Raw genomic sequence first — 144,179 nt, 5'->3', positions numbered from 1 at the left:
CCCCAACCCCCTCTCTCTCTCTCCGGCCATTCGTATTTAGCCTTGGGGGAAAAACTGGAGAACCCAGAGAAAACTCACAAGGTTGAGGTTAAGGATACGACCCTACTTTTTTTTACGTTAAATCCTAAACTGGAAACATGGTCACTCGACCCAATGATAGTGGTAGACCTTATGATCAAAAGCCGTCAGTACTGACACGGAATCGTTTTGTGGTCAACTCCAGGATCGAACCCATAACCTCCTGGTCAGTGACCCATCGCCATACTCACTGATCTACCCTGACTTTAATCATAAATACATGCGCAATGGTCCAATCGATATAAACGTCATACAAGTGCTTATTTTTACCTGTAACATTCTCATAACAGCCGCCAATATAGCAATACCAGCCATTATCAACGATAACAACATGCTTAATCTAGATTGCTCATCAGGGTCGTTCTGTAGTGAAAATACCTACAATATATATATAAAAACAGCATTAAAGATATTTAGAATACCTTTCCATATATACCAAAATTCCCATACTTTTATTTGAAATAACCACACGACAATTACTTTTGAGGAAAATTATTTTTAAAAGGGCCAATCTCGATTACATTTTGGAGACTAAAACTGTTTAATTTTGTGTTAAAAGCCTCTAAAAGTCTCTAAATATATACACAATTACATTTAATATACACGGACTATATAAAAAAATACATGACCTATATACAGAATGACTATAATATATACAAAACTGTAAATACTCTGATTACAGTGACAAGGTGGAGTTTGAACTTACTCTCACTACAGTGACATGGGTTTTGGAATTACTCTGTTTACAGTAACATGATGTTTGAACTTACTCTGATTACGGTGACATGGTGTTTGCACTTACTCTGTTTACAGTGACTTGGTGTTTGAACTTACTCTGATTACAGTGACATGATGTTTGAACATACTCGGATTACAGTGACATGATGTTTGAACTTACTACGATTGCAGTGATATGATGTTTGGACTTACTCTGATGTATTCTGTTAAAATGAAGGCAAAAGCCGGATGGTTTAACCCGACCATAAATGATGAGAAGCAACCAATTGTTAGATACAACCATTCAGGGGAATTCAACTTTAATATTCTACCAACTTTAGCTTCTGGTTCTTCAACCTATAATACACAAATAATTTGTTATTTTCTTCTGACAGTTTACAATAAAATAAAACCAAGTACGAACAATCCAAAGCATTAGACAAAATACGGTATAGGGAAAATAGTGTAATCAGCAAATGGACTGTATGTACCATATTAGCATTCGGTCAGTGGTTTCACATTAAAAGTAACGGTTTCAAATCACGGAAGGGGTTGTCCTTGTCTCAAACTCTTAACCTGGTATATTAAAGAAGTATGAACACTTTCTTCCATTAATTAAAGTCACAAAATGCTTTAACTAAGCGGTGGGCGAAGTGAGGAGAGTCCACCGCCGGATCCCCATGGTCCGACTTCGGCATCTGGGATTTGTGGCTAACTGGCCCAACTCATAAGTGGTATGCATGAATGTTAAATAGAGTTTTAAAAGCATACACAATTAAAAGTACATTTTACATAAAATAACCAATCATATCACCCATAATACTTTCATGTTCTCATTACTTGATAATCATACTGGGACTCAGATATGCTGCCAATCGACTCTAGCATGTTCCAGAACTTCTCGATGACCGGAAGCTCCCATAAACGATATAAATATTGGGTTTTTGTGCTTCCATGAGATCGTACAAGTGTATATGGATGGACGGGGAGACCACCACGGCACTGGAGTGAACACAGGCAACGGGGGGAGGGGGGGGTGACCAAAATATACAAAAGTAAGTGAGTCCCCTTTATTGACTGTTCAAGATTGGCTCTGTCACGGTACCTTTTTATCTTCTTCAGCTTTTCTACTTTCGTCCAAACTTTTAGCAGTTTTAATTAAAGTAGGTCGAGATTGTGTCACCACGAGAGGTGCAGATTCTGCTCCATGTTCTACCTCGTCTTCTGATTCTGACGAGACGTCATCTGGTGTCTTCGGCTTCTTCTCGGATGCCATCATCTGTAACATACAACTAGCTGGTTACAAAGACAGGTCTCCTAATTCGCCCACCAGCAACCAAATCGTCCGTGTTATCCCAAAAATCAATTGGAACAAATCATTCTATTGAGCAAGTTAAAAAACAAATACATTAATTCTGGATAGAATTCCGTCCTTAAAAAGTCAATTTAAACTGAATTTTATTTTGTATGTAAACAGGTTAAGCGTGGGAATACAGACCTGACTTTTAACCAGACGATAATAATATTCTTCTTTATTCATCAATGTCTCGTGATCACCACGTTCTTTAATAACACCATGATCGACAACCACTATTTCATCAGCATTCTTTACAGTAGATAATCTGTGGGCTATAACTATCGTAGTTCTTCCAGTCTGGGCCTAGGATACACACAATTCACCAATAATATCTTTCTACAAAAGCTGTGAATCGAAACCACGCCACTCGACGGATTATCCATTATACGGATAATAACACAGACCGTGATAATCTGGTGAACCAGGAAATTAATGGTTTCACTCAGTTTGGGAGACGTTTTTAGTCTTGAATTTATGTCGTTTTTGGTGAATTGGTAAGATAACAAAGCTATAAACAATCTGTTTTCACAAAGGTTTGTCGCGCTCGGGTGGATAGAAGCACCAAGATATCGCTAGAGTGGGGGGTCCCTAAGACATCACTAGAGTGGGGGTCACTAACGGGGCCAGGACTCTAAGTCCATTCCTGATCACCAGACGCAAGGCAACGTGAACTAATGGGACCCACACACACGGACACGGGTACTAATCGGAGAAACATAACTATGGATAGTTTGATTGTTTTCCTACCTTTTCTAATGCATCCTGTACAACTGCTTCACTTTCATGATCCAGAGCTGAGGTAGCTTCATCCAACAACAGGATTTTAGGATTACGAACTAGAGCACGTGCAATGGCTATTCTCTGTTTCTGTCCACCGCTGAGCTGAGCTCCTCGTTCCCCAACCAATGTATCATATCCCTGAAATAGTATCACCGTAACAATCACAAAATATCTCATTATTCCAATCACAAATAGTGTAGGCCTACAATTATCAATATAGAAGGCAATGAGTCCTTAACTGACAAATGGTGTTTAACATCCTACAATTCTGCTCCTACTGGGCTAATGAAGACGGGCATACACCATGCCTTGTACTGTTCCAGGAGTATGTATTATCAATATATAAAGCAATGAGTTCTTCACTGACATATGAAATGAAATGGGGTTTAATGTTCTACTGTTCTGCTACGACTGGACTAATGAATGAATGAATGAAATGGAGTTTAACGTCCTACTGTTCTGCTCCTAACCTGGGCTAATGAAGACGGGCATACGCCATACAGTGTGCTATGAGGGAAATTTTGCCCGGACAGCGGCACTACGGCCTACTCTTATATCGAATTCCAACTGCCAAGGGATCTTTTACGTGCACGCCAATGTGTACACGGGGCCTCGGTTTTTCGTCCCATCCGAACGACTAGACAGCTTTCCTTGTCTGGACTAATGAAGACGGGCATACGCCATACAGTGTGCTATGTGCGCGTCATTGTGTACACGGGATCTCGATTTTTCGTAACATCCGAAGGACTATACTTTAGTATTGTTAAATTTAATGAAAGTACATACCTCTGGTAAGGAGATTACATAATCATGCGCATTGGCTTGTTTAGCGGCTTGGATGATATCAGCTTGACTAACATCTAATCGACCGTACCTGATGTTCTCGGCTATAGACGTTGCGAACAGGACTGGTTCTTGGCTAACCACGCCGATTTGTTGCCGTAAATGTCTGACATTAAAGGTCCTAATATCTTTGCCGTCTACCAGAACCTGAAACACAATTAGCTAGAATTACAGAAAATAATTTGGTTTTATTTGATACAATTTGAATAACTTTATTTAATTTATAATGCCTGTTCCCCAATCCATTTTCATTCCATGTGAAATAAAATATTGTTTACAAAAAAAAAAGAAAAAAAAAAGAAAAATACAATTTTAATTCTGTAGACTCTGTCGATGTTTTTAGAACAGATCTTCGTGCTGTTTAATGCGATTGGTTACAGGGCAAATTACGGCGGATATCTGCATGTTCATAGTATTCTACTTCCAGTTTGTGTATCTCAAAATTTCAGTGGTAAATCTTATACAAATTTGAAGCAAAGACATGGCCAGCCAAACGAAAATTAAGGTTAACAATGGTGGTCTCCCACCCCACCTCTAATAAATTCATACAGCCCTGGATTTGTCTCCCCTGATGGGATTTTGATTTCATTTGGACTAGTTTGTAAACTGTTATTGGTTGGTTTGTAGAATCAAGTTACGATTAAGAGCAAATAATTTGAATACGTAAATATCCCATGGATGAACCCAGAGTATAGTGGAATGCAACGGAATGAGACTACTGGTGATACCGAGAATGCCGGGGGAAATTAATGGTGAATAAATTGTTAGACCCGGGATTATCTCCCTTGTTGTGAGTATGTTGTCATTTGTAGTGAAACTATTGTATATCCTACCTGTCCTTGCTCGGCATCGTAGAATCGTTGGACCAGTTGTACCACTGTTGATTTGCCGGATCCACTGGCTCCAACTAAAGCTACGACTTTACCCTTCTCTACTTTCAAATTTAAATCTCGCAGCACCTGTAAAAATATCCAGTAATAATAATCAGACATTAAAACGTTGATCTTGGACCAGAAATTGGTCCCCAAGCGATCGATCTAAGGGCGGATCCAGTGGAGGGTGGATCCAGTGGAGTGGGGCCTCCCACTGGATCCAAGGGGCGCACTTCAGAACCGGATTGTTGCCCTAGATGACCGGAAATGGCATTTTCGGACTTTCCGTGATCTCTGGATCCGCCATTGCGATCGACATGATATTTGATATGACGTCACAATTCCAAGATGGGAATCAATCACGGGTTGTATAATAAAACCGATGATTAATTGCCAATAAAATTTGTGTTCTGTTAATGTTTTTCTCAATCGCTAAATGTCAATTACAAATACATCAATTAGACAAGCTCTAAACTTCCCTGTGTTCGTTTGAAAAGAAAACCACGTGTACTACCTGAACGTCTGGCCTCGAAGGATATGTAAAGGCGATTCCTTTCAGTTCAACATTTCCTTCTATTTCTGGTTTATCTCCCTTGTCTGATGATACGTCAATAGTGGGCTTGGCATCAATAACTTTAAAGACATTATCAGCTGAACCACGAGCTTTAGAGAAGGTTTCCAGATAAGGTAGAGCATTTCCTAGCGACATCGAGCCAATCATAACACCGAAAAATACCTGAAAGAGAACGCATTCTTAAATCAATATCAGTGTGGTATCCTTTTATTTCGTCGTAGTATCATTGTATATGGATTTATTTGTTAATGGGGGCAGTGTTCAGTTGTTTACATCAATATCCATTAACCTTTTCTAAAATACAGACCTGTGTGTGTGTGAGAGAGAGAGAGAGAGAGAGAGAGAGAGAGAGAGAGAGAGAGGGGTTAACGTCCACTGGACACAAATTGGGTCATTTCGGGATTAACATATGGTTCAGTTTTAATTTAAATAAATCGCTAGTGCTTAGGGGGCTTTAGCTGTGGGAGGAAACCTAAGGACCCGGATAAAACCCACGAAGTCGGACAGGCGATCCCACTCCTTGTCACGTAGAAGCTGGAAAATTGAAACCCCGCCACTCGACTCAATGACAGACCGTGTGATCTGATGCGCACGCGTTAAGCCATTCCGTCACCCCCACCCCTAAGGAGGATATAACTGATCACCTTACCGGTATTATGATTCACGCGTTAAACCATTCCGTCACCCCCCCCACCCCCTAGGGAGGATATAACTGATCACCTTACCGGTATTATGATTCACGCGTTAAACCATTCCGTCACCCCCACCCCCTAAGGAGGATATAACTGATCACCTTACCGGTATTATGATTCACGCGTTAAACCATTCCGTCCCCCCCCCCAAGAGGATATAACTGATCACCTTACCGGTATTATGATTCACGCGTTAAACCATTCCGTCACCCCCACCCCCTAAGGAGGATATAACTGATCACCTTACCGGTATTATGATTCACGCGTTAAACCATTCCGTCACCCCCACCCCCTAAGGAGGATATAACTGATCACCTTACCGGTATTATGATGCAGGCGTTAAACCATTCCGTCACCCCCACCCCCTAAGAAGGATATAACTGATCACCTTACCGGTATTATGATGCAGGCGTTAAACCATTCCGTCACCCCCACCCACTAAGGAGGATATAACTGATCAATTTACCGGTATTATGATTCACGCGTTAAACCATTCCGTCACCCCCACCCACTAAGGAGGATATAACTGATCAATTTACCGGTATTATGATTCACGCGTTAAACCATTCCGTCACCCCCACCCCCTAAGGAGGATATAACTGATCAATTTACCGGTATTATGATTCACGCGTTAAACCATTCCGTCACCCCCACCCCCTAAGGAGGATATAACTGATCAATTTACCGGTATTATGATGCAGGCGTTAAACCATTCCGTCACCCCCACCCCCTAAGGAGGATATAACTGATCAATTTACCGGTATTATGATTCCAACTTCTATATCTTCTTCTTGACTTAGTTTCACGCCATACCAGAAGGTCAGACTGAATGCCAGGAATATGATGGACCAGAATATTGATGTGGCCAACCCGAAAGCAATACCTTTCTTAGCCGCTAGTTTATCCATGACCTTCAAGTTAGTTTCATACCTATAAACAGATAAACAAAAAACAAATAATTTAAAAGATTTGTTTTGTTAAATGATAGGGTGGGGTTTAACGACCACTCAATACAAACTGGGCCACTTCTAGTTTTTGCCACTTCAGAGACATGACATTCAGCATACAACCACCGTCATTGCGAGTTTGTAACTTGGAGCAAAGCCTACATCATTACAGGTCCAGGACTGCACAGCGCAGTGGACGATGCGATGAAGCCCCTATCACACCAAAGCACGACGTAACGCAACTCAAATATTTTGAGTTGTAAAGCTGGAGACGGTCTTCTTGGATCGCGAAGGTCGCCGTCAAGTCTTGGTGAATCGGCATCAAACTCGACCTCCACTCGACGAATGGCCGTGACAGTTCAGGTCGTGCAGGACCAACTCGCTCCATCCCACATCCAACAAGACCTTGATAAGACCTTCTCGACCTAATCACGGCCCCAACACGACAAACTCGCTTCAGTCCAGATACTGTTCAGATCTAATTGCTAATATAACTATGGGATCGGTATCACAAATACTTGACTCAATTTAATGTCCACCATACGCTCATCGTCATTAGGCAAGTCGCTTCAGGACAGTAGGAGCTGTCTAGTCTTTCGGATGGGACGAAAAACCGAGGTCCCGTGTACACATTGGCGTGCACGTAAAAGATCCCTTGACATTTGGAATTCGATATAAGAGTAGACCGTAGTGCCGCTGTCCGGGCAAAATTTCCCTCACAGCACACTGTATGGTGTATGGCCGTCTTATTTAGCCCAGTTCGGAGCAGAACAGTAGGACACTAAACCCTATTTCATTTCCAAAAATAGACCCGGACACGATACTAAAGCCAGAGACTTGAGACTCGACCCGGACTCGGTATTAAAACCAGAGACTTGAGACTCGACTCGGAATCGAGGTCCAGTGATTGCTCCAACTCAGGTGACTTACATCTTAAAGTCAAGATGACAAAAATCTATAAATTACCTTTGTGCTTCTTTCTCTTGACCCTGGAAAGCCTGAACTGTTCTAATACCACCTAAAGCTTCTTCTGCCACAGCGCCAGCTTGGGCGTACATCTTGGATTCTGTGATCGACATTTGTCGCAATTTCTGTAAAATTAAGAATAATGAAAATATTACTTAGCGCGTCCATTAAAGTTGTTTCAATAGTGCTCGTATGCGTTGGATTCCAGACAACTGTAATTTTACCGTTAGTGTTAAAATTTGGAGCTTTTTCCACCATACTCTTGCTTGGGCCGACATCTTTGGTTCTGATATGGACATTTTATCAACGAGTTGAATGGAAAGTCAGTTAAAGTTGTTTTCATACCTCAAAGCATTTGGACTCGGCTCGGGGACAACTTTTTTTTCATGAATGGAGCTAAATCCAATTCCCGGTACATGTGGCTCCATTAGAACTCTAACTCAAGTATTGGTTCAATTTCCCAAAACTGTCAGAGTATTTATATAATTTTTAAGTGAGAAACATATTAATAACATTGTTTGTAATTTAATTGGTAATTAATCTCTAATTACTAATTCTTAATATTTGTGACTGTCGTTTGTTTGTTTGTTTGTCCATTGTCTGTCTGTTCGAGGTTGGTGGTTACACTGGGGCTGTCCCGAGGTTGCAATTGGGTGTATAGTTGTAGCTTGGATCGGGGAGTAACATAGGCCTGGTGGCACTGCACTACCGCTTCCGGCATCAGATTTATAACCCGTGCAGCGCCGGACCATTGTGATTGATAATTATAAGCGTGTGTTCTGTTAATGTGAGAGTATAGTCAGCGAATGTTACGTTTATTTTTATAAATTGTTTTTAACATTTACTCTTCGGCAGAGTCTTAAAACATCTATAAAAATCTGTGTTCAACTAATGAACTAGGCAGGAATGATGATAGATGTGAAACAGAATGCACAACTGATAAAGAAGCTTTTAGTTTTTCTGATATCGTACAAGGCTGGACTTAGCTTAAATGTCATTGAGACCTTTGTAACAACAGTAAAAAGGGACACATTCTGGCCATCGTCCGTCACACCCACACAATGCCAAAATTGTTATGCTACATACCATAACAAATGACATTATTTATTTATCGTACACATTTTAACTAATTTGGGGTCCCTTTAATATTGGGTCCACTGATTGCAGTCTCTAAATCTAGCCCTAGTAAGTAAGAAAGTCCTATAATTTTATTGAGTATGGTGGGCTACTACTTTAAACAAGTTTCAGATGTTGCTAATGTGTATTATTGTCGTTCGTTGATTGTTTGTTGAGCGTGGGCGATTGTTTACCACAGAAAACCATGATTACATTTATCACTTAAAGATACATCATGCAAGAGCTAAATATGCCTATTGCAGATCAATCTGATTCAAGAAGCTTTAATGACGTGGAGGCGGCATGACGTCACTTTGGTGAAGCCATTGGCGCCATATTGATTAACCCAAAACAGTGTCTTTCTAATTCTGTTGACGATATGTAAGACTTCTCTGGGTAGACGTCTCATGTGAAAAAAATATAAATATAGTATTATTGGGGAAAAAAACCTTTTGCCTGCTAGTCAACAAAATAAAGTGCCCGAAATCTCATGACTTTTTGGTCTGAAGCCATTCTGCATTGTGAGACTGTTTTCGCACTATTCATTTAATTAATTTTTCGGGAATTGATATCTTTAAATTGACTAATGGATAAAAAAGAAAAAGTTAAAATCAGTGTAATAAACAGTGTCTACCGCCACTCTAAGACTAGACAATCTGCTAGACATTAGTATTTGCTTTATCGTTTTTTTGGGACGTAAAGTTCTATGAGTGCAACGGATTGAGTTGAATTTATTTTGAAAAACCATATAAATAAGGCTATATTTGAGCACTTTAAGGTCGCTGTATTCATGGGCTGACCCCCAAGATATCCACCAGCAGCGCGTTATGCGACTTCAAATTGGGAATTTTATCGGCCATTACATTTCTGATACCTCTCCCATAAAATCTGGAATTCAGTTGGACACATTTAATGTGATTTCGGTTCCAAAACCACAAAAATAATGCCATATATTGGAATAGTTTCTAGTTGCTGCACTAACGGACCCGAATGACAGGCAAACGCGTCCGTAGACGTCTAATTTTCTCATAGGCCGGATGTCTTACTTCGCGCCTACGGCGAACGCAGGCACCCGGCTTCCTTAGCCGAGATGAAATGTGTTCAAGCATATTATTTCTTCACCCTATAAAGCTGACGAACGCCTTGGTCTAGATTCAAAAAATATTTTAAAATCCTATACCTCGTATACAGGAAAACAATACACAGCCTCATTGCGACACAACATGAAGACTAAAACTCGACAGATCCAAACTTATCCTATTTTTAGGACAATAATTGTAAGCTTCGTGAAATAATAAAGTTTCATTTATTTTTTTTTATAAGTCACATTTAATAATTGATTTCGATTATTGTTATATCCATAAAGCTTTGTTTTGTTTATATTTCATTTGAACCGACATTTTAATGCGAATATATGTGATATATATATTTTAATCCTGGCAGTATCGATGCTTGATTTGCATTTTTCGGAAGATATATTAAATATCACGGCTGAACCCACCCCAATATTTAACATTTAATTAAGACAACAATATCAAAATACCAACGGTAGATTGTCTCCCGGATTTGATTCAGTCGGATTAAAAACTGGTCCATCAAACTGGCAAATATAGATAACGACTGTCTTGTTATATAGGGTGTCGCATCGATTGGTTGAATTGAACCATTATCGGACAGGTATTGGTATTAAAGATTCCACTTTCATAATATTATAGTTTACAGAGGATTAATGTAGAGCGGGAATCACACTAAGGCCCACATTTTCGAAAGTTTAGAGCTAATCATAGATTTAATCACCGATCTTCTAACCAGTCATGATCTTGAAAGCTGATTAAATTTTAAACTATGATTTTTATAAACTATGACCAGCCTAATCGTTGAGTTAATCATTGTTCGAGAATACCATAAAATGTGATATTCTGGAACGTTGACTTGTACTTAATCTTTGACATAAATCACCCCAAATATTTATCATCTCAGGCGGGATATGCCATTATGGTGCATTCAGCTATGCAGTTATGAACCAAATAAGCATGAAACGACATTTATTTTGAAATGAAATTGGGTTTATCGTCCTTCTTATCTGCTTCTCCTATTAGAGTATTTTATCAAGGACAGCAGCATTAATGACTACTCTTATTTCGAATTCCGACTGTAAAGTGTTCTTTTAGGTTTTTCGCACCTTCCGTTCTGCACCATTAACAAAGGGTAACCAACCAGGCAGGAAAATCCAGATGAACCTTCTTGGCCAACACGAGAGCTCCTGCTGGTTAGCGAGCCAGGATCTTACCCACTAAGTTCCCTTTATTTATTTTTAACACCATACACCCCCTTTCTCCATAATTCACACACACTTTTCGCATACTCAAAAAAAGCCCGCGGGTACATGCCTTTTCAAAAGGGGTGTGGATGAGGTTCAGCCAAACCATAGTCTCGAGGACAGAATATTTGGTGGCACTTTCAAGTGATTATGTAGCGAACAACTTTATTAAAAATGATAATTACATTTTCATCTTCCAGGTGACCGGCCTACGTCTGGAGTCTTAAAATCCCCTATTGTTGGGCCGAGCGACTAACTCAATATACGTGATACGTTTTTAAACACCTTAAACCCGTCAGTCTTCATCTGGAAACGGAGACCAGTGTCCCAAGCAGTATTATACGGTGTCTGGATAAAATCAGACTTTTGTTTTATAAAAAATAACGTGTAGGTGAAATGTACCTTCCGTTATCACGTGGGCCATACACTGTATAGATCATTAAAGGAACGGCAATAGATTAAAAAAAAATTGAATCGAACCCTTAAAAGGGTTACGTATTCGGATAAGCGGTTTTGGCGTTGACGTCAAAACGGCTCAATATTTCGAACTGAAATTTTGAGACAAGGTAAATACACCATATTTTTGAGCTTAAATTTCATACGTAAACCTTTGTTTTTGAGACCCTGTTAAATCCTGGATGTTCTCTTTAAATAGAAATATTACTAGTTTATACAAAATTGACAAATAATGATAAATTCTGAGGTTAATCCGAAAGAATTTTCTACTGTAGTGAAGACAATTACACCACCCCACCTCCCCATTGTGAACTCAACTAGGTTGCTTGTGGGAAATATGACGGATAACAACTACTGAAATTCATCGTCCCAATACTAAGAAATTTTCTATAATACAAAAAATTTCATACTCTAATTTACTTTGTGAACTCAACTAGGTCGCTTCTAGGAAATATGACGGATAACATCTACTGAAATTCACTGTCCCAATATTAAAAATTTCTACAATACCAAAAATTGCATACTCTAATTTACTTGGATGTCTTTTTCTCCCTGTTTACACTCCTGTTTCAGTCCGAAATCCGTGCTCAAATGGGTCAAATTGGCAAATATCCAAAAACTCTTTAATCAATGATTATATGAAATCAGTGATTTAAATGTTTGATTTACAATCAAATTTTAAAACTTAATTTTAATCTATACTGTTTGAATGGCATTTAGTAATTGAGCACATTAAAAAATAAACACAAAGTTATATGGATAACAATTACTATATTTCTATTAAAGCTACGTTTCAACAATGATTCTCTTGTCGTTTTCAAGCACAATACTGATACAGATAGAAGGAATGAGATATATATACTATGTACAATCACAACATTCAATGAAAACATGATTAGGAAAACAGTGACCCTTGTTCTTATAATGAAACCATATAGATTGACAAAAGCATTTAATTGTAATGTACACTAGGTAGAAACCACTTATTAATATAAGGTTATTGCCTTGATGTATTTTAATTACCATAACAATAGATAAAAGGCGAGGCCATTTTATTAACTCTAGTAATTATAATACTAACCGTGAAACTGTATGCTAATATTTATGTGTTTATAGGTTACAGAAAAAATTAATGAATATCTTATTGTTTGTTTTTATAAATTATAAGTACTATAATAATTATGTGCTGCATATAATGTAACAATACATTAAACTAATCTGCTAAACTGAGTAAAAGATACTAAGAATTTATGTGAAAGTAAAGTCTATGTTAATTATTAATTTAGTCTGTTTTAATTAATTCATCATAGGCTCTGGGGATATATAAACCACTGTCTCTGTTAAGTTCTGGTTGATGTCTCTTTATTTGTACTCCCTCCATTAATTTTCTAGTTTTCTTTTGATTGATGTTGATATTAAGGGTATTTACAGCTGACCAGTTCACTCTGTGGCGGGGGTTGTTTTTCAGGTGTTCTGATACAGCTGATTCATTGGTGGTGCCTTTAGACTGGTGCTCTTTGAGACGGATATCTAATGGACGCTTACTTTCACCTATGTAAAATTTCTTGCAGGAGCAGGTAATCTGGTAAACACTTCCCTTTGGTTGCAGAGGTATTGTAGGTCGGCATTTACCATTTGCGCTGAGGATATCTTTTATTGTAGAACCAGTGTAGAAGCTGGTGTCTATTCCCGCTGGCTTAAGGAGCCTCCGGATTTGGTAGGATAGCTTGTTGTGGAATGGTATAGAGATGCGAATTTGTGAATCTTGTTTAGTCTTAGCTAGTTTAGGTTCATTGCTGGTAGCGGTGTTGATGACTTTCTTGACTAACTGTTCAGGATATTGGTTGAGGTTGCAGAATGTATGTTTTATATGTTCTAGTTCTTTATTGAGGAGTTCAGGATTGCAGATTTTCTTGGCTCTGTGGGTGAGGGTTGAGATGATAGCTGCTTTGACTTTGATGGGATGGTTAGATTGATAATGTATGTATTGATCGGTGTGTGTGGGCTTCCGATATACACTTGTTTGGATGGTACCGCCATTTCTATTCACAAGGACATCTAGGAAGGGGATGGTTCCACAGTTTTCTTTCTCCATCGTAAATTTGATTCTAGGGTGCTGGTTGTTTAGGTGTTGTAGAAGGCAGTTAGGGTCATCTTCTTCTTTCAGCATTACAAACGTATCGTCGACCTTTCTATAATAGCATATAGGAGTTATTGGTGAGGACTGTAGAGCTTTTTCTTCCAGGGAGGTCATATAAACTTCGGTTAGTAGTGGAGATAGGGGGCTCCCCATCGGTAGGCCATGTATCTGTTGGTATAAATCATCACCCCATGTGAAGTAGGTGGTGTTGACACAGTCTGTTACTAATTTTATTATACTGTCTGTGGTGAGATGAGTATTTAAAGGTGATTGAAGTTTGTCTAGGCGGTGGCGGAGAACTTCTATAGCTTCAGATCTGGGGACATTTGTGAATAGGTCAACAACATCATATGAAACTATTTTACCTGGGTTTTGTATATTTTTGATTTCGTCACAAAATTCTGATGAGTCACGGATGAAGGATTTAGCGGACTTGCCTAGAGATGATAGGAGTTTTGAGAGGTGTTGGGCTGTGTTGTAGTGGACGGAATCTCGTGAGCAGACTAGTAAGCGAGCTTTAATGGGATCTTTATGAATTTTAATGGTGGCTCTAGCATAAGGTGGACGGGGATGGTTAGGTCGCAGTTGATAAAAAAGATTGTTGTCTATTTGTTTCTTTTCTTTAAGTTCGTTTAGAGTTTTGGTATGTTCTTTACTTATTGTGCTTGTTGGGTCTTTCCTTATTCTGCGATATGTGGTAGTATCGTTCAATAAGTTAGACACTGTTAACTGGTAATCATCTTTATCCATAATGACCGTTGCTTTACCTTTATCTGCTTGGACAATTGTAATGTTTTTATCTTCTTTTAATTCCTTTAAGGCTTCCCTTTCTAGTCTGCTGATGTTGTTAGGTTGTGGAGTGGATTTCGCTATGAGTTCGGCTATTTGGTGTCTTATGTAGTCTATCTTCCCACCTGGAGCTAATAGCCGGAGGCCCTTTTCTATATTTACTATGTACTCATCATGATTCCTTGGTTTAGATGTTGGTGCGTACTTTAGACCCCTAGAGAGTAGGTTGATCTGTTCATCTGTGAGTGGACGGTTGCTGAGGTTGACGACGGTTTTGGAGAGGAATTCATCTCTAGCATTGGAGCTAGTTCTGGTAGTGGTCTTCTTGGTCTTCTGGGCTTTAAGTGACTTGTATTTCTTTGTTTGTCTAGTTTTGATTTCATCATCTATTTTTAGGTTGGATTTTGTCTGTATATTTCGGAGGGAACTGTAATCTTCATTTGATATGGTGTCTTGTAATTTTTGACGTTCTATCTCTGATTTTGCAAATATGCGGTGTTTTTCATTTCGGTAATGTTGTATTCTTTCTCGTACTAAACATTTACTAGCCTTAAGTAGAATCCTGTAAGCTGATAATGATTTAACCGGCGAATTCAGGACTAATCCTTTAGGTACTAAGTCACTGTCCCTGCATCTCATTAGAAATGTTAAACTGTTACACACTTGTAGATATTTACATTCCAACTTACTGATCTGATTTTGCGTCAGGGGTCAGGGGTCATATGAGTGATGAGTGGAATTGGCTAATGCCTCACATCACACTGGTTACATAACAACTCCTCTAGATCCTAGTGTAGTAAAGACAAGTAAAACGAAATTTTGAACTATAAAAAACGAAACGAAATATGATCTGTGTTTCAATCAGATTGATTGCAGATCGTTTGTTTGGCCTCGGTTGTTATATGAATTATTAATTAGACATTTAATTCTCATGAAGCCCATAATGAACTCTCCACATCATCGGATGGTTGTCATTTTGAACGGACTAAAACGGTCGGCTCTTTATGTATATCTTACATAATGCATCTTTAAACTATTATAGCAGTAACGACCACGGCCCTGTTTCATGAAATTTTAACTAAAAGAAAATCCAAATTTTAGTAATTTGATTGGATAATATTAGACTGATTTTTGTGCTTAGCCAATCAAAACTGAAGTATCTACTAAAATTTGGATTTTATCTTTAGTTAAGATTTCGAGAAACAGGGCCCTGCTCTTTATCTAAAACTCACATAATGCATCTTTTAGATAACACATATCTCACTCACCCTATTCACAATAAATACACAGCATAATACAACTGGACTGAATGCCATGGCTACTAGAGCTAACTTCCAGTACTGTACCAACGCCATGGTGAAGCCACCTATAGCTGTAGATAAAAACTGGATACAGATAGCTATTTTATCACCCATACATTCTGTTATACTTTGTAAATCTCTGGAGAGAAAAAGATAAAACGAAAGTAGAAAAACATATACAAAATATAGAAGAAAAATATGAATAACGCGGGTCTTAAAGTCGTACAGTTCTACTTCGACTTGGCTATGAATTGAAGCGGGGTTGGATGGCCGAATGGTTAGCCCGTGCGCGCTGTATCATAAGGTCTGTCATTGAGTCAACTGGCTTGGTTTCGAATCCCCGGTTGTACGTGACGAGGAGTAGGGTCGCCTGTCCAACCTCGTGGGTTTTCTCTGGGTCCTCCGGTTTCCTCCCACTGCTAAAGACCTTTATGCACAAGCGAATTATTGAAATTAAACCATATGTTAAACCGAAATGACCTAGCTTTTGTCGAGTGGACGTTAAACCTCATTTCTCTCTCTCTCTCTCTCGCTATGAATTGAAATAGCGCTTACTGTTTTGCCTCGACTTGCTAATAAAATGAAATGGGGCTTAACGTCTTACTGTTCTGTCCCGATGCGGCTAATGAAGACGGGCATACGCCATACAGTATGTCATGGGAAAATTCGATATAAAAATCGGCCGTAGCACCTCTGTGCGGGAAAAAATTTTCCCATAGCATACTGCCAAGGGATCTTTTACATGCACACCAATCTGGCATGGCGTATGCTCGCCTTCATTATCCCAGTCGGGGCAGAACAGTAGGACGCCAAATCCTCTTTCATTTCATTTATGAAAGAATAAACCAACAGAAACTTACGCTGCTAGTTTCGTATTCAGTTCTCCTGTTTCATGAGTATCAAACCATCCAATCTCCTGTCGCATAATGGCGCGGAAATATTCCTTTCTCATGACGTTTGACTGGCGTTCTGCTGACCAACTCCAAAATGAAATGGCGAAATAAGCGGCAATAAATGTTCCAACGCCGAGTAAACAGAAATATATGACCAAATCCTTCACCTGGCTTACTACATCAACTGGCGGTGCCATGGTCATATTCCCCATGGTCATATTTCTCATCGCTGCTTGCACGCTGTAAAATAGAATAATATTGTCAATACCACACTATTTACAAAGGGGGTGGGCGGTGAAGGGTTTAACGAGTGGGCGACAGATCATAAGGTCTGTCATTGAATCAAGTGGCGTGGTTTCGACCCCAAACTTATACATGAAAAGGAGTAGGGTCTAATTGTTTAAAGGCCCTAATCTTGATTCAAGTTTTAAAAAAAACTGTAGACGGTGTATTGTTTTATATGTAATACAAATTTCATATAATTCATAATTCATATTGCTTATGCTATGCTATGCTATGCTAGGTTAGACTAGGCTAGGCCAGACTATACTATTATGTTATCACACTGATCAGCAGTGAATATTCGCTAGGCCGCGCAATCACAGATAAAGATGACATCGATGCGACTTAAATGATCCACAAATATCAACTTTTTTCCTCCGACAAATTAAATTCTAAAACATTTTTTTTTATGTATTAGAAAAATAAATCAAGACGTTTGAAGTAATATAATTTTAATGTAAATGGGTATTAAAAGGCGCCATTCTCCTCGAATCAGTAACCTCTTATGTAAACAATACACGCATCATTGTACCAATGATTGACGCCACGTGATATGACGTCATGTGTTGAAGGCAGTCATCTTTTACAGAGATATAAGAAGATTTTCGTAATCCCCTGTGAAAGAGATTGTTATGCTATACGCTATATGATATGATATAATATATGGATCAGTGACTCAGTGCCATACTCACCCTGGGGCAACTCCCACAAATGATTGAATGACGTCTCCATATATAACCAAATTAATAGGAATAGCAGCTCCCGTTGCCATGGCACCCAAGGTTCCAATAATAATCAGCAACACATCTACCTTATCAACATAACGATACTGAAATTAAAATAAAAACAAAACAAATATAAGCGTAACTATTAGTAAGTGCAGGGGGACTGCACTACACTCAAAACAAGATAAACCTGCGGACAAGATAGATTATAGACATTGCGAAAAATAAACAAATATCAAATCAAGTGAATGGACCCTGGGGGCTCAGCGTCCACTCCGCTGTACAGTCCCGGGCTTGTTATGGTACATACGTCACGCAACCATCTTGGTATTGTGACGCCAGTCGATGCATGCCAAGTTTCATGCCGCTCGTTATTGAACTGGCGAAGCCGCGATGACCTTTGGATCCAGAATAAATTAATAACTAAATGTCGCCATGGTTTCGTGACTTAATGAGCCACCCCACCTCTACATCCATACCTACACACACGTCACCACACAACCACAATCGCCAAGGTAACAAGAAGATATAGAAAATGAAATTGTATTTTACTTTGGTCTTCTTTCTGCTGTCCCCTCTAATCCATGTCAGATACATTTTCACAAATTTACCGGACAACACAACGAATATAATCACCATATAACACAGAACTAAATTGTAAATTTACTGGACAAAACAACGAATATAAAAGAATGGAGTGTCTGTCTATAGACAAACTGACTATATAAAGGCCTAAATTATGTATTTTTATTCAACTAAAAATATAGATCTAATTGATACGACATTTGTAACACATGTTAGCGCCATATCGTTCCGTTCGAACTAACAACAATAATAATAATATGTACATTTATACCACGCACAGTTCCAGGCTAATATGCATGATCAAGCGGCAATCACCTGTTCATCGGAATATTAAATAAATCGATAAAACACATATATTCGTTAGTAGCTGTAAACTCTATAGACTTAAAACGTCGTATTTTAACTGATAACTGAACAATCAAATTATGCGAGCAATTGTAACACGCTTAACAGCATTGTATTCTTCTCTTGCTAACAATAAATTGTTTATCGGAATTTTCAATATAAGGGACACGTTTTGTTTTTCAGCCGCAAAATCCTCAAAGGTAAGATACTAATTATTAATTTATTTGGCGAATTTTGCTGTTGACGATATTCAATTATTCTACTCAAACGTTTGAAAGAATTGGTGTAAATGCATGACTTGGGGTTGAATGAAATCTTCTGCCAATTTTTAAAAACAATTCTCTTTGGGTAAAATTAATGAATCATGTAAACTGAAATTAAAAAGATAATTTCAAGGATTTGGAAAACTAATTTCAAGAAATTGAAAACATAATTTCAAGAAATTGAAAACATAATTTCAAGAAATTGAAAAAAATAATTTCAAGAAATTGAAAAAAATAATTTCAAGAAATTGAAAAAAATAATTTCAAGAAATTGAAAACATAATATCAAGAAATTGAAAACATAATATCAAGAAATTGAAAAACATAATTTCAGGAAATTGAACAAAATAATTTCAAGAAATTGAACAAAATAATTTCAAGAAATTGAGCAAAATAATTTCAAGAAATTGAACAAAATAAATTCAAGAAATTGAACAAAATAAATTCAGGAAATTGAACAGAATAATTTCAAAAATTGAACAACTAGACTCAACAAATTGAACAACTAGACTCAACAAATTGAACAACTAATCTCAACAAATTGAACAACTAATCTCAACAAATTGAACAACTAATCTCAATAAATTGAACAAATAATTTAATATTTTTTTTCAAAACATGAAAATTATATTTTTTTCAAGACATGAGATTGTGTTTTATCCAGACATGAAGAAATTAAAAAATAAATTTGTTAATAAGTAATGTCAGTTCAGAAAAATGTCTAAATTGGAAATAATTTTTGATAAAAAAATCAAGAAAACAAACTGAAACTTACCAATTGTAAGATACCTGTTGAGCTCTTCTTCTCCTGAGATTTACTATCCTCACTTCCGGGTATTATGACTTTCGTGGTTGGCAAGGAAGTTCCGCCATTTTGTTTTTCCTTTGACGAGTTATCGCTGTTAACAGTTGTAGTAAACATGGCGTCTCTGTTGTTTGATACATTTTTACCATTTAAATAAGGGACATAATTGTTATGTCCGTCTGTTGGTGTTTCAGTCGTTTTATACGACACCGTCTTTATCATTTCACCGCCTTTAGGCATTTTGGATTCAGCGTGTGGGCTAATAGGCCTATTTCGGTTTATAAAAAATCCACAATTACTATAAATAAAATGTTGGATATAGATCTTTGGTTAGAGTTTAAATTATCTGCCCTTAGTTGTCAATTGTTTTTGGGTTGAATAACCTATAAATGTTTTATCTTAAAATAATACCCTATTTAACCGTTTACTCCCTTGCTAGAGTTTGCACATCAATAAAAAACTCCAATAATCTCGTCTGAAATAGAAATAAAATTATTGTATTATCTTGTTGTCAAGGTGATTAAAAGTGGCGTGATTGTTAATATACTGTTACATTAAGCGTCCACTGTACTGTAGAGTCCTGGTCCAGCAGTTATACAGGTCTCACTAAAAATAATTAAAAAAAAAATAATAAAAAAATAAAAAAGACAATCCACAATAAAAAGGAGCGAGAGAGAGAGAGAGAGAGAGAGAGAGAGAGAGATAGAGAGAGATATTTTAACGTCCACTCGACACAAACTAGGCCATTTCGGGACTAACACGTGGTTCAATTTTATTTCAATAATTCGCTTGCGCGTAGGGGTCTTTAGCAGTTGGAGGAAACCGGAGAACCCGGAGAAAACCCACGAGGTTGGACAAGCGACCCTACTCCTTGTCACATACAACCGGGGAATCGAAACCACGCCAGTTGACTCAATGACAGACCTTATGATACAACACGCACGCGATAACCATTCGGCCATTCCCTCCCCCCTCCCCCCCCCCCCAAAAAAAAAAGGAGAATAGGCTAGTCCCCAAACGTTTTATTATACTGGCGTGAGTCATGATCGGCTATCTGCAAATTTACGTAAACTGTTTAGGCCTATAACTAACTAAATTTATTTATTTTCGAGAAATGAGGTAAAAGGTCAAGCAAACTAGTAGGCCTACACCAGGAAGTATGACGTCATCGCATCCATCTTGGATGTGTGGCGTCTTGTCGAAATCTAAGGCACAATTATGTCAAGTTTCAGGTCGATCGTAATTGAATTAGCGGAGAACAACGAGACGATTAGTAGCTTTAGATGACCGTCGAAAGGAATCAAAACATCAGCAGAACAGCATGGGAAAAGATGTTAGAGGATTTTCGTGGCGACCATCTGCTGAATAGTGTTCCTTGACGGCGATACGCTGTTAAAGATACATTGTGCTCCGTCTTTGGCAGTGCTTTGAAATAAAGAGATTTTATTCCAGGAAGAAATAGTTCTTTATCGTTACATGTAGTTAAAATTAGTAATATCTGTGAATAGAAACCATTATATAGAGTAACATCTGGTATGTTACAATAAATTGACAGGTAATTTACTTCTATTTATATCCAAGTCAAGAACAGATGCAGCTATAGTGCCAGAATTTTAATTATTTAACTCAACGTTTCATCTTATATGGCCGAGTATTTAAATTTGTGCGTTATCCTTTCAATGATGTCCGCCAAGTCGGTTAGAAGAAGGTGACATTTTTTTTAACAGCGTGTTGTGTCGCTCATACTGACTCTAGCGCTAACCCAAACCCTAACCCAAGATCTAGCCTTTCGCCCTACTCTAGCCCTTTCAGAGAGAGAGAGAGAGGAGATGGCTTTAACGCCCACTCGACACTAACTAGGTCATTTCGGGACTAACATGGTTCAATAATTCGCATGCGCGTAGAGGTCAATGACAGACATTATGATACAGCGCGCACGTGCTAACCATTCGGCCATCCAACCCTGCAAAAGAGAATTTGAACGAAGCACGTAGGTCCTATACAGTCAAATTACACGATACATTTTTAATGGGTTAAATTATAAAACTTATAAAACACATTGACCCCGATATCCTCAACTGGCCAAGCATCACATTACCTTATCAACTTACATTTTATATATCGAGGGCAAATAAGTTGCACTAAGAAATCTCCCCAACACATATATAAATCTCGGGTATTTTTTGTGTACTATTGTCACTTCTTAAAGATACATTAGCTAAGAGTTTAATAAAGAGTTGGTCATTCTTGCTATAATAATTCAAAAATAGACGATAAAAAAAGAAAATATTGAAAATTTCATTCAAATTACTTCTTTCTCAGCCAAGTTATCATTGTTTGTAGTTTTGACAAGATGTGTGCACAGTGGTAACCAGGGCACTGGTATAATCGGGACTTAGCCTCGCTTTCCCATTTTTAAATTAAATTTTTAAATGGCGAACCGTTTTAATCTATAGTTAAAATCTCGAGTATCCGATGCCATCTAGAGTTGATTATGGTCTGGATAGGTTAATTAATGTCTAATTAATAGTTTTTATAACATTTCAGGCGTAAAAAAAGGCCTGCAATAGGCAGATTTAGCTCTTGCATAATGTATGTTTAATATGATTATTACAATGACATCATTATTAATGTGACGTCATAATGTATGTTTAAAGGAGCTAAGCCTCTAACTCAATATTATCGATAATATTCGAAATTAAAGATGAGAATTAAAATCGAAGCATGTTGAAGTTTGGATTCGGAACCTTAAAATGGGGATAGAAATGAGATAAACAGGGTTTAACGTCCACTCGACACAAGCTAGTTCATTTCAAGATTAACATATGGTTCAATTTTATTTCAATAATTCGATTGCGCGTATGGGTATTTAGAAGTGGGAGGAACCGGGGGGGGGGGGGGCGGAGAAAACCCACGAGGATAGATATGCGACCTTACGCTTTGTCACGTACAAGCAGGAAATCGAAAACACCTCACTTGACTCAATGACAGACCTTATGATCTAAAGTGCACGTATTGGACCATTCGGCCACCGACTTATCCCCCACCCTCTACAAAGCCCATCCACTCCGCCCCCAACCCTCCCTCTTAAAATAGGGGCATATATCAAAGTAATATTAATGTATATAAAGTGTTTTATATTCAATTTTTTTAAAGTTTTTATTGTAATTTATGATCAATTATGTGAAATACGTGAACAGTCCAAATTGAACAAATGTCATTCAAGTCTGCATATTCCATTCTACACGTTTTTTTTTATTTAAGATATTATTTTGTCGTTTGTAAATCAGTCATTTTTAATTACTTCCGCAATGAATTGTGGGATATGTTTTTCTCTGTTTATTACAAATGGCGCGCGAAACCAAAGATACAGGATAAATACCGGATAATAGGATTCCATTGATTAAAATGGACCAATATTGAATTATAATTCGTGTCTTTTAAAGATATATTAAGGGGGATTAGATAAAGAGCTGGCAGTTCTCACTACAATAGTTAAAAATAAACAATATAAAGGGAATTTGTTGAAAATTTCAGTTAAATTGCTCCACTCTGAACGGAGATATCAGCGTTTGAATTTTAGGCGTTGTCTCGATCATCATAACTAAAGTCGGTACGATAAAAAAACAGTGTCGATTATGTACATGTGGCTTCGGTTTTTCGCCTGCCCCCACCCCAACCCTCGAATGACTAGACATAAGGGGAAACCACGCCGGAAAAACCCGATGAACTTACTCCGTCTACACATGGAGCAAACCCAAGACTTCATGGATAGCAAGCCAGTGTCTTTATCGCTGAGCCACCGCGGCTACTCTTCATAAATCATTTTATAAGAAGACGGACTTGAACGCCATGCAGTGTGTGCTATGAGGGAAATTTTACCTGGTCAGCAGCGCCATAGCCTACCCTTTTTTCGAATTCCAACTGCCAAGGGTTCTTCACGTGCACGCCAATGTGTACACAGGACGTCGTTTTTTTCGTTCAATCCGTGTTGTTCCTCACCAGGACCTCCGTCCTATACCACTGACAAGAGGAAACCATACCGGAAAATCCCAATTAACTTTCTCAAAAGGGATTGAACATGGGACCTCCAAGTTAGCGAGCCAACGTCCTACTCACTGATCCACCGTGGCTCCCCATTTTATAAGAGACCTCGTAATATCTAGTACTAAAACGTTAACTTACTTCAGGATAATTCTTAGTATATACACACACCAATCCTCACAACTGTTCTTTAAAAAAAAGCCCACCAAAGGCATATAAACTACTGTAGGCTAGATAATATCCTTCCAGAGAACACGTCCAGTCTATAGATAACATATGAAATATAAAAATAAAGACTGAATACTATTATATATATACTCCCTGCATAACCCACGTGCAACAGTCTTACATATTTTATCAACAAGGCAACAATCTTATGGTTTAAAAAAAAGGTGTATTCAATATTTACACACTTGATAGTTACACCAACACACGAACGCGCATTTACCGTCCTAGATATTGAACCCACCCGTCATAAATTCTTGTGGCTAATCAAATCCATCGCTAGGCTGTTAAAACCCGATACGTAATTCATTTCATTCTTTCGTCAGATTTTATGTTAGTAGGAAGTCACGGTGGATCAGTGAGTAGGACTAACCTGGAATGTTCCCGTGTTCGATCCTTTGGGCTGGCCGAGAAAGTTCCTAGAGATTTTCTGGCGTGGTTTCTCCTTGTCAGTGGTGCAAGACACAGGGCCTGGCAAAGTACAACGTATAGTCGTTTGGGTGGGACGAAAAATCGAGCTTCCATATACATATTGGTGTGCACGTAAAAGATCCCTTGACAGTTGGAATTCGATATAAGAGTAGGCCGTAGTGCCGCTGCCCCAGCAAAATGTCCCTCATAGCACACTGTATGGCGTATGCCCGTCTTCATTAGCCCAGTTATGAGCAGAACAGTAGGACATTAAACCCCATTTCATTTCATTTTATGCATGAGGTGTTTAAAATGTCCGACATATTGTCCTTAAGGGGCCGATATACCGGTTATATAAAAGAGGTTATATAATTTATTGGAACCGATTCACCATTTTACATTACCCGAGGTGCTCGTGGTTGACAGATTCTGAAATCATTCTCGAGAAAGCAGCTGCAGTGACAAAATTCACCTTCTTCCAACTGCTCACAGCAAGAACTGATATGGGTATAATGTTCGAATGAAAACGGACGTACACCATGCAGTTTGTCAGGATATTTTATCCGGGTTTCTTTCCCTTACTTCGACTTCCAACACTCAAGGGATCTTTAACTTGCTCTTCGGTGTTTGTCCTGCCTACGTCATTGACCACAGACGAGGAAAACCAGGCTGGACAATTCCGAAGAACAATCTCGGTTGGTGGATGGCCGAATTGTTAGCTAGTGCGAGTCGTATCAGAAGGTCTGTAATTGAGCCAATTCGCGTGGTTTCGATTCCCTGATTGTATGTTACAAGGCGTGGGGTCGCCTGTCTAACCTCATGTGTTTTCTCCGAGTCCTCCCGGTTTCCGCCCACTTCTGAAGACCCCTACGCGCAATCGAATTATTGAAATAAAATTGAACCATGTGTTAGTCCCGGAATCGAATCCGAGACCACCTGGTTAGTTGGCAAGCACCTTATTCACCGAGCCACCCGAGTAATGGCCGCGAAAGTTTCACATTCCAAAAAAAGAAATCGACGTCACGTGTGTAGTTATTGATAGTGTGCACGTAAAAGATCCCTAGGCAGTCTGAAGTCATATTGATAGTGTACGTACAAGATCCCTAGGCAGTCCCATGTCATATTGATAGTACATGTACAAGATCCCTAGGCAGTCTGATGTCTCGTGTGTAGATATTGATAGTGTGTACGTAAAATATCCCTAGTCTGTTAGAATCCAGAGCCGAATAACCGAAATAAACTACACCCCAACCAAATAAAAATCGACCTCTCATGTGTAGAAATTAATAGAGCATACTATACCATACAAACCAAATAAAAAATATATAAATCAACAGAGCACGGTAAAGACCCCCATATTGTATAATAGGCAATAAAACGAGCCATTAATAAATTCCTATGTATACATAACTTTATCTAAATCTTGATTTATTATTGGTAAACTTCATTCAGGCGATTAAATAGAGGATTTGCGATATGACATTAATTTAGAGTCAATATGTTTATTTATGGTAGTGACCTCAAATACAATAATTTCCTTACACTGAAAGGCGTCCTACATATTGAACCAAACCTTGTCTTTGTTCAATGGTTGTCAATGGAGTTCAGGAAGTAGAACTAAGCTTACTATCAGTGTATGGATGGATAACGTTGCCAATATTATTTCAATGTTCACTGTACAAACTGTACATGTCAGCAGTTCTAAATACGTATTTTAGTTTTACAATTTGCAACATCGATTGCTCCACAATACCAATGTCACAGTGTTAAAATGCAGAATACACTTTTAAAGGGACAATAACACTCTTGCTGGATGACAGCTCCAGAAAATAAATAATAGCCTTATTCTAAGTATTAGATGTTTAAGTGTCCTACCTGTTGTGTAAATTATCCATTACATCCTATTTTACTTGTCCAGAGAGTTCGAAAATATTTTTAAATCCAAGTCAGATTTGAAAAGGTTTACGTTAGGATTTTCATATCATTTAGTTGAATTTTTCCAACTTTTAAATTAGATGTGTTAAGATGAAATTTGTATCATCAATTAATTGGAATATTGTAAAATAGTACAATTTGTTGACTAGAATAAAGATTGGGACATATTATTCAGTTACAACAATTGTGGTATTGAGCCTTTAAATAATACAAAATTTCCTTCCTAGTTCGGACTTTTTTCCGTATCCAAATGGACTTCGTCATAGATCCCATATAAGGATCTAATATGCTAAGTTCTATTATGCATTTGTCTATTATGCAGAATGCAGAACGAAGAAGTGTAATGTGCAAAATAACTATTATACTGTATTTTGTATTATTTAAAAGTGTATTCTGTATTTTAACACTGTGATAATGGTATTTTGGAGCAATATCAGTGTACCATGGTGACTATCTTTGGTAGAGGTGCACCCCGATGACTATCCCTAATAAACAGTAGTATACGGTGATACTACATGGCCCGTTCAAGACTCTCATCTTTTCTTTCCACATATAACCGTACGCTGGGGGGGGGGGGGGTGGGGGGAGGGGGGTCACGGTGGCTAAGTGGGTAAGACGCTGGCTCGCTAGCCTGGAGGTCGGGTGTTCGATCTCTGCATTGGCCGAGAAAGTTCATCCAGATTTTCCGGCGTGGTTTCCCCTTGTCAGTGGTGCAGGACGGAGGGTCTGACAAGGAAAGCTGTCTGGTCGTTTGGATGGGACAAAAAACCGAGTTCCTGTGTATACATTAGTGTGCACGTAAAAGATCCTTGACAGTTGGAATTCGATATAAGAGTGGGCCGTAGTGTCGCTGTCCGGGCAAAATTTCCCTCATAGCATACTGTATGGCGTATGCCCGTTTTCATTAGCCCCAGTTATGGGCAGAACAGTGGGACGTTAAACCACATTTCATTTCGTTTCATATAACAGTACGGGAATATTTGATTTGTATTTAAATAATTCGCTTGCATGTAGGGGTCTTTAGCAGTGGGAGCAAATCGGAGGACTCGGCGAAAATCGATGAGGTTGGACATGCGACCCTGTAAATGTAATTTGTTGCATTATATTAAAATACAATTAAATTAAACAAAAATACAATTTACAAATCTGATTTGAGAGATGTCAGATTTGTAAATCAATACAAATGTCGAAATACGCCACATACATGATGAATTAAGAATTAAGAACAGTGAATTAAGAACAGTGAACTAAGAACTAAGAATTAAGAACACTGAATAAAGAGCTGTTTGGTCTTCCATATTCCTTGAGATGTACATTCTTAGAAGGATGGGGACAAGTTGGTCATTGTGTCACATCGCTTATCTCGTCACGTGACACAGAATCGTGTCACACAGTGTAGTCGACCATTCGGAAAACCTCGGCAGACTCCTGTACCATATATCCAGCTTCGGCTGCATGACGGGAAGTGATATGAAGCTACAGCCATACAATTGTAATGGGTAAGTGCTAAAAATAATATTTTTAACGCTAATCCCAACCCTAACCCTAACCCTGGACCGTGGTTACTATATCGGTCTACATGTTTCCAGGGATGCACTAGGGGCCGTGAGTGGTTCCCACTCTATGGGGGTGGAGGTGATGTCCGGGGTGGTTCTCTCTACCCAAGCGCAAACAGTGCCTGTAAGTGGTGCTTTCTAGAATATATCTTGGTGTTTCTATCTTATGCACATATTTATCGCCCGGCAATCTTAAAGGACCTAAGTCGCTAATATTTGGGATTTAGAAATAGACACAAATGGGTCGCAACGCATATAATAATGTAATATGAATGTATATAAACTGATTTACATTCAATCGTTTCCGTTTTTACCCTAATTAAAAATCAGTTATGTTCGAAGTCTCAATCAATGGCAATCTTTAGCGTCTGGTTATTCCAATCTACACCGATAGTATTTATTGTGCATGCTCTCCAGATAAGAATATGACGTCACCATTTGACATGTCTTGTGGAATATGTCTAGCCTCGTTCTTCGAGTCCCGTGTTACAAATGGCGCTGAAACGCATTGTGGTACAAGATTCGTGTACCAATGGTAAAATGTATATTTTGTCTTAAATATTGGATATCAGAAGCTTATCTTTTCCCGGTAAGATCACAATATCAATGTTGATTTAAATTGACCAATAATTCGTGTTCTCAATGTCGAAGACTTTGGATGATATTGAGTTAGAGACTTAGCTACTTTAATAATTCATCAAACTTTTAATTCATTACTAAAAGGGGTCCCAAACTAGGCAAAACCATCAACTAGCTTAGGCCATTAGGGACCCATGAAACTACCATTCATTTTCAAATCATCTTTGAAATTGATACCACAAGGGCTGTAACATGACCCCTGACTGTACGGAATATCACGTTTTTAGCTTCTGGACCCTCTAGAGGTCACAATTTGTTTTATCTTGTTTTCAAAACTGTCCAAATAAAGCATAATTATAGTTGAGTCCAAATTTCGCGAAAAATCGAACAGAAACTTTCAGTCAAATGGCCACTCCCCTTTACACAAATAGTATAAAAGCATGTAATCGGGGACAAACATCCCGGGAAGGGGCGGTGGGGGGCTCGAAATGTTTTGAATAATATAAGGTCACTAGCGTCATTTTGGCGTATATTTAGGTAACTGGAGGTCACATTACTAATAGTAAGTGCAGGAGGACCGCACTACACGTAAAACAAAAATGTACAAGATAAACCCGCGGACAATAAACAAATATCAAATCAAGTGAATGGATCCGGGGGCCAGCCGTAAGCGTCCACTGCGCTGTACAGTCAGAAACTGGGATTTAACGCACCATATCGAATACATGTACTACGTTTTAGTTTAACTGATGTAATAATAATCAATGTTCACGATTGTCACAGGAAAATTTAAACGAACAAACAAATGGAATTACATAAACTATTCGATTATTTTTTTCAATACCCCCAAATCATGTTTAACTGGATTCAAACTGAACTTTTCGTCGCTTGGAAGCGAACTCATCAATGGTCATTTTCGAGGCTTAAAATTGCCAAACCAAACGGATAACAAGCTTCTCCGAGACATTAGTGACGAATCGCGTTGCCATTAGTCGGCAAAAGGTACGCAATTTGCAAAAATATATGAAAACACTGCGATTTTTATCGTCTAACGAAACGAAGACAAAAGTAAAAGTTTCTCTTTCAGTTTCGTTTTTAATGATCAGATGCCTGTCAGCCTATAAAAGCGATCGATAATCGCATGCATGATCACTGGCGGAGAAAACCCACGAGGTTGAACAGACTACCCTACTCCTTGTCAAGTACAAGCATGACATCGGAATGACAGACCTTGGGATTTCAGCTTGTCATTAGACCTTGTGGTGGAAACTTACTGTGGCCCTGCGGGTGTTGGCAGAGAGGGCTCCGCGTGATGTTTCACAGAGCGGTGCAAATACACCTCGAATGCGGTCAAAACGCTCCCGGAATGACCGTCGAATATGGTTCGAAGGTCCAACAATTCCAACAGAATGCAGCTCGAATAATTAGAATGTACAATGAATAGATTCTGACAGCAATCGGGTCCATTCGAGGTGCATTCCGGCTCATTGGAGGCGCATGCGGGGAATTCTGACCGAATTTGAAGTGCCTTGCCGTTTCGATTCTCCCTCGAATGCGATCAGAATGTTTCGAAAGCTGTTGGGTGCCATTAGATTTAGAATACACTTCGAATTCGATATTATTTCAACACTTCGAGTGCACCTCGAAAATTTTGAGCAAGAATGGGCCGGAATAGTTGGAATGCACTTAGATTTTGAACAGTCAGAATTTTTTAAATGTACTTCATATATCCAGGAATGTACAAAAAAATTTCATTCCGCCTCAAGCGTAACTAGGGTTTTAAGAAAATATTACCTCTGAATTCTCTAATCGTCGAATTGTGTTGAGTTTACATCCTTCAATCTACCTATTATATTGAGCGGACGACCTCGATCCTTTATCCCTGGTTTCAAATCGTGTCGAATCATGATGACTGTGTAAGTTGGGAACACTATATGCTGAACGTATATAAGTTGGTGACAAATTCTATATTTTATTTCAATATTTCGCTTGCGTGCATGAGGTTTTCAGAAGTCGGGGATGAAGTAGAGGGAGATCATTGTCTTGATTTACATAGATTACTCGTCTTATGATTTATCATCTAACAGACGCCCCACCCCCTTCCCACTCTCGTGAAGATAACACACGATGCTGTTCCGATTGAAATGAAATGAAATGTGGTTTAACATCCTATTGTTCTGCTCAATAGTTTGATCTAATTAGAACTCAATAGTTTGATCTAATTAGAACTCAATAGTTTGATCTAATTAGAACTTAATAGTTTGATCTAATTAGAACTCAATAGTTTGATCTAATTAGAACTCAAATTGAAGGCTCTAGCTACAGGGTCCACAATTCACATTTTGCGTATAAGTCAAGAGCTTGATACAGACCAAAATCAAACTTCCCGAAGGTCTTTAGATCCCTAACATACATGTTCATCTTAATCAGGAGTACAATTGTGGTCACTAGAGGGTCTATAGAGAGAGAGAGAGGAGAGAGAGAGGGAGGGAGAGAGAGAGAGAAATGGGGTTTAACGTCCAATCGACACAAACTAGGTCATTTCACTAATTCGCATGCGCGTAGGGTCTCTATTAGCAGTGGGAGGAAGCTAGAGGTTAGACAGGCGACCCTACTCCTTGTCACGTACAACCAGGGAATCGAAACCACGCCAGTCGACTCAATGACAAGCCTTATGATACACCGCGCACGTGCTAACCATTCAGCCATCTAAAACCCCTCCAGTTGACTCATTGACAGGCCTTATGATACAGCGCACGTGCTAACCATTCGGCTATCCAACCCTCCGAGGATCTACAGACAGACATTGTACAGAATTCAGATCCGGCATTTAAAGTCACGAACCATAACCCAAGCAGACCAAATTCGAACTCATCCAAGATCGATTGATCGTTAAAATATATCGCAAAAATTTATTGTGGTCCCTGGAGGTTCCACAGCCTTCGAACATATTTCACTAGGGGACCATAATCCAAGAGGTTACGGTGCGATACCCACCAAAAGAGTTCCTATCCGTGATATATTGGACATAAACATACAATTTAAGTATCATCAAAATCGGGTAACAATTGTGAACTTTAGATAAAAAAAATAAAAAGGAAACGGACGTCCAAACGGACGGACATAGCCAGCAACATAATACGTCGATCGACACAAATATTTGGGTGTATAAAAATCCCCACAATCAACCCAATCTTGGACAATGACGGCCATTTTGAACATTTAAGTGGCTAACGGGTTTTTCTTAATAAATGACCCTAAACGGCCACCCATACAAATGTTAGTGCTTGTATTCAGGTTTAAAATACACTTAGCCGCTATGTGCTGAACATAGGGAGGGCGTCTAATTGGTCGGATGGGACGATAATCCGAGGTCCGAGTACACGTTACTGTGCACGTAAAAGAACCCTTTACGGTTATAATTCGATGAATAGTACGTGGACACGCCGCTGTACAGACAAAATTCCCCCGTAGCACACCGTGTGTCTTATCCCGATCTTCATTAGCCTCGTCCCAAGTCCACAAAGCATTCTCAGACTTTAAAAAAGTTAAGAATTTACTCAACTTTCAATCACTGTTTATGAGAAATATCTTTGATCCAGAAACACAAAACTTTGCATATAGTTTCTTAATGATGTATTTGATACATTAAAACAACACAAGTTTTATAAAGGGCTATATTTTAGTTGAAATAAGGCAAACAATTTTGAGTAATTTCTTAACTTAAGTCTGAGAATGCTTTGTGAACTCGGGAACTGGTTTGTACTATAGAGCGTTCCTTAATAAGACTTTAGGAAATAAAAGGGTTGTATTCTCCAGTTGACAAAACACTCTTACATAATAAAAACTTAAACAGGGTTTCTTTTCATATCACAGTCAATATACATTTAATTTTCAGTTGATACTTTTAACAATAATACAAAATATAATTTTATATGATTAAATCATCACCATAATTCAACAAACAATATCCATTATTTTATTCAATATCACAGTCTTCAATATTTTATTTTTAAAATACGTTTAATGTGCCCGAGACAACAGCAGAGTTATTTCCCCTTAGGAATAAACATGGCAATGAATGTTCCAATCTAGGTTAGAATTACTTTGTTTACAAATTAATATCTACAGAGTTGTTTCTTATTATTATTTAAAGCCACGGTGCGTCATTTGTATTTTTCGCTAAAATTATATTAACATGTAGTAAAATTGATTGTTTAATATTTAATTAGGAAATCATAATATCAACACTAGATAATATCCGGGCTTGGATTCAATCGGATTTAGAATAGGCTTATCAGTAAAAAGAGAGAGATATGGGGTTTAACGTACACTCGACACAAACTAGGTCATTTTGGGACTATTATATGGTTCAATTTTATTCCAATAATTCGCTTGCGCGTAGGGGTCTTTAGCAATGGGGGAAAACCTGAGGACCAGCTTAAAACACATGAGGTTGGACAGGCGCCCCGACTCCTTGTCACGTACAAGCGGGGAAATGAATCCACATCATTTGACTCACTGGCTGACCTTCTGATCCAACGCACACGCTTTAACCATTCGGCCACCCAACCCCTTTTCACGATATTGTAGTTTGCATCTATTCCTTTCGGTCTAAAATGACGCATCGAGTCTTTAATTTACATATTTATTCAACTCAGCACACAATATTTCTTTTTTTGTTATCAGGGTTTTATAAACAAGATTAATCGAAACAAGAGCTTCAGAGATAAAATGGCGTACAAGTCTGAAATGGCATGTACTGTACTGAAATGAAGATCGTAATCACCACGATTCTTTTTAAGACGCAGTTTCGTATACACTAAATCCAAATTCCACATCAATCGACACGAAAAGTTCAGATATAAAACAATATGCATGTCTGAAATGAAGATTGAAACCAAAGAAACGAACTGTTTTAAATGATCATTACTAAGGAGGAATAGGGCCGTCTGTCCAACATCTTGTTTTCCTCCGGTTTCCTTCAACTGCTAAAGACCCCCATACGCACTAAATAAAAAATTCACACAATACAGATTTATGCTGTCGGGGTTCCTGGCAATGGATTCCACACAGAAGTGTCTTTGGAGAAATAAATAATACTTTACTGGGTTTCTAGTGCCGTGTTGGATGACGTTTGACCAATGCTTGGTATGACCGGATGTTTGTTTAGTTCGTGAGGTATTTCCACTTTAACTTGTGTTAAGAACGTTGTGTCATCCGGAACACCTTCGTCTCCTTGAGTTATACTCAAAGGTCGACTCTCTCGGAGGATTGGAGCGGAAGAAACTTTGGTAATTTGTAAACTGGAACTGAAATTCATCTTAGCAAATAGATATCTCAACACGCGTTCCCGCTGTTCCCACGTCAGTTCGCTAATATCTACCTTGCTGCTGACGTCGTGTAGAAGCTGGGCGGCTTCCAAATCTTTAAAAACACTGTTCGTGCTAGAATCACATTTCGTAAATGTTCGTACTTTGGGGTAATCTCCTTTACCGGAAACAGCATTGAACATCTTGTGTTGGTAAGCCGCCTGCGCATCGCGTCTATATTGTGTCTGATTAGCAGCGATTTCTATTTTTACTTCTTCTAGGGAGTCCAAGAAGAACCTCTCCAGCTGTGTTCTCTGATCCAGGATCGTCTTGGCTAATTTCTTCACCCTCGACATCTCGCGTGATTTCATCTCAAGGACCCGTTGGAGCTTAGTGAGTTCGATTTTAGCGGCCGCCGTCTGCGTTTCCAAGTCGTCCTGAAGTTTACTTTTCTCCGATTCGAATTCGCGCACCACGTGACTCAGTGATTTTTCCAGGGTTTCGATTTTCTCCTCATATTCTTTAAGTTTTTCCTTCTGATGCTTCGACTGCACAATTTTGTCCTGGACCATAATATCGTTGATTTCTTTGTCACCTTTCAGTTTTTCGTTTTCGGTGAGAAGTTCAGTTCGCTCCTTTTTTAGCAAGTCGCTTTCCTTCATGTGAAAATTCAGCGCCTCGGACAGACGAACATTTTCCTTGTAAACATTTTTGGTTGTTTCATCTAAGTTAGAGATGGCTTCCGAATGCGCCTTTTCAGCCAGCTCAGCAATTTTCTTGTTTGCTTCCTGTTGGAGTCGCATCTTCTCTTCAAAGAACTTCTGCTCCATTCGACCGACATTTTCTTTATGTGTTCTGTTGGCGTTGTGCATGGCTTCTTTGATGTCATCCAGATCTTTCTGCATTTGCGCGCGCTTTCGACGGAATTCTTTCACGGTTTTTAGCTCCCCTTGGATGAGGTCGATTTCCCGCATTTTCTCTCCGAGTTTGTCCTCTAATTCGCTGATCTGCTTCGTGAAGTCATCGACCAAAATTTCCTTTTCTTGACGGTGCTGTTTTTTCAGTTCTCTATTTTGTTGTTTTTCATTTTCCAGGGCGACATCCTTTTCTTGTTCTTGTTGTCTGAGGTACGTAATGACGTCAATGGTATCCTTCTCCGTTTGTACCATCTGTGTGGACAGAGCGTCATTCTCCTGGACCAACCGATGGGCGTTTACTCGATATTCATTTCTTGATGCTTCAGCAATCTCCAGTCTTGCTTCCCAAACTTTAGAATTTGCCGCTGCTATGGCCATAACTGACTCCTGTTTTTTCGATTTCTTTCCCCCCTTCTTGCCCTTCTTTCCTCCCTTCTTTCCCTTCTTCCCTTTCTTCGGCATCTTGGACCAACTCTTAGAACTTAGTACACAGAATCACTGAAAAAGAGAAATAAAAATGGCGTGCTAAAAAAATGATGTTTCTAAGACCGGTTGTGACGTAGTGGATTTCAAAGCCATTGTGACATCATTTGATTATTACGTCACGATTATTATGACCTAGATGTTTTCGGTGAATCGCCGGATGTCGGTTTTGATTTTGAAACAGGTAAAGGTTGAAAGTTGAAAGCGGGGTTATGGTATCACCGGAGAAGTGAATATGAAATATGTAAATAGAAATAATTGTAATTTGCGTATAGACAAGAACCGGCAATTGCGTTTTTTGAGGGGCAATAGCGCCCACCGTATACTGCCGACAAGGAAAGATATGTTATAGGCTAAATATGAATATTTCACACAACAAAATCCAAATAATCGATAAATTTGCCAATGGTTTTATAAAATCAGTTTGGATATGATGTATAAAATATATTTCCTTGTCGGTCGCGTGTTGCTATACTTTGGGCACTATTGACATATCCTGCCCCCTCTACGACATTTGTATCTAATGGGGGTGGGGTGGGTGGGTGGCCGAATGATTAGCACGCGCGCGCTGTATCATACGGTCTGTCATTGAGTCAAGTGGCGGGGTTTCGATTCCCCGGTTGTACGTGACAAGGAGTAGGGTCGCCTGTCCAACCTCGTTGGTTTTCTCCGGGTCTTCTGGTTTCACCCCACTGCTAAAGACCCCTACGCGCAAGCGAATGATTGAAATAAAATTGAACCATGTTGCTCCATCTGTGGTATAAAGGGTTCTACCCAATGAAAATTTCGGAAAAAGTTAGAGGCGGACATCGCAGTCAATAGGGAAATCATTAGTCATCTGTGACCTAATACCATGATTTTGAATAATGTAGTTATCTCCCTTTAACTGCTCTACGGTCGGTAGATGTATATTAATAATAACAAACCACGGATTGTTGTAGTAAGTTTAAGTACAAGGTTAGTGTCTTTGATTTGTTATAATCTAAGCTCATTATCATACAAAAATTAATATAAATTAACTAGCGTAAAATGATTAGTTTCTCTGTTTAAAGTGGCAAGCCGCCATTAATAATATGTATATTAGTTTATAAAATCTAACAGTTTAATCTCAGGTACTTGTAATAATCTTGGATAATCCCCATTGTTTATTCCTCTATAGAATATGAATACTAATTTAAAGTTTCTAACAATTATAATTTCCAGTACTTGCAATATTCTTGAAAAACCGAGGTCCCGTGTACACATTGGCGTACACGTAAAAGATCCTTTGGCAGTTGGAAATCGATATAAGAGTAGGCCGTTGCGCTGCTGACCCGGGAAAATTTCCCTCATAGCATACTGTATGGCGTTTTTTTCCCTCTATATGCATATTAATTTAGAGTTTCTAACAGTTAAATATCCGGTACTTGCAATATTCTTCAATAATAGTCCATTGTTTATATCTTAACATGCAACGTTTCAATATACAGGTATCTTTATCAAATAGTGATCAATAATAAATACAATCACACATTTGTAGTACATCCATGAGTAAAACAATATGTAAAAAAAATAATTAATAATCATTGCTTGATAAAGATACATGTAAAAGTACCGAAACGTTGCATGTAAAATACTAAGAAGTAGTAAATCTATAAAGTTGTGTTATTATGAACAATATTGCTATTTTAATGAAATGTAAAATGAACTGGGGCTTGACGATCTACTTATCCCCATCAAAGAGGGGAGCAGAGGTAAGCCCATGTACTCTTCATTAAATTCCCACTGTCCCTAAGGCTGCTATTTACCTGTATCCACGGGAAACAACTAATGGAGCTTTGGTTTGGCACAAATTATATTAATGACAGGGATTCTTTAACGTGCACGCCATCGTGTACACGAAACCCCGGTTTGTAGTCGCCTAATGAAATGGCAACTAATGAAGCTCGAGGTTGGCATGTAGTAACTTGCCCTAATTTCTATTTATAACATATCAAAACTTTGTCTAAAGTTATCTACAAGCCCTAAAACATTTCAATAAACGATATATAACTTTACAAATTGCTAAAATTCAGTTAAAATGGAAGAAATGAGATTTTAGAAAATAAATTAAGACCATACCTTGAATATAGAGAGAGAACCACTCGATAGGTAAACTTCCCAGTCTAAAACCCTCGTATACCGTTAGCAACGTCAAACAACCGTTATCATAGATCACGTGACCAGGAGATAAGTAGTATACAATAGGGGTTTATAGTCACACACTTAGTCACGTTGGATTAGACCATTATGGAGGACAATGACTGCCAAATAATCTAATACCTATTGTGATTTAATAATGTATAGGCTCTTGGCTTTGGTTTATATTTCACTCTATAATATATGCAGTTCATATTTATAACATAATCGTTTAAGAATAACATGTAACTTATACGGAGAGAAATAATGGTCAATAATCCCGTTTTAATAATGAATTATTAATAAATATTTTATAAATTTTGCTACTAATGCGCTCCATATAAGCAAACAATAACATGTACCTTATACGGAGAAAAATAATTGTCAATAATCCCGTTTTAGTAATGAATTATTAATAAATATTTGATCAATTTTGCTACTATTGCGCTCCATAAAAGCAAACATTGTGATGAATATTATGTATGTAGTAGACGTTTACCTGTTCACATGGATGTCAATAAAGATTGCTAATCCCGATTGATTCATGAATAATTAATACCGGACTTTCTTTTTTAATCTTTGTTTTTGCGGATATTGCGCTCCATAAAGTCAGCCGTTGTTTATGATAGAACCAGACAGCTTCCTGTTTTCACCTGGTTTACACGTGACTATATTAATCTCTTTAAACGGATTAATTTGTTTGACGTTAATCCGATTTTAATTGAATTAATTATCGCTTTAGTCGCGTTAATTAACTACCCGAGTGTAACTTTCAATTGTTTGGTAATGAACATAATTGCTGGTGTATCCACGTTTAAAAGCTAATTGGACAAGCGCAGATCTTAGAGAGAGAGAGAGAGAAATGTGGTTTAACGTCCACTCGACACAAACCAGGTCATTTCGGGACTTACATATGGTTCAATTTTATTTCAATAATTCGCTTGCGCGTAGGGGTCTTTAGCAATGGGAGGAAACCGGAGGACCCGGAGAAAACCCACGAGGTTGGACAGGCGACCCTACGCCTTGTCACGTACAACCGAGGATTCGAAACCATGCCAGTCGACTCAATGACAGACTTTATGATACAGCGCGCGCACGCAAACCATTCAGCCATCCACCCCCCATCCCCGCAGATCTTAGAATCTTATTTTGTTTGATTGAATGTAGGGGAAACAAGGTGAATTTAATTAAACAAGCATTATACAAGAGTTACATTTGCCTGTTGCAGGTCTTTCTTTGGGCCTTAAATGTTTTCTAAATTATTAATTAGACATTAATTAACTTATCCAGGCCACAATCAGCTCTCGATGGCATCGGATTTCTCCGATATTAAATAGATTAGAACAGTTCAGCCATATTTTGATTTAAGCTAAAAATGGCGAAGCGAGACTTAACTTCGAACAACCAGTACGGTGGTTGAAATTATTGCACACGTCCTGTTAAACCTTCAAAGGTTAATATCTTCGCTCGCAATAGAGTAATTTGAATGAAATCATCACATTATTCATGTTATATTATCTATTTTCGAACTATTATAGCACGAATGGCCAGCTACTTATGTAAATCTTACATAATGTATCTTTAATTTTAACCATATGGAACTCATTGAATGAACACTTTTAATGTAAATAATCTACGGGTCCAGCTATATGGTTTTTAATGCGAGCACTTCGCTTTTCTACATAAAGCCAGCGGACTCTTTTTCCCACAGGTTTTTTTCTGTCAGCTCTGATGACGCCAAACATCAGTCAGCTGGACCTCCTGTTTTAACTTTGTTATGACAAAGGGGGAGTATCTATAAGTGTGTTTTAAGGAACTTTTGATATCCGAGGACGTTTTTATTTTGTGTTTTTAGTAATTTTCAAGTGTAAATAATTTAATTAAATCAACCTGTCCATAATGTCATATTCATTGTATTGGATGTTAAATCTGTAATAAACAACAACAACAGGTGATTCAGTGAGTAGGACGTTGTCTAGGTAACCTGCAGGTCCCGAGTTATATCGCGGTGTTGACCAAGAAATCTCATCGGGGTGGTTCCCCCTTGTCAGTGTAGGAAGACGGAGAGCCTGGCAAGGGACAACGTACATGTATAGTCATTCGGGTGGGACGATTACCGAGGTCCCGTGTACACGTTGGCATGCACGTAAAAGATCCCTTGACAGATAAAATTCGAAATAAGATTAGGTCCAGTGCCGCTGTACGAGTAAAATTTCCTCCATAGCGTGTGCTCTTTTTCATTGGCCCAGTCGGAACAGAAGGACGTTAAACTCCATTCCATTTTATTTCCCTTGTATTGCGGGCGGAGGTAGTCGGCGTAATCGAATGAAAGACGCATGCAGGGCTGACAGAGAGAGTGTTCCTTAGCCCAACAGGTGCCATGCACGTGATGAAAAACAATTCTTGGCAGCAATCGCCACTGTCTGTGCAAAACTGTCCTCCGTAGCATTGCATATATGACAATAGAAAGACCATGACCATTTAAAATGGCCTTGTTAACCTATGGTGTTGACGAGACACTAAACTCTGTACAATATGTAAGGTTGTCATGGTTACTCATCTCAGATCAGATCTGGCGATTGATTTGAAAAAAGTAATTTGGTTATAAATGCATGGTTAATTCAGAGAGCTGAAAATTGGGGTTTAAAGTCCACTCGACACAAACTAGGTCATTTAGGTCTAACGTATAATTCAATATTATTTCAATAATTCGTTTGTGCGAAGGGGTCTTTAACAGTGGGAGGAAACCGGAGGAACCGGAGAAAACCCAAGAGGTTGGACAGGCGACCCTACTCCTTGCCACGTACAAACGGTGGAATCGAAACCACGCCACTTGACTAAATGACAGACTTCATGATGCAACGCGCACGCCCACACCCGATTCAACAATAAGACCTTATGATCTAAAGCGCACGACTCAGACCACTCGACCACCCTGACCCCTCTCTTAATAGTATAGAATATAACATATACTCTATTTGACCGTAAGGGATCCGGAGTGGCTATGGCTAAGTTTGTAAGACGCTGGCTCGCTAGCCTGGAGATCGGGGGTTCGATTCCTACATTGGCCGAGAAAGTTCATCGGGATATTCCGACGTGGTTTCCACTTGTCAATGGTGCAGGCAGGAAGGAGGGCCTGGCATGGACAGCTGTCTAGTCGTTCGGTTGGGACGAAAGAGAAACCGAGGTCCCGTGTATACATTTGCATGCACGTAAAAGATCCCTCATTAGCCCAGCCGGAACAGAAGAACCATTTCATTTCATTTCGTTCATACTTATAAAAGTAAAAAAATAAAAAAAAAAAACCATATTTGTGAATGGGTGAAGAGCGACCCATTGTATTTCTGTCATAATATTCGTTTATTTATTAAAACCTCAAAATAAACTTAATAAATATAGAAGCCTATATTACATGTATAGCACACCATATAATATAATAATATTATTATAATTGATGATGAGATTCCCATACGAATAAAATATTAATTAATTAATGAATATTAAAACACTAATAGTGTACAACACGAATTAAATATACGGCACAATATAAATAGTACAATTATTACTCCGCAACTAAGCAGGGTTAACAGTGACGTCATCCTTTAACAATGACGTATTCTCAGAGTTTGTTGAGAGTTGTCTCTCTTGATCCGATCTGTCTTTTGGGAGTTGTTCCCCTTGACCCACAGAGTCTATCAATGAGGTATTTTCACTAACGATATTTCTACTGTTCAAATCACCATTCGCACTTCCGTTACAGTTCTTGTTTTTGACGTCACCATTATGAATGGGACTAGATTTACGTGAATCGCCTCGACCCATTTCAACCATGGCCACTGATTGGTTGAAATCCGATCCGCCTCGCTCTCGACCGACGAATGATGATGTAGTATTGAAGTTACGTAAACTGGGTCTTGAGAAGTTATTTAAGCCCCCGAACCGATGATGACTCCAGAATTTTTTTATTTCTGTCTTCACCTGAAAAAACAACAAAGTACATTTTCAATACGACGCAGTTTTGTGAAATAATCAAAGAATCATTTAGAATTAAAGAGTTGCCACTAGGTTTAACAGCTTGGCGTTTTATCAAAACTGCTGGAATATTTTTAAATGTGATTCCAACACCTTGCTTGGTAATCGGAGCGCCATCACTGCAGGATAACGCCATCAGTGAAGCCCGACATCATTGCGTCGCAGTTCTAGTTCAGTTTTGTTTCCAATACCTTGTTGTAAATGCCTGTCCAAGTCTATCCACCGAGCAAGTCATCGCTTATGTCAATTTTTGTGGGTTTTGTTCGGGAAGAGGCTGTTTTCCATGAGACGAGATTGAAATGCCCCTGAAGTACCAGAGAACTCAAATATGACCTACATCCACCATTTTTATACATATAGTTTTGAAACACGCGTTGAAATTTCGATGCCAAATATTGTGGGAATTTTGCATTATTTTGTTTTGTGCCCTCTTTTCAGGCAAATGTATGCAATCAGGCCACCTGGCAATTTTCTGTTATTTATTTCATTGAAGTGTATGTCATTTGGCAATTTTCCATTAATTTAAAAAGAAATCGCATTGAATGATGCAGGATGGAAGAATGTGAACATAGGACAAGCATAGCATTCAAAGAGAGAGAGAGAGAGAGAGAGAGAGAGAGAGAGAGAGAGAGAGAGAAAAAAAAATGGGGTTTAACGTCCACTCGACACAAACTAGGTCATTTCGGGACTAACATATGGTTTAATTTTATTTCAATAATTCGCGTGCTTGTAGGGGTCTTTATAGCAGTGGGAGGATACCGGAGGACCCGGAGAAAACCCACGAGGTTGGACAGGCGACCCTACTCCTTGTCACGTACAACCGGGGATTGGAAACCCCCCCAGTTGACTCAATGACAGGCTTTATGATAAAGCGCGCACGTGCTAACCATTCAGCCATCCAACCCCCCTGCATAGCATTCAAGGCACATAACACCGGACATGACGTTTTACATCTGGCGTGAACCAACGCAACAGCTGGAGTGTTGTCCTTTAAATAAGAGCACAAAAGTTGGAGTTTTGTCCTTTAAATTACACCGCAACGTCTGGGGAGTGGAAATGGTTGCCCTCCTTTAAATAAGACCACAAAGGCTGGAATGGTCTCCTTTAAATAGGACCACAATAGATGGAGTGTCCCCATTTAAATAAGACCACAATGACTGGAGTGTTGTCCTTTAAATAAGACCACAATGACTGGAGTGGTCTCCTTTAAATAAGACCACAATAGATGGAGTGTCCCCATTTAAATAAGACCACAATGACTGGAGTGTTGTCCTTTAAATAAGACCACAATGACTGGAGTGGTCTCCTTTAAATAAGACCACAATAGATGGAGTGTCCCCATTTAAATAAGACCACAATGACTGGAGTGTTGTCCTTTAAATAAGACCACAATGACTGGAGTGTTGCCCTTTAAATAAGACCACAATGACTGGAGTGTTGTCCTTTAAATAAGACCACAATGACTGGAGTGTTGCCCTTTAAATATGTACCTCAGGATAAGAGAACAATACGTGTCTACTATAAAACTAGGTTACATCGATATTCTGGGTTTCCATTTCTTCCGGAGCACGCTGCGCACCTGAAACACATCGATTTACACCTTAGTTTTATAAAGAGACACACTAACGGTGTGCTAGACCAACGACACGCATCTTAAACCGCAAATAGACCCCCTACATAAAATGGTACCGCTGGGTCCATAAATGGCATTCATGGTCTGTCTAGTGCACGAATCTATTTATTTATTAATCATTCCACGATTCATCAGAAAAGACAGATACGAGAGCAATGTGGTTTAACGTCCACTCAACACAAACTAGGCAATTGCGGGACTATACTAAAAAGTTATTCAACAAAAGCAACACAACTATATCCCATACCATTAACTTAAAGACACATTATGCAAGAGCTCAATCTTCCCATTGATATATAAATTATTATCTACACATTTATTCACATGTTAAGCCCATAATATTGAACGGATTAGACCAGCCGCGCCATTTAATTGGTTAGCTTGAAAATGTACGTCACTCAAAAACCGACTGACAACCGAGACTTGCTTTTATTAGCATGGCAATGATATTTGACATTCGGCTATTTCTTGTCAAAACACTCTTAACTTCGCTCAGAATAAAGTAAATTGGCTGAAATTTTAAACATATTCATTTTCCATTAACTATTTTTGAATTATTATATCCAGAACAGTCAGCTCTTTATCTAAATCTTACATAATGCATCTTTAATATCTAATTAAGATATTTTTACTATAAAGTATTCAAGCGTTGCGGTAAAGCAGAAATGGGATATGTGCTAAATGCTAGTGGGGTGTGCTAAATAAGATATGACGATTACCCTTAACACAGTGTAGGAACAAAGTAAGCCAAATATACTCTGATTCCTAAATCATATATGGTGTTCTAAAAAAAGCTGCACGGCAGATAGTGTGCTAAAAGACTTCTATATATTAGAAAACACTACAACACTTTCAGTGTGCTAAACAAGACTGCGGAGAAGTAGTACCCTATTCGTTAAAAAAGCTAACATAAAGGTGTGCTAAATAATAAATGCATATTTAAGATGCACTCGAAGCAAGCTATAATTAAACTATAGAATTATATACAAACCTCGCCGTTCAAAAAACAAAATAATATGGTTACAATCGTCCCCTGCAATTATAAATTATATTATTAATATCATTCATAGCTTAATTACAATATCTCGGTCATCCTGTAATCAACTCAACATATGGAGGGGGAGGGACAAATGTGTGGAGGGGGGGGGGAGGTGCAAATGTGTGTGTGTGTGGGGGGGGGGGGGGGGGTAGGGGGCACAAATGTGTGGTGTGGAGGGGGGGATTTGTCACACTTTGCTCTCCCTAGATCCGGTACTCAACATATTTTAACGAGATTTCATTACAACTGTTTCATGTATATATCCATTTTGATGGATGAAACACACCTGGCTTTGTTTAATGCCTGTCAACCTATACTGTCAACCTGGGGAGTTTAACGTTCACTTGATACAAACCAGGTCATTTCGGGACTAACATATGGTTCTATTTTATTTCGTTATTTCAGTAATTCCCTTCCGCCTTAGGGTCATTTAGCTGTTGTGGGAGGAGGACCCGGAAAACCCCCACGAGGTTAGACATACGACCCTAATCCTTGTCACTTACCAGAAAGGAGTTGAGGAACATTTCTGTGTAGAGTTTCATAACTTCAATTGGTGCGCTCATTTCAAACTCCATACTTATAAATAAAATATACTGAACTCCAAACAATGGTATGAGAACTAATGTCGACTTGGCCAGTTTTCTATAAATATACAACACAGAGCATTACAATCATATCAATTTACAGTTTATCATCCCATAAACTTGAATTCGGGTTTAGCTTCCGCTGTTCTGAACCTACCTGACGACGGGAATTTGGTGTTCTATGAGGACGATGTAGCCCGGACAACCGTGTATCCAACTGCGATTGGCTCTTTGACGTACACGGGACCTCGATGTTCCGTCCCACCCGAACAACTAGACAGCTTTCTCGGCCAATTACCCATGTTTTCTGGAAGCCATCTAGTGCAAAATCTTAGCATAAAGCTGATCCGTAACGTAGCTTTTGGGGTTGGGTGGTCGCGTTGACTCAACGTATCTCAATAGCGTGCAGTGCCGGGGTCGCAATAGGGTATGAGGCCTGGATGGATGGATGCATTGACACAGAACAAACCAACATCTTTTGGTAACACACTAAGACTATTTATAGAATAACAATTACTGGTTTATTAACATGGACCATGGACACAACAGCGCCCAATAGCGTAGAGCGATATTTGTAGCATGCTATCTCTATTCACATAGCGTAGAGTGCTAACTTTATACACATCAACAGAGGGTTTAACGTCCACTCGACACAAACTAGGTCATTTTGTGAGTAACATATGGTTCAATTTTATTTCAATTATTCGCTTGCGCGTAGGGGTCTTTAGCAGTGGGAGAAAACCGGAGGACCCGGAGAAAACCCACGAGGTTGGACAGGAGACCCTACTCCTTGTCACGTACAACCGGGTAATGGAAACCACGCCAGTTGACTCAATAACACATGTCTGTGGGCAACTTTAAAAACATCCATAAGATTACCAACCTGTATCGCTGTGGTTCTCTGGTAATAGACGTCATCAATTTGGTAAATAAAACACGAATTATATTTATAAAGAAGAAACAATTTATCTGAAATTATAAACCAGATGATATTTATAGATATTTATATGTAAAACTCAACTGATACTAAATCAACAGTTCATACAATCATACCATGGTGCACCCTGGACCAGGGACGTATTTAGCGGGGGTGCAGAGGGTACATTGCACCCCCAGAAAAATAAGGCGCCCAAGAAATTGCGCCCCCCCACTCCATCCAAAAAAACAAAAATTATTTGACAATCTTTCAATTATAAAATAATACACTTGATTATAATCACACAGTGATGCTATTAAGGCACTGATCAGTCGATCGATTTTAAGGGCGCCCACACGCCAATGGGTTCGTTTGCCCTGATCGAAACTTTCTTATCACATACGTGGAGGCTATGGCGCCCCACCACTGTGTTGCACCCCCACTTTTAAAATCCTACATACGGCCCTGTCCTGGACCTGCTTCACGAATCAAGGGTCGGATTAAAACCAGAAATTCTGGGGTGCCCTCCCCCCACCCCCATCAGGCAGATGTAGCTCTTGAATAATGTCTGTTTAAATGACCAGAATACTCACGCAAATTGATGCAATGATTGGACCTTTTAATATCCAATAATACTGAGAATCATGGGTATTCCAACACCTGAAACAAAATAAATAAATCCCTAATTATATACTTGTAAGTACACTTTCTTTAAATAATACATGACCGCGACCCGTGGCTAAATAGACTGGTTTAATTTACAATTCGTCGTTTTCCGGATAATTCCGTCGAAATCGTCGTCGTTTTCCGGGTAATTCCGTTGAAATGTTCGTCGTTTTCTGGATAATTCCTTTGAAATCTTGTTGCAACTTCGCAGTAATATAAATCATAGTAATTGTTATTCCATAGAAAGCGTATTATTTGGTTATTTCCAAGGAATATTTTCGATTTCATATTTATTTTTCGGTTTTTCGTAGCATAAATTAATGAAACTTACAGAGTATTTTCTTTTAAAATCCGCACAATAACCCACGGTATAATAATGAGTAATGGAGACACTGAAAATAGAAAAGGAGGTAAAATATTATTGGATATTAGGGCGAGTCACTACTAAAGACGAACATACGCCATACAATGTACTATGAGAGAACTTTTGTCTAAGTTCTTGTATGTGCACGCGAATATATACACGGGGCCTCAGTTTTTTGTCCCATCCGAACGACTATACCTTGTCCCTTTCCAGCCCCCCCCCCCCCAGGGGGAAACCATGCCGCCAAATCCCAATGAACTTTCTCGGTCAACACAGGACTTCCAGGTTAGCGAGCTAATGTCGACTCACTGATTCACTGTGGCTTCCCCACTAACACCCACTACTCACCATACTATACAAGGCTAGGCACATGTTTTCTATTTTAATTACATTACTTTAATAGAGTAATTAATAAAAAAACCACCTATTTTATGTAATAAACCAACAAAGTAACAAATCAAATTGAATTAAAGATGCATCATGTAAGAGCTAAATCTGTCTATTGCAGGTCTTTAATTTGGCCTAAAATGTGTCATTTATTAACATGACAAGCCAATAATCAACTTTCTAGAACATAAACTCCCCAGAGATATAAATGAATTTAAACATCCGCGAGATTAAAAAATTTAACGATAACGTGGACGATAATGAACGATCTACACTATATCTTCAAACAATTATAGCTTCGCTCAGAATTAAGTAATTTGAAAGAAATTTTATATATATTATTTTTCACTATCTATTTTTGAACTATTATATAACAAGAACAGCCAGCTCTTTCTCTAAATCTTACATAGTGTATTTTTCACTATTTATTTTTGAACTATTATAGCAAGAACTTCCAGCTTTTTATCTAAATCTTACATAATGTATCTTTAAAGATTGCTTAGGTAATTATCATCCTCATCATTTATAAACGATTTCCGTTGTCATAAACGACGAACGATTAGCGCATGACTAAACCCCATCAAATCATAGTATCTATTCGCGAGGTAATGATGTATTTCCCGGCTGTGAAATCAGATCTCCAATATGCTGGATGTTCAACCCCATGAATAAACTCAATTAACTTATGTTTTTGTTTATGCACTAATATCCGTGCCCGTTTATTGAAGTAACAACGCGCCATTTGTATTTTTCGCTAAAATATCAAATTTCTCACGACTTAATCCCACACCAATATGTACTTAGATTAATTATTTAATATTTAAATAAGAAAACAAAATCAAAATATTAACGTTGAATAATATCCGGGCTTTGATTCAATCGGATGTAAAATAGGCCTTCCAATACATTTCCGAGGACAACAAAATGGCGGCGGACTATTTACATAGCTAAGCAGCATAGCTCGAGTCCAACCTCGTGGGTTTTCTCCGGGTCCTCCGGTTTTCCCCCACTGCTAAAGACCCCTAGGCGCAATAAAATTGAACCATGTGTTAGTCCCGAAATGACCTAGTTTGTGTCGAATGGACGTTAAACCCCATTCTCTCTCTCTCTCTCTCTCTCTCTCTCTCTCTCTCTCTCTCTCTCTCTCTCTCTCAATGGACATGAACTATTTTTGGGACTGATATTTCTATTAGAGATTGACCCTTCACAATATTGTAGTTTACAAGTAATTCATAAAGCGCTAAATGGTCTGTCATTGAGTCACGTGGCGTGGTTTCAATTCCCCTCTTGTACGTGATAAGGTGTAGGGTGGCCTGTCCAACCTCGTGGGTTTCCTCCGAGTCCTCCGGTTTTCTCCCACTGCTAAAGATCCATATGCGCAAGAAATTGAACCATATGTTAGTCGAAATGAAATGGGATTAACGCCCTACTGTTCTGCTCATATACTGGGCTAATGAAGAGGGCATACGCCATATAGTGTGCTATGAGGGAAATTTTGACCGGACAGCGTTACTTAGGCCTACTCTTATATCGAACTCCAACTATCAAGGGATATTTTATACGTACACGCCAATGTGTACACTGGACCTCGGTTTTTCGTCCCATCCGAACGACAAGACAACTGTCCTTGTCAGGCTCTCCGTCCTGCATCACTGACAAGGGGAAACCGTGTCGGAAAATCTGGATGAACTTTCTCGGCCAATGCAGGGATCGAACACCCGACCTCCAGGCTAGCGAGCCAGCGTCTTACCCACTTAGTCAGGAAGAATACAGCTGTGTGAATGTTAACGAATAAAGTTAATAGAGAGAGAGAGAAATGGGGTTTAACGTCCACTCGACACAAACTAGGTCATTTCGGGACTAACATATGGTTTTAATTTTATTTCAATAATTCGCTTGCGCATAGGGGTCTTTAGCAGTGGGAGGAAACCGGAGGACCCGGAGAAAACCCACGAGGTTGGACAGGCGACCCTACTCCTTGTCACGTACAACCGGGGATTCGAAAACACGCCTGTCGACTAAATGACAGACTTTATGATACAGCCATCCAAACCCCCCTATAAAGTTAATACTTACGCCATCCTAGTAGAATATAGAGTATTAAGTATAAAGTTTTCTGTGAGAAGACTGTGAAGAATATCAGATTATGTAGATATAATCCTTCCACTGACACCCACATATAGTTGGTACACAGAGAATAGTGGAATATTGTAAATAATAGTTTACACTGCCAGTGCTGAAAACATAAAACAACAACAGTAAATAATAATATACACTGCCGGTGCTAAAAAACATAAATATAGTTTACACTGCCGGTGCTGAAATATAAAACATAGTTTACACTGTCGGTGCTGAAAGCATAAAACAACAACAGCCAATAGTCGTTTACACTCAACTGCCAGTGCTGAAGAAATGTTAAATTTACGTTAAAATTAATAATCAAGACCGTGTCTATTATCTTAGCTTTGACAATCTTCTAAAAAATTATACACACAATAACTTCGCTCTTGACTAAATTGTTCAATATATTTAAAATGCGCTGTATAGCCTGTGCACAATACTAGATCATTGTACAATCTGAGAAATATCTCTCTCTAGGGTTAGGGTTAGGGTTCAGGTTAGGTTTATAAATTACATGTCAAACGTACAAATTGAAGCTGTAACAACGGTGGATTGTGGCTAAAACTATTCTGAAGGGTTAGGGTTAGAATTGTGGGTATAAACACGGAAAGAATCAAAGATATTTCTCAGATCGGAAAGATCAAGTATCGTGCATAGCCTGTATTCATAAATATGGATTACAAGACATCCAAGGGACTATTTCATCCAGTCTTTTATTATAAAGAACAGTGGTAAATGGCTTCGTAATTATTGACAAATGAAAATGCGTAATCTGCACATGACACCCCGTCAAGATAATGTGAAGACTTACTGTTATAACTTTTTTTTGGTCTTGTGTTATTTCTGATATACAGTAATAACACACGATCAAAACAAGTTAGGATCATAAGTCGCTAACAAGAAAACATTTTATCTATACTAATATTTGTGACTGTCGTTTGTTTGTCTGTCTGTTTGTCTGTCCAGGGTTGGCGGTTACATTAGGGCTGTCCTGAGGCTGAAATTTGGTGTAAAGGGTTAGCTCGGACCGAGGAGTAACATAGGCTAGGTGGTGCTGGCCCATCACTTCCGGTTTCAGCAGCACTATGTTATCCGCTGGTACATAAACGTGAAGGCGTGGTGGATAATAGTAAGTGCAGGAGGACTGCACTACACGTAAAACAACCGAAAACACAAAACATGCGGACACGAAAACCTACATAGACATTGCAAGAATTAAACAAAACAATAAATCAAGTAAGTAAGACGTTGGCTCGCTAACCTTAAGGTCCCGTGTTCGACCCAGAAGTGTACGAGAAATTTCATCAGGATTTTCCGACGTGGCTCCCCCTTGTCAGTGGTGCAGGGCAGAGGGCCTGGCAGGGACAACGTTAGTTGTTCGGATGGGTCGAAAATACCAAGGTCCCGTGTACACATTGGCGTGCATGTACAAGAACACTTGACGATTAGGCTTCAATATAAGAATAAGCCGTAGCTCGGCGATCCGGCAAAATTTCTTACAAAAAACGTCATTGCGCGTCTTCATTATCCCTGCTGGTACATTTAATTACGACCTATCATTATCCAAATCTATTTGCTATGTCTTTTCTGATTTAGTTGACCGCTCTCTCTCTCTCTCTCTCTCTCTCTATATATATATATATATATTTTGAGTGACTGTGTAGAAAGAATAGGTGTGTTTATTTCTACAGGGAGTGATGTAAAACTATATGCTAGGCCGGGTTTATTTCTCTAGGGAGTGATGTAAAACTATATGGTAGGCTGAGTTAAATCTCTGGAAGTGAGGTTAACAAGTAATTGGGTAGTAATCTGTTATAGAAGTAGACCAATAACCCAATAACATACCGATCTATAACCCTTGGTCAAACAATACACCGTATCCTTCATGAAATGAAATGAGGTTTAACGTCCTACTGTTCTGCACCGACTGGGCGAATGAAGACGGGCATACGCCATACATTGTGCTATAAGGGGAATTTTCCCCGAATAGCGGACTCTTATATCAATTTTCAACTGTGAAGAGTTGTTTTACAAGTTGTCTAATAAATTACGGACTACAGACACCTGTGGTGGCTTATGTACCAGTTCGTGTCGCACACATTGTAGTATAATACCATGGACTGTATATAGATGGTCAGGCAACGAGTCCATGTGGTTGGATTCTTTGCCGCTCGCGCGAGACAGGACAAGATCTCAATGTGAACGGCAAATCAAGCGATGTGATGTTTGACATTGTGGGATTTTACACAGATTAATTTCTCGAACTCCTCCTTCGAATTTACGGTATTCTTATAGTTACATGGTAATTTTTCAACCCGCTAATTATTCCTAACCTGGTAGTGACGAATTTCTCCAGTTTAGAACTTTGAAATTTCCAAATGCAGCAGTTGAAAATTGTGAAATGATCAATTTCAATATTTTCGTAGTTTTTGTAAGCATTTTAGTTTTGCTTAATACTCCAAATTCCCGCATGCATGAAGGATTTTAAAATTATGAAAATAAAGTTTAGGTATAATACTGTCCGGAATGATGATTAATTGTGCAGAAGTAAAAATTAAAAGAGCGTTTTATTTGGTTTGTTTTTAACGAAAAATCGACATGTTATTTTTCAGATTCACGTCCGAAGTAAACAAAGACGATGTGTTGATACATTTACACCTCGATCATCAGTTAGTAGTCTATCTATGTATGGGTTGCAAAAAAAAAAAAAAAAAAAAGAAAAAAAAAAAAGAGTAGCAAGATTAATAAAAATATTATGAATCGATTTCTGTTTCTCTGCTTTTAAACTTAAAGTAGCTAAGTCTCTAACTCAATATCATCCAAAGTCTTCGCCATTGAAAACACAAATTATTTGTCAATTTAAATCAACATTGATGTTGTTATCGTATCGTGAAAAGATGGGCTTCTGATATACAATATTTAAAATAAAATAAACATTTCAGCATTGGTACACGAATCGTGTACCATAATGCGTTTCAGCACCATTTCTAATAAGGGACTCGAAGAGCGGGGCTAGACATATTCCACACGTCATGTCAAACGGTGAGGCCATATTCTTATCTGGAGAGCATGCGCAATAAATACTATCAATGTAGACTGGAATAACGAGACGCTAGAGATTGCCATTCGATTGAGACTTCTGGCGTATTTCGCCGAACATAACTGATTTGAAATCAGAGTAAAAATGGAAATGATTAAAAGTAAATCAGTTTATATATATTAATATTACATTATTATATGCGTTGCGACCCATTTGTGTCAATTTCTAGGTCCCAAATATTAGCGATTTAGTTCCTTTAATACTGGTAATTGCGCGATGGGAGGCAATTTTATTTTAGTCACGATTGTCCGGTCTATTTTTTTGCCGCGGCACAGAATTCTAAAGGCTTCGTTGACGTTGCCTGTTCATCTATACACGGTCCATGATAATATATACTATAGTGGTTTTCGAGGCGTTCAATACATGTTCTAGCGGAATCCATCGACTGTCATTCAAGTTAGACTTCTCTTGTATTTCACCGACCCATTTCCATCTATTGTACGACTCTAAAAGAACAGAGCTATACCCCCTTTAAAGGACGGAGCTATACCCTCTTTAAAGGAAGTTGAAACAAGAGCAGGAGATATAATCAAGGAATGGTGATCCATTTCACACAAATCGGCGAGTAACCGAATAACCTAGTTGATTATTTCCCATGGTGGTTATTAATTCTATGTTTTTGATAAATGAGAAAGGAACCGGACATCCTATAGAATCGAGTTATTAGTAGGAATAGAATACGGTTTATATAACATATAGCCAGGAACTACATCATTTCCCAGTCGAAGCCGCCGTGGCTCAGTGTGTAATACGTTGGCTCTCTAAACTTGAGGTCCCGTGTATGAAAAACTAACAAATGGGCAGTTCATATGAAATGGAGTTTAACGTCCTACTGTTCTGCTCAGACTGTGCTAATGAAGACGGACATAGGCTACGCCATAGGACCTACAGTGTGCTATGAGGGAAATATCAAGTCCCAACTGTCAAGGGATCTTTTCCGTGCACGGCAATGTGTACACGGGACCTCGGTTTTTCGTCCCACCCGAACGACTATACGTTGTCCCTTGGCAGGCCCTCTGCCCTGCACCACTGACAAGGATGAACCACGCCGGAAAATCATTGGTAAGAGTCAACTTATAGTCGTTTGGATGTACACGTGGAAGAACCCTTGACAATTGAAATTCGAAATAAGAATAGGCCGTATCGCCTCTGTACGGACAAAATGTCCGCCATAGCACACTTTATGACGTATACCCGTCTTTATTAGCCCAGTAGGAGCAGAAAAATAGGACGTTAAACCCCATTTCATTTCATTTCTAGTTTTGTCTTAAAGGCGGGAGATTGTCATATTTTGATTTTGTTTACTTAATCATTTCATTACTTCACCAGAGAAGAAGTACCCGGCTTTATAAAAGCACGTCGTTTGATTTGATTACCACTTCCCTAAAACCAGCAGTAACTGTCCAACTGAATGATGATTGGGTAAAACTATATTAACAATTCTGACGTGTATTTGACGTATTAGTTTTATACATTGTGATGGTTTATTTATTACTGGTGCAGATCGTTTATTCAACATGCCAAACAAAATCAATAAAAGATGATCTTGAATATCCGAATAAACTTGACCTCTGACCTCTGTTAATTGGTGTATGAGTTTCCCAAGCATGTTGCTGTGGTTTATAGTATTTGATCTAACAGATGAGATTGTATTTAATTCCCCGGTCTCCAGTATACTGATGATATTCTTATATAGAATACATGCAGTATTCTGTTTAATTCTTGGTTGTTGTTGTCGGGTTGGCAGGCTATAGAGGGGAACTTTAATGACATAAAATGGGGTTTAAAGTCCTCCTGCTCCAAGCCAATCGGTACAATGAAGACGGAAATGTAACCGAAAAGCTTCTTTTACGTGAACGCTAATGACAACAGGACTAGACACATGAAAGCTAAAAGAGCCCTTGACAGAATTCGAGATACGAGTAGGCCGTAGCGCTGCTTTCCGGGCAAAATTAATTTCTTAGCATACGGCATGGCGTATGTAGGTCTTTATTGGCCCATTTCATTTTATATTACTTAAAAATTGACGTTTTTAATTGAACTATAGTAGGTTCACTAGGTTATAAAGTACCAATCGCCATCGTGACCGTTTGTCGGATATCACTATCATATCAAAAAGCTGATTACCCCTTATGAACAAGACATCTTTTGGCATTAACATGCCTCAATTACCTTCAAGAGTACTGGATTGCGTCTACGAGCTGTCATTATGTCCCAATTATACAATGTCAGTGACATGTGTAGCATTAAATGCGTTAACAAACGTCCTTCTGTTCTGTTCCGAATGGGCTAATGAAGACGGACATACACCATACAGTGTGCTGTGAGTGAAATTTTGCCCGGACAGCGGCACTATGGCCAACTCTTTTATCGAATTCCAACTATCAAATGAAAATGGCCCCATGACAATAAACAACTGATATACGATTAAAGTAATCAAGTCTCTAACTCAATATCATACACGTTGAAAACACGAATTATTTGTCAATTCAAATCAACATTGATGTTGTGATCTTACCGGGAAGAGATGGGCTTCTGATATCCAATATTTAAGACAAAATAAGCATTTTACCATTGGTACACGCATCGTGTACCAAAGTGCGTTTCAGCATCATTTGTAACAAGTGACCAGAAAGAACGAGGCTAGACATACTCCACAACTCCATATACATACTATTATCTGGAGAGCATACGCAATAGACTGGAATAACCAGATGCTAGAAATTGCCATTCGGTTGAGACTCATGTCGTATTTCGCTGGACATAACTGTTTTGAAATTAGAGTCAAAACGGAAACAATTGAATGTAAATCAGTTTATATAAATCAGATTACATTACTATATGCGTTACGACCCATTAGGATCAATTTCTAGGTCCCAAGTATTAGCGATTTAGCTCCTTTAATGAAATGGATGAAGTCGTTTGAAACATACTTAGTGGCGTCTAAGAATGATTCATTCATTCATTCATTTATTGAGAGTCGCGGTAGCTTAACGAGTAAGATGTTGGCTCGGTAACATGTAGGTCTCGCGTTCGATCCCGGTGTTTGCCGAGAAAAGTCATCGTGATTTTAAGGCGTGGTTCATCCTGGTCAGTGACTCAAGACAAAGGGCCTGGCAAGGGACAATGTATAGTCGTTCGGATGGGACCAAAACCGCTGTCATGTGTCACACTGGCGTGCTCGTAAAAGAAGCTTTGACAGTTGGAATTCAATATAAGAGTAGCCATAGCGCCACTGTCCGGGCAAAATTTCCCTCATAGCACACTGAATGGCGTAGGGCCTGTCTTCATTAACCTAGTCGGCGCATGGAGTAAACGGACGTTAAACCGCGTTTCATTTCATTTACACTTGTATAATCTGGAATTCTTTACCGGATATGAAGAAAGAAACGCATTTAGACACTGTGACAGTTCATGATTGAACCTTTAACTTTTAACCTTTAACCCCTCTAACGGTACTAATTAATTAAAAATATTTACTTCAGTGACTAGAAACCTTCCTTTATCACATGTCAAATTGGTATCACCATGGCCAGTACATTTAATAATTATATTCTTTACATCGTTGATATGGAATTAACCTTATACTTTTACATGACTAATATGGTCAATTAGTCAGTTTTATTAGTTACATCACGTAGCTGGAATTTCTTCAGTATTAACCAGTATTATATTATATTCATCTTGTTCTATAAGTGAATCCATCATCTTAGTGTATTATGACAGTATGTTTTTTATTTGGCGTTATGAGTAGTTTATAAAAGGAATGATAGTATGTTTGTTTTAATCTGATGTCAGATTCCCACTGTCGTACAATGCCTTGCAAAAAGATGGTCCATATAACAGACTTTTGGCAATCGGAATTTTTCCCATCCGTATCACGTATCCGTATCGTATACGTAATACGTTACGTCAATGTAGTTTTAGAGTTTTGGCACATTTTGGCGTCGCGTACGTATGCATCGCTGAGCTCAGCTTAGTACAGATATCTACCAAGATCACCATCAGTACTATTCACGTACCTAGCCTACAATTTCCTGGAAGGAGTGAAGTCGCTCGACAGTCGCTGAGCTATTAAAAAAAAATTCAATGTCGAATCTTATTAAAAAATCTTCGACTTCAACTCGACAGCAATTTTTGGTTTTACTAATGTATGATTTCAGAAAGTTTATACCCCTTTACCATAAAGGTCTCTATTAAGTTCACTATCTGCTACGTGCAGATACGTTCGGATACGTTTTGATACGGTCAACACGATTGCTACGACTGACCTCAATAGGGCCTTACAGGATCACCCCGATTACACCAAGATTAAAACCACGATTTAAATCATAGCACTCATCGTGATAGTAGGAACATAGCATTAGTATAGAAGTGCTAGTATGTTTTTATCTAAGATATTATGACAGTATGTTTTTATCTGGCGTTATGAGTAGTTAATTAGATCATTTACATCACTAACAAAACTTGATCAGTCATACGTCTTACTTCTTTGATCATTCTTGTCAAATACGAATAAAAAACATAGAATCACTCGTGTAACAGAGAGCAAGAGATATGAATTACAATCCCTAACTATCATTCAGGAAGAAGCTGGATATCTGTGTTTAATTAAGAAATGAAAAACTGAACACCCTAGACATCTGACGGCATCGAGAGTTGATTATGATCTTTGTAAGTTAATTAATGTCTAATTAATAATTTAGATAACGTTTCAGGCCTAAATAAAGATCTTCGATAGGCAGATTTAGCTCTTACATTTCTTATATAGTTTATATATTCGATTAATAACTTGACTAGTAACGGACTAACCAATGAGTTTATTTAAATTCATTTTTTTATGATGTTGATTCAGTCCGATCCCCATGATGATCGAGGAAGTTCCCCCAGATGATTTTCCATCTGATCGGAGAACCTGGCAAAAGACGTCTAGTCGTTCGACGAGAAGTGCACCTAAAATAACCCTGGGAATTCAATCAAAAGTAAGCGAAAGCGCCTTTGTCCACGTGTGTGTGTGTGTGTGTGTGTGTGTGTGTGTGTGGGGGGGTCAATTCCCCTCGATTCACCTGTCCAACCTCGTGGGTTTTCTCCGGGTCCTCCGGTTTCCTCCCCCACTGCTAAAATTGAACCATATGTTAGTCCGAGCAAGTTCTCGGGTTTTCCCATTGTTGTTTGTTAGTTGTATTTTACGTCCACTTCCACCGAGGTGATATCGCAGACAAGGTTTTCCCATTGCTCCATTGAGCTATAAATAGTGATTGGTGTCACGTGACAATATGCTGACTCTATTTCACCCGATACTACTTCTTATTGTATGAGTTCACATATAGTTTTCAAATTATGCCCGTATTCTTATGCTGATGTTTACATCTTTGTTCATAGACTAGTGAACGAAGCCTTGAATTGATCAGAAGTGTCGCGTTTTGTTTGACTGTGTCTCCACAAGGATGGGGTATGGTTGCCGAATGCGCTTTAGATCATAACGTCTGTAATTGAATCTCACCACATGTACTTGACTAGGAGTAGGGTCACTTGCCTGACCTCGTGGGTGTCCTCCCTCCTTGATCCTTACGTGGTCTCCCACAGCTAAAGACCTTGACGCACAAGAGAGTTATTGAAATGAAATTGTTACCCCTGATTTAATCAGAAGACCGTGCGTCAATACTTGTATGAACGTTTAGAACTTGGATTATAGAAGCCACAACTCATGTACATTTTCTCCATATTGTATTCTTGATACGTACACGTATCACTTACCAGATATATACACTGAAGACTTGACGCACAATAATATCCTCGGCGTCATTCAGAGACTCAAGGGGGGCACTTTTACATTAGTTTTATGAATCAATGATTACCGAGTGCCTGGCTAGACCGAGACTAATATATAATAGTCTTGAATGACAGGAGAAAGGAAACATTACGCTGGATCATTTACAATTAATGACAGCAATTTATTCACAGCCTGCCCGGGCTTCAAAATGGAGTAAATAGACGCAGTGAGACGCAGTGAGACGCTCGGTTTCAATTTATCCAAAGATGGCAGCCAGACAAAGCGTGAAAGGAGAAACGTAAATGTCTTGTGTTGATTGGTAATATTCAAGTGTACCATATTTGGTCACGGTGTTGTTGATGTATATAAATGGTTTAGTGAATTACTACCGTGATAACTTGATATACGTTAGACTGTTTATGTTCACTCACAGGTCTGGTGTATCGATAAAAGCTGTATCGATATCTTGGTGTTTGGGTTACCGATTGGTCTATCGCGTCTATCACTCTGTCCAGCTTGGTGAAATCATATGAAAAGGTTTTATTTGTCCCACTATTCTGCTCTAACTGGGATAATGAAGACGGGCATACGTCATACAGTGCGGTGCTATGAGGGAAATTCTGCCCTTACAGTGGTGTTGTCGAATTCTAAATGCCACGGATCTTTTACGTTTATGCGAATGTGTACACAGGGCCTCGGGTTTTCGCACCATCTAACCGGAAGTTGCGACAGTAAAGATTCGTAATTGCGTCTACACAAAAGTCACCGTCTACTGTGCGCATGTGTTAACTGCGTGTGACGTGTATTACCCCAGATCAGGTACATTGTTAGGAAACATTCATTATCCTAATGAAACAAACGCATGCGCAGTCGATAATGTTGACTTCTGTGTGCAGACGCATGTGGGATTGATTATCCACCCCTTGATTATATATTTATACACAAAAAATGATTTATCCAAGGCTAACACCACCCCCTGATAATATTATTTAAACCAAAAACAATACACACCGTTCCTTCCTGAATAAACACCGGTTCGCCATTTTGATTATATTCAATATCCATAGGTAAGCCCATCCCCTGAACCATGATGACCTCTTTTAATAAACACACACCTGCTCGTAATATACACGATAAGAACAGATTCACGTGGATGGTATTCCTCTGACAGTGTAACTTTCTGTAAAATAAACATACACTGGGTTAAACAGCAAGCAATTGGATTAAAAATGCAGATCTATATTTCGCGTCGTTTTGTTTTTTTTAATATACTTTTGATGAAGTATACTACATGGAGATCTGACTAGTTGTACTGGAAGGTCGCGTCAGACATTGATTACCCAATCAGCGTTGACGTTTCTAGTGGTTTACCCACAGTTCCGTGGATCGCACTCCGGTAATATAAGTCTTCCAGATTCTAGTGTAGTAAAGACAAGTAAAACGAAATTTTGAACTATAAAAAACGAAACGAAATAGGATCTGTGTTTGAATCAGATTGGACAGAAAAATACTCATACGATATTCACATACTTTATTAAAATCATTTCAATGTCTATCTTTAAATCTAGTATAAATCGTGGATTAGAACTCATCAGGGTTTTTATATCATAAATAGTTCTATATTTGGAATCTGCGGACAAACTAGGCTATTTCGAGACTAACATGTGGTTCAATTTAATTGCAATAATTCGCGGGCGTGTATATAGGGATCTTTAGCTGTTAAAGGAACCGGAAGACCTAGAGAAAGCTCACGGGGTTGGGCAGACGACCCTACTCTTTGTCACGTACAATCGGGGAATCGAAACCACGCCACCTGACTCAATGGCAGACCTTATGATAATAATAATAATTTATTGTTTACAGTCAGTCACATGTACATATTAACGAACTTTCCAGAATTAACACAAAATATAGAAAAGAAAAACTAAAAAGCTACAAAAATACTTCAAGGTTAAAAAATTGAGGAATAGTATTCTTTAAAAAGTAAAGTTTTTACGGAACTTTTAAAAGATGCTAATGTGTCTATTGTGCGTTCCAGAGAGTGGGTGCGGCGATAGAGAAAGAGCGGGATCCATAGAAGTCATACCCGTCATACTCCGATATATTTAGCTCTCCTCCTTCGATTGTCGCCCGACGAATGGACCTCTGTGGAAACCAAGTGGTAATTAATTCTGGTCACTTTGAATTGCATACGCTGACAGACAGGAAGCCAATTGGGGTCGCCTGCCCAACCTCGTGGGTTTTCTCCTGGTCCTCCGGTTTCTTCTCACTGCTTAAGATCCCTACGCCGCAACCGAATAATTGAAATAAAATGGAACCATATGTTAGTCCAGAAATGACCTGGTTTGTGTCTAGTGGACGTTAACCCACCCCACCCCCCTCTCTCTCTCTCTCAAAAAGCCAATGGAGTTGATGCAAGATAGGGCTGATGTGTCCGTGTAATCTAGTGCTGAGACTTTAAAACACTCGGTCACCAAACCCCCGGACTGGCTGCAGATCTACGATCCTAATTCCTTATAATGTGCTCATGGTATTCAATCGATTGATAAAAAGATTTGTTTCGATTATTAAATAATCCTATAATTGTAGATAAATCTAGGGTCGTAATATGATCATTGACAAGGATGAATTTATATACACGATATGATATAAATAATGGATTAGGACCAATCCCTTTCATAGGAAATGTAATCGCAATGTCTGTCTTTAAATCTAGTATAATCCATGGATTAGGACTCGTCAATCTTCGCTGAACCTAGTGTACGGATAATCACAGGTTTAAAACATCGCAAATTTGATTGCGTTTGCCAGTAATTACTGCTCCCTATCCGATGGCGACAAGATTATAGCTTAAAGAAAACCTCTGATTATTTTCCGGGTACGCGGAGACTAACTGGGAGACATCCCTATCCGATGGCGACAAGATTATAGCATAAAGAAAACCCCTTATTATTTTCTGGGTAAGCTGTGGCTAACTGGGAGACGTATTGTGATGTCATGATATTGTGATGGTCATGATATTGTGATGTCATGATATTGTGTAATCTGGTTCAACTTCATACATAACAAGGTGCCCTTGCCAAAACCGAAACCGAGAACTCTCTGTTAGAGAACTTTTTTTATAAACAGTATTTTTTATTCAGTAAATATGTGAATTTGAATTAGTGAACAGGCTATTCGTATGTGTAACCCCTTTCTCTGATTTATATATATATACACGGTATAAATATAGAACATATAGGATACATGTTGGATAATATATATATATATATATAGAGAGAAAGAAATGGGGTTTAACGTCCACTCGACACATTTTTGGACTAACGCATGGTTCAATTTTATTTCAATAATTCGCTTGCGCGTAGGGGTCTTTAGCAGTGGGAGGAAACCGGAGGGCCCGGAGAAAACCCACGAGGTTGGACAGGCCACCCTACTCCTTGTCACGTACAACAGGGGAATCGAAACCCCGCCAGTTGACTCAATGACAGAACGTATGACTAATCCTTCACATCAACCAGAACACGGGATATATAACAACTATTCCAGATCATAGCGTTGTGAAGACAAGTAAAACGAAATTTTGAACTATAAAAAATGAAACGAAATAGGTTCTGTGTTTTAATAAGATTGGTAAAATTTCAACCATTTATTTGATTTACAAAAATGAAATCTAAAGTTCCTTAGTTTGTAACCTAAAATGAACCTGGCTACATACGTCACAGTTATTCGACCAATGAAGCTGTAGGATTGACTTACTTGAAATAGATCATAATAAAGACAGCAAAGAGTAAGAAAGCCAATGAAATACTGTAACCAATTCTAGCCAATAACTGGACATTGTCTAGATGTTTCTGAAACATAAAATACAAGTTTAACTTAAAGGGACAATTATGGAGGATTAGATAAATTGTTAAATGGCGTGGATGTTTTAATCTGTTCAATATTTAAGCAATCCGATACTCCAATCAGTTGATTATGGGTTTGTCTAAATAATAATACATATAACGTTTTAAGCCAGAAAAAAGAACTGGAATAGGCAGATTTGGCTCTTGTATAATGTATGTTTAAATATATAGTTTAGTTGTGTCTGTCTGCTATCTATGGAGTGTAATGATATAAACGTGGAAATGGAGGAAGCGGACGTAAAATAAAGCTATTTCACGCACAAGAGCTGTATTGAACCTTAAATTTGTTGATTTAAACATACATTATGACGTCACATTAATAATGACGTCATTGTATTAATCATATTAAACATACATTATGCAAGAGCTAAATCTGTTTATTGAAGGACTTTCTTTAGGCCTGAAATGTTAACTAAATTATTAATTAGACATTAATTAACCTATCCAGACCATAATCAACTCTAGATGGCATCGCTAGCCTGTGATCTTAAGTGGATTATGAGCCGATTTACTGCATAACGGTCCTTAACGATTTAACGATTAAATGGATAATCGAGACTATGCTGTTTATCGGACTGGCTTTTGTAATGGTGATAAAGACTAGGCGGAAATTTCAAACGCTTAGTTCTCGGTTCATAGTGGATCAATTTGAATGAAATTTTCAGCAAACTGCCTTTACATTATCTAGTTTTTAACTATTATAGTGAGAACTGCCAACTCGTTATCGAATATCCCATATAATGTATCTTAATTAAATCATTTACATATGAATGAGTAATAAAAATAATGTGTAAAAACATTAAACAGTTCTTGTATATAAAAATGTTCAAGAACTTTCATCGAAAATTTGTTTTTGTGGTTTTTTTCTTTTGTTTTTGGGTTTATTTTTTTTTTTTTTAGACAAAATGCTATTAAATTTGTAAATAACAACATGAACATTAATAATTTAGATAACTCACTCGATAGCTCACATCAGTTGAATAAAAGCTTGTTTTAACTTATCAATAAGTTGATTTACTATTATGGCAGTCTATAGAGACAGATTACTGCCAATACTAACATTGTGAACCACGTGAACCATGTGGATTCCCCCCGAGTGATGGATAACAACGCACCTGTTATCTTATGTTTGGGGGATCACGTGGCTAAGTGGGTAAGACGCTGGCTCGCTAGTCTGGAGGTCGGATGTTCGATCCCTGCATTGGCCAAGAAAGTTCATCCAGATTTTCCGGCGTGGTTTCCCTTTGTCAGTGATGCAGGACGGAGGGCCTGACAAGGACAGCTGTCTAGTCGTTCGGATGGGACGAAAAACCGAGGTCCCGTGTACATATTGGCGTGCACGTAAAAGATCCCTTGGCAGTTTGAATTCGATATAAGGATATTTCATTGTAAATGTAACCATTCAAACTATACTTCACTTGTTCCGTGTACAAATTGTCGTGCACGTAAAAGATCCCTTGGCAGTTGGAATTCAATATAAGAGTGGGCCATAGTGCCGCTGCCCGGGCAAAATTTCCCTCATAGCACACTGTATGGCGTATGCCCGTCTTCATTAGCCCAGTTTAGGAGCAGAACAGTAGGACGTTAAACCCCATTTCATTTCATTTCATCTTATGTTTGTCAGCGCGTCATTTGTAATTCAGGGGACATTATCAATCTCATCATATATTTGATTAATAGCGGGGTCAATCTAACCCTAGACTGACCTTACTGATAACAATTTGCAAGAGAGTCCTCGAACTCCTTAAATACGATTATTGCGGCTGTTTTCAGGACTAGTCATGAATTCTAAAACATTTAAATCTCAGTAATTTTACAATCACGCTGACCCAGTGGGTAAGACACTGGCTCGCTAACTTGGAGCTCAAGGATTTGATCTGGGTTTTGATCGAGTTAGTTTCTCTGGATCTTCCAACTTGGTTTCCTCTTGTCAGGGGTTCTGGACGGGAAACGAACGATTCCGCGGTACATATTGGCTTGTCAGGGGTTCTGGACGGGAAACGAACAACGTCTAGTTATTTGGGTGGGACGTACAATCGAGATTCCGCGGTACATATTGGCTTGTCCGTAAAAGACCCCTTGACAGTTGGAATTCGATATAAGTGTAGCCCGTAGCGCCGCTGTCCTGGGAAAAACTACCCTATCAGAGCCAAACAGTAGGACGTTAAACCCCATTTCATATCATTTTCATTTCATCACGATTCCCCTGAACTAATTGTTAGAAAGTGGACAGGCCCGTAGCTAGCGCGAGTGGGTGGGGGGCAAGAAGGGCACGTTGGTCGTTGGCTTCGTATTGCATCTAATGATGAAGGCGCCCATTGGGTGCGCCGATATTTGTCCTTGGGAGGCAGCTGCCCCCCCCCCATGCTCCGCTAGCTACGGAATATGAACTTACCCCAATGACCATCAGATGTGGATCTTTCGTTCTCTGATGACATCCATGAAAGTCTGTCCACGTTTTGTTGTAGTCCGGATGTACAAACCACTCGCCATTAGGCATACACTGTCTCTCTGCTGTACCTAAATATACACAACACAATAATACACACTGCGATATGGGACACAGGAATACACACTGAAGTGTCTGCGATACCACCTTATGAGGACGCGGACGTCACAACACAAGAATACAAACTAAAACTATCAACTATAAAAACAAGTACCGCCGTACCATGTATGACGTCATCCTTATGGACGTGTGACGTCATATTAAAATTAAAAGAAACAAGAATGTCGAGTTGCATGTTGATTGTACATACACTAGCGAAGCCTTAAAGAGCGCCGCCCCCCAAGAAGAACAAAAACAACAAACTGAGTAGCGATTAACCGTAAAACGAAAGTAAGTTCGACGAAGCTTGTGCTGAGGAAAAAAAAACCAATGTAAACTAAACCACACTTCAGACACGTGACCTAAACATTTGTCACTGATTTGTTTCTAGTTTAACCAACACCATCTTTAATAGTAATTGCAGGGGGACCGGATCGTACACAAGACAAACCTACGGATATGACACACAATAAACAGCGAACACAAACAACACACGCATGTATTGGATCAACGGAATGGATTCGGGGGTTAGCCGTAAACGGCTACTGTGCTGTACGATCGGGGTTTGTATACGACTGATGTGCCCCCCCCCCACACACACCTTTAACTAACAACCTGTACTTTACCTACCTTCTGTATAGAAGCCTGAGATATAATCGGGACATGATTGTTTAGCAAGTTGACCAGCTGGGGTATAATCCCAACACATGATGTCATCAAATATCATTTTACAGTATAAACCTAAAAACACAGCATAATTTTAATCGTATACTTCGTATATATTTTTATTATTATCTATCTCTCTATATATATATTTGTGACTGTCGTTTGTCTGTCTGTCTGTCTGTTCAGGGTTGGCGGCTACACTAGGTCTGCCCCGAGTCTGAAATTTGGGGTATAGGGGTAGCTCGGACCGGGGAGTAACATAGGCCAGGTGGCGTTAGTCTACCACTTCCGGTTTCGGAGTTATGACCCCCGAGCGAAGCCGGTCTGTTCGGGGTTGGCAGCTACACTAGGCCTGCCCGAGTCTGAAATTTGGGGTATAGGGGTAGCTCTGACCGGGGATTAACATAGGCCAGGTGGCGTTAGTCTACCACTTCCGGTTTCGGAGTTATGACCCCCGACCGAAGCCGGGTATCCTGCTAGTTATATATATAATTTAGTCAAAGATACATTATGTAAGATTCAGATAACGCACTGGCCGTTCTCACTATAATAGTTAAAAAATAGATAATGAAAAATTTCATTCAAATTACTTTATTCTCAGCGAAGTTATCACTCTATGAAGATTTGGCATAGATTGTTTATTATCGTATCAACGGTACTTGTTAATCGAGACTAAACCTCGATTCACCAATTTTTAAATTAAATCATCAAATGCCCATCGTTTTTCCATCCGTTTAAATCTCAATCTGATTAAAATACAGATCTATATTTCGTTTCGTTGTAGTATACTTTCGATGGTCTACATATGAAGATCTGACCAGTTGTACTGGAAGCTTGTGTCATGGGTCGTATGAGCGGCTTTTAACCATATGACGTCTGACATTGATTAATCAATCAGCGTTGGTGTTTCTAGTGGTTTACCCACTGTTCCGTGCATCACACGCCAAGAAGTCGCCGTAACAGATGGTTTCATCGGCCAATCCCTCACATCATCCAGAGAGGGAGAGAGGGGAGGTTAACTTCCACTTGACACAAACTAGGGTATTTCTGGACTAACACATGCTTCATTTATACTTAAATAACTCGTTTGCGCCGTAGGGGTCTTTAGTCTTCGGAGAAACCCGGGGGACCTGCAACAAAACGCACGGGGTTGGACAGGTGTTTCTACTCCAGAAAATCGAAACCACGCCAACTGACCCAACGACAGACCTTGTGATTTAACGGTCTCCCAATTCTCCAGGGGGTCATGGTGGCTAAGTGGGTAGGCAAGACGCTGGTGCGCTAGCCTGGAGGTCGGGTGTTCGATCCCTGCAATGGCCGAGAAAGGTCATCCAGATTTTCCGGCGTGGTTCCACCGTGTCAGTGATGCAGGACGGAGGTCCTGGCAAGGACAACTGTCTAGTCGTTCGGATGGGACGAAAAACCGAGGTCCCGTGTACACATTGGCGTGCACGTTAAAGATCCCTTGACAATTGGAATTCGATATAAGAGTAGGCCGTAGTGCCGCTGTCCGGGCAAAATTTCCCTCATAGCACACTGTATGGCGTATGCCCATCTTCATTAGCACAGTTCGGAACAGAACAGAAGGACGTTAAACCCCATTTCATTTCATTTCATTTCATTTCCCAATCCTCAAACCTAAAACAGACGAAACTTACCGTTTTGCGGTGGCTCTGTTTTGTTTATCTTGATATGACAGTCACTCCAAGCTTCAAACATACGAATTCTTTGTTCTTGTTTAGACTATAAAATAAAAAAAGATATGATGCCAGGCAACGAAACATGCGCCCACAGCAGCTAAGTCAGCCGGGCAGTCAACAAATGGTGTCGCATATTTTGTCTTTTATCAGTAATAAGAACATTTACAACACATGAAAATCTGATTACGAGTAATTCATATTTTAACATAATTATTGTAATTTCTAATCAATTATGTTCAGTGAAATATGTGAACACTCGAAATTGAACGATGGTTGTAAATTTTGCACAAAGGAGACATTCCTCACAACACCGGCCATGGTGAATTGACGAAATCTCGCGTCCATTTTAAAACGAGATGATGGTTTATTTTTTAGCGACATTGACAGGCCCCCCGTGCTAGGGTTAGGTTTAAGAATTTGGGGGAGAGGTTCAGTCTCCACATGGTTGTTTATGTCTGCTTAGTCTATTCTACACGTTTTTGTTTTAATTACTGTTTTGTCGTTTGTGAATCAGCCATTACTATTAACTTATGCAGTGTCTGGTAGGGTATGTGTTTCTTTGTTCATTACAAATGGCAACCGAAATTATAGATTACATGACCCGTGTACTGATTACAAAATGTCTCTTGTGTCTTAAATATTGGATATGAGGATGTCATCTCTTTTTTTACGGCGAGATAACAACATCAATATGGAATTCTAATTCGTGTTTTTAATTTAGAGTTAGACGTTTAGCGCCTTTAAGTTTATGATGAAAACAAAAATAAAATAGAGGTCACTACTTCCAATGCAACCTGTCTCATGTCCTTGACCCTCTCGACCTTGACACGGCTTATAATGTTTAAAACATGGATCGAATATAATCTTAATGTCACATTTAGCGATCGAGGAACAAATTAAAACATGGTGTTTAATGTATAGACTAAATACTGTGTTCTCAAGGCTTGACAATTACAGCATCTAATTACATTGTTAAAATAATCAGTTAAATTATTAACATGTAATACAATATTGTTAAATATCATATAACCAATTATATATGTCTTAATTAATGGCTAATATACATATTATCATCATCGTTATCAGATACTACACTTCACTTGTACTATTTATAAATTTAACAAAAAAAAACTTTTCTATAAAGTTATAATCAATTAATAAATGGCCGGCATCATGTGAAAAATACATTTTTTTTATTAGTTTGAGCAACGTGTTTAATTTTCAGACATTCACCCTTATAACCACTTTGCATTGTAAGAATTTAAAAAAAAATATATTTATTGTTGGAAGAAAAAAACTGGTTACAGGACATCGTACTATGTTTTGTTTTAATGAATACTCAATTAGAGGGTTTGTGGGCGGCCATGATAGTTATATATTTTTCAGCTTAGAAATTTTCTTTTATTAATACGTCACGAAGGCAGTAATTGTAAACGGGTCCCTTCCATGATAATTGTTGCTAATAATCTGGCGTCTTTTCAATTTAGCAATTTGTTTTGGTGGAAATATAATAATCATCATTATAAACCGAGATTTTATTCCTTCTATTTCAAAATCTACAGTCATAAATTTAAACACTATAACATCATATAAAATCTCAGTATTTTATGCTCAAGCAAATTTTTTTATCTTTACTAAAGTTTGGACAGACGACCCTACTCCTTGTCACGCATAAACGGGGAATCGAAACAAACGCCACTTGACTTAATGACAGACCTTAAGGTTTAAACCATTTGCCAATCAGCCCCCATCCATATTTTGATTAACGTCTTGTAGTATATTTTGTAGCATTGTTCTTAAGCCAGAGTATTCTGGACGCGTCAAAACACACTGATCAGCAGTGAATTTTCGGTCGGCCGCTACAATCACTGATAAGGATGATATCGATGCGACTTAATGAGCCAGAAATATTAACTTTTTTCCTGGTACAAATTAAATTCTAAAACATTTTTTTTTATGTATTGGAAAAATAAATAAAGGCGTTTGACGTATTTGTAGGTAAAAATTATTTCCTATTAGGTGTAAATGGGTATTAAAATGACTAAAAGGCAGCATTCTGCCCGAATCAGTAACGTCTTATGTAAACAAAGCACGTGCCATTCAGCCAATGATTGACGCCGCGTGCTGTAACGGCGCGTGTTAAGGCAGTCATCTTTGACAAGAGATATTACTACTAGACTCGTAATTCTCTGCGAAACAGATTGGCGCCAAAAGATAACGGTACTTATCGCTTGCTGCAGCATCTCATCTCGGACACACTTTTGTATCTCTAATAAAATGAAATGAAATGGGGTTTAACGTCCTACTCTTCTGCTCCCACTAGACTAATGAAGAAAGAGAGGGAAATGGGGTTTAACATCCACTCGACACAAACTAGGTCATTTTGGGACTAGTGGACTAATAAAGACAGTTTGTATCACTAGTACAATGGTAGATTAAGTGGTTATTTAAACATACATTGTGTAAGAATTAAATCTGCCTTTTTCAGATCTTTGTTCTGTTTCAGACTTCAAATGTTATATGAATTATTATTTAGACATTTATTTACAGGACAAGCCAATAATTCAACTCTCTATCTTCGGGTGGCCGAGATTTAAATAGATTCGAACATCTGTGAGATTCAAAAGGTTAACGATAAAATGAATAGTCGAGACTTAGTCTCGTTTGTCAAGTACCGTTGCTACGCGACATCTTCCCCCAGAAGAAAATAATTTGAATAAGGTTTTGAATATATTCATTTTTCATTATCAATATTTGAACTATTCTAGCAAAAACTTTCAGCCCTTTATCTGAATCTTACATAATGCACCTTCAACATGCTAGTTTTATTTCTTAATAATTGGCAATGGATAAATGTAACACAATTTTCAGTATTTTAAAGGCTCAATACCACTCTTGTTGTAACTGAATAATATGTCCCAATCTTTATTCTGGTCAACAAATTGTACTATTTTACAATATTCCAATTAATTGATGATACAAATTTCATCTTAACACACCTAATTTAAAAAATTGGAAAAATTCAACTAAATGATTTGAAAAGCCTGACGTAAAGCTTTTCAAATGTGACTTGGATTTAAAAATATTTTTGAACCCTTTGGACAAGTAAAATAGGATTTAATGGATAATTTACACAACAGGTAGGACACTAACACATCTAGTACTTAGAATAAGGCTATTATTTATTTTCTGGAGCTGTCAAGCCAGCAAGAGTGTTATTGTCCTTTTAATGTAGTGGTGGTTTTATTAAAGGATTTACTTGTGAAAGCCCTGATTTAAATGCACTTAAAGATTGTGAGGTTTTAATATTTTCTGGAAATTTCTTCCAATGTATGAATGTAAAAGGACAGATATAAATTATTAAAGTACAAATCTGTTTTACAAAATAGTAGTTCAAGGTTTAGATTTTCATTACGTAGATTATTATTCGCTAAAAGTGGTTCACATTTTTATTTGATAGATAAAGTGCGCTTAGATTATTCTTCATTTTTTTGTTATTCATTTGTTCATGTCTATTGTTGTAGTCTTTGTCTGACAGACGGATATACTGTCTGTTGATTTATAAACACTACCATTGTTCAAGTCTTTTTTTGTAGTCTTTGTCTAACAGTCGGATATAATCAATTAATATAAAATTCCTATATACACCATCTTTGTAAGTTTAGTTTAAACAAATATTTTATTCATTTGAAAAGGGATTTAACAAAAGACCTATATAGGTTCTTTCCTACCTTTTGTTGTAGTCTTGATCAGACAGACTGATCTAAACGGCAAGATAATCATAGAATTCTATAAATATATTATTCCTTATTAATCGATGTCCCGTACACAGAGTTCACGTATCTTGTTTTGATTTTTGATTATAGAAATATTTGTTGGCAGATATTTTCAGTTTTATATTTTGAAATCTTAATTATATATTTATCTCTAAGGTTTTAGATTATGAAAGTAGTTTAATATTTTAAAACGTAAATTATATTTTTATTTCTGTAGTTTTTGATTATAAAAATATTTGTAGTCAGTTATTCACAGTTTAAAGATACTTTCCCAGAAACGTATTTACCGGGTGCTTATTTCCAATAAAAGTATGTCTAATTTGGTATATATGAAAAGTACAAACACACAATCTTACCCCCCCCCCCACCCCGTCCCCTCTCTCTATCTTCTGCGATAAGACAGTGATCCCCCCCCCTCTCCTCTCGGTATACCCCAGGTTGGGCGGAGTGCCTGACAAAGAAAACCACGTGTACTCGTCGGTGTGGACATAAACAGGCCCTTGACGGTTGGAATTCGATGACGGAAACGTCGAGGTCAAGAATTTATGCCTGTCTTCATTAACTTTTGGTGCGCAGAGAATTGGGATGTTAAACCACCTTTTTCATCTTGTGTCAGATTATTTCTTTAACAAGTTTTATTATACGTTTTTATATTTGTAATTTATCTATGTTTTTAGAATCGTCACTTATCTTAACTCAATAAAGGACATTTTCACACCAGAGAGCGATGTGGGTTTTTTTTTGTAGTAGTTCTTTGGATGGGAGAATAAATATGAAATGTTGACAGATATCCCCCATTTCACAAATTAACGCGAAACATAAAACATAATTAAATCAACACTTTTGTTCCCAATAGTTCCAGATTCATTGTAAATACAATTATTAAGAAAGAGTCAGATGACGTTATGCTTTTTTTATATAGTACTTTGAAATGGGGAAAGCGCATAAAACGAAATAGTTAACGAAACATAAACTTCACTTAAATCAACACTTTGTATTTGTTTTTAAGCCAATTCGATTATGAACACGGACATAAAAATAATTACTATAAAAAATGTCATGAATAATTGATCACGATAAGCAAAATTTATCTTTCACGATTTTTATCTGGAATCGTAAAAAAATACGAAAATAATCAAGAGTAGTCCATTAATCTTAAATTATCAATCAGAAAAAAGCACAAGAAATCAATTACATGAGATTATAAAAATCGAACATATTTAACAGGTGTGTAAAGAAATTAACTGATGCAAGAGACAGTAAAATATGGATTGTAGAAACCTCCAGGGAATAAAACAACTCGTAGTAAAAGTAATGGTATCAACGTTGTAACTATCTTATGAGTGATATCAAATATACATTGACTAAAACCCCAGGGAATACGATACTCTTACAAAAACTGATGGTATCAAGAAAGCTGTAACATTGTTTAAAGTGTTGTTAGTGATAGCAAATGTGCATTCACCAAAAAAACAACACGGAATACGAAAAGAAACGCCTTGTAAATGTTGATGCGTCAAGGATGTAACTATCTTATAAGTGTCACAAGTGACAGTCACTACGCATTGACCCAACAACCATGGACTAAGAATTTCCTTATAAATGTGATCTTATCCAGAGAGTAATAGAAATGAATATTTCCCAGCAAATAAGGATTAAAGACGTCTTTCCTCACAGATAACAGTTCAAAGGAATTTGTAAATAAGCGATCAATGAATTAAACTTCAAACACGACCATTACGCAAACAGGTTTCAAGAAATCAGCACGTCGCCATGTTATTCAACTTGGATTGTTTTTGTTGTGTTTTTATTACTAGGTACAATTAGGTTAACTAAGATGTCAAGGAGTAACATGTTCAACACCCCTACGAGGAAGCCAATTATTGAAATAAAATTGAACCATATGTTAGTTCTGAAATGACCTAGTTTGTGTAGAGTGGACGTTAAACCCCATCTCTCTCTCTCTCTCTCTCTCTCTCTCTCTCTCTCTATTAGGTGTTTTCTTTTGGTGAGCGGGGATACAGGAAAAGATAATTATATTTTGATCTTATTTGGTAAAATCTTCCTCCACACAAAAATCAATCGCAGTAATGATTTCAGATACACAATAAACTAGTTTTATTACAAGCGTCATGTTTCTTGCCCCCAACAAAAACTAATTTTAATGATAACTTGTAAAAAATGTCATTTGATGGGGAGATTGTCTCATAAAATATTTATATGTAAACACAGGGATAGAAAATGGCCGCCAGTAAACGCAGAATAAGCCTAGAGGTTAGAGTGACATCAGGTCACGTGGTGCAGTAGTAAGCCGGATGAATTCCTGCTGTTTCGTAAAAACATTTTCAGGAGACGAAATGGCCAAGTGAAATCATTGACGACAACAGAAAAGACACACGGATCAACAATAAATACTAGCTTGGCTGTTATAAGCTACGAAAGGAATAACATCGAGGCGAATTAATTAGCCTTCAACATTAACTGATTTTGTTCTTCAAATTAAATTCTAAAACAATGTTTTAAAATTATTAAGAAAAAAAAGATGTTTGAAGTATATCTGGATAAAAAATATTTCCTATTTAGTGCAAATGGGTCTATAAAATAATACGCGGAGGCGTAAAATGAGTAAAAGGCACCAATTCTGTCCGGTCCAGTTTGTGTTACTGTTAACAACTCACGTGATATGATGTGACGTCACAGGTAGTACCATGCTGCACGTGAACTTAAAGGTCAGTCATCTTATACAGAGTTAAAATGAGTCTTCCCGCGTTATAATACAGATTGTGTATGTATTTTGACATATTAACCAAGTCTGGAACCATATCTCATAAACCACTTATCCCTGCATTGGCCGAGAACGTTCATCGGGATTTTCCGACGCGGTTTCCACTTGTCAGTGGTGCAGGAGTGAGGGCTCGACAAGGACAGCTGTCTAGTCGTTCGGACGGGACGTAAAAGATCCCATGGCAGTTGGAATTTGATCTAAGAGTAGGTCATAGTACCGCTACCCGGGCAACATTTCCCTCATAGCACACTGTATGGCGTATGCAAGTCTTCATTAGCCCAGTTCGGGGCAGAACAGTAGGACGTTAAACCCCATATATATGTTCCTAAACCGCTTAAGATACCTTTAAAATGTATTTCACACACATCAACCTATTGTAGTAGTCTCTTGTGGTGATAAGAAACTTAATAGATTTAATGATTTTGCTTGTTATGAACATCTTCGTGTAGAAAATATTGGCATAGTTTTTTGTAAATCGTCCAATATATCTTGAAAATTTGCATACACATCAACCTATTAAAGTACCTGTCCCTTTATTTGCTAATCAGAAACTTTCCGGATTTAAATTAATTATGTTGGACTTATACAAATGACATGAAATGGGATTCAACGTTCTACTGTTCTGCTGCGACTGGGATAATGGATCTTTTACGTGTATGACAATGTGTACAAGGGACCCCGGTTTATCGATCCATCCGAACGACTATACACTGTCACTTGACAGAGAGAGGAGAGAGAGAGAGAGAGAGAGAGAGAGTGAGAAATGGGGCTTAACGTCCACTCGACACAAACTATGTCATTTTTATTTCCATAATTCGCTTGCGCGTAGGGGTCTTTAGCAGTGGGAAGAAACCGGAGGACCCGGAGAAAACCCACGAGGTTGGACAGGCGACCCTACTCCTTGTTACGTACAACCGGGGAATCGAAACCACGCCAGTTAACTCAATGACAGACTTTATGATACTGCGTGCACGTGCTAACCATTCAGCCATCCAACCCCCCGTCACTGATAAGGGGGAAGAACGCCGGAAAATCCCTATGACCTTTCTCGGTCAATGCAGGGATCGAATACGCGACCTCCAGTTTAGCGAGCCAACTTCTTACTCACTGAACCACCGCGACTCCCCTCTGTTTGAAGCCCAAATACAGCAAGAGTCAGACGAGTAGAAAATAAATTATTTTTTTTCTCCAATGTCTCACCTCCATGGTAATATAAAACAATATTTGAAGCGAGAGATATATTTAAAGAAAAGATGATCTATAGACATCAGCCCGCGAAGCAACAACTTCCATTTATCAAAGTCTTAAAGCACAAAGACCAGCTAAAATGGCGTCCAATAATGTTTCAATTCATCAATAGCTGAAGAAATATCCCGACAGTTTCTTGTATATTATTTGTTTTAACCAAAGTTTGTGTAAATATCTATGCTTCAACTTATCTTTAGAAATGAAGAAGCTACGGCGTCAATTTATCGATTCTAAAAAATAATTTTTCGACACTTTCAATTCTTATTGCTTCTACTTTGTAATTTTGAGTAAATTTGGGCAAATATCAATCTTTCATTTTATTCTTTAAATGTAAATAATAAATGGGTTTTTATTTGAGTTGTTGGTATTTGTTTGCTATCTATAAATAGATATATTTAAATTGTTTAGCATCTATTCCTTGTTTAGTTTTAGAATTCTATATCCACCATTCTTGTTAGCTAGATATGTATGTAGTTGTGATTTTAAACAAATCAATCAGGAATTCGTTAGAGATAAATGTTTACTTTCTGAAGTTTGTTGTTTTTAATGATCGACCGTTTCTTGACAGGTTCTGAATACGAATCAGTTCCGTGGTGAAATGTGGGTTTTAAAGTTATCTACCCCTTGACCCGCTTCATAGGATAGAAATTAAATTAAATGGGGTTTTAAAGTTATCTACCCCTTGAACCGCTTCATGGGATAGAAATCAAATTTAATTGGGTTTTAAAGTTATCTACCCCTTGACCCGCTTCATGGGATAGAAATGAAATGAAATGGGGTTTAACGTCCTACTGTTGTGCTCTGACTGGGTCAATGAAGAAAGGTATACCCCATACAGTGTCACATGAGGGAATTTTGCCCGTACGGTGGCACTACGGACTACTCTTATATGGAATTTCTGCTGTCAAGGCTTCTTTTACGTGCACCCAATGTGAACACGTGACCTTGGGTTTTCGTTCCATCCGAAAGACTAAATAAAGATACAACTAATGCAAGGATATTTCATTGTAAATGTAACCATTCAAACTATACTTCACTTGTTCCGTGTACAAATTGTCGTGCACGTAAAAGATCCCTTGGCAGTTGGAATTCAATATATGAGTGGGCCATAGTGCCACTGCTCGGGCAGAATTTCCTTCATAGCACACTGTATGGCGCATGCCCGTCTTCATTAACCCAGTCGGGGCACAACAGTAGGGCGTTAAACCCCATTTCATTTCTATAATTCACTTTAAAAAAAACCCATATCAGATACAGATCCCCAGCCCCCTCACATGGTCTTTCCCAGTCCACCCCTGGTACACCCCAGGTACACAGATGGGGCGTTATTTTGAGTTTGATGGTTGACAATAATTATGTACCATCACGTGGCGATTTGTAGCCATTTGCTGCCATAGAAATAAATCTCATGCTCAATGTGGCTTTCATTGTAAAAAAAAAATAAAAATATATAAATCTCCGAGATCAATTGTGTGAAAGAACGGTGCGAACTGATGATTCAACAAAATCGATCATTTCACATCGATCAGGTTGTTAACAATTAAAGTATTTGAATGTAAAGTGAAGTATTTAGGAATCTCTTGCAAAACACAATGTCGAGAAACATGGATCTCTAAAAGAAATAATTCCTGCATTGGCCGAGAAAGTTCATCCAGATTTCCCGGCGTGGTTACACCTTGTCAATGATGCAGGACGGAGGGCGTGACAAGGACAGCTGTCTAGTCGTTCGGATGGCACGAAAAACCGAGGTCCCGTGTACACATTGGCGTGCACGTAAAAGATCCCTTGACAGTTGGAATTCGATGTAAGAGTGCCGTAGTGCCGCTGCGCGGGCAAAATTTCCCTCATAGCACACTGTATGGCGTATGCCCGTCTTCATTATCCCACTCGGTGCAGAATAGGACGTTAAACCCCATTTCATTTCTAAAATAAATATTAGCCCTAAATGGTTCATTAATTACAAAGATATTGCAGGTCTTTCGTTAGGCTTGAATTGTTATATAAATTAATTAAACATTAATGAAATTATCAAGACGATAATCAACTCCCGATCGCTAGCCTGCGATATTTAGCGGATTTGAATACGTTTTGACATTGTGATGGATAATTTAATGTAAAACTGGATAAGCAAGACTTTGTTTATTATGGTACCAACGATAGTAATGACGATCGAGGCTAGTCTAAAATTGAATCGTTAATACATGTATCTCGGTTCAGAGTGAAGCAATTTGGCTGAAATTTTCAGTATATTCTGTTTTTATTATCTATTGCTTAACTATTATAGCGAGAACAGCCCCTTTAATTAAATGTTAAGTAACGTCCACTCGACACAAACTAGGTCATTTCGGGACTAACATGGTTCAACTTTATTTCAATAATTGGCTTCCTCGTAGGGGTGTTGAACATGTTACTCCTTGACATCTTAGTTCCCCTAATTGCACCTAGTAATAAAAACACAACAAAAACAATCCAAGTTGAATAACATGGCGACATGCTGATTTCTTGAAACCTGTTTGCGAAATGTTCGTGTTTGAAGTTTAATTCATTGATCGCTTATTTACAAATTCCTTTGAACTGTTATCTGTGAGGAAAGACGTCTTTAATCCTTATTTGCTGGGAAGTATTCATTTCTATTACTCTCTGGATAAGATCACATTTATAAGGAAATTCTTAGTCCATGGTTGTTTGGTCAATGCGTAGTGACTGTCACTTGTGACACTTATAAGATACTTACATCCTTGATGCATCAACATTTACAAGGCGTTTCTTTTCGTATTCCGTGTTGTTTTTTGGGTGAATTCACAGTTGCTATCACTAACAACACTTTAAACATAGTTACAGCTTTCTTGATACCATCAGTTTTTGTAAGAGTATCGTATTCCCTGGGGTTTTAGTCAATGTATATTTGATATCACTCATAAGATAGGTACAACGTTGATACCATTACTTTTACTACGAGTTGTTTTATTCCCTGGAGGTTTGTACAATCCATATTTTACTGTCTCTTGCATCAGTTAATTTCTTTACACACCTGTTAAATATGTTCGGTTAGTTTTTATAATCTCATGTAATTGATTTGTTGTGCTTTTTTCTGATTGATAATTTAAGATTAATGGACTACTCTTGATTATTTTCGTATTTTTTTTTACGATTCCAGATAACATCGAGAGAGAGAGAGAGAGAGAGTGAGAGAGAGGGAGAGAGAGAGAGAGAGAGGGAGAGAGAGGGAGAGAGAGACCAACTAGGTCATTTCGGGACTAACATAGGGTTCAACTTCATTTTAAAAAAATCACTTGCATATGGGTCTGTAGCAGTGGGTGTAAGTGGAGAACCCGGAGAAAACCCACGAGGATGTACATGCGACGGTACGAATTGTCACGTAAAAGCAAGGAATGGGGACAATTCCACTTTACTCAATGACAGGCCATACGAACTAAAGTACACAGCTTAGATCATTTGGCCAACCAACTTTTCAGACGAGCAATTTCAATCAACATAATACCAGCTACATATCAACTAAATTTGGTCGAGTGACATCATTATGACGTCACAGTCACCCATTCAGTCCTGCGTAAACAATTGGTAGCACGTGAAAGATCCCCGGCAGTCGGACATTAGCCGTGAAAGATCCTCGACAGTTGGACATTGGCCGTTAAAGATCCCCCAACAGTTGGACATTAATCGTTAAAGATCCCCAACAAGTCGGACATTGGCCGTGAAAGATCCCCCGACAGATGGACATTGATCGTTAAAGAAGCTAAATCTCTAATATTTGGGACCCAGAAATAGACACAAATGGGTCGCAACGCATATAATACTGTATTATATGAATGTATATAAACTGATTTACATTCAATCGTTTCTGTTTTTACTCTAATTTCTAATCAGTTATATTCCGCGAAATACTCGAAGAATCTGAATTGAATGGCAAACTCTGGCGTCTGGTTATTCCAGTCTACACCGGTAGTATTTTCCTACAATGGATATGTTTAGCCTCGTTCATCGAGTCGCTTCAGACAGTTTGCGCTCAAAAACATTCTGACACATTATTCGGATGCCAATTTTAAAATTTTTATTTAGTTTTAAATATTGGATATTAGAAGCCCAACTTTTCACCGTAAGATTTAAATTGACCAATAAGTCGTGTTTGCAATGTCCAAGACTGTGGATGAATACTAAGTTAAAGACCCTACAGCTGGAAATTGAAACAAAATAAATTCAATCTATTTAGGAAAATGAAATGTATAATGCTAACTGTTGAAAAATGGCGTACGTGGGATCAGGCAAATGTCCTTCGGCCTTGAACTAAAACGAAAAACAGGGCAATCGTCCACCATGCCCCCCTCCCCTCCCAAGTTTTTATAACTTGGAATAAGATTTATCTTCATGTACATAAAATACGAAAACTGAAATAACTTTTATTCATCAATAAATCAAAACTGGAGTCCTTCTTGGATTGGAGGTCACGGTGGCTAAGTGGGTAAGACGCAGGCTCGCTAGCCTGGAGGTCGCGTGATCGATCCCTGCATTGGCCGAGCAAGTTCATTCAGATTTTCCAGCGTGGTTCTCCCTTATCAGTGATGCAGGACGGAGGGCCTGACAAGAACAGCTGTCTTTCCCTTCAGATGGGACGAAAACCGAGGTCCCGTGTACACATTGGCGTGCACGTAAAAGATCCCTCGACAGTAGGCCGTAGTGCCGCTGTCCGGGCAAAATTTCCCTCATAGCACACTGTATGGCGTATGCCCGTCTTCATTAGTCCAGTTCGGAGCAGAACAGTAGGACGTTAAACCCCATTTCATTTCATTTCCATCTTGGATTACGTTAGACCGACATTAATATTTGTAATTTACAACATTGGAAACGCTTAACGTCATTTATTAACAAACTATACAGAATTCAAAGCTTTGTAATTGAAAAGTAAAACTGGGATAATTTAATTGATTTGATGTAGTACGGTGGATGATTTCTTTCATCTTCAGGATATGTTTCGGAATATTAACACGTGACTTAACTGATTCAATTTCCCGCTCTTTTGATTATAAGATGGCGTGGGGTCACGAGAGTTATTTGTGTCCTATTCTAGTGCCCTGGATTTCACACAATGATTGACGTAAAAGACGGCTGACAGACCATATTACGTCTAATTTGATTATCGATATCGTTGATTAATCGATACTGGATTTAATCTATTTCTGTACTTTGAACAGACAGCAGTTGAATCTAACTGTCAGGGTTCACTTACGTGCATGTCAATGTGTACGCGGCCCCTGTTTTCGTCCCATCCGAACGACTAGACACTGTATCGAATTATTCACGGCAACATTAAAGGACAATATTGGTGCCAGTCATTATCACATGTGAATTGTCAGATATCCTTTCACAGTCTCACACAACAACTTTTGGTCTTCGAAAGAATTATTAGTGAGCAGAAATTCGCCCGTGTATCTGTTATCACTCGTCACTTCAGTCAGTTATATAGAAGGACTACTTGTGTTTTCCTTTTGCGTTCGTCACTTCCGATTGTTGAAGCATTGATTACGCATCTACCATAGCAATGATCTCTGTGATAAAATAATATTTGGAACGTGTTTAACCAGTTCTATCACATATGTGATAATGACTGGCACTAATATTGTCCTTTAAACACATTAAAGTTCGTCTGCTAACAATAGGGTTAAAACAGAAAGTTTATCTTGTACGTCATGTATTGCATGCGTAACCATAGAAACGAAAATGACGACATGTTAGTCTTAAAATACCCAAAGTAATTTGTGGATCCCACTTTAAACGCTATTATTTCATTCCATTGCATAAACGAAAGCAGGAGTGTAATTACGTACTGTTCTGCTCCGACTGGAATAATGATGATGGGCATTCGCTATGCAAATGGCTATGAGGGAATTTTTGCCCATACAGAGTTCTTATGTTCTTATGTCAATAGTTCTTTAACGTGCACGCCAATATGTACACGGAACCTCGTTTTTTTTCGTTCCATCCGAACGACTATACGTGTTCCATTGCCAAGCCATGAGTCCGGCACCTCTGATAAGGGGGAACCACGCCGGAAAAATCCGATGACCCCGAGATTAGCGCACCAACGTCTTTCTCACTGATCCAGCACGGATCCCGTATAAAGACAAAAATCAAACGACATTAGCCTAATGCAGAGAAGCATGAAGTTAAATGTCATTTCACTACAAAGTTTAATGACGAAATGCCATCGTTTTTGCAGTTTTAATTTCGCTAATGCAGATGTAATAATTGTTACGGTTCTCGATTATGGACACTATAGCACCATTTTTATAGAAAAGTTCAAAAAAGGCAATCATGGCCTAAAGATGATTGGTTGACAAATGTTATGGAATGCTTGACAGTGACTGGTTAAGAAGTTCTTTCAGTTTATCTCGTTTTAATTAGCATGCTTCAATCGGTAAAACGTGTTTTCTGTCATCTCTAAGGGCCATTACGTCACTCACTACTTGCATTCGCACTTCATCATCATAAAAAAATAACACTTGAGTTATTTCACGATTTGTTCAAGCGACATAGTGCTGATTGAACCATATATGGATATATAACCTCTTGTCACTTCGAAGTTACTGGCAAGTCAAAGAAATGAAATCAAATGAGGTTTAAAGATACATTATGGGAGATTAGATAAAGAGCTGGTAGTTCTCACTATAATAGTTAAAAAAAACCTAGATAATGTAAAGGGAATTTGCTGAAAATTTCTGTCAAATTGATCCACCCTGAACTGCGAGTAGGGTCGAGCGCGGGTCTCTTTCACCTGGACCCTACTCTACCAAGAATCAAGATGGTGACTATTTCCCTCGATTTATCTACTTATAACTCAAGGGGGGGGGGGGAACCCGCGGTGGCTCAGTGAGTAAGACGTTGACCCCTGTTCCATCCCTGTGTTGACAGGGAATGTTCATCGGCATTTTCCCGCGTGGTTCCCCGTTGTCAGTCAGTGGTGAAGGATGGAGGGCCTGGCAAGGGAAACGTATAGTCGTTCGGATTAGACAAAAAACGGAGGTCCCGCGTACACATTGGCGTGCATGTAAAATAACCCGCCAGAGTATAAATTCGACATAAGAGTACCGGGTCAAATTTCCCCCATGTGACACTGTATGATGTATGAACAGTGAGATCCGAAACCTTATTACATTTCATTTTTAAAACAAGCACGAGAGAGTTATGACGTCATCACAAATTATGACGTCATATTAAACAAGGAACAAGCATGTCCAGTTTGAATTGATGGAGTTGTTATAGTGTATCTTTGTATATTATATAACTGACCAATCTCCGAATCGATATCTCATTAATCTTTCAAGTCTTTTAACTGTTTGGGTTTAAACTTAAAGATGGGTTCCCAGAAAAGTATTTATCGGGTGGTTATTTCCAATAAAAGTATGGCAATTTTGGTATATATGGAAAGTAGAGATATCCAATCTGACTAGACAAATACTGGATTCCCCGAAAAACATTCATGGAGCGTATACAGGACACAAATGTAAGGGTTCCCCTAATCGACGGGCTGTTGATTAGGAACTTCTGCACGCGTGATGTCAAAGGTCACAAGCGAACATTGAGCGCTTGATGTACAAGTTGATAAACTTTATGAAGAGTAAGACGTACATTACTTTCTGAGATAAAAATGACGGAAAAAGAGGCGGGTAGTGGACAATTCGAGAATTGAATTAGGATTCGATATTTGTAATAAATAGTAAGCGATTAAAGACAACATCGTCTTATGTATGCAATGAATGCTCCTCTGACTCACAAGACGTGACGTAAACATGACCTGGTTTTATCAAATTTTAATAGCAGAGCATTCCTTCGCAATTACAGTGTTTGAAAAGGATTTGAAGCATAATTATGACAAATTAATTAGTTTGAATATGTTTTTGGTCCATATATACCATTAAATCACAAAGTTTATACGCGGGAACCCATCTTTATTATGTAACGATATATATTATGTAATTATAGTTATCACACGTTCTTGGTATGTCCATATCATCTTCTATATTTAGCCTAAACATCTGTTTCCTATGTTCAATTTAACATTTCTGATCAAATATTATTATATAATTATTTTTATCCTAAGCTTGTATATATGTTCTATATTCTACTGTAACTTTAGTCTGATGACCGGCTCGCCCTATTTCGTTATTATGACCGTTAGCCAGTTTTGGACACTCGTTTATTAAAAGTACAATTTTAATTATAAATTCCGAGTTATCGTCGTCAGTGTTGGAATAAACTACCTCCCCAGAAAATAGCACTTCGGCAGAGCAATACGCTTTTGTCCGAAAAGCATTGCATCAAAATCAACAAAAAGATGACTATATAGGGCTTGACGGTCAGTTCTTGGACCAATAGAAACATTGTTGTAAATGGCCAAACATCTATTTGTTTTGTATGAGAAGTCCGTTGCTCTGTAAGCGACTTTCATTCGGGAATATCGAAGCATTATTTATTGACAATAAATTTTATTTCCTGCCATTTTCTTAGGAAAAAAAAAATTAAAAATGACTAATCTTTAATCCAAAGATAACCCCGCATGTCAAAATTATTTGATTAAAATATTTGCATGGGTCAACTATCTGGATTTCTTAAGCAATTATTGTATTTGACCATCGTTCGTCTGTTGACTGTATAATGTTTCTGTCTGAGTAGGAAAAAAAACTTCAAAAAATTTCCATTAATACTAGACGAAGAAGTCGACAAAATTGACATCCAAATCGAAAGAAAACGAAGAAGTGATTACATACAAATATATTTGACTTAATCGATGACCTACGATTGGATCAAAATGCAGACTCACATTTCCACCCCCCGATTTAATCCAATTTTTACCTCGAATTAACCATATTGCGTCAAATCAAAACACTTCGCGACGTGTAAATTGCATATGTCAACTGGAGCTTGAGTTCAAGACGTCCACCTTTCGCTGAATCGAATTAACTCTATCTGATTAAAATACAGATCTATATTTCGTTTCGTTTTGTTATACTTTCGATGGCTTACACTACATGGGGATCTGACCGGTTGTACTGAGAGGTCGCGTCAGGGGTCATACGAGCGGCTTTTGACCTATGACGTCAGACATTGATTAATCATTCAGCGTTGGGGTTTGTAGTGGTTTACCCACGGTTCCGTGCAGAAAACGCCAAGCACTCGCCGTAACAGACCGTTTCATTGGCTAATTCATCACAACGTCTGTTCTGATGATGTAAAAACAAGTAAAACTAAATTTTGAACTATAAGAAACGAAACGAAATAGGATCTGTGTTTTAATCAGATTGAATTAACTTGTTCTATAGAGAATGGAGAGAGAGAGAGAGAGAGAGAGAGAGAGAGAGGGAGGGAGTCTATTACAGTAAACATATCGACCACACTATGCTCAAACAAGAACCGACATGGGCTGGTGTGTTTTGTCAAAATGACCCAAAATATTGCAAAAAGTGACTGATAAGAAAATAGATATTATAGATATCCATGTTCTACATATCTTATCCAAAATATAAGTAGGGTCCCTGTTCAACCTCGTGGATTTTCTCCGGGTCCCCCAGTTTCCTCCTACTGCTAAAGACTCCTACGCGCAAGCGAATTATTGAAATAAAATTGAATCTATATGTTAGTCCCGAAATGGCATAGTTTGTGTCGAGTGGACGTTAACTCCCCTCTCTCTCTCGCCAAAATATAAATAATTTCATAAAAAAAATGATTTTGTGTGGTAACTAATCACCGACAGCGATGGTACTATAAACGCCTTACACAGAGTAAATTGAAAAGTCAACCTTGGCTGGTTTGTTTCATTTTCATTAATTCTAAGATTTTCTTTTCATTTTGATTTTGCCAGTTTTATTAATTTTAAATTTTTTTGGTCTTCCCTGATTTTGTGAATTTTTGTTTTCCTTCATTTTCTGATCTTTTGTTTTCCTTCATTTTAAGATTTTTTTTATTTTTCATTAAATTTGAGGGTTTTTTTATTATCATTAAATTCGTGATATTTTGTTTTCATTACATTTGAGATTTTTTGTTTTCATTAAATCTGAGATTTTTTGTTTTCATGGATTTTAAGATTTATCGTTGATGTGGCATACAACACCCTGCTAATTAATGATGGGTTTTATGATAGTAAAACTATAAATAGATAATAAAACTACATATATATAGGCAATAGAACTATATTACTTGCTTCCTCTGACGTCCGCCATCTACGTGCCCTGACGGAAACAGTCTAGCAGAACAACTTTTAAATAAGACGTATCAAATCAGATGATATTGGAAAAACTCTCTTCACTAATTTACCATGTCGCTGTAGTATACTTTACATCTTGTCAAATTGACAAACTGTCAGGCGACTCGGCTATAAAATTGGAAAAAATCTTGAAAGTATTTCATTAGAAATAGCCAGCTTATCATTAATGAAATTACAGCTATTCTTCTTCCCCTTTGTAAGCGCGAAGGAACACCGGTTGTGTAAGATTTAATAATAATATTCTCAATGGATTCAATCAGCAAATTACTATGTCCGTGTCCTTAATGCTGTTTTATAATTTGACGAAGGACATAGACTTTGTTCTTCTTGTCATGAGAATAGAGGGGTGTAATGATATATATGTTATTGTATTGTCAAATTACTCGCAATGTAACAATACGTACAAGGATATTTAAATTGATTACCATTGAATATAAATCATGGTGAGTGGCGAATCCCTCGTGTTCGTGAAAAGACGGGAAAATAAGTTTCTTTAGCCTAAAGAAAGACCTGCAATTGGCAGATTTAGCTCTTGCATAATGTATGTTTAAATAAGACATGATATAACCAACAGTCAAGCTGTAATTCGGTGTGATAGTCCAACAAGGTTATAATAAATGTACCTCAACCTTATTCAAATTAGACTACAATTTCCTTTCTTTTATTTTGTCCGACTTCCAGTGACATTTCCATGAATATCAACCATTCATGTTATAACCCCAAACTCACCAGATCCATTCTTATCGGCTTGGTGTATTAACATTCCTAGCCTGGAGGTCGGGTGTTCGATCCCTGCATTGGCCCAGAAAGTTCATCCAGATTTTCCAGCGTGGTTTCTCCCCTTGTCAGTGATGCAGGACGGAGGGCCTGACAAGGACAGCTGTCTAGTCGTTCGGATGGGACGAAAAACCGAGGTCCCGTGTACACATTGGCGTGCACGTAAAAGATCCCTTGGCAGTTGGAATTCGATATAAGAGTAGGCCGCAGTGCCGCTGCCCGGGCAAAATTTCCCTCATAGCACACTGTATGGCGTATGCCCGTCTTTATTAGCCCTTAGCCCAGTTTAGGTGCAGAACAGTAGGACGTTAAACCCCATTTCATTTCATTTGTATTAACATTCCCGAAATACACCATAAGACCAATCCCATATACCAATAGATGCAATTTGATGTGTAAATAAGTCATGGAGCCCGCGTGATCACAGCGCCGTTTACAAAGATAGATTGCTAGGCAAGATCATACGTCCTAAGATATGTCGTCCGGACAGTCAACAAGGATTGTGGCATATAATGAAAACATTTACAAGACACTAACATCTGATTCAGAGTAACAACCCATTAAGTAATTATCAGAGAATCATTAGAATTTGTTTGGCTTCTAATTTTGCCACATGCTAACATTTAGTACACAAAACATTTAGTATTATAACATTTAATATACAAAACATATAATATCATGAATTTAGCTGTTCAAGTTTTTAGAAATTGTTGAAAATCAATAGACTTGTTTGTCTCAATTCTTTACGCTCCATTTATAAATTTAAAATCAAGGCATCGTGATCCCATGGCCTTAAACTCTGTGTATAAATTTAAAGCCAATCGGACATTAACTTTCGTCTCTAGAGCGTCCACAGGATATTTTAGGAGATCAAGGGCCCTAGTCAGGGGCGTACATAACGATTTTGTTTGGGGGGGTGTTTAGCCAAAATGCGACCGACTGATGCACATACTCCCTGTACGAGTGACGCAGTCAGAAGCCACACCCTCCCACATTTACGCCCCTGGCCCTAGTCCTGTCAGTAATCATCGTAAATTTTTGAAAATCAATCGGATTCTTCGCCTCGTACTCTTAAACACTGTGTAAAATCTTTATTCTCTAGAGCGCCAACAGGATTTTTCAAAATAACCAATTGCCATAACTTTAGAGGTAATTATTACGACCATTAAATGTGTATAAATTTCAAGTCAGTCGGATGTTAACTTTAGCTGGATGCCGGACCGACGGACGAACAGACGCGGTGACAAACATATACGATCACAAAATCCCAAATGTTTCACAGAACAAAGAATAAACTAACAGCAGATACATTCAGATTTTCTATAAATTAGACGCATGTTTTTAATACTTATAAAACGATGCCCCCCCCCCCCCCCGGCTTCCTGCCTCAAAACTTTGAATCCAACGAATTTGTAAGGAACCAGTTTTCAACATACTAAACGCTTTTTGGACTAGGTTTCGTAAAAGTTGTCAAATGGACCAGATTGGTTGTATGGTAACAACCACTACCGCATTTACCATGTTCCATTTGAACATTGGTCGCATGGCAACGACCACTCCCCACTTGTACCTTCATTCATTTCACGATTATACCAGCCTATATTGTTTCCGCTCCAAACATGGTTTGATCTATTCTTAAGGCCGCCTTCAGATTTGATCAAAAGTCACGATATGTAAATAGGGTTAGCGCCAACTCTTACCCTAACCCTAACCTACAATCTTGTCAACAATCACGTGCCCTAACCTTATTTACATCTCAGCGACCTTGACCAAGTCTGGAGGTGGCCTTAAAAAATAGATCTATCCGTCCAAAGACCAACAAACCTTGACGTTCGTTCCCAAGGTTTTACGTTCACTTCAACCTAAGGTGATATCGTAGACAAAAGCCTCGACAAAATGGCGCTACATTTATATACCGTGTCAAGGTCATACGTAGAATTTCCTTTGTCTTGCGATTGGTTGAAAGGAAACATGTTTACAGGTGGATTGAGTTGAGACTACATTTACCATGAGTTCGAACAACCAGTCGATGAGTGAAAACGTTGCACTCGAACAACCAGTCAGTCAATTGAATAAATACACAGTGGCTGTTATTTTGCCCGGACTAATATATGTAGATGTCAAGAAACGGACGTTTTAATTAGGCTATTATTAACAACACTGTGTGATTTTATCACAATAAACGTCAAGGACAACCAGTCCCTAATTTTAATTAGGCTATTTATTACCAAAAGTGTGTGATTTTGTCACAATAAACGTCGCGGTCAACCGGTCCCTAACCAGTAGTCAAACTGACAATTATAATGTGATCAAAGATGGTGTCTAGACCCTCGTTAAAAATCACAATTGGTCTAAAGGATTGTATTTGAGTGCCGACATAAACCCTCCACAATATGATATTAGTTGAATGACGATCTATCAGAAAGTGTAATATACCAACTGAATTAAACCAATTTAATCTCCAGTCGTCTGTATTCATAGTTGATTTATTTAGATAAAGCGCGTCTGAGATCTCCGTCTCCGGCATCTGATGAATTCTTTAGAATTAAAAAAAAATGAATATCTCTAAATAAGATATAATAATTTGATAGCATTAAATGCGTGGGGCAGTAAAAGGCGGCTTATTAAATTCTTCGCCATAATGCTTTAAAAGGTTAAAATCATGCAATGTATGACATCTTTGACTTTGACATCTTGTTGGGCCCCGAGTAATACACTACTAACAAGGCATGCCAGTTGCGTTTTAGTGAGCATGACCTTGGTTCGCTAACCTGGAGATCTTGGATTTGCTTCCGATGTTGCCCGAGACAGTTCATCGGGATTTCCGACGTGGATCTCCCTTGTCAGTGGTTCACGACAAAGGATCTGGCAAAGGACAACGTAAAAGATCCCTTGGCAGTTGGAATTCGATATAAGAGTAGACCGTAATGCCGCTGTCCGGGCAAAATTTCTGTCATAGCACACTGTGTGACGTATGTCCATCTAAATTAACTCAGCCGGGGAAGGACAGTAGGAGGTTAACTCCATTTCATTTAAAAAGATTGAACCGCTAGTAACAAAATTTTAATTATAATCAACGTTACGACCGTTTTATAAAAAAAAACTTCGTATTTTAAAAATTTCTGTCAATGTATTATGTGATGATTTGAAGGCTAGTTTGTACTAGATTGATAACACGTCACCCATCGAGGACAGGTTGACTAAGCTGGCATACTTGTCTTGGATAGATTTTTCGGATTTCTCATACAAGATGTTAGACAAGATGTTCTAGAACGGAGGAAATAAGTTTTAAGGATGTGCCATCCATCCATCGAGGACAGACTAGCTAAGTTTTTGGGTTAGCCATAGCGCCCCATTTGAAATATTTATTTATTTATTATGGATTTATTTAACGCCACTTCCACAGTACTGTGTTCCAGTGCGCTTTACAATTTACATATAAAAGCAAATATGAGAATAGAAAAATAAAAATACTAAGGATATACAGGTAAGCTCAGCATACAATAGAAAACCCTTAAAACATAATAATGGTCTAGAAAATATTAGCGAAGTTTTTGGAGATTATTATACCACTCCATTGTTACATAATTGTCTAGAAAATATTAACTAATATTTACTTACATGATTAGAGCCAGCTTGTGTTCCATGGTCAACCAACAGCAACAGAAGCATAAATAAAACCAAGGTAGCCATCTTTAAAACCGGAAGTGAATAATCTGTAATTTCCGTTTGGGTTACGTTATAGTCGATATACAGGTAATCCGAGATGAGTCTTTTGGATACAGTTTGATCTAGGCTTTGTTTAAGTCGATATTCGGGTAATCCAAGGTGAGTTAATGACTGTACAGTCCTTTCCACTTAATGAGATAATAATCCACGAGTGAATGATCTGTTTTATTTCAAATTCGTACCAGAATTACACCAAGGCTTTTAATTGGTTGAACATTTAAACCGATTGTTTTAGTTGGCTAAACAGTAAGACTTGTCGCTTTAATTTAATCAAACTTCAGGTAAAAATCCCAAGACATCTAAAACTCTGTTTTGACAAATTCCACTTTTAAGATTCACAGTTAGTTGAATTCTTTTATATGTCGGAATGAACAAAAAAAAAAAAAAAAAAAAATCTTATAAATTTTTTGACTGATTCACAGAGTGGTTTAAACGTCAGATTTTGTAAACCTTTATACAACTATTCTTGTCATTTGTTGGAACAGTATATATATATAATCCTTGATATCGACCGGGTTGATTTTATAACGACATTCATAGAAGTAGGATTGATTGTCAATGTACCTTAAGTTACCAATAATAAGCTATGAAAATAGCTCTGCTTTTCTACACTGGAATTGTCCGTAAATTGAGCAAAGAAGTTTAACATGTTTTAAACAAATGCGGTATATTTATTGGTATTAATCGATGGTGATACTTCAAAAAATCAAAATAAGATGGTATATAAACTATGAATAAAACACGTAGACATAAATAAAAGCAAGTGTATATTAAAGTTGTTTTTATACGAGTGAGTTGTTCAATATTAGTATTCTTTATTTGAGAGAACCAAACACAATTCTACGGTGTCCTTTGTAACAGTAAAGCAGTCTATTATGAAATATAAGTTTTCTTGAATTAAGAAAACCAAACACAATTCTAGGGGAATCTTAATTGGTGTCCTTTGTAACAGTAAAGTAGTCTATTATGAAACACCATTCTAGGGGAATCTAAGTTGGTGTCCTTTATAACAGTTACGTAGTCTTATCCAATATTAGTATTTTTTAATTGCTCTAACCGAACACAATGTTAACGACACCGAGTCTATAACGCTGTTGGATACGTCTGGGAAACACTTTAACGCACGAGACGGTAATACTCTTGATGTATAACAACTTTAATGAAATAATTTTAAAAAACCCCATCACTGTAGGTGATTGAATCTACACTGTTAACGAGGGAAAGTCTTACAAATCACCAACACAAACATACGGAACCCAAGATAGTTTTTGTAGCATTATTAAAAGAAAAACATTGGACAGGAGACACAAAAGGCGACAAATGGTTACCACGATTCGATCTTTTTTCTCTCTCTCAATTAACACATATTTATGTTTCCAGGTGCTATGGCGTCCACGAGGTCTGTTGTTACTCTTCCGCTAAACCATATTCAGACACGATCGAAAAAAACTAATCGCATGCCCATCAAAATCAAAACCTTTTAAAGACCTGCTTGGAAAAAAGGCAGTAGACGCAAACAGTTTTTATGTGTATAACGTCACCATAAAATGTACATGTTTATGTGTTATGTCGCCATAAAATGCGCATCGGCGTTGCAACAATAAGTTGTAAAACCGCCATTCATTGGAGCTCTTTATTCACACCCAAATAGATTCCTGGCAATTAATAGAACAAAACACAAACTTTGGTACGACAAACAACATCGATGAAGACTGGTACCACCTGAAATAGAATTTTATACAAATTTATTCAAGCGACAAATTCGTGTTTAGCTATCTGTAGCAAACATAAAACCAGCAACAAATTAATGACGTCTATTATGCTCGAGATGTGATTACTTTTATTGTGTAAAAATTTAATATGATAAACTAATCGGATAAATTGATTGTTTTTAATTATTTACTGGGAATTGACATGAAATGGGCTTAACGTTTAAAACGTCCTACTTTTCTGCTCCAATCAAGATAATGAAGACAAGTATACCCCATGTAGTGTGCCATAAGGATAATTTTGTCCGAACTCTTTTACGAATTCCTAAAGCCAATGTTTTTTTTACCTGCAGACCAACGTGTACAACGGGCCTCGTGTTTTGTAGTGCTATTTGAACGACTGGGAGCTTTTCCTTGTTAAATTCCCTGCACCACTACCAAGCTGAATCTGCACCACTGACAAGCCGAAACCACTCCCACACCCCTGCAACACTACCAAGCTGAATCCATACCCCCTGCACCACTGACAAACTGAATCCAGACGGGACAATCCTGGTCAGAGATGGAGTTATCTAACAGTAGTATTTATTTCAATATGGGTAGTGATTCGCTTGCGTGCAAGGGTCATTAGCTGTCGGAGTAAATCGGAGAATCCATAAGGTTTAACAGGGGACACTACTCCTCGGGTACAAGGATGACAGACCGTATGATCTAAATCTTGCACGTTCAACGACTTGATCACCTTCAGTGTACCCACAATCTGATTATAACACAGATCCTATTTCGTTTCTTTTTTTACTTATCCTTAATACACTAGGATCTAGAAGAGTTGTTATATCATCGGCGTTTTTGATGAAGTGATGGATTAGGCAATGAAACTGTCTGTTATGGCGAGTTATGACTAATCAATGACTTACCTGTTTGTAGCAAAGCAACTAACGGTAATTACAGGTACTTCAAAGCTGAATTTTATAAAATACCTGTAAAGGTAATATAATATTCATCGGGTTGTGAAAAATTGATTTCTATATTTAGTTTAACGATTCCTTTATAACAATAGTTCCTTTGATAACAAAAGCCAACCTTGACTATTTAATGATAATATTTCCTTCCGAGGTAATTAGTTTACTGAATTAAGATATATTTTCTTATGGGTAATTAGTTTGCTTAATTAAAGATATATTTTCTTGGGGGTAATTAGTTTGCTTAATTAAAGATATATTTTATTGGGGGTAATTAATTTACTTAATTAAAGATATATTTCGTTTGGTGTAATTAGTTAATTTTATTAAAAGCACGTGTCATTGAGGCCACTTTACTAAATATACACACCCTTGGAGCCATCTATCTAGTTCACTGAATTAAAGGGTAGGGGTTCTTAAGGGTAATTATATTCTCGGGGTAATTATTTCATTTAATTAAAGATATATTGCCATTGGTGACATTAATTAAATATATATGCAAAGGGTAATCAGGTTACTTAATTAAATACATGTTTGCTTTAGGGTTACTAAGGTTACTTATTACCTTGGGTGTAATAATTATAATTACATCCTTGGGGTAATTAGTAACTAAATATATATCTCCTTCGAGGTAATTAGTTAAATTAAAGATATATGTTTTTGGGGCTAATTAGTTAACTTATTTAAATACATAGCTCCATTGGGAGGAGAGGGTTAATTAGATATCTTAATTAAAGATTTACGTTATTAGGGAGTAATAAAGGGTAGGTGTCCTTCGGGGTAATTAGATAACGATATCGGTACTTGGTAGAAATTAGTTCACTAAATTAAAAATATATCTTCTTGGGTAATTATTACACTTAATTAAAGTAAAGTTAATTAGTTCACTTAATTAAAAACATATGAAATTTGGTGTTAATTATATACGTATCGTTGACGTTCGTTGACCCACTGCAATCCAGATTCTGAACAGAGGTTAACTTTAACTTTATATTTTATTTTTTCGCAGCGGATCATCTTAGTGTTTTCGAGGTGATTATATTGTCTAGATGATGTTCTGATATCCCTCTATTACTAGCTTAATTAAATTTTGAAGGCCCTTTTTATAATATTTATCTTTGCAATAAAAAATATTTTCTTAATACACAAGCGACACGTTATTAACTTCAATATTGGAAAAACAACAAAAAGAAACCACCAAAAATCAAACAATAAAAAAATGTCTTTCTTAAAACATACGTTTGTGAGAGCTTTGCCATTTACTAATAACAATGTTGTGGTTTTAATAAGTTTCTGAAGTACATTCCATATAGATTGTCTATCGTTTATTATATTTTGTCACGTTAATACGTTTTGGCATCAATATTGGCAGTGAGAAATATGGAACAACATTCACGTAGTAAATTGTCTATTAAACTACATGGAAACGGTCCCATTACATTGATATTAGATCGACTCTTTCAAGTAAATACTAACTCACCAAAGTGTAATTGTTTAAGTAGAACAGAGGCGTTGGGTTCATCTGTTAATAAGAACTAATCCAGCAATTGTTCCATGTTGCCCGAGGCAGTTTGTAACACAAATACCGGATCTCTTATTTCTGGAAATAAAAAAAAAATATAAGAATTACACAAAATGGAGTGAAATGAAATGATGTTTTACGCCCTACTTTTCTGCCCTGGTTTGCCTAATGAAGACGGTCGTATGCGATATAGTGTGCTTCGTGGGATATTTGGCTGGACAGCGGCACTAAAGCCTATTCTTATATCGATCTTTTTATGTGCACGTCAATGTGTACATGAGACTTCTGTTTTTCGTCCCACCCGGACGACTATACATTGTCCTTTAAAAGGACAAATGCGGCATTTTAAGGAGGACGAGCGAACCCCAAATCGACCACGACGTCATCTTAGAATTGTCACGTCAGTTAAAAAAAAAGAAAATGCGCATGGGTCACTATTAACTGCAAGGGAAGACAACTCTGCTTGAGAGAATGGCACGTCAAAGTCATGTCAATTGTGTACGATTTTACGGAGCTATAACAGACTTTTATTGAAGAACGTCGCTCAAAGAATAAGATTACCAATTGTATGGCGCCACAGTGACACACTAAACAGTGAGTTCCGGTGTCCATCCGGGTGTTGCTGAGCTGGCCATGAAATTAGGACAGCCTGGAATCATTATCAGAATGAATCACAGAAAAGTGTTCTTCATGGAACAATTCACCCAAATAAAACACCCCCACCCCACCCACCCATCGCATTACACTGGACATCGGACAAATTATTTAAACCATAGTATTAGTATACTCCTTGTCTCCCCCCCCCCCTCAAAACCTCCCCAAAAAAACCAAATCACCAGAAAAATAAAAATGTCTTGACTGCTTGAAAATACCACCAACAGTTGAAAACAATTAACTCGCACAAGGCCCCTCTTGCCAGACTTTCCCCTAGTAATCAAAGATAATAATTAGGGTTTCACACTGCGTAGCTTGTGTGAAACACTATTGTTTTTGTTAAAATTATTATTCTTATTATTATTATTCTTCTTTTGTTTTGAGTAGATCTCAGCAACTGATTGTCGGATCGTTACGATTTCTTCGGTTTTATCGGAAAAGTGGGTGTGACTTAGAGGATAAAGCTATTTTGAACGTTCTGCGACAATGCGAAATGTCCGAAATCACCGAAGCTATCGTTTTTAGAAATATTGCAGTAATTTTAACAATAATCATTGGATTTTAACTTTCGATGCATTTTGGCATAGCCGGAGACGGGGCACATAGCTACGCTACTTTTGATTTTTGATTTTCGGCAAATCTTCGCAGATATTAGGCGCTAAATTTAGAAAATTTAAATTTTTACAAAAAACTTTTTTATTTATGAATATTTTTTAATCGTGTTTTACACAAATATAACGAGTCCTCTGACTTTGGCAAAAATGTGAAAATTTTTTGTCTCGGTAATTTTCCTTGGCCCCCATTGGCTAATTCAGTTTTTCAGTCCTAGATTAATTATTTATTGTTCGATTTGTATAAAACAAAGTTCATATGCCCCGTTGTCTCAATTGTCATTTTTTTTGTTACCAATAGTGTTATCTGTCGGCACCGGAAGTGGCGTAAATTGACAAAAAACTACAATTTTGACAGTTAGGTACCATTTTTCGAAAGCAAATATTATTTTGTTCAAATCTGGTATAACTGAAATTGTGCGCCCTTTAAAGGCGCACAAAATGTTGGGACCATTTTTTTTAATTTCGATTCCGTTTTCGGGCTATTTCGATTAAAAGGTGAAAAAAGGTGTAAAATTAAGCTATTTACAACCCATTCAGCGTTTTCATATTTTAAAATATTACTTCGTAACTTTCATAAACTCGTAGCAATAATCTATACGGAGAGAATGTATGTGAAAATTAATTTGTAATATGCGCAGTTGCCGAGAAATGGGCAATTTTGCATGAGTCACTTTTTACGCTAGTTTGCCTGTAAAAGAGTCAATTATTATTCGATTTTCATAAAAGTGACACCATTTGATGTGTAATGTCAATTTTAACTAGGTCAAACCAATTTAACATTTTCAATATCACCGGAAATGACGTAATTTGGGCAAAAATTGTATTTATAGCCTTCGAAACCAGTAATTTATTCAAATGAGTCATATTTGTTATTTGTTTAAAATTTTGATATTTGATTCAAATCAACTAATACAATGAACCCTTACGATCATATAGATATCACAAAATGGTTTCTAACTTGTTCAGTTGCGGAGAAATAGGCAATTTTCAACAGGTCACTTTTTAAGGTTTTTTTGTCAAAAAAAGTGTCAATTATTATTCGATTTTCATGAAATTTTCACTGTGTGATACATAATGCCATTTACGATATCATACAAGTAATTTAAGATTTTCATTATCACCGGAAGTAACGTCATTTTGGCAAAAACTGTATTTTTAGCCTTCAAAACAGATATTTTATTCAAATGAATCAGATTTGTAATGTTTTTAAAATTATGATATTTGATTCCAATCAACAAATAGAATGAACTCATTCGATCATACAGATACCTCAAAATGGTTTCTAACTTGTACGGTTGCAGAGAAATAGGCGATTTTCTACAAGTCATTTTTCAAGGTTTTTGGTCTATAAAGGTGGCAATTATTATAGGATTTACATAAAATTTTCAACATGTGATGATGCTATTTCTGATTTCATAAACCAATTTAACATTTTCATTATCACCGGAAGTAATGTAATTTTGACAGGATCACTGACATGTAGCAAATGAATTGATTGCTGGATTTGGTTGTTTCTGCGTCCATTTTATTTCATGTGTGCAATGCTTATGTGGAAACCTGTTTAACGGTTTCATTGGTACCGGAAGTGACATAAGTTCAAGGGTAACGTGGCACCGGTGAAACCCGTCATTACTGCTTCGCAGTTCTAGTTTGTTTTTATTTTTGGAAACCGGACATAGTGTTATATCTTCAATTGATTTGTTCCTAATATACACTGGAAAAAAGGAAGGTAATCGTTACAAACATAATCGTTTAACTTAATTATGTCTTGAATAATGACAACTATTTTAGATCGCATGTCATTATTGTTATTCAAAGAGCCGCCATGTTTATTCCAACGTTACTTCCGGTACAGCAGTTTTACGATAATGTGACACAACAAGGGAGAATAATGACGACATTATCCTCGAGACAAAAAATAAAAAATGCCCTGACTAAAAGAATGTGTAAGTTATTATTGAAAGCGTTCAACCATTGTTTATAATGATAAAGCCGAGCTGTTACATTGGAATTACCTATTAAAGCAAACATTATTGTGCGACAAATAACAGGTTAACATTTACGGTAGGTAATTGTTATTTACGGCAGATTAGAATAATTGAAGCTTGTACAGCTAGACTTAAAGTCGGATTAAGAGCAATGAAGCCAGTTTATGTGGCTATCGCCTGTATAAAGAGCAGGTTACAGGATGTCGAGTTACCAATAGCAACACGTTTATTTACATGTTTCCTAGTCACAGACGTCAGATGTTTACTAGTTTGACGTCATGGACGTTACATATACACCAAGAGCACAGTGGGGAGTCATGTGCGTATGGTTCACTAGCCTTAAGATTACAGGTGCGATTCTAGTGTTGGCCGAGGACGTTCCTCGGTTTCCCGTTGTCAGTAGCGACGGATGATACGAAGAATTGATGTTTCGTGTGCACCCTTGACAGCTTCTTCAAGATCCTCTGACAATTGGACATGGAAATAAGAGTAGGCGGTAGTGGCGCTGTCGGGCCAAATGTCCCTATGGGGTATATACTGTCTCCATGGTCCCGGTTGCTGCAAATCTGATTAAATCGTTTCGTTTTTTTTGTTATACTTTCGATAGTCTCCACCACATGAAGATCTGACCGGTTGTAGTGGGAGGTCGCGTCAGGGATCATATGAGCGACTTTTGACCTATGACGTCAGACATTTGATTGACAAATCAGCGTTAATGTTTCAAGTGGGTATTTGGAAATACAACCTTTTGTCTTCGCTGCGAATGTCTACCCACAGTTCCGTGCACCGACACCAAGAAACGCCACAACAAACCGTTTAATTGCCTAACACCGCACATCAACCAGCACTCTCATATAACAACTCTTCCAGATCTTAGTGTAAAAGGAAGTAAAACGAAATTTTGAACTATAAGAAACGAAACGAAATAGGATCACAAACAATTATTACTACAAGAGCCCTAGTGGGTTTTACCACTAGGTTGGTATAAGACCATCGTGATACCGGCTCGTTGTACTCTAACCTGGATAAGCGAGAGAAAGAGAGAAATGGGGTTTAACGTCCACTCGACACAGACTAGGTCATTTCGGGACTAACACATGGTTCAAATTTATTTCAATAATTCGCTTGCGCGTAGGACTCTTTAGCAGTGGGATGAATCCGGAGGACCCAGAGAAAACCCACGAGGTTGGACAGGCGACACTACTCCTTGTCACGTACAACCGGGGAATCGAAACCACGCCAACTGACTCAATGACAGACCTTATGATAAAGCCTGCACGTGCTAACCATTCGGCCATCCGCCCCCCCCCCCTCCACCACGCCTTTTCGTGTAGCCACGTAACTGTATTTTAAACATATTTGCACGGCTAAGACTTGTTATCAGTACAATTACCGATATATTTCGAGATCCGTTTCATCGTGGGGTATATTACCAAAAACCAAGTCAGCTGATATTAGCCACGGGCAATTAAAACATATAGCACTAATATCAAGGCTTTATAAACTATGCCAGCTGCCACTAGCCACGGGCAATTAAAACATATAGCACTAATATCAAGGCTTTAGAAACAATGCCAGCTGCCACTAGCCACGGGCAATTAAAACATATAGCACTAATATCAAGGCTTTAGAAACAATGCCAGCTGCCACTAGCCACGGGCAATTAAAACATATAGCACTAATATCAAGGCTTTAGAAACAATGCCAGCTGCCACTAGCCACGGGCAATTAAAACATATAGCACTAATATCAAGGCTTTAAAAACTATGCCAGCTGCCACTAGCCACGGGCAATTAAAAAATAAATGAAATGAAATGGGGTTTAACGTCCAACTGTTTTGCTCCGAACTAGGCTAATGAAAACGGGCATACGCCATACAGTGTACTATGATGGAAACTTTGCCCGGACAGCACCACTACGGCCTACTCTTATAACGAATTCCAACTGTCAAGGGATATTTTACGTGCACGCCAATGTGTACACCGGACCTCGGTTTTTCGTATCATCCAAACGACTAGACAAGCGGGAACCACGCCAGAAAATCTGGTTGAACTTTCTCGGCCAATGAAGGGATCGAGAGAGGGGATTTAAGGTCATTTAACGTTCAATTTTATTTCAATAATTCGCTTGTACGTAGGGGTCTTTAGCAGTGGGAGGAAACCGGAGGACCCTGAGAAACTCACGAGGTTGGACAGGCAAGTGTAAGAGGACCGCGTCAAACATAAACAAAATAAATAGGGCAAGGACACAAATTAAAACAATAAACAACAATGACTCCTTGCTATCCGGGTGGCGAATATCCTCTGGCCTTAATCTTAATATTTGTAATTCTATTCTCTGACAAGTTGAAGATGTTGTTTGTCCAATACATGATAGTATTGGTAATGTTCCTTTAATTAAGTTATTTACATATGAAGGAGTAGGATAATGTTGGGGATTATCATAGCATTCAGTGTTATATAAAAGATTGTATATATTGAAAGATATCATGTTACATATATTGACATTTATAATAAAGCTTGTGTCATATCGACATATTTGACACGGATATTGTACGATATTTAAACAATGGACACATGATTATCATAATGATTTGTTGATTGAAATTTATGGCGTGTAGTAATATAGTAGAGTGGGATTTGAGTGGAAATCAGTCATACGTTAAATTCTGATAGGAGAGAGAGAGAGAGAGGGGGGGGGGAGGGCGCGGGTAACGACCACTCGACACATTTCGGGACTAACATATGGTCAATTTTATTTCAATAATTCGCTTGAGGGCGACTCCCATCCGAACGACTATACGTTGTCCCTTGTCAGGCCCTCTGTCCTGCACGACTGACAAGGAGGAACCCTGCAGGAAAAATCCCGATGAACTTTCTTGGCCAATGTTGAAATGAAATGGAGTTTAATGACCAGATTTTGTGCTCCACCAGGGCTAATGAAGACGTCACACAGTGGTACTATGAGGCAAACATCCGAACGATTAGATGTTGTTCCTTGCCAGGTCGTCCGTCCTGCACCACTGACAAGAGAGACACCGCACCGAAATTCCGAGGAACTGTCTCGGGATCTAACCACCAGAATAGCTTGCACGTAAAAGAAAACAGGACAAATCTATGAAGTGATAGGCTAAAATACTGTTGTCTGAACACAATTTCTTACCAGGTCGTCCGTCCTGCACCACTGAAAAGAGGGAAACCGGGAAATCCGGAGGCGCTGACGCGGCGCCATCACCGGAATCTAACTACCAGAGTAGCTTGTCATGTCGTCCGTCCTGCTGCACTGACAAGAGGGAAACCGTAAAGGGAAAAAGGGGAATCCAGTGGATCTAACCACCAGAATAGCTTGCACGTAAGAGAACCCACGACCAGTCCATCAATTCCTCTAATAGCACACTGCATGGCGCATGTCCGTATTAATTAGCACGGTTGGTATAGAGAAGCCAGTCGTGAATTAGAGGCTAGTCCAGGAAAGGTTGAAAACGGAAGTCGAGTATTGAAGGTTTACACCCCCGTTTCCTTTGTTGACGACACAATCGTGTCTATTGTGATAAAGTGTCCAATGTTACAGTCAAGGATCATTTATATTTCATTCCACTGGTGGGGGGTTGGATGGCCGAATGTTTAGCACGTGCGCGCTGTATCATAAGGCCTGTCATTGAGTCAACTGGCGTGGTTTCGAATCCCCGGTTGTACGTGACAAGGAGTAGGGTCGCATGTCCAACCTCGTGGGTTTTCTCGTGGAGGTCGCGTGTCCGATCCCTGTATTGGCCGAGAAAGTTCCGAAGTGGTTTCCCATTGTCAGTGGTGCAGGACGGAGGGCCTAACAAGGGCAGCTGTCTAGTCGTTCGGATAGGACTAAAAATCGAGGAAACGTGTATACATTGACGTGCACGTAAAAGATCCCTTGGCAGTTGGATTTCGATATAAGAGTAGGCCATAGTGCCGCTGCCCGGGCAAGATTTCCCTCGTCGCACACTGTATGGCGTATGTCCGTCTTCATTAGCCCAGTAGGAGAACAGTGGGACATTAAAGTCCATTTCATTTCTTGAGGGTTGATATTATTAAGGCTATACGCGAACTGGCAGTATGTTCTCGTTCTGCCTCTCTATCTTTTAAACCCTGCTTCGCTCCTGACAACGTGATACCTGAATCAGATTTGGTGTTCTTCAAAAAGACACGCCACTGAATTGTTAATCTTATTTCTGATCTTATAAATCTCGTTCCGGTGCTAAAAGTTTCTTAGTCGTGGAAATAAATTATGCTTTAAGCCCTATTTTCACGATAATTGTTGTACTCCAGTAAAATTACAGCAAGTGCCAGTTGATTTAATCCCTCCTCTATCATCTATTACAGACATGCTTGAAGAGGTGAATTCTTTATGTAGACTTTTAATAGCTGGTTGATCTCGACTCAAGAACCAAATATAAACATCCAGTATCTTGACCCAGGTCGATTTAACGTTACTACTGTTTACAGATTCAAGTGTCTATAATTTGTTTCCGATAGTTAAATTAGGAAGCAAATTGCGATCTTCATGCTGTCTTAAAGTTTCCGCAGAATCTTTTGAAGTTTGTTAACTCCATTTGATTTGAGGGATTGTTAAACATACATTATGCAAGAGCTAAATCTGCCTATTGCAGGTCTTTCTTTAGGCCTGCAATAGGCTCCAAATTATTAATTAGACATTAATTAACTTATCCAGACCATAATCAACGCTCGATGCCATCGCTAGCCTGCGATGTTTATTGGATTAGGTTCCGATTCGACTTCCATTCATAATTTAATCATGAAATGGGGGGTAGGTTTAACGTCCACATGACAGAAACCAGGCCATTTCGGGACTAAGCTGTGGTTCAATTTTATTTCATTAATTCGCTTGCGCGTAGGGGTCTTTAGCAGTACTAGGAAACCAGAAGGCCCGGAGAAAACCCACGAGGTAGTACATGCCATGCCACTTGGCTCAATGACAGACCTTATGATGCAACGCACACGCGTTAAGCATTCGCCCCCCCCACTCCTCCCCAATTCCGTTTAGTATTTACAAAGATATGATAAACTGAAAACTTGTCAACATTAGAAATCCACTACAGAAGATATGGTCAACACATCGCTACTCTTTTTATAAAATCCAAATTTTAGTAGATACTTCAATTTTGATTGGCTAAGCACTAAAATCAATCTATTATTATCCAATCAAATTACTAAAATTTGGATTTTATCTTTAGTTAAAATTTCGTGAAACAGGCCCCTGGCCCGGAGTTCAGAAGACATGCTCAGACTTTAATATTTCAATCACTGGTTTATAATAAATATCTTTGACCTAGAAACACAAAACTTTACACATAGTTTCTTATTGATGTATTTGATACATTAAAACAACAAAAGTTTTATCAAGGGCAATATTTAAAGGTCACCGGAAAAGGTTCATAAATATTTTAAATAATGCAAGTAATGTTGTCAACATATCCTTTCCATAAGTATAACACGAACCCGAATGTCAATATTACCTGCAACAGGTAAATTTCAACATTAGTAATTTCCGCCATTCTATGTGGGTAGTCGTAACTTTCCGTAAATAAACAATCTGTGGCGTCATTTTAGTCCTTCTGCTCATATTCTAGTCTATATTTCTATGTGCAGAAGGACTTAAATGACGTCACGTTCGTCCATCCAGATTAATTGCGAGTCCAGTTTCGTGGTCATATACGCCCCCCCCCCACCTTTGCACAATTCAAATCGAGATTTAAGGTCACTGACCGGACGACCTACACTCTAGTCCAAAACTAAAATACATTAATGATAATTAATAATTAACTTTCAAACAATATAACACATACCTGGATGTTTCGTACCATCATCACTCTTTGTTTTGATTCTCGTTTATAAATATATATTCCATGACCTCTGTTTACACAATATATCGTGACCCCTATTTTACTAGTTACCGTATACTAGTATAATCTGTTTATCTATCTATATGTTATCTAGACCTATTGCTATGTATACTTTATCTTACAATTATTCATATCATTGGATATTTTTTTTTATGTTGATTTTATTTTGTGTGATTACATCATGTCTAGTGATAAAGAAGATTTCGTGCCCCGCTGTCTAACCTGGAAGACCTATGTTCAATCTCGGTGTTTGCCGAGATAGTTCATCTGGATTTTTCTCGGCATGGTCCGCCCCCCCCCCCCCTTGTCAGTTGTGCGAGGAGGAGAATATGACAAGGGACGTTCGGATAGGACGAGAAGAAACCGAGCAGAACAGTAGGACTATAAAACACATTTCATTTCATTTCATTTATCGTAAGGTCTGTCATTGAGTCAACTGGCGTGGTTTCGATTCCCGGTTGTACGTGAAAAGGAGTAGGGTTGCCTGTTCAGCCTCGTGGGTTTTGTCAGGGTTCCTCCCACTGCTAAAGACCCCTACGCGAAGCGAATTATTGAAATAAAATTGAACCATATGTTAATACCGAAATGACTTAGTTTGTTTCGAGTGGACGTCACCCCCCTCTCTCTCTCTCCCCCCCCACTCCCCCCCCCCCTCTCTCTCTCCCTACTGTTCTGCTCCGAGGTGTTTTGGTACTGGGGTATTAGTAGTAGTAGAAGCATTACAACTGTGAATATGTTAAAGTACAGGACTAATTGTCGCCCGTTGCACAAATTGAAGAATATAGATTGTTTTTTACAAACGCTGATTGACTTACAAATAAGATTAACCGAGGTTAAACTGTATGCTAAAAACCTTTAAAGCACATAATAATTGGAATTACTGGTGAACAACCAGAGAATTTTAAATATCAGCTTTATCAGAGTAGATAAATAATGAAATAGTCTGCTCCTACTGGGCCTTGCAGTGTGCTGTAAGGGATATTTTGCCCGGACAGCGGCGCTACGGCCGACTCTTATATGGAATTCCAACTGTCTAGGATTGTTTTGCGTTCACACCACTGTGTACATGGGACCTCGGGTTATCGTCCTATCCGAACGACAGACTTTTTTGTCAGTTTAACCTGGGTAGATTATCAGGACCAGATGTTATGTACCCAAGAAGTCATCATATCAATCAATTCATTTACGACAGGGCATTAGCAGTAATTTACAAACCGGGGGCCTGTTTCACGAAATTTTAACTAAGATAAAATCCAGATTTTAGTAATTTGATTGGATAATATTAGATTGATTTTAGTGCTTAGCCAATCAAAATTGAATTATCTACTAAAATTTGGATTTTATCTTTAGTTAAGATTTCGAGAAACAGGGTCCAGTGAATCTCACAAACCATGTGACTCCTTTTTGTCCCCCAAACAATTTGGTTTTATCTCTGGACGATCACGGAGGGAACTTAGAGCCAGATTTAAACATACATTATGACGTCACATTAATAATGACGTCATTGTATTAATCATATTAAACATACATTATGCAAGAGCTAAATCTGTTTATTGCAGGTCTTTCTTTAGGCCTGAAATGTTATCTATATTATTAATTAGACATTAATTAACTTATACAGATCATAATCAACTCTAGATGGCATCGCTAGCCTGCGATCTTAAGTGGATTGTGAGCCGATTTACTGCATAACTTTCCTTCTCGATTAAACGATTAAATGGATAATCGAGACTATGCTGTTTATCGTACTGACTTTAGTAATGATGACCGAGGCTAGGCAGAAATTTAATTCGCTTAGTTCTCGGTTCATAGTGGATCAATTTGAATGAAATTTTCAGCAAATTGCCTTTACATTATGTAGTTTTTAACTATTATAGTGAGAACTGCCAACTCGTTATCGGATCTCCCATAATGTATCTTTAATAAACAAGGTGGCACAATACCATACATTTATAATGCCATGGTGCTCTAGCAGAGATAGCGGCATTGCTATATGGATTAAATCGTTTCTTCAGGATAAACGGGACCGGAGTTTGGAACATTTATCAATTTCCCCAAATTAGGCCCAGCACTATAGAAAGCGGCAGGAAATAGAAGCGGAATGATTTGTGGTTTAACTTACTACTTTTCTCCTACTTTTATTTTTCATTGGCCGGTTTATTTCTAGTCAAATCAAATCCAATCTGATTAAAATATAGATCTATATTTCGTTTCGTTTTTTAATACTTTCGATGGCCTACACTACATGAAGATCTGATCGGTTGTAGTGGAAGGTCGCGTCAGGAGTCTACGAACGGCTTTTGACCCTATGATGTCAGACATTAATTAATCAATCAGCGTTGACTTTTCTAGTGGTTTACCCACAGTTCCGTGCATCGCACGCCAAGAACTCGCCGTAACATACCGTTTCATTGGTTAATCCCCCCCTTCAACAATAACGCCTGTAATATAACAACTCTTCCAGATCTCAGTGTAGTAAAGACAAGTAAAACGAAATATTGAACTATAAAAAACGAAACGAATAGGGTCTGTGTTTTAATCAGATTGAATCAAATCGACTGGGTATAGTCCCTTTAAATCGTCTGTATCGTGTAGAGCATGCATTGTATTGCGCAGTTGGTTCGACATGGCATATATAACCGCTCCGTTGATCAAATATGTTTTACTTTAGTCTTATATATGAGGAATGTTTACGCATTGATAATCCACAGGTATGTCGCAACCCAGAATTTAATTAAAGAATCTAATCTAGCACGTGGGTGTCATGTATACCCCCCTTTATTGATAACATAAGTAAATAAATATCAATCTCTCTCTCTCTCTCTCTCTCTCTCTCTCCCTCTCTCTCTTCTCTTCTCTTCTCTCCCTCTCAATTGGATTTAACGTCCTCTCGAGGCTGGTCGACACAATTCATTCTTATACAATATTAATCCTATACAATATTATACATTATACATTAGTATTACGAAGATAGGTAGACTATACTCTGCACAACGTCCCCATCTCCACCATTTATAGCTTATTGACATTCGTCTTCTGAAATCCAAGTCAGTAACTAGACAGTAAGTAGACAGTAACTAGACAGGTGTCGTGGACGAGGCAGGCTAAGTCTACCCACAAACAAGGCTCATTGGACAAAACAAGACACACAGACATTGTAAGCAATACACAACAAATGTACATATCAAATCAAAAAAATGGATCCGGTGGTATAGATCACCAGGATCGTCTGACTAACCGCATGGAGTAAAGATATACATGGTGTTAGACCAGAAATGGCCTAGTCTGTGTTGAGTGCACGTAAACCCTATATATATATCTATCTATGATAAGAGTAAACATATCCATAACCTGACACTTGAAGTTTGTGGAATTCAGGAACTTATGATCAACCCCACAAGGAAATAACAAGTATAAAGTACGAGCGGACTATGGACCAGGAACCGGACATGACGTCATTGCAGCCATTTTGGAATTGTGACGTCATAGCAATAATTTGAAGCCCGTCAATCGAACAAGCATGCCAAGTCTTATGTTCAATTACAAATGGCATTATTTTAAAGAGCGTCGCCCCGAATACCGAAAACAAGATAAGTGGCACCTGTGGGTCAGTTCTTGGTCCAAATAGTTGGTATAGCTGTACAGGACTAGGATTCACAAGAGTCCTTAACATAGAATTAATCAGTTTTATTCACTAAAATATATCTGGGACTGCCCCTTCAAACATGTGAAAAACTTGATATATATTCACTAAAATATATCTAGGACTGCCCCTTCAAAGATGGAAGAATGTGTTGGGTTACTTCAATTAGTCATGTGAAAAACTTGATATATATTCACTAAAATATATCTGGGACTGCCCCTTCAAAGATGGAAGAATGTGAAAAACTTGATATATATTCACTAAAATATATCTGGGACTGCCCCTTCAAAGATGGAAGAATGTGAAAAACTTGATATATATTCACTAAAATATATCTGGGACTGTCCCTTCAAAGATGGGGACCGTGTTGGGTTACTTTAATTAGACATGTGAAAAACTTGATATATATTTACTAAAATATATCTGGGACGGCTCCTTGAAAGATGGGGAATGTGTTGGGTTACTTTAATTAGTGATGTGAAAAACTTGATACGATCAAATTTTTGTTTCGAAAGTCGGTTTGTTACTAATTTTACTTTTATCTTTGGCACATTGTGTCGACAGTTGAACACACATCACTCTAAATTGCCGTTATTTGTGGATGTAAAATTCTGTCATCACACAAAACAATCAATTATTAAAATCAAGGTGTTTTAAGTGGGGTGTTGACTGTACTTGTCCAGATATCAACAATTAGATATAGTTTATACTGTATCTAGACGAGGTATCGTCGCTAACAGGGAGTCCGACAGATTAACGACGATGCTCTGACCTATTAGGCTTTTCTTTCAAAGACGAGACACACTACATTGCTAGCAACAAACAACAAAGAATAATTACATTAACTGAATCAGTCCCGGAGTTGGTGACGAGGAAAGGGGGTGGCGGGGGTAGGTATAACCCCTTTATACATACGGCAAACCTTGCTACGCGCCCTCCACACTCTCAGTCCACTGTCTGTACGCTGTCCTAGTTCTCAATACGGTCTTCCCACTACCTCTCTACGTAAGAGCGGTGCATGTTGCAACCCGGCGTAGTAAGGTCGTGGCCTACCCAAGTTCCCACCATGATCCCAGAACAGCTAGCTGGTAGTTGTCTATGTGAAGAATCATATAAAGTCTACTACGCTGTACTGGCTTCACTCAAAATGGAAACAAATTCACAAGAGACCATCCTTGGGCCAGTACAAGAATTTATAGATCAGTTTAGGAATTAATGGCGACCAACTTAAATACACGTCAAGCTATGGGGAATTATTTTGAACCAATTCCTTAAGACATCATCATGGAAATCAGCTGTGAAAAGTTAGAACAATCCGACCTATCAGCATAACCAGAGTTAAAAATGAAATGAACTGGGGTTTAAAGGAGCTAATATTTGGGACTTAGAAATTGCCAAAAATGGGTCGCAACGCATATAATAATGTAATATGAATGTATATAAACTGATTTACATTCAATCGTTTCTGTTTTTACTGTAATTTCGAATCAGTTACGCTCGTCTGTTCGGCGAAATACGCCAGAAGTCTCAATCGAATGGCAATCTCTAGCGTCTGTTTATTCCAGTTTACATCGATAGTATTTATTGCGCATGCTCTTTGGATAAGAATATGAGGTGACTTGTGGAATATGTCTAGCCTCGTTCTTCGAGTCCCTTGTTACAAATGGCACAGAAACGCATTGTGGTACACGATTCGTGTACCAATGGTAAAATGTTTATTTGTCTTAAATTTTAGATATCAGAAGCCCATATTTTCTCGGTAAGATCACAACATCAATGGAGGACCCGGAGAAAACCCACGAGGTTGGACAAGCGACCCTACTCCTTGTCACGTACAACTGGGGAATCAAAACCACGCCAGTTGACTATATGATACAACGCTCACACGCTAACCATTCAGCCATTCACCCCCTCCCGGTTACTGGACCAGCGTCTTTTTTCCGCCGGTGTTATAATATCATCCTGAACTTAATTATTAAAATCGTGAGTAAAGTAAAAAGTCAACAGTCAAAAAATGAACGTAGAAATTCTGTTGATGAAAATAGAATTCTGACGATTAATAGTTGAAAGGTTGGACGCTTTTCAGGTTAAATGCATACAAAGTTATGGGTTTTTACCACGAAATTATCTTTTATTTTTAATGTTCTACGTTTTACTCTAGATTGAATATTGAACCCGGTACAACTCTTTAAATATATGTCTAAATACACAACAGAATTAAAGCTGCGTTCCCAGAAAAGTATTTATCGGGAGGTTATTTCCAATAAATGTATGGGAATTTTGCTATAGGGAAGTAGGAATATTCAATCTTACTAGATAAATACTGGATTCCCTGAAAAACTCTCATGGAGCGCATACAGGACAAAAATGTAAGGGTTTCCCTAATCGACAGCCCGACGATTAGGAGTGTATGCACGCGTGACGTCGAAGGTTGCACGCGGAGATTGAGCGCTTGATGTACATTTTTATAAATTTTATGAAGAATTAGGCGTACAACACTTTCTGAGATAAAAATCACGGAAAGAGACGCTGGCAGTGGATAATCCGAGAATTTCATTCGGATTCGATATTTGTAATAAATAGTCAACGATTAAAGACAACATCGTCTTGTGTATGCAATGAATTCTCCTCCGATTCGCTTGTGACACAAACATGACCTCTTTTGATCGATTTTTTATAGCCAGGGTATTCCCCGACAATTGCAATGTTTTGAAAAGGAAGCAAATTATGAATAATTAATTAGTTTGAATATGTTTTTAGTCCAAATATATCATCAAATCACCCAGTTTGTACCCGGGGATGTACCCTTAAACCAAGATTAGACTTATATTCCTTTCACAATATTTTAGTTTTACCAGCGATTCAAAAATAACTCGTATATGACAATCAGGGATTGTGCACATATGATATTTTACCGCCAACATTAAAATAGTTCTAAGGGCCTGTAAGATTTTAAATAATTATCCAAAATAGGAAAGAAAAACTGTACTGACATTAAAATATTTATGGAAAACATAAACGATAAGATGATCTCATAGTTTAAATTATAATGATAAAGAGATAAAGAAAATCTGTAAGCCTACACTGTATTATTAAATAGAACATTATACGAATATAACCGATATTTATTCTAGTCTAAAAATAGTCTAAATATAGTCTAAAATAGAATCATGCGTCTTCATGTTTTATCTTCAACAAAGGAGTTAGTAAAACATGTCAAATCTTTCAACCCTTGTTAATTACTATTTTCCTTTGAATGTATGTTTATTTGCCTTTTTATTCTTTCTTGTTTGTTTGATATTTCTTTATTATAAGATTATATAATATGCACTTTGTGAATATTATTACTGTGTAGTTGCTAGTTTTAGAGAGTAGGAGGGACATGTTGAAAATTAGAACTCATGTACTAAATATGTTTCTTCAGAAAATAAAGTCATTATTATTATTTTTATAATCTGTCGCCAAGGTATGATTACTATTTCCGGCACGTGATGTCCGGTGTCAGTCAATCAGGACCTCTAAGCTTTAGAGGATTTCTGGAAAACGACAAAGATCCGGATTTAGTTCTAAAACACGCAACTTTAGATTCTGTCCATCATGCGCCTTAACAGTATCTTGCGTGCATGTAAGTAAGATTATAGTACAATCTGAATAAAATACAGATCTATATCAGCGTTGATGTTTCTAGTAGGATACCCACAGTTCCGTTCATCGCACTCCAAGAAATCACTGCAACAGATTGTTTCATTGGCTAATCCCTCACATCATCCAGAACACGGGCTATACATCAACTTTTCTAGACCACCATTCCTCCCCCTCTCTCCCTCTCTCTCTTTCCTCCTCTCTCTCTCTCTCTCTTGTTCTTTAACATCTGCTTCCACAACAAGAGATATCGCAGGCAAGATGTAAGATTTTTGTGTTTGCTAAAATTTATACCCAGACAGATTCTGAAATCACTACGCAAAATGGACGAAAGATATATATTTATACTGAAACATTCCACTAAAATATTGAGCCAAGCTGAGCTTCGGATAACAAGGTTGATCAGTACGTAATATATAAGATGTTAGCTCAATAACCTGGAGGTCCCGTGTTCGATCCCTGTGTTGGCATGGTTTCCCCTTCTCCGTGAAGCAGGATCCCATTTCAGTTCATTTCATTTCATTTCGCTTTACAATAACAACTGCGATCAAACAATAAAATAAGAGTTCGATACGAAAAAAAAATATGAATAAACAAGTATGACTTGGAACTGCAACAAACTCTTTAGAATAATTCTTGACAAAGTGAAATGCATCTGCGATAACTGTTACTTAATTTAGACTAGAACAATATTTAATGTCAGGAACATAGAATCCATCAAAAACACACTTTTATGGATAACAATTACTATGGTTTATTTCACTGCGACGTTTCAACAAGGTTTCACAAGCGCCTGATAACGACTTGTGAAACCTTGTTGAAACGTCGCAGTGAAATAAACCATAGTAATTGTTATCCATAAAAGTGTGTTTTTTGATTATGTTCCAATTACTAAATGCCATTCAAAGAATAGAATAACATAGAATCCAGTGTGTCATATTGAACTTTCTTTTTACAACGGTTATTTCATCGGTCGCATGACACGCAACGCAAAAGAAAGCAAGGCTTGCTAGACTCTGATAACCAACTATCATAAATGTTCACATTTAAACGGGGGGATCACGTGGCTAAGTGGGTCACACGCTGGCTCGTTAGCCCGGAGAGAGAGAGAAATGGGATTTAACGTCCCTTCGACACAAACTAGGTCATTTCGGGACTAACGCTAGCCTAGAGGTCGGGTGTTCGATCCCTGCATTGGCAGAGAAAGTTCATCCAGAACAGTAGGACGTTAAACCCCATTTCATTTCTAATTCAGTTCCTTTCATTTCTATATTAAAACACACTCTATTTCTATGAGTGGAATTTACCCCCCCCCCCCCCCCAAAAAAAAAAAAAAAAAAAAAAAAAAACCAACTAAAAACAAAAACAAAAAAACAAAAACAAATGTTCACATTAAAACACACTCTATTTCTATGAGTGGAAATTTTAAGAAAAAAAGAAAACTTTACAAATAATATCAAATATTTTAATTTTATTTATAACAATGAAAGAATACCACAAAACAAAAAAAAAACCAAAATAAATGTTCACATTAAAACACACTCTACCACTATGAGTGGAAATTTCAAAACAAAAAAAACTGTACAAAAAAATATCAAATATTTTAATTTTATTGATAATAATGAAAGAATACCACTTCGAGGGCCACTGTCTTGAAATAGGAAAGCAATGAATGAATAAAATGGGGGGGGGGGGGGGTTTAACGGAAATCGAATATTCTTTGTTGCACACATTGTGCATTATACAATATACATGGAAATAATTTTATACATTAATGGTGTATTTTTCTGGAACGTTTTTTACATATTGTTTTTCTTTATTGGGTCTAATCTTTACACTGAATAAATATTGTACAGCGAGATTTTATTTAGACTGTAACAAATATTGCTTGAAAGACTTTTATTACAAAATTCGGATTCAGGAATGCATCTTGATCAGTTACCTTGAAAGCTTCCACAGCTAGCAACGTTTGCCTATGCAAGGCGTGGGTTCTACCCCAATCTTGAAGGGTAGGGTTATCTACTGGACCGCGAGGTTTGTATTGGTTTATCTGTATTTTACAGTCCTATTATTAAAAGCTAGTCACTGGATTAAAATTGTACCAGTTAGTCTTGATTGAACATCAACCACCCCCCTCTCTCTCTTCCCCCCTCTCTCTCTCTCTCCATCTCTTTCTCTCTCATGTAACATAACAAAATAGTGTTACTACTGTTACAGTGCATCTATGTATATATTTTATTATTATATAATTTTAGTTAAAGTAATAATTGACCTATGTTCGAATTGATATCTCACTAATCTTTCAAGTCTTTTAACTGTTTAGGTTTATACTTATTATAACGATATAATATTACGTAATTATAGTTTACATATAGATATCATCTTCTGTATTTAAACATCTGTTTCCTATGTTCAATTTAACATTTCTGATCAAATATTATTATATAATTATTTTAATCCTAAACTTGTATATATGTTCTATATTCTACTGTAACTTTAGTCTGGTGCGATACTTATGTCGTTAGTTATTATGACCGTTAACCAGTTTTTGGACACTCTATTAAAAGTAGAAGTTTAACTATTTATTCTGAGTTATCACCGTCATAAGTGTTGGAATAAGCTACACCCCCCAGAAAACAGCATTTCGGCACTACCAAAATAACCGAAGTATCCAGACTTCACATCTCAACTCTCTCGCATAAGATAACAAAATAGTGTTATACTACCAAAATAACCTAAGTATTGAGACTTCACACCTCAACATCACCTTGTTAATTTTGAGTGGACATCCACCACCCAAACCCCATCTCTTTCTCTCTCGTAAGGTAACAAAATAGTGTTATTATCAAAATAACCGAAGTATGGAGACTTGACACCTCAACATGACGCGTGTCCAGTTTGTCATAGATAATCAGATCTTGGATGTGAAGTTATAAAAATAAAATAAAATATTTCTAACACAAAAAAAGGTGTAATCTTTAGTTTGAAAGTACATACAAAGAAAACAATGTTTTGTAAACGACTTGAATTTGACAGTAAATGAATAGCAACGAAATTCAAGAAACTTCTTACCTTTATCAACACTGAACTCCGGAATACTTATTTAATAACGATAATCCATTGTAAGAAGAGAATAAAACACTAAGACAGTTTTTTTGTTATTTCTCAAACTCGTAGACTTGAAGAGTTATTAAATTGTTATGTTATTACTTCAACAAGCGGCTCACTTAAATAACTGCTTCATCATAAAGTACGAAACTATCGTAGTGTGTGGCAGACGACTGCACTTCGCGCGCGAAGTATAGAGTCGAAGCGCGTGAATGATTTCAACTGTGAAATTTGGCAACAATGTGTCGAGGCAGGCTTTTAAATACTGCGAGAACATATCAAATACGTTTCATACGATACATTTATCAATAGCATGGACATCGATCAGTTAGCTCAATGATACGCCGTTATCCATTATCAATCAAAGTGCTTAGTATATTGGACCAATCACTGACAGCTTTACTTCGGTACCCGCCATTAAGACTGTGTTCAGATGTCGTGTTAGTATCTTTTTTTTTTGAATAGGGACATTGAATCTAGCTTGGCAGTAACCCAGAGTGTGTCGCATCATTTACATGAGTACAATGCGGTTCGTATTTAAATTGAAAGACAGAAAGATAGAAATGGGGTTTAACGTCCACTCGACACAAACTAGGTCATTTCAAAACCAGGCCAGTTGACTCAATGACAGGCCTTATGATATAGCGCCGCACGTGCTAACCATTCGGCCATCCAACCCCCCTTACATTGAAAGACCCACTAGTGACTATTTTTATATCATGGCGCCACACGGACTCACTAACCAGGAATTCCGGGGTTCGAGAAAGTAACCCAGGACTTTCCTGCGTGGTCTCCCCAGGTCAGTCGTGTACAAGTTGGCGTACGTACACGTAAAAATACCGCCCTCCGGGGAAACGTTTCCGATTGGTGGCGAAAAAAACCCGGATGTTAAACCACATTTCATTCTATCACTTAATTGTAGAGATCAGCATGGCGACTACTGTCGTCTAGATAACAATCGCTCTACAATATAATCTGTGGTGCAGGGTGGAGTGCCTGACAAGGACAGCTGCCTAGTCGTTCGGATGGGACAAAAAACCGAGGTCCCGTGTATACATTGACGTGCATGTAAAAGATCCCTTGGCAGTTGGAATGCGATATAAGAGTAGACCATAGTGCCGCTGCCCGGGCAAAATTTCTCTCATAGCACACTGTTATGGCATATGTCCGTCTTCATTAGCTCAGTCGGAGAATCTATCATGTCTGAAAAGTTTTCCTCTGTTTTGTTGAAACTTGTAGAGAGCAGCTTGGGGTGGACGGATTCGCACCACATACAAATACACACGACAAATCTACGGACACGACACAATAAACAGCAAACGCAAAAGTGAATGAACTGGAGGCTATGTTGTTGGAACTTGTAAAGAGCGGCATGACCTTTTTCGTACACACGACAAACCTACAGACACGATACGATACAGACACAATGAATAACAATCGTAAAAGGGGATGAATCTGGAGACTACCGGTAGCGTCCACTGCGTTGTACAGTCCGGGGTCTGTAGTGACACCGACTTCACTCACAATGATAAATAAACTTTCAAAAAGGGGAATAATGAACTTTTATAAGCTGTCGGTCTATAGTTTTGTAGTTTAGACATATTGTCTGTTATCTCCTCGTCTATTATGGTCGATGGGGAGATCAGGACGGACGGGGGAGAGAAAAAGATTGGGCAGGTTTAGGGGCAGTGGTCGGTCGGTTGCGGAGGAGATCAGCCCTTTGAGTAGGAGATCAGTTCGATTTGGGTAGAGATCAGTTCGGTTTGGGCGGAGATCAGGTTGGTTGGGCAGTAGATCAGATTGGTTGGGGAGGAGGTCAGGTTGGTCGGGGAGGAGGTCAGGTCGGCTGGGCAGTAGGTCAGGTTGGTTGGGGAGGAGGTCAGGTCGGTTAGGGAGGAGGTCAGGTTAGTTGAGGAGGAGATCAGATTCGGTTGAGAGCGGGCGAAATGGGGTTTAACTTCCACTCGATTCCCCGGTTGTACGTGACAAGGAGTAGGATCGTCTGTCCAACCTCGTGGGTTTTGACCGGGTCCTCCGTTTTCCTCACACTGCTAAAGACCGTACACGCAAGAGAATTATTAAAATAAAATTAAACCATGTGTTAGTCCCAAAATGACCTAGTTTGTGTCGAATGGACATTAAACCACATTTCTTTCTCTTTCTCCCTAATTGCGTATTGCAAACCGGACATTGCCCAAATATGTTATTGTATAATATAACAGAAATACCACAGAACAGTTTCATTGTCTATCATCACGATTAGTTTAAAAACAGTTTAACCATACACAAGATAAAACATAATCCCCGACAATTTATTAGGTCACACATTCCCCAGGTTCTTCCGATCTTCCCCGGTTCTCAAAAAACCGGCACTCCACGGTGCCACTACGGTTTCGATGGTTGTCATTGCGGTTTACTACAGTGTAACCACGACAGTGGTACATCCTGGCACCACTACGGTTTAAGTGGTGCCATGTTTACTACGTACGGTGTAACCAAGGCAATAGTACATCTTGGTACCACTACGGTTTTGATGGTGCCATTACGGCTTACTACGGAGTAACCACGGCAGTGGTACATCCTGGGACCACTACGGTTTAAATGGTGCCATGTTTACTACGTACGGTGTAACCAAGGCAATAGTACATCTTGGTACCACTACGGTTTTGATGGTGCCATTACGGCTTAGTACGGTGTAACCACGGCAGTGGTTCATCCTGGTATTTCAGACCTTTAACTCCCGTTGTGTCCCTGTACACCAAGGTTCGCCACGGTTGCGCAATGATCTTCCCCGATGTGGCCAACGGTTAGATATATATAAAGCACCAGTTGTTGTTCCTGGTGTTTAACAGAGAGAAATGGAGTTAAACGTCCACTCGACACAAACTAGGTCATTTTAATTTAATTTCAATAAATTAAACTGGAGGATCCGGAGCAAGTCTACGAGGTTGGACAGGTGACCCTACTCCTTGTCACGTACAACCGGGGAATCGAAAGTACATCAGTTAACTCAATGACAGACACTTTGGTATAACGCGCACGCGCTAACCATTCGGCCATTTATATAAAATTGAATCATATGTTAGTCCCGAAATGACCTAGTTTGTGTCGAGTGGACGTCAACATCTCTCTCTCTCTCTCTCTCTCTCTCTCTCGCTCTCTCTCTCTCTTTCTGAGATTGACTAATCTCGGAGTTGATGAATAAAGAGGCATGCGATAGGTTACATAATCCAATAGACGTAGAGCGCCGATTTATCTGCCTGAATTATGATGGCGTATTTCCCCAAGGTGTATATACATGACAGAACGTACCACCGTCGTCTCCGAATAACGACAGTTATGGATCTAGGAGACTAACTGACCCGTTAAGAATTATCGTTACATAATGAATCTGGAATAGTCATTCGTGGCAATTGGAAACAAAAAACACAACTGCTATATTAGGTTGATGAGTGAACAAAGGTTCATTAAGAACGTGCAAGGGACAATGTATAGTCGTTCGAATGGGACGTAAAAGATCACTTGACAGTTGGAATTCGACGAAGAGTCTGTCTGAGCAAAGTGCCCGTCTTCATTAGCCCTGTTGTTGCAGAACACGAGGACGTTAAACACCATTTCATTTAGCAATGTATTGAACTATAGTCGTACGTTGATAAATCTATTTGTTGTTTATTTCCTGCGGTGTCTGTGTGGTTTGTCTGGTCTCCAAACTTCATTTGGCACAGAAAGGGTAAGTCTATTGCAGGAACTTCAGGACGTAGGTGAAATGCCATTCGACATTGAGATACTGGGCTAAGATACAATATTAACGTGCACAAAATCATCAAAGAAATTTTTATAAAAGAAATGTTAAATTGGAGACTCAACCATTCGGTCAAAAAGCAAAATGATTTATTAAAATATCTAGTATTAGATCAATATATATATATATATATATATATATATATAGAGAGAGAGAGAGAGAGAGAAATGGGGTTTAGCGTCCACTCGACACAAACTAGGCCATTTCGGGACTAACATATGGTTCAATTTTATTTGAAGAATTCGCTTGCGCGCAGAATCTTTAGCTGTGGTAGGAAACCGGAGGACCCGGAGAAAACCCACGCAGTGGTACAAGCGACCCTACTCCTTGCCACGTACAACCGGAGGACCCGGAGAAAACCCACGCAGTGGTACAAGCGACCGCTGTGTACTCCTTGTCACGTACAACCGGGGAATCGAAACCACGCCAGTTGACGCAATGACAGACCTTATGATACAGCGCGCACGTGCTAACCATTCGTCGGCCATCCAAACCGCCAGTTCAACGTAAGATTACTGATAAAGTATCTTCTTCTCAATCTCCGTGGACTTTATTAAATCCAAACTATCATCTAAGTAATGTTGATAATAAGAAAGAAAATCCACTATAGACTATCGAGGGAATACTTAAACGAAAAATGGTCGTCATGTGAAAATATACACGGACGGGTCTCACGTTCTAAACACGAACCAAACTGTGTTAGGCGTCAATATTCCAGAATTTAATGTTAATACATCATAAAGGTTACCAGAAATGTAGTGCGGGCAACAAGCTTGGCATCAATCCGCGATAATAATACAAAGCAAGAAGGATGTGTTTTTGAAATCCCTCTAATAAACCTTACCAAGATTGGATGCATCAAAACAGATTGATCTCAAATCTCTAATTGAAAGGCAGCACGTAGGCAACCAATAATAATTCATCTATTCTCTAACCCGAGTACTTCCGGTGTAAAGTCAACACTCAATCTTTCAGACACAAGTTTCGTAATTGTTACTTTACAAGCAGAAAATCACTTTTCATCCGGCCACGGATTCGTATAATTGCAGTTCCTCAAATCTTGAAAGCTCTGATAATTTTTGCTTTTTTTGTCGAATAGCATCCATCTAGTTTGTAGTTATGTTTTATTTCTTTACAGACCAATTCTACGCCAATCCACTTTTCGTCCAATTACCGAATCGGATTTACCGAACTCCAATTACCTAACAGCGATTAATGTCCGCGTGTTGAAAGGGGGATATCCTTTTTACCAATACAAGTAATGGTTTTAATCTACGATAGAAGTGACATGCTGGATAATTAGTAAAAAAATCTCCTGCATGGAATAATATACATGTACTTTATTAGATCGAGAGAGAGAGAGAGTAAATAAGGCAAAGTTTAATACTGGGTACAGGAGAACTACGGGGGGTTGGGTGGCTGAATGGTTAGCACGTGCGCGCTGTACCATAAAGTCTGTCATTGAGTCAACTGGCGTGGTTTCGAATCCCCGGTTGTACGTGGCAAGGAGTAGGGTCGCCTGTCCAACCTCGTGGGTTTTCTCCGGGTCCTCCGGTTTCCTCCCACTGCTAAAGACCCCTACGCGCAAGCGAATTATTGAAATAAAATTAAACCATATGTTAGTCCCGAAATGACCTAGTTTGTGTCGAGTGGACGTTAAACCCCATTTCTCTCTCTCTCTTTCGGGAGAACTACGGGCCCGATGGATGTTAGGGGGCAGCCCTAAAATGCTCCGAAATCTTGGAGCTTAACGGGTAGGGCCTTCCCAAGAAAGTTTGGAAAATGTGACGGCCGGAAACGCTTTTCCTGCTGTTCCAGCCCGTGAATACATCAACTGCAATGTAGTCCAATATAGCCTAACTTAGGCGGCTGACCTGAATTCCAAACAGCCAATTAATAGTTTAATCCACACGGAGCGTTTTTCCGCTGTTTTAGACTTTGAGTCAAGTACTGCAAAGTTGTCCAATGATTTTGCAACCGAAATCCCACTCTATGCCGACCCGAATTACAACCATCCGATCGGATTGTTGCAGCTGCATTCACAAATAATAATCGATGCCCGAAAAATGTTGCACAAAGTAGAGTAACTCCAGATAAAATGTTTTAGTCCAGTACAAATTCGCTGTATTTAATGAAGAGAGAGGGAAATGGGGTTTATCGACACAGACTAGGTCATTTTCGGGACTAACATATGGTTTAATTTTATTTCAATAATTCGCTTGCGGGTGTTTTTTTTGCAGTGGGCAGAAACCGGAGGACCCGGAGAAAACACACGAGGTTGGACAGGCAACCCTACTCCTTGTCACGTACAACTTGGGATTCGAAACCACGCCAGTTAACTCAATGACAGGCCTCATGATACAGCGCGCACGTGCTAACCATTCGGCCATCCAACACCCCTGTATACAACGAACAGAAAAGTAAAAGTAATATTTTATTAGACTATGGGCATTATAATTCTGCCAACTAGATAATATATCACGTTATCCCCACTTTACCCGTCTGTCCGAAACGCCAGATTCTCTAACAGATGCCCCCTTCATGATCAAGAACGGTGCAGAAAAGTAAAACTTTAAACCTCAGTTCATTTTGTTTTGTAAAGGACAATGTTGATGTCAGCCAATATTCAAAGGAATTATCAGTGAGCTGAAAATCGACCGCATATTTGTTATCGCTCAGTTATATATAAGGAAAACTCGTGTTTTCCATTTGTTTGCATCACTTCCTGGTTCTTGAAATCATCGTTACGCATCTACCGTGGCATGGATCTCTGTGATAAAATTATATTTGGAACCTGTTTAACCAGTTCGATCACCTATGTAGAATTGACTGACAGTAACATTGTCCTTTAAGATGATTATTGAACACAGCGCAGGTCTATCGATGATACATTATATCACATATTTATGGGAGCTGGTAAGAGATTCTTCAAATTGTCTGGAACATGTTTCTTAATAGATTTTAGACTCGATTATGCAAGTGTCACATTTATCAATATAAGTCTGTATTAAACCTCTTCACCTCGTCTGTGACGAATTACAATTTGTTAGGAATATTTATACAGACATTTCAACTCATTCGGTACACAGTTCGGCATATTTACCAGAAATTACGAGTTGTTTGGGTTCTAGATCGGGAGGGGGTTGGGCAGCCGAATGGTTAGCACTTGTGCGCTGTATCATAAGGTCTGTCATTGAGCCAAAGCTGCCTGGGTTTTGATTTCCCAGTTGTACGTGACAAGGAGTAGGGTCGCCGTCCAACCTCGTGGGTTTTCTCCGGGTTCTCCCACTGCTAAAGATTTTACGCGCAAGCGAATTATTGAAATAAAATTGAACCATGTGTTAGTCCCGAAATGACCTAGTTTGTGTCGAGTGGCCATTAAACCCCATCCATCTCTCTCTCTCTCTCTCTCTCTCTCTCTCTCTCTCTTTTCTTGGCAACCAGGGTGCGAAGGTATCTCAGTGAGTAAGACGCAGGCTTGCTAGCCTGTAGTCCAGCTCTGAACGTAGATCTCATTACACTCGCCTCTACGTCCAGGGAACGTGTTATTGAAGCCTTGGCGAAAAAGTTTGGCTTCCCAGTCAATTTTACTGGGCAACTTTTTACTGCGAAACGGTCGCGTGTCAGTCCCTGTGAACGCCTGAACAATATAAATGAAAATCTTAGTGAGAAAATAAGACCTTGCTTACCTCGCTAGAGTCAGTATGAGTGACACAACACGCTGTTAAAAACTACGTCTCCGTCTTCTAACCGACTTGGCGGACATCATTGAAAGGGTAACGTAAAAATTTAAGAACTCGGCCATATAAGATGAAACGAAATTTAGGTAAGCCTGGTGCGAAAAAATTGGGATTTTTGAAAGAATTTTATTGTAAATTATTGTAATTTAGCTAGGCAAAGCAATAAATCACTGAAGATTCTCAACTTTTCAAAGATTTCTTTTTTTTTCTCCCAGGCCTACTTAAATTTCGTTTCATCTTATATGGACTAGCTAGCCTGGAGGTAGCGGGTTCGTTCCTGGTGTTGGCCGGGGAAGTTCACCGGGATCTTTTGACGTGGTTTACCCTTATCAGTAGAGCAGGAAGGAGGGCCTGACAATGACGGACGAAAACCCGTAAAAGATCCCTTGGCAGCTGGTATTCCATATAGCAGTAGGACGTAGGCCAATGTCCGGGCAAGCTTTCCCTCATAGCACACTGTATGGCGTATGCCCGTATTCATTAGCCCAGTTCGGAGTAGAACAGTAGGACGTTAAACCCCATTTCATTTCATTTCATTTCCCGGCAAACACGGGAATCTTCTGTTTAGTGACGGTGGTGGTAGTATTAATTCTAATGTTTGTGTAAACTTCAAATGGCGGAAAAATGTTTTTATACTTTTGCTACGATAACCTAGATAGAGGATTTAGAAATATCATTTTAACTTTTATCTTTTTACTTTCAAAAGTTCCATCGAAAATTGGTTTCAGGAAATGTAATATTAAAAATCGCATTTTTGTAAAAAAAACGTTTTGCTTTTCGTTTCCTGTATCATAAAAATCGCGCAACCATTTAAGCTATGGTTCAAAAAGGCTTCCTGTATAAATTATTTGCTATTAAATTCCGTATTATTTTCCCCTTTTTTAAAAACACATATTATCATCTCGCTATTTTAAGACACACATCAATTATTAAAAAATATATTTATTTCTATTTGATCCGACTCGTTATCTGCGCGATAAATGTCTTTTAAGGGACATCCGTTATACGGCTTGTACCCTCATTAACAAATACATGCTTGAAAACAGTAGCTTTTTGTACCAATAAAATCAACTGAATCTCAGTTTATTAAATGGTGATAAATCTGAGATCGGATAAAAACCATTAATAATGGTGGGATTGTCATCATAAAAAGTAAGAGTTATATTTCTTGTTAAGTTGTGAAATGCTCTGAAGAACTTATTTAAACATACATTGTGGGAGATTCGATAAAGAGCTGACAGTTCTCACTATAATAGTTGGAAACTAGATAATGTAAAGGCAATTTGCTGAAAATTTCAGTCACATTGATCTACTCTGAACCGAGACTCTAGGGATTGAATTTTGGGTCTAGCCTCGATCATCATTACTAAAATCAGTACGATAAAAAAACATAGTCTCGATTATCCATTTTTTGATTTAATTATCATTGAGCGTTAAGCAGCAGATAGGATTCTAATCCAGAAAATATCGCAGGCAAGCGATGTCATCGAGAGTTGATTATGGTCTGGATAAGTTAATTAATGTCTAATTAATAATTTAGATAACATTTCAGGCCTAAAGAAAGACCTGCAATTGGTTTATTTAACTATTCTGGAATGTATGTTTAATGTTTATTTTTTACCAGAAGAAATATCCAAGTTAGATAAAATAAATAGACGTACACGCCAATGTGTTAACTGATGTTTCATGTTTCAATTAAAAAGACATGAACTATTTTGTGGATGGATAAAAGATTTGAATTTTTTATTATTATTTCAAACAGGAGAATTGATTGTTATCCATGTTTTAAAGTATTGTTAGTAATTTATGAAAACAGCCTATACCTCCAAACTTGGATAGATAAAATATATTATACTAGCGGATGTCCCGGAGCTGCACGGAAAATCGGGATGAACTTTCTCGGTCAATGCAGGGATCGAAGATAAGCGAAAGTAATGATATATTTGTTTATATTGTTGTGTAAGCACAGAACCTCCCCAGTACGTCCAGTAAAAAAAGGGACAATGCATCGATTTACCCCAATAACCAACACTACTAAATTAATCTATATATAAACCGAATGCTCTACTTTATATTCTACTCACTGACAAAACTAATAATATACTCGGTTGACCAGTGAGTAAATAATATACTCGGTCGACCAGTGAGTAAAACACTCGGACATTACAAGATTGAACCCATCTAGATTATATTACATTTCCTTCAGCGCTTCACACCAAATATTCATGACTTTTTCGTCCGCATTTAAAAATCTGGTTTGGTCTATTCTCAGATTAGGATTTCACCAGAAAGAACTTGGTGACACTCATCCTGTTAGATTATGAACCATATTAAAAGCGTTGCAGCCCGGGGAACTTCGGCCGATACACTTGTTGATAGATTCGGACTGACCGTGTGAAGAATTTGTTATTGGTTTTGACTGGGGTGTCATTGATTAGAATTGTTAAAAGCTAACGTGGCATGGAGATTGAGTTGTGTGAATAACCTGTAGTGTCTCGATGAAACGAAACTAATTCTCGCTCTCTCTGGAGGCGATATGTCGCTGACAGTTTTGATTAAAGAGTGAAATTTTCAATAGACTGAGGGAACCACGGTGGCTCAGAGGGTAAGACGTTGGCTCGCTAACCAAGGCGTCGCGTGTTCGATCCCGGTGTTGGCTGAGATAGTTTAGTGTAGGTCCTATGTAAAAATTGGCGTGCACGTAAATGATTCCTTAACAGTTATTTTAACCTAAATTGAACGGGTTGACTCCTTTTACTATTAGGTGGGGCAGGCGGGGGTGGGGGTGGATGGCCCCTACGCGTAAGCGTATTATTGAAATAAAATTGAACCATATGTTAGTCCCGAAATGACCTAGCTTGGCTTGTGTCGAGTGGCCCTCTCCCCCTCTCTCTCTCTCTCTCTCTCAAAATGTTCCTTATAGTACACTGTACGGCATATGCCCGTCTTCATTAGCCCAGTCGGGGCAGAACAGCAGGACTTAAACACCCATTTCATTGCTTACATTTCTGTATTAAAAGTACATTTGTAATCTGTTAAAAAATGGAGGACAACAATGTATTCCTTTATCACACAATAATACATTCTACAATAGATATCGCTTGTATGATAAATTTCATAATCTTAGGAGATATTGCTTTACATCAATTTGATTGGTCAATTAAAAAGGGACTACTTTTTTTATTAAAAGAAACTTCTTTTTTTTTTATTTAAAATGAACTATTTTTATTTAATTGACCTTGATGGAAACACTTGGTCAATATAAATGACTTTGCAATGTAATCAGGTTCAGTAAAAGTGAAATCTAGAACAAAGAATTATATTTATTTATTTGTGCATGTAAGAAAGTTTTGGGTAATAAATAGAATCTCCTACTCGTCTGTTTTCGATATAAACAAAAAAATATCACTACTCGTCGATAAAGTAACAAAAAATATTCAGCGAAGCCTCGTTTGTTTAAAAGTTTATTGACATGTGGTGATATTTTTGATATGAAAAATGACCAGTAGGAGATTCTCCATCTATTTCCCAGTAACACAGTCTACTGTATATATCTATTTCCCAGTAACACAGTCTACTGTATATATCGATTGTGTGATAACTTTAATATTCTACTGAGCGATATCTCCTATTTTTACATGAATTTGATTTATACCCAGAGAATTATATTTATTTATTTGTAAGGGTAAGGAAATAAAATAAAATGAAATGAAATGAAATGGGGTTTAACGTCCTACTGTTCTGCTCCGAACTGGGCTAATGAAGACGGGCATACGCCATACAGTGTGCTATGAGGGAAATTTTACCCGGACAGCGGCACTACGGCCTACTCTTATTTCGAATTCAAACTGTCAAGGGATCTTTTACGTGCACGTCAATGTGTACACGAGACCTCGGTTTTTCGTCCCATCCAAACGGCTAGACAGCTGTCCTTGTCAGGCCCTCCGTCCTGCCTGCATCACTAACAAGTGGAGAACCACGCCGGAAAATCTGGATGAACTTTCTCGGCCATTGCAGGGATCGAACATTCGACCTCCAGGCTAGCGAGCCAGCGTCTTACCCACCTAACCACTGTGATCCCCCGTGCGGGTAAGGAAGGATTGGGTGAAAATCTTCTACCGGTCAATTTTGATATAAAACCCCCCAACAACGCCTCGTTCTGCTTTACATGTTGATTGCGCAGCCCGGTCATATGGTATAAAGTAAGCGATTGTTTTTTGTTTTTAGTTTGCATGGTTACTTCAGGTAGAAATGAAATGAAATGGGGTTTAACGTCCTACTCGGCTAATTAAGATGGGTTTCTCTGTCTCAGTCAAGTAGTTGTTCCTCCGTTATAACAACAACAAGAATGCTGAATGTGTAAATAGAGTGTCAATAATGGCGTTTAGTTTTTAAAAAATATATCGTTTTATAAAATAATGGTGAAAAATGTACTAGAGACGTGATATATTACTGATGTTAATGTGAACATTATTAGATTTATCAGCTGACCAGTTGATCGATACTTAGCGACTTAATTCCTCTCCATTCCCATTTCTGGATCATAAATCATGGGGAGGGAGAAAACAGTGAATAAATCACAGGGAGATAGAACAGCGACGAATTACGGCATGGAGTGTTTCAAATTAAAACTGTGTTCGCACTGTGAATTCCATAAAAGAGAAGTCTGATCAGGTGGCCAATTAACCACGCCTACTTTCTTAAACTATGGATATTAACAGAAGACCAATAAAATATTTCGCAATTGAAAGGTACCGTAGCGAGCGAGAGAGAGAGAGAGGGAGGGGGAGAGAGGGGGAGAGAGGGAGAGAGAGAGAGAGGGAGAGAGGGAGAGAGGGAGAGAGAGGGAGGGAGAGAGAGGGAGAGAGGGAGAGGGAGAGAGAGGGAGAGAGCGAGAGGGGAGAGAGAGGGAGAGGGAGAGAGGGAGAGGGAGGGAGAAGGAGAGAGAGAGAGAGGGAGGGGGAGAGAGAGGGAGAGAGAGGGAGAGAGGGGCGAGGGAGAGAGAGGGAGAGGGAGAGAGGGAGAGGGAGGGAGAAGGAGAGAGAGAGAGAGGGAGGGGGAGAGAGAGGGGAGAGGGAGAGAGAGGGAGAGGGAGAGAGGGAGAGGGAGGGAGAAGGAGAGAGAGAGAGAGGGAGGGGGAGAGAGGGGGAGAGGGGGAGAGGGGGAGAGAGAGGGAGAGGGAGGGAGAAGGAGAGAGAGAGAGAGGGAGGGGGAGAGAGGGAGAGAGGGAGAGAGAGGGAGAGAGGGAGAGAGAGGGAGAGAGAGAGAGAGGGAGAGAGGGGTGTGTGTGTGTGGGGGAGGGTGTGTGTGTGTGTGTGTGGGGGGGGGGGGGGCAGCGTCCCAGGTGACTCTCTTTGTCACGCACATTACTCAATGACAGACCTTATGACCTAAAGCGCACGCGTTAGACCATTCTCCCGCCCCTTTAAAATACAGAAAAATGGAAACTGAAAACTGTTATTTGGAGTATAATTTAGAAAATTTAAAATTTAATTTGTCTTTTAACAAGATGATATTTCTTTGACGTAAAGAGAGATTTTAGAAAAGCGGTTTAACTTTTGAACAATAGAAATACGTCATTGCGAGACATACTATTTCAAGGTTTTTGATAAAAGCTTACATACCAACCCCTGGGGTAACTGTGACGTAAACGTCAATGAGTATAACTATTCTATGAGAAATTAGGCGTCAGTGGCTTAAATTTATCTGGCGGTATTAGAATCTGTACAACCGTACGGGGTCTAATCGACACTCCCGTCTTCATTAGCCCAGTTCGGTGCAGAACAGTAGGACGTTAAATCTCATTTCTAATTGACACTAGTATCCTCTTCTCCCTTTCTTCGGCTCTTCTTATTATTATTATTTTATTATTTAATACATTTATATAGCGCATCTTTCACCAAAGTGTTCAGATGCGCTTAAAAATAACAAAGTAAAATACAATTTATAATAAAAAGAAGTTCCTAAAAATTCAATTTATAATAAAAAAGAAGTTCCTAAAAAAAACAAAACAAAAAACAGTTCCTAAAAATGGAGAGTTATTCTGTACACAGAGAACCATCTACTTTATACTTCGAGCATAGATCTCTGTCCTAAATGGCTGCCATATCCAACAATTAGTGTACTGTTTTGTAATGCGGTTCTACTCCAGTCCTCATCTTTTATACACAGAACGTTTTCAGTTTTATTAAATGAATGCTGAATATAGTATTCATCTCAAAATTCTCGAAATATACTTAGTGTTTTCGACTAAAATCGTCGCTTTAGGACTTCAAATGTCGGTCAACTAGCTGACTGTCTGTTCTCAAGCGAAACTAATCATAGACAGACAAACCACAGTTTAGTGTGGTTGACAGTTCGATTGTGAAGAGCTATAGTTGGTGGACGTGCACTTTGCTGGTGCCTGACTGATCCTCGCAAGCTATAAGCAATAGTCCTCATGAAGGCAGGGAACCTAAAAGAGTACAGAAACACAGATAACCGATACGAATTATTTAATAACCCGAATAGACGTGATGACGTATTCTCAATTCTGAATAATACCGAGACTATATATACTCTATTTTGCCACATTGCATACGACTCTTATCGGACGGTGTTGACTGATCTTAAAGCAGTGCTGATGACCCGTGAGAATAGACCATTGGCAACCCAAATGGAAGTGATCACACAGAAAGTTTAATCATAGTTTGTATATGAGTGATTTGTGAGAATACAGAATCAAATGGACAGTAATCGTACAGTTAGTAAGAGTATTAGATGACTTTTATCAGACCGTGTTGACGGATCTTAAAGGTCACCGAAAAGGTTCATAATTTTTTTAAATAATGCAAGTAATTATGTCAACATATCCTTTCCATAAGTATAAAAAAGTATAACACGAACCCGAATGTCAATATTACCTGCAACAGGTAAATTTTAACATTAGTAATTTCCGCCATTCTCCGTGGGTAGTCGTAACTTTCCGTAAATAAACAATCTGTGACGTCATTTTAGTCGGAAATTTCTAATGTTGAAATTTACCTGTTGCAAGTAATATTGCCATTCGGGTTCGGGTTATACTTATGGAAAGGATATGTGGACATAATTACTCGCATTATTTAAAAAAAAAATGATGCTTTTCTGGTGACCTTTAAAGCAGTACTGATAACCTGTGGGGATAGAGTAATGACATCTAAATGGAAAGTATTTGTACAGGAAGTTAGAGTACCAGATTGCATACGACTTTTATCGGACAGTGTTGACGGATCTTAAAGCAGTGTTGATGACCTGTGAAAATAGAGTAATGGCGACCAAACAGAAAGTAATCATACAGGAAGTCCGAGTCATCTGGTGTGATTTGTAACTGAAGAAACTCATCTCTCACAAGTGTAATTTCTAGGTTAGAAACTAATCTGTCATTTGTTACTGGACTTCCAGTACTTTTACTACAGAACAAGTTTAAAGTTACGGTCCTTCGTGGATAATTGGGTCATTTTTCACAGCTGGTCCTCGAGTTCTTTTAGCAATTTAAAGCAATGGTCCTTCCTTGATAATTGGGTCATTTTTCACAGCTGGACCTCGAGTACTTTTTGCAATTTAAGGCAATCGTCATTCATTGATAAATTGGGTCATCTTTCACAGCTGGACCTCGAGTAATTTTAGCAATTTAAAGCAATGGTCCTTCATTGATAAATTGGGTCATCTTTCACAGCTGGACCTCGAGTACTTTTACCACCAACATAATTTAAAGCCATGACTCTTACTGGATAATATAAATTATAGACTGAAAGTCGTAAGTATATCCACAATAAATAAATTAAATACAGAAAACCTAACATTTGAATCTCGAAGTAATTTGAATTATTCTGCCACGACAAAACTAATACAATGGTGTATGAGGAGAATTTTGCCTGAACAATGGTATTTCTGCCTACTTCGTTGCATTTCACCTATCAAGTCTCCTTTACGTGCATGTCAAAGAGTGCACGAATATATATATTCTTTCCGTTGTAGGTCCCCCGTCCTTCACTATGGTGGTTAGGTCTATTTGATAAGGCCAACTTCAAGTTTGGTCAAAGGTAAACAGGGCTAGCGCTAATCCCAACCTAACCCTAACCCTGGATCTAGCCCTAATGCTTACCCTAACCATAACCAACAATCTCGCCAGCAATCACATGCTCCAACCTTATTTACACCTCAGCGACCTTGATGAAAATTAAACTGGCTATAATAAATAGATTTAGCTACTGGCAACGGAGATTCAGGCTTTCACGAGGTCCTCCTGCGTCTTAATCAATGGCTACCAAGGCTCCCGAATCTCGAAAACTACATCTTTAAAAGATAACTTACTACTTGTTGGGGAACATAACAATACCATTATATAATTATCAATTTTTATATGATCAATCCTGAGGCAATATGATCGACAATCGTCGTCTCCACCATTTATATGAAAGAATACTTTTAACACAAATCTAGAGGAATCGTTGGTACCATGCACAAATTGGAGCAAAGAGTTCCCTAGGGGTTCCATTGCTAACAGTTTCAGACACAACTCATTTCATACAGAAACCTCCGTCTAATTTTGATCTTAAAAGACTATTTATTGAGAATATTGATGAAGATTGCTGGGCGCCTTCTCAACTTCGTGGGTTACTCCTGGTACTCCGGTTTCAACCTACAGGAAGGATAATCGGAGTACCCGGAGAAAACCCACGAGGTTGGACAGGCGACCCTAATCCTGACCACGTTATCAATCTTAGAACGCATTATACCACTTCTTATTTAGTTTTATCCTGGTGTCTAACCCTGTCCCAATCCCAAGCAAACTTTAGTCCTGTAGGGGTGGAAAAAAGCTTTCTCAACCAACGTATTGCGCTACCTATGCACTGGCAGGTATAGTGTACGACGTAGGGAGTCATTAGTTTCTCTAGAACGCATGATACCACTTCCTTTCCTTAAGTAAACTACACCATTCACGATATCATGGGCAAAAAGCTTTATAAAATTTCTAGGTATGTTTTGTTCAATCTTCGCACGTAGGGTCTTTGGGGTCGGCGACAGTGCTTTATTTGTCGCTTATATCAAAGAGATGAATTAATTAATCTAAAATCTATAATGATTCCTAGTAATATTACAATTATATTTCTCATTGATGTTGGTGGCCCTCAATCATACTGATGTTCATTTTGATATTAATACAGAATGAGAGAGTTAAGTCGTTTACTACTGGAGTTAAGTCATGCATGGTCAATATCATTTAAAGGGGAACGCACCATTTACTACTGGAGTAAAGTCATGCTACATGGCCAATATCGTTTAAAGGGGAACGCACCAAATCCGGTAAAGTAAAAACAAATGTTTCATGATCCATGTCGTTTAAAAGGGGGCAGGTCAAATGCTTTTTTTAAAAAAGTAAAAAACAATGTTGCATGTTATTTAAATGGACAACAGGCCAAATCCTTAAAAAAAAAAAAAAAAAAAAAATCCCCCAAAACAACAACAAAGATTGAGACCATTATGGTGCCAAATACACCATGAATATGCTGCCATGATGAAATATCGGGGTTTGATTTATACGGCGGCATGAAAAACAAATGAAATCAATTTAACCTTCAAACAAACAGGCATGATCTGACCTGACTGAACAAATAGAAGGACGTCAAGTGTCAAGTGTCCTTACCGCCCCCCACCCCTTTAAACCGTATGTCAAGTCACCGTCTTTAACACTAAACTACCCCCCACATCTTTAAACCTTAACTAAAGCCCCCCCCCCTACCACTTAACTACCCCACCCGTTACCACTTAACTACCCCACCCGTTACCACTTAACTACCGCCACCTTTTAAACCATAATATCTCCGTACCATTCAACTATACTCCCTCCACTTTAAACTATATGCTATCTATAATAGTATCGTAAAACCCGTGTATCCATATCTATATTAAATATCGTTCATGCTACATTAGTATAATCTTCATACATAATCAATCTGACGTTAGCTTTATCCCCAACCTTCACCTTAACGTACAGGTCATCACCTCAATTCCATGTTCATCTTAAAATTCTCTTTAATCTTCATTATGGTAATCGACCATAAAAACCACCAATATTCTTTGAAGAACGGAAGCATGAAACCATATTTCCGGACATCATAATATCCTTTGGCTTTGTATAGAGCATATTTTAAAGGAGCTAAATCTCTATTCTTTGACACCTAGAACTTGACACAAATGGGTCGCAACACATATAATAATGTAATATGCATGTATATAAACTCATTTACATTCAATCGTTTCCGCTTTTACTGTAAATTCTAATCAGTTATGTTCGCCGAAATACGCCAGAAGTCTCAATCGAATGGCAATCTCTGGTTATTCCAGTCTACACAGATAGCATTTATTGCGCATGCTCTCCAGATAAGAATATAGGCGTCACTATTTGACATGACTTATGGAATATGTTTAGCCTCGTTCTTCGAGCCCCTTGTTATAAATCGCGCTGAAACGCATTATGGTACTCTAATCCTATACATCTTTAGCCTTACCCCAATCATTTACATGTATGCAGCTAAATGTAGGAAATATTGTAGAGCTTCCGATTTTATAAAAATCTCAGGTAATCATCTAGACCTAAAACCAAACATGGCGTTGTGTCCACCCCGGACCCCCAACAATGTTGCTTAAATTCTTGGACACGTCTCTGGTGTCGTGGACGAGATGGGATCAATGGCGTAGGTAGAAGGGGAACAAACGTCTTTTTATCAATCTGGTTTTTGTTATTTCATTCGACTAAAGTCCCTGTGCTTTAACTTTAAAACCAAAATAACAATGTATAATAAATATAAAATTATTCAGTGCGTGTCATGGCTACTCCCTTGTGCCGGATGGGGATTATTTTTTCCATTTGCCAAGGCTACATCCTTTTACTTAAGTCGATAAAATATATACAAACACAATAATACACACAATAAATCACCGGATATAAACAAAAACACATTGTTTTAACACGTACGACTAGGTCTAGAACAATTCCAGCGGGTTTCGTAAAATGGAGGTCATGAACGATTGATGCCGGACATGAGCCGTGCGTTCCGGTGATATGAAATGAAATGAAATGGAATTTAACGTACTACTGTTCTGCTCCGAACTGGGCTAATGAAGACGGGCATACGCCATACAGTGTGCTATGAGGGAAATTGTTCCCGGACAGCGGCGGCACTACTGCCTACTCTTATATCGAATTCCAACTGTCAGGTGATCTTTTACATGCACGCCAATGTGTACATAGGACCTCGGTTTTTCGTCCGATCCGAACGACTAGACAGCTGTCCTTGTAAGGCCCTCCGTCCTGCATCAATAACCAGGGGGAACCAGCCGAAAAATATGGATGAACTATCTCGGCCAATGCAGGGATCGAACAACAGACCTCCAGGCTAGCGAGTCAGCGTCTTACCCACTTAGCCACCGTGACCCCCACCCCCTTGTTCCGGTGACAAACGAACCTTTCACAAGAAGAGACTAAGAATAAAGAAGACAGAGCGATTATTAAAAGATACATTATGTAAGATTTAGATAAAGAGCTGACAGTTGTCGCTATAATATAATAGTTGAAATGTAGATAATGAAAAGGGCATAATATATTGAAAATTTCAGTCAAATTATTTCATCCGGAGTCATCGTCGTTTGCCGAACAGTGTAATCTCGATTGTCATTGCTACCGTTGTTTCGATAAAACAAAGTCTCGATTATCCATTTTTGAATTAAATCATTAACTGCCAATCGTGTTTAAATCTGTTGAAGATCAAAACCATCCAAAGTTCTAGAGATTTGATTAAGGTCTTGGCATGTTAATAAATGTCTAACTAATTAATGCTTTATATAACATTGGGGGCAAAACGAAAGATCTGCAACAACAAAAACAACGCGATTTAACTCATTTTGGTAGAAACAAAAATTGGACAAATCATTATAGATCGTCAGATGTTTAACATAACGCAAATGTTTATGGTATACAATCACTGGTTTTATTCTAAAAGAACCATGTATCGACAAGTATCATCCTTATTGTTATCAAGCACAGATTTTTAGTTTTAGAAAAAGAGCGAAATCGCATCTTTGTAGATAATCTTTTTACAGTAGCAATTTGTCTTTATTTTAACTGGTTATCAACACTAGTAATCACAGCTGTTGTTCCATGCCGTGATATTTTGGTTTCATTCCTTGAGAAATAGGATATAACAGAACAAAAGAAATTATACGAGGTCTGGTGATTTTAATCTGTCTTAACACAACGGACTTATAAACTAATGGAAGACTAATAGGATAGATTATTTGGTGGAGAGGTATTAATATATTGTTATAAAAAGCTAAGTTATTCGGTAGGGAGAAATGTCACCCACTATGAATATTTATAAGGATAAGAGTAACATCAACCATGTTGCTTTAATATTTGAAATTATGAATATGTTGGGGTTTAATTTGTTAAAATAAAATCTTAGACTAAAGTCAGTCGCCGATCTAACGAAATAAAAATAAAATAAAATGGGGTTTAACGTCCTACTGTTCTGTTCTGACTGGAATAATAGAGGCGAGCATACGCCATACAGTGTGCTATGAATGAAATTTTGCCCGGACAGCGGCACTACGGCCTACTCTTATATCGAAGTCCAACTCCCAAGGGATGTTTTACGTGCACGTCAATATGTACACGGGACCTCGGTTTTTCGTCCTCTCCGAATGACTATACGTTGTCCATTGTCAGGTCATCTGTCCTGTTCCACTGACAAGGTGGAACCACGTCGGAAAATCACAATAAACTTTCTCTGTCAACGCTGGGATTGAAGATTGGACCTCCAGGTTAGAGAGACAACATTTTACTCGCTAAGTCACCGTGGCTCCCGCCTTTCTAACCAACAATATACCACAGCAGTTGCAATTATGACAATTCCTCCCTAAATAGTTTTTTGTCACCCAGAACTCTCATCAAAATATAAAGCCTTCAGTAGAACGTTAAACCCATTTTAATTTCAAAATATAATATGAAAATATAGGGTATGAGACGCATCAAATTCACCATTTAGGTATAAGACATGCCCAATACTTTATTTTGTAATTAGATCCGACCAATACGTCATGGGAGTATTTATTGTGCGCTCCCATCCACCTAATCCCCCTGTACTATCAATTATTGTAATTTCCTGAGATCCCCCACCCATCCCCTTTTCGTAAATCCTTCATAGGCAGTCGAGAAGCAGATATAGCAGCACCATGGGAAAGACATACATGTACAGCAAAATGATTTTTAAAGAATTCTTCTATTCTGATTAAATAGCTTAAAGATACATTATGCGAGAGACATTATTATTTAGACATTAATTAACTTATCCAGACCTTAATCAACTCTCGATGTCATTGCTAACCTACAATATTTACTGGATTAGAATTCGCGACAATGTTTTTTATCATACCGACTCTAGTAATGATGATCGAGGCTAGGCCAAAAATTCAATCGCTAAATTCTCGGTTCAGAGTGGATCAATTTGACGGCAAATTGCCTTTACATTGCCTTTATCTAATCTCCCATAATGTATCTTTGGTAATTTGTTTTAAATGAAGCTAAATCTAAATTCTAATGTAAGAGAAATTCATAATTTTTATCTCGACCAGAAATAGTCCAAAACATGTTGACGTGGCATAAAACATTAATAATCTTAACGAAATGGTGCCAGAATCTGCCATTCTTTTTTATTTTGAAATTAAATTAAACTTCAGCTAAGACGAAAAAAAAAATAAAATAATAATAAAATATATTTGTGTTACTGAACGATCCTGTTATTTGTTTGAGCCACAAATCGTCGATCCTAAAGTTTTGGGCCCATATTTTCGAATCTAGATTATTGCTAATCATAGATTTAATCACCGATATTTTAACCAGTCATAATCTTGAAAGCTGATTAAATTTTAAACTAAGATTTTTATCAACTATGACCAGCCTAATCGTTGAGTTAATCATTGCTCCAGAATACCAAAAAATGTGAAGGAGTAGGGTCGAGTGTCCAACCTGGTGGGTTTTCTCCGGGTCCTCCGGTTTCCTCCCACTGCTAAAGACCCCTACGCGCAAGCGAATTATTGAAATAAAATTAAACCATATGTTAGTTTCTCTCCCCCCCCCCTCTCTCTCTCTCTCTCTCTCCCCCCCCCCCTCTCTCTCTCTCTCCCCCCTCTCTCTCTCTCTCTCTCCTCTCTCTCTCTCTCTCTCTCTCTCTCTCTCTCCCCCTCTCTCTCTCTCTCTCTCTCTCCATAAAATGTGATATTCTGGAGCGTTGACTTGTACTTAATCTTTGACTTAGTCACTCTATAAATATTAGTCATCTCGGGGATGGGGTGGGGGGGGGTGAGGAAGCGAATTCCGACTGTAAGGTGTTCTTTTAGATTTTTCGCACCTTCCGTTCTGCACCATTGATAAAGGGTAACCAACCAGGCAGGACAATGCAGATGAACATTCTCGGCTAACAACGCGAGCCAACACGAGAGCTCCTGGTTAGCGAGCCAGCATCTTACCCACTAAGTTCCCAGTATTTATTTTTAACACCATACACCCCCTTTCTCCATAATTCACACACACTCTTCGCATACTCAACTTACACCGACTGTCTATAATTATATATTTTTGAGATTTACGCCCCCCCCCCTCCAAACAAAGTGCAAGAAATTTTCGAGGCGTAAAGGATGCATGTTCTTGAAGCAACGACCGAGAGTTTACAAACTTGATACGGAAAGAAGCCCGCGGCCGTTTTTGTTTCTGATGAGTCTCCCCCCCCCCCGCAACTCTGGGTACTAGCCTGTTCACAATGGTGGATACATTTTACACATGGGGTGGGGTGGGTTTCAGCTAAACCAAAGTCTCGTCGAGCGTATCGAGGACAGCATATTTGGTGACACTTTCAAGCGATTATGCAGAGAAAAAAACACACGGCAAAGTCGACTAAAAATGACATTCGTTGCATTAAAATAGTTTGTTACATTCTGTGTTGCCCTTTCATATGTTCACACAATATTTCCAACAAAGAGATGTTAGAAATGAAAAACAGCTATGTTCAAAGCGGAGTAAACTCAATAATTGTATTTTAGATCTTTGAAGCTTTATAACTACAAATATACTGTTCATGTTTTTATATAATTTTAAATTTAATATATCTCATGAAATTTTATGTAATTGCCATTTAGTTGTATGTATAAAAATTGCAAAAGAAGTATCTAAACGAATTAAATTCCATCGAAACATGAAATAGACACAATTTATTTTTATATTGACATGCCAAGCGGGGCGATGCGAGCAACTTTATTAAAAATTATAATCACATTTCAATCTTCCAGGTAGTTATCATTCAACGTCGGACGTGTCATGGCGTTGCGTGATCCGGAAAAAAAATATTGGACTAAATAAATCAATGAACACTTTTTTACATACTACTTACGTTTTATAGTATATTTTGTATTTTTGCATTGCTCTTGAATGAGAAAAAACGAGTTTGCTATGGTAAATGAATAGCATCCGATGATTCCAATCGTACGGGTACTTATAAAAAAAACATGCACGGCCGAAAGAACACAAGCTTTTTTAAAATGTTGTTTTGTACGTCCTTCATGTAAACATTCTTAATTTAAATAAAATATCATAATTAATATACTGGCTGCCTCCTTCATATGTAAATATTCTTAATTTAAATAAAATATCATAATTAATATACTGGGAATTAAACTTGTAATTAACAACATAGACATATATTATTAGCAAGTCTTCATGACTATTAGATCTATGTTTGAACCAGCTCATTAAATTTTGTTTGTTAATTCTGTTTATGCTAAAAACTTTTAATATTATTGACATTTTATAAAATATCGCGATATAGTGATTATATCGCGATTTTTTCAAAAATTACCGCGATATCTGTTCCTAGGGATATCACCCAGCTCTAACATCTGGTTCAATTTTATTAGGGTCTTTAGCTGTGGCAGGAAACCGGAGGACCCGGAGAAAACCCACCCGGTTGGACAATCGACCCTACTCTTTGAAACGTAACAGCGGCGAGTCGAAACCACGCCCACCTGACCCATTGTCAGACCTTATAATCTAACACGCACGCGTTAAATCATTCGGCCAACCAACTCCCCTGATCGACCAGCAAATTGTTGTTAAAATATCCCCACGGTCCCCAACGTTGACGATGTAATGAAAGCTGTTTCAAGTAATTCATTGGTCTGTCTTGGTGATAAGAAGCAATTTATTATCTATAAATAGTAACTAATAGTGCTAGAATAACTATCTAATAGGGGGAGTAACTTCCGGTAACCGCTGAGATAATCGACGATAGACTCGTCTACGTCCGCATATTTAAGTTAAACTATTTCTGCTCGTACAGGTCACAGTGGCAGATGGAGTTTAACATCTTACTTTCATGCACCAACCGGGCTATGTAGAGTACTACGGGGGTGGGGGATGCTGCCTCGACAGCGCTGTTTAAGCCTACCCTTCACCGAATATGTCCGCATATTCAAGTTAAACTTGTTTCTGTTAACGCAGAAAGAGTTTCCTACATTAGCCCATTCGGAGCAGACCAGTAGGACGTCAAACCCCATTTTATTTCATTTTATTTCCTACACCAAGAGGCCTAATAAAGACGGATCTACACCTTGTAGTGAGCTACGAGAGACATTTTGCCCCGACAGCGGCGTTCCCACCTACTCTTCATCGATTTCCAACTGCCAATGGATCTTTTAGGTGCACGACAACGTGTAAACGGGACCTCGGTTTTTCGCCCAGTCCAAACGTATAGATGACGTTACTTGCCAGGTCCACCTGCGGATTGTATCATAAGGTCTGTTATTGAGCCAACTGGCGTTGTTCGATTCCCGGTTGTAACTGACAAGCAGTAGGGTCGCCTGTCCAACCTCGTGAGTTTTCTCCGGTTCCTCCGGTTTACCCCCACTGCTAAAGACCCCCTACGCGCAAGCGAATTATTGAAATAAAAATTGAATCATATGTTAGTCCCGAAATGACTTAGTTTCTGTCGAGTGGACGTACCCATTCAATCTCGCTGGGTAGCGAATTCTAAACCCTAATAGGAAACGCCAACGATACGCCCTCACCTTGTTGTTGTTCTTAGCGTTTAACGTCCGCTTCCACCGAAGGTGATATCGCAGACAAACGCCCTCACCTACGGGGTTTAAGCCTTATATGTTCCAGAACTACATCATGGTTGTCGCTGGCCTGATTAAAACACAGATCCTATTTCGTTTCGTTTTTATAGTTCAAAATTACGTTTTACTTGTCTTTAAACGGTCTGTTACGACGAGTTCTTGGCATGCAGTGCACGGAACTGTGGGTAAACCACTAGAAACGTCAACGCTGATTGATTAATCAATGTCTGACGTCATAGGGTCAAAAACCGTTCGTACGACCCCTGACACGACCTTCGAGTACAATCGGTCACATCTTCATGTAGTGTAGGCCATCGAAAGTATAAAACAAACAAAACGAAATATAGATTGGGTTGTGACTGGTCTGAGTCGCGAGAGAGAGTAACGATACCCAGTTGTATAAAACTTTACTACGAGAACAGTAACAACAACTGGTGTTAAACAAGACACTCAACTTCATTTTAACGACTTAAAGAAATTAAATTGAGATGTAGTAAATTTATTTGGTATTTCTGTGCCAGAGAATGACGAGAAAATGAGAAGGCCGTGATGTAATTAATGCCACATTTACTTGCCTTAATCAGAGAAGTAATGCGGCAAAAACAGAAGATCACGTTGAAAATAGCCCGAGAAATTGATATCAATTGAAAGTTGTGTAAACCAAACAATTACATAAGCTCGTGGCAAGCACGTGCTACGGGTAAAGAGTTTATCATTCGCAACAGTTATTAATATCAAGAGGTCTTTAATTACTTCCGGTTTCTTCTGAAAATAATTTCACCGGGTTCACTTAGAAAAGCACCTCGTGATTCCAGACTTTTAAATACGAATGGAATGAAAAGGAGTTTAACGTCCTACTGTTCTGCTTCGACTGGGCTAATGAAGACAGAATACGCCAAACAGGGACAATTGCCCGGACAGCGGCAGTGCCGCCTACTTTTAATTCGAAGGGTTCTGTTACGTATGGGTTGCTGGGACCTCGGTTTTTCGTCTCATCCGAATAACAAGATACTGGTCCTTACCACTAACAAAGGACAAAACGTTGGAAAATCCCGAAGAACTTTTGTGTAGTAACGGAATTTGTTGATAATTAATTGAAAATGTCAGCGCCCATGTAAATACGAGACTTGGCTTTTTATCAAAGTACTTCCGGTTTCATGTAATACACATATTTAAAGAATAAAACACGTTAGACGGTCTAATTGGTGTTTTAAACTAACGAGATTCCTAGCATAATTTATTCAAGATGTCGGCCACCACCTGTAAACAACATAGTTAACAGCTTAACATCACGGAATGCCGATTTCAGACCGAATCCTGTTTAAGTGTAACAGACCCAATACTCCCATCTTTGTAAGGGGCGGGGTCCATGCACGCGTAATTCTCTGAAAAGCTGACTGTAAATGGTGCTTTCTAGGGCATATCCTGACCCCGTCCCCCTCCCCCGTCCCGTGAATACAATACTCACAGGATCCATCTATGCCAGAGGGGTTGGTTGGCCGAATGGTTGGCCGCCTGTCTAACTGTGTGGGATTTCTCCGAGTCCTCCCGTTTCCTTCAACTGCTAACGACCACTACGCGTAAGCGGATTATTGATATACAAAAAATCAACTATATGTTAGTCCCGAAATGACCTAGTTTATGTCGAGTGACGTTAACCCCCACCTCCCTCTCTCTCTCTCTCACTCAACACCCCCCCCCCTCCCTACACACACTCACTCCCAAACGTTGTGATATCCCTAGATGTGTTATAATCACTTCTCAGTTAACCTGTATGCCAATCAAAATGGCTGACTTCCGGAATCTCCAAATATATCATGTTCCAGTGTAGGGTGAGCTGATTGCCTCTAGTGCTTTTATAGACATCTTTAGTCTCTCAAGAATTCGTGTTTTCGACGAATAAAGTTCCTGTTAATAAATCAAGATAAACGCCAATGACGTTTTCTTATTTTGTCTCATGGTCTCTCCGCGCGGGTGGGACTAAGATTTTTATTTTTTAACCAATAAAACAATTCCCGGCTTCTACTTTTAGATGAAAATAACAGACCATCAATAACCGATAATTGAAAAACTTATAGTAGACGGGGTAATTTACAACCAATCTGCAATAAACCAAATCCACATAAAACCTGATCTCGAGTCGTCAGACATTGACTGTTTTCAACTCAGACTGAATCCCCCCTGACATAGCAAACACTAATCTCATCTTTAAAGACAGAAGAGCAAAGTAATGGGAAGTAAATAAAGTTATTAGACGTCATACAGATTGCGGGTGTGATCGGTAAATCGAACGGGTTAGAATATACGCCGGCCGAGGGGGTGGGGGGAGAGAGCGAGGGACAGAGAGAGAGAGGAAGACAGAGAGACAGAGAGAGATGGAGTTTAACGTCCACTCGACACAAAGTAAATCATTTTGGGACTAACATATGGTTCAATTTTATGTCAATAATTCACTTGCGCGTAGGGGCCTTTAGCAGAGGAAAACGACCCTAAACTTGTCACGTACAACCGGGGAATCATATTTAACTGCATAACGGGCAGTATTCCTTGCAAAATGAAATGCAATGGGGTTTAATGTCCTTCTGTTCTACTCTGACTGGGCTAATGAAGACGGGCATACGCCATACAGTGTGCTATAAGGGACATGTTGCCCGGGCAGCGGCACTATGGTCTACTCTTATATTAAATTCCGACTTCCAAGGGATATTTTACCTGCATGCCAATGTATACAAGGGTTCACAGTACCACAGACAAAGTAGAAACATGCTGTACACTGGATTCCTTGCGAAACGTTATCCGACGTCTGGACGTAAATAAATGAGAACCGTCCCTCATTCTCTGGGCACCACAAGGTTGCGTTCCTGGTATATCTCGACCATTCCACGTGCTTGTAACAACCGTTGTTGTCTGGACGGTTATGTACGACGTCCGGACGTAAACAAGTGATAGTCGGAGTAAGAGAACAAAGGGCAAGGGTTCGGTGAATACGTTACGCACAATACACGGCGTATGTTGCAGTGCGTACAAATAGAGCGACTCCAATCCTTTTTTTATAATTTTAGTTTTTCCGTATTACAACTGCATACGGACACCTTGAATCTCAGATTTAGCATGCATAAAATGACCGCATGGAATCCCAGCCTTAATATATACAAGATAGCCACGTGGATACGATGGCCGCATGGAGGCTTTAACAAACAGACGTGATTATATCAGGTTGGATTTATTTCTGATTTTTTTGTGTAAATGAGTTTCTATTCTCAATTATTGTCGATAAAAACGATCAGTGGTTGAGACAGTAAGCTAATATATTTCCTAAACCAGAATTTGACAATCTGATATAAGTCGTAGTATAATGGACAATGTCTAGCTGAGAGATGAGCATATCTTTTAACAATCCAGTTTAACGGGTGTTTCATTTCTCGTTAACCGAATACGTCAGTGATTTTGAGCTTAAAGCAGAGAGAGAGAGGGAGAGAGAGAGATGTGGTTTAACGTCCCTCGAAGACCAAAAGTTGTTATATGAGGCTGTGAGAGGATATCTGATCATTCAAGAAAGTAATTGAATGTCACTGGATATGGGAAAACGAGAAAAATAGAAACTTAATAAAACATGTTAATGCACGGACTTTTTCTATTGTTCTCGTATTCTCTTATCTAGTGACAATCAATTATTTTTTTGAATTGTCAGATATACCCTTACAGTCTCATATAGCAATTTTTGGTCTTCGAAGGAATTATTAGTAAGCAGAAATTCGCCCGTGTATCTGTTATCACTCGTCACTCGAGTTAGTTATATAGAAAGACTAGCCGGATACTCGGCTTCTCTCTCACGGTCATAACTCCGAAACCGGAAGTGGTAGACTAACGCCACCTGGCCTATGTTACACCCCTGTCCGAGCTACCCCTATACCCCAAATTTCAGACTCGGGGCAGACCTAGTGTAGCCGCCAACCCCGAACAGACCGGATTCGCTCGGCGGTCATAACTCTGAAACCGGAAGTGGTAGACTAACGCCACCTGGCCTATGTTACTCCCCTGTCCGAGCTACCCCTATACCCCAAATTTCAGACTCGGGGCAGACCTAGTGTAGCCGCCAACCCCGAACAGACAGACAGACAGACAGACAGACACGAATTCTTGAGAGAATAAAGATGTCTATAAAAGCACTAGAGGCAATCAGCTCACCCTCTACTGGAACAAACGACAGTCACAAATATATATATAGATAGATAACTCGTGGTTTCCCTTTCTTTAAAGCTTCATAACGTAGCTTCATCTATCGTAGCAATGATCTCTGTGTTAAAATTATATTTGGAACGTTTTTAACCAGTTCTATCACATATGTGATAATGACTGACACCAATACATGTATTGTCCTTTAAATTTATGTTGGACATACCCAATCCTTGAGGATATCTTTAGGATTCTCAGTAAAGTATTTACAATTCTATCCAATGTGGAAATATATTGTAAGACAAACAGAAATTAATGTCATCAAAGGCCAATATATTGTATAAGGTTGATATTTAATCAACGGCATAAATATCGTTCATGCTCTGGACAAAGAGTACCGCATGGATGGGCCTTTAACGGGCAAAACTACATCGTTGGTTATCTCCACAAATTGATACAAAGTAAAAGAGGTTCGGTGACGTGTAATCGGATACAATATAATCCATGTAATCGGGTCATTTCCCTTCCGCACAAGCCGGAAGCTGACCAAGTAACTGGATGTTTCAGTAAAATGGACTACTACCGGTTTCGTTTAGCAGCCATCGACCAGTTTAATGTTAATTGAAGTCGATGGATGAGAATAAATCACACACAAATAAAAACAGACAAATCTCATCTATTACACGACAAATAATCTACGCCATTTTTATTCACGTCTCATCTTCGCTCGGTTAAAATTAATTTACTCACAGTTCAGATATAAAAGTACAACTTGCCACGGGGCTAATGAAGACAGACATACGTCAAGTAGCGGACCACAAACAAAATGCCATCGCTAGGGCGAGTTTTCTATGTGGGCGTTTTTATGGCCAGCGACTAAGTTGTTCTTGTGAAAATCTAATGGGACCGTTTTAGAGAGAGAGAGAGAGAGAGAGAGAGAGAGAGAGCGTTTAACGTGCACGCGCCACAAACTAGGTCATTTCGGGACTAACACATAGTTCAATTTTATTCCAATAATTCGCTTGCGCGTAGGGTTCTTTAGCAGTGGGGTGAAACCGGAGGATCCGGAGAAAACCCACGAGGTTGAACAGACGATCCTACTCCTTGTCACGAATAACCGAGGAATCGAAACCACGCCAGTTGACTCAATGACAGACCTTATGATACAGCGCGCACGTGCTAACCATTCAGCCTCCAGCCACCCCAATAGCAAAACAACACATATATTTTTCATTTTTCTAATTATATTTTGTTTACCTTAGTCTTCTTAATAATATTTATTTTTTATCATCAATAATTACGAATTCAAACTCGATCGGGTGTCATAATCAAAACGCTGCTGCTAATAGTTTCTCTTGACGCACTCAGGGGGATTGGTCATAATAACAAAAAAACCATAGTTTATTAAATATGTTTATAATTACCGCCTTATTAATCATCTATAATATCTTTATATTTATATTTTATTAATCATATTTTGTTTGCTCTACACTCTTTTTAATTGTCATTTGTAACATTAATAATGGATAATAATTAGATAACAAGCCACCGATGCGTGAAATTTGTTCATTTTTTGTTCATGTCTAAAGATCGATCGACCGAATTGTTGTTTTTTTATTTTTTCATGTCTAAAGATCGATCGACCAAATTGTTGTTTTTTGTTTTGTAATTATAAAACTGTAAATGTGATGTTATATATAAGAGCGACCCCATGTCGTGTACAAGAGATGGCAAGATGGCTATGGGTCCTCTCGGGTGTTCAAGATATTGATTCGTTTGACTTAAAAAGATGTTTCCATTTCGGGATCAGGTGATGGGGTTTCTAAACCACGAATCAAAACAGAAGAAAATACTAGATGATTTGTAGGCTTTTTTTCTTGATATTGTCAATATTATTTAATTGATTGACAAGTTGGACACACTTATAAAGATACAAACTGTCGTGTTACTTGTATCAAACTACAGATACTCTATGGGAGATCACGTGGTTAAGTGGGTAAGCCACTTGCTCGCTAGCCCGAAGGTCGGGTGTTCGATCCCTGCATTGGC

The 144,179-nt window shown here is 38.4% G+C and overlaps 3 protein-coding genes across 4 annotated transcripts in view; all 3 read right to left on the bottom strand.

Moving 5' to 3' along the window:
• The window catches only part of LOC126832451 (ATP-dependent translocase ABCB1), a 32,413-nt gene extending 8,269 nt beyond the window's left edge, over window positions 1–24,144 (bottom strand). Inside the window, exons 1-15 of the mRNA XM_056103405.1 lie at window positions 24,032–24,144; window positions 19,817–20,321; window positions 17,816–17,952; window positions 16,809–17,081; window positions 15,916–16,087; window positions 7,827–7,951; window positions 6,672–6,843; window positions 5,162–5,383; window positions 4,609–4,734; window positions 3,719–3,922; window positions 2,900–3,070; window positions 2,294–2,455; window positions 1,901–2,074; window positions 1,009–1,152; window positions 349–456 (exon numbers count right to left, since the gene is read on the bottom strand). Of these exons, the coding sequence (XP_055959380.1) occupies window positions 349–456; window positions 1,009–1,152; window positions 1,901–2,074; window positions 2,294–2,455; window positions 2,900–3,070; window positions 3,719–3,922; window positions 4,609–4,734; window positions 5,162–5,383; window positions 6,672–6,843; window positions 7,827–7,951; window positions 15,916–16,087; window positions 16,809–17,081; window positions 17,816–17,952; window positions 19,817–20,086 (2,460 nt within the window). The 5' untranslated portion in view covers window positions 20,087–20,321; window positions 24,032–24,144. The remainder of the gene's footprint in view (window positions 1–348; window positions 457–1,008; window positions 1,153–1,900; window positions 2,075–2,293; window positions 2,456–2,899; window positions 3,071–3,718; window positions 3,923–4,608; window positions 4,735–5,161; window positions 5,384–6,671; window positions 6,844–7,826; window positions 7,952–15,915; window positions 16,088–16,808; window positions 17,082–17,815; window positions 17,953–19,816; window positions 20,322–24,031) is intronic.
• An 8,310-nt stretch (window positions 24,145–32,454) lies between these two features.
• On the bottom strand, window positions 32,455–37,493 carry LOC126832198 (basal body-orientation factor 1). Its single transcript, XM_050562910.2, has 2 exons — window positions 37,409–37,493; window positions 32,455–35,323 (listed from the first exon to the last, which is right to left on the bottom strand). Exon 2 carries the CDS (start codon window positions 35,285–35,287, stop codon window positions 33,701–33,703), a length of 1,587 nt encoding a protein of 528 aa, XP_050418867.1. The 5' UTR covers window positions 35,288–35,323; window positions 37,409–37,493; the 3' UTR covers window positions 32,455–33,700.
• A 3,300-nt stretch (window positions 37,494–40,793) lies between these two features.
• LOC126807820 (parathyroid hormone/parathyroid hormone-related peptide receptor) lies at window positions 40,794–113,474 on the bottom strand. Of its 2 annotated transcripts, XM_050532663.2 has the most exons (17): window positions 113,193–113,474; window positions 93,642–93,761; window positions 92,117–92,179; window positions 89,383–91,212; window positions 66,858–66,942; window positions 65,164–65,274; window positions 64,381–64,505; window positions 61,837–61,931; window positions 59,092–59,260; window positions 49,163–49,322; window positions 46,667–46,727; window positions 46,263–46,329; window positions 45,637–45,722; window positions 44,673–44,811; window positions 44,122–44,163; window positions 42,988–43,076; window positions 41,305–41,443 (listed from the first exon to the last, which is right to left on the bottom strand). In XM_050532663.2, the coding sequence occupies exons 4-16, from the start codon at window positions 89,452–89,454 to the stop codon at window positions 43,029–43,031; spliced, it is 1,260 nt and encodes a 419-aa protein (XP_050388620.1). In that variant the 5' UTR covers window positions 89,455–91,212; window positions 92,117–92,179; window positions 93,642–93,761; window positions 113,193–113,474; the 3' UTR covers window positions 41,305–41,443; window positions 42,988–43,028. The 2 variants fall into 2 exon arrangements, with proteins under 2 accessions (XP_050388619.2, XP_050388620.1); XM_050532662.2 differs by lacking the exons at window positions 42,988–43,076; window positions 92,117–92,179; window positions 93,642–93,761; window positions 113,193–113,474 and having other exon boundaries at window positions 40,794–41,443; window positions 89,383–90,727.
• Between the last annotated feature and the right edge of the window lie 30,705 nt (window positions 113,475–144,179).

Source organism: Patella vulgata, chromosome 9, assembly GCF_932274485.2.
Source record: "Patella vulgata chromosome 9, xgPatVulg1.2, whole genome shotgun sequence".
Classification (NCBI taxonomy): domain Eukaryota; kingdom Metazoa; phylum Mollusca; class Gastropoda; family Patellidae; genus Patella; species Patella vulgata.
Note: the sequence above shows the minus strand (reverse complement) of the source record. Positions and strands in the feature narration are given on the sequence as shown.

Bases quoted from the DNA above. Each gene is read 5' to 3' on its own strand.
- LOC126832198 (XM_050562910.2), bottom strand. From the start codon at position 35,287: ATGCCGAAGAAAGGGAAGAAGGGAAAGAAGGGAGGAAAGAAGGGCAAG.
- LOC126807820 (XM_050532662.2), bottom strand. From the start codon at position 89,454: ATGGCTACCTTGGTTTTATTTATGCTTCTGTTGCTGTTGGTTGACCAT. The intron at 66,943-89,382 runs GTAAGTAAATAT...TTTATTTTATAG, and splicing joins CACAAGCTGGCTCTAATCAT to TCTAAACAAGAACAAAGAAT. The intron at 45,723-46,262 runs GTGAGTATTCTG...TTATAATTTCAG, and splicing joins CAATCATTGCATCAATTTGC to ATAAATTGTTTCTTCTTTAT.